This window comes from Pseudophryne corroboree, chromosome 6, assembly GCF_028390025.1.
Source record: "Pseudophryne corroboree isolate aPseCor3 chromosome 6, aPseCor3.hap2, whole genome shotgun sequence".
NCBI lineage: Eukaryota > Metazoa > Chordata > Amphibia > Anura > Myobatrachidae > Pseudophryne > Pseudophryne corroboree.
Window position 1 is genome coordinate 34157483 of NC_086449.1, and position 132423 is coordinate 34289905.

At 46.8% G+C, this 132423-nt stretch overlaps 1 protein-coding gene across 1 annotated transcript; it reads right to left on the reverse strand.

The window, feature by feature from the left end:
• Nucleotides 1-37355: 37355 nt before the first annotated feature.
• LOC134935982 (oocyte zinc finger protein XlCOF7.1-like) lies at nucleotides 37356-73601 on the reverse strand. The gene is made up of 2 exons (XM_063930848.1): nucleotides 73319-73601; nucleotides 37356-43780 (listed from the first exon to the last, which is right to left on the reverse strand). The coding sequence occupies exon 2, from the start codon at nucleotides 43597-43599 to the stop codon at nucleotides 41821-41823; it is 1779 nt and encodes a 592-aa protein (XP_063786918.1). The 5' UTR covers nucleotides 43600-43780; nucleotides 73319-73601; the 3' UTR covers nucleotides 37356-41820.
• Between the last annotated feature and the right edge of the window lie 58822 nt (nucleotides 73602-132423).

A 132423-nucleotide genomic window follows, 5' to 3' on the forward strand; every position in this document is an offset into this window, starting at 1 on the left:
GCATGTCTATGGACATGATCGTAGCCCTGCAAAATTTTGCAGGGCTACGATCAACTCAGAATGACCCTCCCAAGCCCCATAGTGAGGATGAGATAAATAGGGTAGCAAATTGAAAATAGGAGGTGGTGACTGAGAAACAGAGCAGTAGAATTGCAGAAATGTGGGTGATAGATGTTAGTGGTCAATGACAGTTATTTAGTTTCAAACTATTTTTTTTACATGGTTGCAGAAATTTAATTTTAAGGTACATTGTATTAGAAATGAGAGGATATGAAGGTAGGGGAAAAAAAGAAAAAAGCCAAGGAAATTCCGACTGGATTTGCAAGTACAGATGTAGCTATGATCATCTATCCTCCATGTGGTGTGTAGTGTGAAAAAGTAGTCGCATTACGTTTCCCAGCACCTTGTCCCAGTGTGGTGTATTAAGTCACAGTGTAATGAATTGAGTCTTCGGTGGGTGCAATACTGGTGTTCATCCACCAGATGTCGCTTTTGAAAACCACCACTGCGCATGTGTGAAGTCTCTATTATAAAGTCTAACGATGCTTGTAGTTTAAGAACTAAAAGACACACAAAAAGAAAATCAACGTTCAGCGTTCTACACAGCTCTGTAAAAGAATACTAAATCATTATATTTAGTGATAGAGTTGGGACACACAGCACTATAAAAATATACAATGAGTGACATCACTATGTCACTGCAGGTGTCAGTCACCTGTATCCATGGCTCTCTTGGCATAGAGGTATCACCAAAGGTTACCATGCCTGTGAGCTAGGGTTCGATTCCCGCAGAAAACACACTTGTATTGTATATCTGTGTAAAAATTAGTGTTCACAGTGTTTTTCTAATTTTTCCAAAACAAGGTCCGCCGTGCTCCGAATACAGACTCAGACATGTACACAGATACACATTCAAATTAGAAAAAAGCTGTGGATGGTGCTTTTTACACAGATATACAATACAAGTCTGGCTTTTCAAAATATGACAGTCTTATCTTTATGATAATAAGTTTACTGTACTTCTTCCTGCCCTTTGCTTTAATAGGCAGCCTCCCCCAATTCGCACCCCCTATGAGACTTGTGATACCACGACTGGGTGTACTGCTTATTAAAAGACAGCATGAGCTATTCATTAACATATAGTATTGTACCAGCCATGTTGTGTTTGTCATTTACTAAGCAGTACACCCAGTAAGTGAAATCACATGTGTCATGGGGGTGGAATTAGGGGTGGGAGAGGCTACCTATTAAAGCAATGTGGATGCCTGGGAAGAAATACAGTAAAGTCACTCTCGTAAAGATAAGACTCTCATAATTTGAAGTCACACTTTTTTTTATCTGTGTAAAAAGTAGCATTCACAGCTTTTTTCTAATTTGAACTGTATATCTGTGTTCATGTCTGAGTCTGTATACGAAGCACAACAGAACTTGTTTTGGGATAATTAGAAAAAAACGATAGATGCTACTTTTTACACAGATGTACAATTCAAGTGTGACTTTTCAAATTATGAGAGTCTCATCTTTATGAAACTGAGTTTACTTCTTCATGGGCCTCACAATTGCTTTAATAGGTTGCCTCACTACCCCTAATCCCACCCCCTGTGAGGCTTGTGATATCACAGACTGGGTGAACTGCTTAGTAGACAACTAACACAACACGGATGGTGCACTACTACAGTATATATAAATGAATGGGTCATGCTGGCTTTGGTTAGGGGAAAGACACCCAGAAGGCATAGAATGCACGTTCATTTGTAAGGCATGTTACGATTGTGCAAACATCAGGCATCTCTTTTTGCAGTAAGTGCATCTTATATGCATCACTATGAGAATAGGATGCACAAGCAACTATTGCTGATTAAAATTATATGTGGCATGCCCACACAATGTTGATACCTTAATTATAAACCAGCTGATGTGACCGGTTTCTACTGAGCAAAGGTTTGCTGTGTGGAACATTTTAGCTCTTTTCACACCTTTAGGAGTAAAACATACCAAAATTTGGCAGTTTAGTGGTTGGTTGCAAAAAACTGTCACAGTTTCCAGACCACCCAGCAGGTCACATGTTCCAGGTCACAGAGCAGGTGCACAGGGAGAGTTTACCAGAGCACAATTGTGATGCAATGTAAATGGTATGCAGCCAATTTGCCACATAGCTCAGCAACAAAGAAACCAATAACAACACCAATATTTTTAGTCAAATCCATGAACCAAGACCTTTAATTTGGTATATGATGTACCCTACTCAGACAACGGCATCATAGAAACGTGTAACTCAAAAAAGTCATCCTTCTGCTATTAATATAGATAGAATTGATGTACAATATTCTGTATGTTACGCGTCCTTGTGTAATGCGATTTTACTTTTCATGTTCTCACCTTATAGTGAAAAATAAAATCACATTCTTAGTCATTAATTTATAATTAAAGGGAAGTACATACTGTAGTTGCAGACAAGTGATGAAGAGATGAAATCAGATAATAAGACAGAGGTTATTGCTGACCCCATCAAAAACAGTGATGGCGAAATCAGTAGAGATTTACCAAATGCTTGCATGTAATACTTTACATCTATGGGAGAATCAGGCCAATCGCAGTGCATGAAACATAACAAAACCAATCAGTGACAACAAATAAATTCTGTTGCAATAAATGGGCAGATTTGAAACTTAAAATGGCTTTGGGAAAACTTCTGACAGTGGCCTCATGTGAGTGAGACAAAATCAACTGTATTTGGGGCCCAAAAAAAGAAAGGGGGTTTAGCAAACTGATAGTCCTAGCCAGAATGGTAGCAATCCAAGCAACACAGTAGGCAGTAGGAATGGTTAACCCCCAATCCTCAACTAAAATCACATGCTAGGGGTTGCCCCACAGATAGACAGTAACCATACCTCCCAACATGACCCTCTCCAGGAGGGACACAATGCTCTGCTTCTGGACTTTTCTCTTAATCTATGATTCCCGGCACCTGTTTTGAACAGGTTAATGGATAAGAAAGGTGTTTCAGCACAGGTGCCGGCAATCATACATTAAGAGGGAAGTCCAGGAGCAGAGCATTCTGTCCCTCCTGGAGAGGGTCATGTTGGGAGGTATGAGTAACTACTCCAAATCTCAGGGCAGGCAGACATACTTTATAGTCAATAACGAAAGCCAAGGTCACACCAGAATAAACAGCTTTTATAACCAGTTCCTGGAATACAAGCAGAAACCACTGAGGAAGAAACTATGACCCCTCTAGTACAGCAGTACAAACCTGTGCACTACAAATAAACCCAAAGTTTCTGTTTAAGTCTCACTGTCTAGTTTGCCTCAATTGTTAGTTCCACTGGTGTTTCCATAGCACTTGTACTCAGCAATTTTTGGCCCTCATTCCGAGTTGTTCGCTCGTTAGCTGCTTTTAGCAGCATTGCACACGCTAAGCCGCCGCCCTCTGGGAGTGAATCTTAGCTTAGCAGAATTGCGAACGAAAGATTCGCAAAATAGCGAAGAGAAAATTCTTTGCAGTTTCTGAGTAGCTCGAGACTTACTCCTACACTGCGATCAGTTCAGTCGTTTTCGTTCCTGGTTTGACGTCACAAACACACCCAGCATTCGCAAAGCCACTCCCCCGTTTATCCAGCCACTCCCGCGTTTTTCCCTGAAACGCCTGCGTTTTTCCACACACTCCCATAAAACGGCCAGTTTCCGCCCAGAAACACCCACTTCCTGTCAATCACACTATGATCAACAGAACGATGAAAATACCTTGTAACGACGTGAGTAAAATACCAAACTTTTAAGCAAATTTACTTGGCGCAGTCGCACTGCGAACATTGCGCATGCGCAGTTTGCGACTAATCGCTCCGAAGCGACAAAAAAAATAACGAGCGAACAACTCGGAATGAGGGCCATTGTCTATAGGAGACAAAACCAATGATGCGGAGATTGCTATGGCGATGCTACAGAATTTTACATTTGAATTTGATTTTCTATTGGCAGCCGTAGAAGCTAATACAGCCAAGCTATTGACAGAGAACAAGAGCACATAATGGCTGCCGTCTCAAGTACGTGTACCAGTTGAATTAAGTGCTGAGAATACCGCAATACCCACTAAAGATATAACGCCCAGAAAATTGTAGTACAAGCGTTATGTATTTCATCATAAAGCGGTTGAATGCAAACTGAAGAAAGCGAATGCAACACAGAAAGAGAGGTGTAACCAATAATGAGTCATCTTTAAGTGTCACAGGCAGTCGCTGAGGAGATTGCTGATATGCTCACAGAAGTGATCGGGTATGCACAGTTACTGGTCTTTCTAGAGTAGGGGTGGGCAACATGCGGCCCGCGGGCCGGATGCGGCCCGCGGACCGATCCTGCCTGGCCCGCTGTGCCCCACCAGAGTGCAATGACAAGCGGCCCGACAGGCCGCTTGTCATTGCACTGCTCGCAGACGCGGCGCCGCTGAGGAAATCCCGGTCACGTCACATGGTCAGCTGACCGGGATTTCCTCTATCTCATGCGCTGGGCGTCATGGGGGGCGACGCTGGGCAGGCACTGAAGAGCTGAACGAATCGGCCAGTGGGGAGAAGAAACGGCGGCGGCCAGCGGGGAGAAAAACGATCAGCAGCAGCAGCGCGGATCATCACTGACAGTGGGGATCGTCACTGACAAATAGGTAAACCCCCTGGATAAAGCAGCCCTATAAGTTATGGGGAGGGGAGTTAAAAATGGTTGTATGGGTTTAGGGGAGTGGGGGGGAGAGGGTAAGGACTGCTATATAGGTTTAGGGGAGGGTGGGGAAAGGGGGGTAGGGACTGCCATATAGGTTTAGGAGAGAGGGGAAGATAGACTGCTATATGGGTCCAGGGGGGGGGGGGGGGGGTTTGAGGCTGCAGCATTACACAGGGTGCTGTTTGTTTTCAGCCCCGTGTTTTGTTTTTTTTATTACTGGATTACTGTGTTTATTGGACATATGTATTGTGCCTGTAAAAAAAACGATGTGTTCTACTGTGTATGTATGTATGTATGTATGTACTATGTATGTATTGTATATTGTATTGTGGTGTGTGTGTTTTTATAGTTATATGTACTATGTTTTTATAGTTATATACATAACTATGGGCCTTATTCAGACCTGATCGCTAGCAGGCGATTTTTGCACTGCTGCGATCAGGTAGTCGCCGCCTACAGGGGGAGGGGGTAATTGCTGTGCCGGGGTTGCGATCGCATGTGCAAGAGAGCTGCACAAACAGAAATTTGTGCAGTCTCTGCGCAGCCCAGGACTTACTCAGCCGCTGCGATGATCAGGGCCGGAGCTGACGTCAGAAACCCTCCCTCGAAATGCCTGGTGCCTCCTTCGTTTTTCCGGACACTCCTCTAAAACGGTCAATTGCCATCCACAAACGTCCTCTTCCTGTCAATCGGCTTGCGATCGCCTGTGCGATCGCTTTGTTCGCAGCATCCCGGCGCTGCAGACTGACGTGCCTGCACATTGCAGTGTATGCACAGTTCAAAGCCGATCATCTGCTGTGCAAAAATGCACAGCAGTGATCGTGTCTGACTTGGGCCCTATAACGGGTCTTATTTGAGTTGGTTGCATATGCATTTTGCTGCAACTGCTGATTAAAGGACTGATGCAGACTTGATCACTGTGCTGCTAATTTTGCTGTCCTGCGTTCGGGTAGTTGCCGCCCCCAGGGGGAGTGTAAATTCACCTATGCAAGTGTGCGATCGTATGTGTACGAAGAGCTGCAAAAATCTACTTTGTGCAGTCTCTGCGCAGCCCAGGACTTACTCAGCCGCTGCGATGATCGGGGCCGGAGCTGACGTCAGAAACCCTCCCTCGAAATGCCTGGTGCCTCCTGCGTTTTTCCGGATACTCCTCTAAAACGGTCAATTGCCATCCACAAACGTCCTCTTCCTGTCAATCGGCTTGCGATCGCCTGTGCGATCGCTTTGTTCGCACCATCCCGGCGCTGCAGACTGACGTGCCTGCACATTGCAGTGTATGCACAGTTCAAAGCCGATCATCTGCTGTGCAAAAATGCACAGCAGTGATCGTGTCTGACTTGGGCCCTATAACGGGTCTTATTTTGAGTTGGTTGCATATGCATTTTGCTGCAACTGCTGATTAAAGGGCTGATGCAGACTTGATCACTGTGCTGCTAATTTTGCTGTCCTGCGTTCGGGTAGTCACCGCCCTCAGGGGGAGTGTAAATTCGCCTATGCAAGTGTGCGATCGTATGTGTACGAAGAGCTGCAAAAATCTACTTTGTGCAGTCTCTGCGCAGCCCAGGACTTACTCCTACAAATATTTGTCATTCATATCAGTCCCCTCCCTTTTGACGCTTACAGTATGAATTCCGCAACACCTCCCAGTATATTTTTGTGGTATGGGAGGAAAGCCATACAAACATCGGAGAACATAAAAACATCATACAGATGTCAGTAATGCGCACCACTGTGTGAGTCTTGTTTATATTTATTGCCTAAATTTTGATTTTGATTTAAAATCAACAGACTAAGAAATGAGTTTCACAAAGAAAAGAAAGATAGACGGTGAATGCAGAAAATTCAACAAAGAATAGACTCCTAAATATTTTTTTTTCCTTGTTGGTAAAAAAGCAGTGTGCTTAGTTTGTAAGGAATCCGTGGCAGTATTCAAAGAATATAATTTAAATCGCCATTTCGAGACAAAGCATGCTTTGAAGTATAAAAATGTATCTGCTGAAGACAAATTGGAGAAAGCCAATGAGATGGTTGCTCGAATCCAAAAAGAGCAAACATTTTTCACAAAATTGTCATCTGCACAGGATGGAATTACAAAGGTGAGCTATTTAATAGCACACAAAATCGCCAAGAACAGTAAGCCGTTCACCGAAGGAGAATTTATAAAGGAATGTATGGTTGACTCTGCTGCAATATTGTGCCAAGACAAGAAAAAAATGTTTGAAAATATTAGCTTGTCACGGCGAACTGTTGTGAGGCGCGTCGAGGACATATCCGAGAATATGGAACTGCAATTAAAAAAGAAAGTCAACAATATGTCATATTTTGCGTTAGCACTGGATGAAAGTTGTGATGTCAAAGACACAGCCCAGTTGATGATTTTCATTTGAGGTATCAATGAAAATTTTGACATTACAGAAGAACTGGCATCAATGCAGTCCATGAAAGATACAACAACTGGAAATGATTTATTGGAGGCTGTAAATCAGTGTGTGTCCAAACTTGGAGTGGAGTGGGAAAAATTGGCTGGTGTGACAACTGACGGAAGCCCCAATCTAACAGGAAAAAATATTGGATTGCTAAAAAGAATTCAAGACCAAGTCAGTGAAAAGAATCCAGAACTCAAAATTGTCTTTCTACATTGCATCATACATCAAGAGGTCCTTTGTAAAAGTGTTTTAAAATTAAGCAACGTTGTGGACACAGTTACAAAAGTGGTCAACTACATTTGCGCAAGAGGATTAAATCACAGACAATTTGTAGCTCTGCTAGAGGAGACTGAAGCTGAGCACACAGATATCCTGTATCATACTAATGTGAGATGGCTTAGCTTGGGGAATGTTTTGAAAAGAGTGAGGGAGCTGAGAGAGCAGATTGGGGGTGTTTCTAAACATGAAAGGAAAAGAACCCGATTTTCCCCAGCTGAAAAATAAGGATTGGCTATCTGATTTCGCATTTGCTGTTGATGTTATGGGCCACATGAATGAATTAAATCTAAGACTGCAAGGGAAGGGGCTTTTTGCTCATGATCTGCATTTCAGCGTGAAGTCATTTATGACCAAATTGCTGCTTTTCTCCCGTCATTTAAGGAACAAGCAGTTCACTCATTTCTGCACTTTGCATCAAGTTGCTGTTTCAGATGAAAATCTGGAAAAATATGCATCATCAGTACTCGATTTACATGGGGAGTTTTCACGGAGATTCAATGATTTCAAAACAATAGAAAAAGATTTATCTTTGGTCTCCTCACCTTTCACATTTGATGTCGACAATGCTCCTTGTGATCTTCAACTTGAGCTTATTGACCTGCAGTGCGATGCTTTGCTTAAAGAGCAATTCAAATCAGAACCTCTTCCACGGTTTTATGTTTCTCTCAATGGTCAAAACTTTCCAAAGATCAAGGCTCATGCGCGGAAGATGCCTGTGCTATTTGGTTCAACCTACATATGCGAGCAGGCATTTTCTGTGATGAAATTTAACAAGTCAAAACACAGATCTTCCATGAATGATGAGCACCTTGCAGCTGTGCTTCGGATTGCGACAACAGAGATGATGCCTGACTTCGCTTCTCTGGTTAATGCGCATCAGAGGTTTCAATCATCTCACTGACTCTTTTATGTAATTGTTAATTCCACCTTTGATTGTTGGTTTTTTTTTTTTTTTTTTAAACGGACACTCCATTTGATTGTACGAAGGCTTGAGTGTTTGTTATTTTTTCTCTCTCTTGTTTTCTGTCTTCTTTCTGTCTTCTCCTCCTCTTCCTCCATTTCTGTTCCTTTTACTCCTACCTAGACATTTACTGTGTTTTATATTGTATCAGTGTTCATTTTCTTATTCTGTTTGCTTCGTATAATAAAATATTTTTTAATCAAAATCTAACAGCATTTTTGTGATAGATATTGTATATACAAGATATTTTGTATGTGGCCCTCGAATATTCGCTGGAAGTGTTAAGCGGCCCCCCAGCTGAAATAATTGCCCACCCCTGTTCTAGAGAAATGTGGCCTGGAATATACTGGACAATGTTGATATGTTATTGCTTGTTTAAACCCCTCATTTATTTATACTGTAGGTGTTGGCTGCAAAATAAGTTTTTGTAACATAGAGAAAGCTTGCAGTGAGGTGGGGCGTTGGTATATGGGGTGCACTACTGTGCTAAATCGGGTGGTGACGGGATCCGGCGGTTGGGATGCAGGCAGTCGAAAATACCGACAGCGGCATCCCGAAGCTCAGAATCCCAACACCAAGGTTGGTAAGAATACTAGCCCTAATCTTCAACCCCTCTAACCATCCTTACCTGCAGCCTGCCCCTAACCTCCCTGTAGCGTAACCTAACCCTCCCCTGCAGGCTAAACCTAGCTGATCACAGGCTGTGAGTAAACGCAGCCTAGTATCAACTCTGAATTACCCCCAATGTCGGAATCCCGGTGCTGGCATTCCGAGTAGTGTCGGGATTCCGGTGTTGGTATTTCGACTTCTGGGATTCCGGCCTCCGAGTTCCTGACCGGATCCCACCGAGTCCATGATGCTCCATTACATGAAGCCTTCTCTAACTTACCAAGATGGGCACCGTTAAGTACTCTGTGCATGCATGGTGCCATCTTGGTCACTGTGGTTGAGCGCCATGGAACTACGCAGGAGTGTAGTACTAAGCTTAGGGAGAACATACTGAATCATCCCACGCTGCTGCATATATATATATATATATATATATATACATACAGTGGGGCAAAAAAGTATTTGTACAGCCACCGACTGTGCAAATTTACCCACTTAAAAAGATGAGAGAGGTCTGTAATTTCCATCATAGGTACACTTCAACTGTGAGAGACAGAATCTGAAAGAAAAAAAAAGGAAATCGCATTGTATGATTTTTAAACAATTTGTATATTCTTGCGGAAATTAAATATTTGGACAATCAAAAGTTTCACTCAATACCTTGTAATATAACCTCGGTTGGCAAGTACAGAGGTCAAACGTTTCCTGTAGTTCTTGACCAGGTTTGCACACACTGTAGAAGGTATTTTGGCCCCCTCTTCCATGCAGATCTTCTCTAGATCTGTCATGTTTTGGGGCTGTCGCCGGGCAACATGGACTTTCAATTCCATCCACAGATTTTCTATTGGGTTGAGGTCTGGAGACTGGCTAGGCCACTCCAGGAACTTGAAATGCTTCTTACATAGCCACTCCTTAGTTGCCCGGGGCAGTGTGTTTGGGTTCATTGTCATGCTGGAAGACCCAGCCACGTTCCATCTTCAATGCTCTTACTGAGGGAAGGAGGTTTTTGCCCAAAATTTCACGATACATGGCCCCATTCATCCTCTCCTTAATACGGATCAGTCGTCCTGTCCCCTTTGCAGAAAAGCAGCCCCAAAACATTATGTTTCCACCCCCATGCTTCACAGTGGGTATGGTGTTCTTGGGATGCCATTCATGATTCTTCTCCCTCCAAACACAGTGGGTTGAATTTATATCAAAAAGCTTGATTTTGCTCTCATCTAACCACATTACATTCTCCAAATCCTCCTCTGGATCATCCAGATGGTCACTGGCAAACTTTAGATGGGCCTCGACATGTGCTGGCTTAAGCAGGGGGACTTTTCGGGCGCTACAGGATTTCAATCCATGACGTAGTGTGTTACTAATGATAACCTTTGTGACTGTGGTCACAGCTCTCTTGAGGTCATTGACCAGGTCCTCCCATGTAGGTCTGGGCTGATTCCTCACCGTTCTCAAGATCATTTATACCCCACGAGGTGAGATCTGCATGGAGCCCCAGGTCGAGGGAGATTGTCAGTGATCTTGTATTTCTTCCATTTTTTAATAATTGCACCAACATTTGATCTCTTCTCACCAAGCTGCTTGCCTATTGTCGATTAGCTGATCCCAGCCTTGTGCAGCTCTACAATTTTGTCCCTGGTGTCCTTAGACAGCTCTCTGGTCTTGGCCATGGTGGAGAGGTAGCAGTCTGACTGTTTGAGGGTGTGGACAGGTGTCTTTTATACAGATAACCAGTTCAAACAGGTTCCATTAATACAGGTAACGAGTGGAGGATAGAAGAGCTTCTTAAAGAAGAAGTAACAGGTCTGTGAGAGACAGAAATCTTGCTGCTTGGTAGGTGTCCAAATATTTATTTTCCAGAAGAATATACAAGTAAATTGTTTAAAAATCATACAATGTGATTTCCTGTTTGTTTTTTTCAGATTCTGTCTCTCACAGTTGAAGTGTACGAATGATGGAAATTACACACCTCTCTCATCTTTTTAAGTGGGTCAACTTGATCAATCGGTGGCTGTCCAAATACTTTTTTGCCTCACTGTGTATATATATATATATATATATATATATGTATGTATATGGTCCACTGTATGCTGTGCCCCTTCTCTGCTACATACTGGTATTACTGTGAGTATGGGTGTGCACAACAAATACACCCAAAGCTCTTGTTTATGTCTCACTGCCTGGTTTGCCTCAATTGTTATTTCCGCTGGTGTCTACTATCAATCAACCTGTGTATACAAATGGAGCCTCGCTCATCTATCCTTCTATGCTGTGCCTAGGTGCACCAATGGTTATTAGCATAAGCCTTTCCTCTACTGCTCTCTGATACAATACAATACAGCGAGTACAATACAGCAGGGGATTAAGTCATTACAGCAGGGGATTAAGGTGGTCATTCCGAGTTGTTCGCTCGTTGCCGTTTTTCGCAATGCTGCGATCAGGTGGAAAATGTGCATGCGCATGGTACGCAGCGCGCATGCGCTAAGTTATTTAACACAAAACTTAGTAGATTTGCTGGTGTTCGCGCGGCGCTTTTCAGTCGCACTGCTGATCGGTAAGTGATTGACAGGAAAGGGGCGTTTCTGGGAGGTAACTGAGCGTTTTCCGGGAGTGTGCTAAAAACCGCAGGCATGCCAGGGAAAAACGCAGGAGTGGCTGGAGAAACAGGGGAGTGGCTGGCTGAATGCAGGGAGCGTTTGTGACGTCAAACCAGGAACTAAACGGACTGAGGTGATCGCAATCTAGGAGTAGGTCTGGAGCTACTCAGAAACTGCAAAGAATTATTTAGCAGCAGTTTAGTTAATCTTTTGTTCGCAATTCGGCTAAGCTAAGATACACTCCCAGAGGGTGGCGGCCTAGCGTGTGCAATGCTGCTAAAAGCAGCTAGCGAGCGAACAACTCGGAATGAGGGCCTAAGTCCGACTTCCCTGGTGCAATTAATCCTATTATAGGCATAGATAAGCAGGGCTCCATCTGTACTACAATTATTGTACACACATATCAACAAAATGAGACCTCAGTGACTCAGGGGTCTACTGCTAATTTCTATCCAAATTAAGGAGGAAGATTTATCAAAGGTTGTGGAGAAAGATAAAGCCGACAGAGATAAAGTACCAGCCAACCAGCTCCCAACTGTCACTTTTCAAACACAGCCTGTGACATGGCAGTTAGGAGCTGATTGGCCGGTACTTTATCTCTGTCCCACTGTATCTCTCTCCAAGGCTTAGTAACTAGACCCCTCAGTGATAGGAAGCTCATTGGTTTTTAATATGGATAAAGAGACTAGAATGGTGTAGTTAATATGAATCTGTTTGTGCTCTGGTAGGTAGGTAGGTCTCAGTGGCAAACGCAGGATTTGCATGGGGGGTTTTCCAGAACTGGGCGGAGCCAATCACGGGGGTGGGGACTGAGGTGACCCAGTATATGTTGGGTCCGTAAAACTAGTGTGTCTGTGTGTATATATATATATATATATATATATATATGTATATATACATATATCTACACACATATATATATACATATATATATATACATACACACACATACATATACATAGCATATTAAACATGCATACATATATATATATATATATATATATGTACACACACATACAGTACACATATATAAACACATGTATATATATATATATATCATGTGTGTGTGTGTGTGTGTGTGTGTGTGTGTGTGTGTGTGTTTATATGTATGTATGTATGTATATACATGTGTATATATGTATGCACATGGATATATATGTACTATAATTAAAATAAAGTAAACTTTTATTGCACTTACAAGTGCCACCAGGAAGACAGCAGGCTGCAGAGGACGCTAGACAGCCATTAATAATACTCATGCAGCTAAAAAAAAAAAAAAAAAAAAAACATTTTTTTTTTTGTAGTGTAGGGGCGTTTCTGGGTGCTCGGAAACCCCCACTGGGTGCGCCACTGGGTCTGTCTATCTAGTTAAGCGTTTGATGAAAATTAGCAACTGCATCAGTGCTGTGTGAGTAGTGTGGCGCATTGTTACCTATAACATAGATAATGACTTGGAAACTAATGTCAATATATGTCAATTATACAAAGCAAACAATATAGAGATAGTACCTTACTGCCTATTTATTCCTCTTTCATTAAATGACCCCACAAACCCTCTTGTACTATGGGGCTGATTCAGACCTGATCGGTGCTGTGCACAGCAGCGAACAGGTCTGAACTGCGCATGCGTCGGCCCCGCAGTGCGCCGGCGCATGCAAGACAGCCGACGGGCAGAGGCGGTCGCTGGGTGGGCCGGCGGCACTTGGCCGCCATTTAGGGGGTGTGGTCCAGGCAATGCAGGCGTGCCCAGACCATTGGGGGGGGGGGGGGGGGCTGGCAGCTGCATAACGTCACACGCAGCCGCTGCAACCCGAGTAGCGACGAGTAGCTCCTTGCCAGCGCGCAGGAGCTACTCCTAAAGTATGCAATGCTTTTGTACCTCTGCAATGTGGTAGGGCCTGAGATGCGGGGCGGACTAGCCTGCGCTGGGCGTCCCCCCCCCCCTATGTCAGGGAAGCTGATCATAGATGTGCTAAATTTACCACATCTGCAATTAGGTCTGAATTACCCCCTATATTCCCAAACATACTGACCTTCCTGTGACCCCTGCACCCTAAAGCACTTTATTTATTTGCAAGGAGAACAGTAGGGTAACTGGCCCATCCAATATTCTCCTCTCTATACCCCTAGACATTTATATATGTTTGTCATCATCATCAACCAAATCACAATTACATCTGTATATGTATTATATTTAGCAGCATTCATAAAGTTATCCGTTCCCATCTATATATCTTACCTTGAAAGCAATAAAAGAGTAAAAACGAGAGTTTCATGTCTCCTTGTAGTTTAGGTATTAAAATATGAATATATTCAGGAAGCTCGCCAGAAAAACTACACTTGTTCTTAAAGAATTATAGCCAAGAGGAAGTAGGAGGAGGTGAAACATGTGAGTAAGATGGAGACAGGGAAGTAGCAGCAATCAGTAGCTGAAGGAAATAAAGTAATTAAAGTTCCTCGGACCAATACAGCTAATACTGTGAGATGAAAGATGTCGAAGAACTAAAGAAAAGATAGATAATGAAATAGGGCATTAAATAGTAGATTTTTAGTTTTTAAAAAGTTTTTGAAAAAGAAAGATAATAGGAGAGATGAATACTGGGACCTGTTCAGGAACTCTGGGCATTGTTGCATCATGAGGGGAGATGGGAGAAACATGAGAAATCCTCTGGCTATGAATCTACATTATACTGTTATGGAGCTGTACTAAGCCTTGGAGAGATATAAAGTCAACATAGATAAAGGGGTCTATTCATGAAGCAGTGAAAAGTGTGGAGAAGTGAGCCAGTTGAGAAGTCGACCATGGCAACCAATCAGCACTGACGTAACATTTATAATTTGCATACTATACAATTGTACGGAGCATCTGATTGGTTGCAACTTCTCCACAGGCTCACTTCTCCACTCTTTTCACTGCTTCATGAATAGACCCCTAAGTACTAGCCAATCAGCTCTGAACTGCCCTGTTTCAGGCTGTGTTTGAAAAATGACAGGAGCTGATTGGTTGGTACTTTATCTCTCTCCATTTACCCCACATTATGTCATATTGGCTATACATTGAAATGTTAATGAACAGTATATTAAAGTAGCAGTTTTTTATGGGGGGGTATTGGCCATCTGATTGTATATGAAACTACAGTATATGAAGGTTTACTGGTTATGTGTTTATATTAACTTTCATGGGCTTGTGAGTGTATGAGAAGGATAAGTGTACTCCTTGTAATGTAAAGTACAGAAAAAAATTACAGAGGCCATTGTTTGGTAGCCAAAGACGGGGGGTGTTCGGAGGAAATTCTCTGGCATTATTCTATTGAAATTGCTGCATTGCCCACACACAGGCTACTGTAAGCTGTCTATAACAAGTAGGTTCCTCTAGTTATCTGTGCCTGGAAACCATTGGCCACTGCAAGGGCATTTCTTCAGCCCCTGGCACCTATTATGCATCAGGACTTTGAAAACAATTTGACGGGACTGGCAGTTACGAGAATCTTATCTGCTCATCCAACCCTTGTTCCCTCAAGGGAGGGCTTCCATTGAATCTCTATTCTGTTTTCCATCTCAGAGTGTTGGCAGGCTGCCCGGTGATTTGTCGGCTCCTTCATATTGGTCACCCTGAGCTCTAGGCCGATCCCACCACTGTGTCAAAGTCAGAAAAATATCTCTATGCACACTACCATATTTGCACCTCACACAGGTCCGTGCTGCGCATGCGTACGCTCTCCCGTACGTGCGCATACTCACAGTCGCGGGCACCCGCAGGCGCACGGTATGCGTATTTACGGTAGAGTTTATGTGATCGTAGCGTGCGACTCAATCGTTACATATTTTCACTATATAATGTATTTTGTAGATCATGGTCCCTTTGATAGATTCTGAAAGTTTGGTTAATGTAGAATGTTCATGAACAGAGAAATCCCTCTTTGTTTGATACGAAGGGACAGACAGGAGTAATACAGTGGTGTTTAGTACCCATCGGAAGAGTATTTAATTAGCAATATTCCGGTGTTGGTTTGAAGCGGATTAATCGCTCGTGCGAATAGTTATGGACATAAGAAGTTTATGAACATTTACTGTATTTGCACTTACTTATCCATGCGGCGGGAAACCCAGTTTCCCTCCCACCTGAGCTGTTGGAAATAGTCACGGCCCACCTGTATGAATCAACCTATGACCTTTTGTTATAATGCGAGGAGGAATTCCTGTGCCCAATGAACAATGAGATTGTAGGGACCATTGAATTGTATTGTGTGTGGGGCATAAATAGACAAGCCGATCACATCCAGCTCTCACTCTTCAACGGTTATCATTGCTGAAAATCGGGAGCTGGATGTCCAGAGGCGCATGCGATCGTTTCCCCTTGTGCGTAAGTGTTTCTCCGCAACCATATTGTTCTTACTGTTATTGTGGGCCATTTCTCTCTCTCTCTCTCTTCTCCTCTTTCTCTCTTATTTTTCCCTTAAAACGTAATTGTATTGTATTGTATTTCCTGTGTAGTTATCTGGTTAGGTAGTCTATGTTATATTGTAGTGTATGACTTGTATTGTGTTAATTCTTTTGCAAGTATATCATTCATAATATATATTTATTAGGCGTTGGACCCTAAGCCCAGGTATCTGTGTATTTCTTATAGTGTTTAGTATTCTCAGAGCGTCGGTGACGCTCAAACAGCTTTTGAGTTAATAAGGTTATACTGTGTTGCATTTACACTCTATCATTACACTAAGGTTTTACTGCACAATACACTGTTTATGGTTTAGATACAAATGTTTAACATTGTTAGCGTCAGCGCCGCTGGTGATCTCCTCTTGGTCCCGAGCGTCCGCTACGCTATAGCGAATCATTACGTTAGTCAGCAGCCAATAGCGTGCCTGCCCGTGATCTCTTGGCCGTGAGCGAACGTGACGCTTGAGCGTCTCGACTATGGCTAAGCGATTGCTACGCAACGTGCGTACCCTTACGGTACTCCATACGTAAATAGCGTACAGTGTTCTTAGACCTCATAAAGGGTTTTATATAAGATAAATATTCAGCTTTATCAATTGGCGGCTCGCCCGTCCTTCACATATCTGCACTAGGTAATTTCAGCAGACATTATCCAGCAGCAAAGGGCGGGAGGTCACATTCCTCGTAGTGCTGTTTGGATAAGCGTCTGCTTCACTTAGTAAAGGGTGCTGAAGGAATCCGGGACCGGAGGTAAGAACAAAACGATAGTGTCTTTTTAAAACTGTTTATTTTTCTGTCTTGCGTACACACGCACGCACATATATATATCTGCATTCCTTTTTCATTTGTGTATTTTCGTATATCACTCTCCTGTTTGCCAGTTTTATAGTTGATAAACGTGCTAAGAGAGATTTGCCGCTATTTCATAGTTTAAGAGTAAAGGTAATATAGTTAAGGTATAGAAATACACACAGCTCTACCTAAAGGTAAAAGGAGAGATTGGCGTGGTGTGCGGTAGATGATCAAGGATCATCTACATTGATAAAACGTGTTAGTTGTGTTACGGTGGACAAAGACTGGTGTACACGTGTCTCTAACAAAGGGAGACTCGCGTACGCAAAGGCCGACGCACGCAGCGTAAATTACGCAACGGAGCGTCTGGGTACGCCCACGTAACTCAAGTCACACGATAGTGTTGATTTTTAAGTAATGCAACAGGCGATAAATAGCGCAAATCTATTTTAAATTCGAAATTTAAATTAACAGATCCTTCTCCTAATTTGTAACACATCTGGTCTAAAGAGAAATTTCTGCGCAGAAATAGAAATAGAAACAAAAGTGTATATGTGGTGAGTGAGTGTGTTTTTACAATTTTGAGGATTGAACCAAAAGAAATCATCGAGTTCTCGTGAGGTACATACGTGTAAGTGACATGCACGGTGGCTAGGGAGGCATCCTTGGTTAAACATAAAATTTGAGCATTAGAGTATAGCAGACCAGGAGGTCATACTGTAACAGACCAGGAGGTCATAACAGACCAGCAGGTTCAGGTACAGCAGACAAGGAAGTCCGCTATACAGTCCACAGGCACAACACCTAAAAGGGTTGGTGCAACACCCATATAGGCCATACAAGCTCTTGCTGAAGGAATTCGCAGCCGCAATTTTCGATTCCGCTGGTCGCTCCGTACATAAGATTAGTTGCTTATGTGCTGAACGATTGTACCGCACGTAATTGTGTGCATTAGTAAACCTGACCGGTACTATTTGTGTACGAAGGTCATAAACGCTATTTGTACATTCTGACGTGATTTGTGTAATTTTTTATTTTTACAAAGGGAAGTTTGCTGGTCACTCAGGAATTATCCAACAACCTCACCTTTACTGGAAAGAGTAAGTGTTCTGCGGATATCCCTCGCATGTTCCAGTAAACAAAGGTTAATAGGTGCCCTGGGTCGAGTACGCCAGCACCATATCGGTGTGATCAGGTCGTATTGGTCGGCGTGGGCAGAGTGAGTAAGGTGCTCGGTAAACCTTACCGTCAACCTATCGTGAATATCTTGGTTTTTTGTAAGGGTCCGTAACACCTGCAAATTATGGGGGCCAGTTGTTCAGGAAGGGGGCGATCAACCTCGGTTCGGGTTGATTCCATAAACCGACCAGTCGGGTCGGCAAGGTATGTAATGTGTGAAAAGTACGGGAGTCACACAGAAGCTTTATGTGATGAATGGGAGAGAATGACAGTACATGACGGGGAGAAATTCCCAAGAGTAGGTAGCTTCAGCACAGAAGTGTTAACGAATTTAAGGAGAAGGATATGTCTCATTAAATCAGCAAAGAGACGAATCAAGCATTATGATTATTTGCAGTTGTGGCAACAGGAGGGTGACATACAGAGAGGATTGGCTCAGGCGGCGGGATCTGGCTCGATCAGGAAACTGATAGCCACGGCCCCACCGCCACCATACATATCAGGAGAGAAATTGGTTGCGGAGAATGACGCACTAAGGTGTAACAAACAAACACTTAGCAACTGTGTAAATGTTAAAGATAATGTTAACCAATTAACCAATGCAAGTATTAACCCGTGCAAGTTGTACCCTGTTTTGAACTTTCCTCAGGAGTGTGATCAAGAGGACGAATCGGCAACAATTTCAGCGCTCTCTCTAGCAGCCACCATAGCAGAGACCACAGTAGGCACAGCTCCACCCCCGAGATTAGTAACAAAGCCCCCTAGCGGAGGGATAGGTGAGGTCGTATCAACGGGTAAGTACGGCACCATACACTATGCTGAAACTATTTCACCACAGCCTGTAGGATCTACACAGAATGAGGTTGTTAGAGTTAATCCTGTTAAGGTAATAGTAGTTCCAAATGGGAAAACAGACACTTCAGGAGTCACTCCTGTTAGGAACATTGCCATGTATAGCCCATTTTCCCGAATGGAATTAAGGACCATAGTGTCTGAATTCCCTGACCCTAGAAAAGACTTAGTTGCCAGCCAAAAATACATCAGAGACCTAGGTAACACGTTAGAGCCCAACAACAAAGACTGGCAGATATTGCTGAGAGCATGTTTACCCCCCAATGTTGACGCAACTCAATTTTTAGCTGACTGTGGATTAGATCAGGATGTACCTCTTACAGAAGTGTACAACAAAGACAATGTAAAAAGAATAAGCTTACAGTTAAAAGAGTATTTCCCAGCGGTAGTTAAATGGAACAAGATATTCTCCATTAAACAAAAGGAGTCAGAAACAGCTACAGAGTATTTTCACAGAGCATTATTAGAGATGGCAAAATACACAGGCATAGAGGACATTAAAACAAACATAAACCATCGAGAAGTAGCAGTATCGGTACTGATGGATGGTTTAAAAGAGTCATTAAAGACTAGGGTACAGACCACACAACCATGTTGGCGAGGTCTGTCTGTGGCTACTTTGAGAGAGGCTGCTATTGATCACGATAGGAACATCACCAGACACAGGGAACAACAAGGTGATAAGTTAATGGCAGTAAGTATACAGGCCTTGACCACAAAACAGCCTGTGTTAATATCACCAAACCCTGTGGGTAAGTCAAATGTGGTAACATGTTATTTTTGTCACAAACAGGGACACTTTGCACGAGACTGTAGATCGAGAAATATACAAAAATCTTATCAACCTCCTAGACAACGACACGACACACGACATTGGGATCAGGGTCCGCAGAAACGGAGTTATGAGCCACATGCAGGGGAAACAAAAAGATATCCCCCGAACAGAGACTGGCAAGCCTCTGGTAGCTCCCAATTAACTCCATCACAAGTAGTTGCTGCCAGCGGGATTCAGGGAGGTCACCATACCCAATAGGGGTGTGGCCATACCTGTAATCTGCAGCCAGTAAAATTGATTGCAAGCCTTGGAAGTGAACCAGAAATTGCAATCAATGTAGCTGGTAAATCATTAAACTTTCTTGTAGATACAGGGGCGGCCAAATCAGTGATAAATTCGACAGTGGGCATGAGAACCACTGGTAAGACAATTCCAGCCATAGGGGTAACGGGAGTAGTCCAGCACTACCCTGTTAGCAAACCAGCCGAGGTTACAGTAGGGCCGTTACATACCAAGCATTCCTTTTTGCTGGCTGCATCGGCACCGACCAATCTCCTGGGTAGAGACTTACTGTGTAAAATGGGGTGCGTCATTTATTGTACTCCTGAAGGTGTATTCTTGGGCATACCTGAGAATCACGTTCAGGAAGTACGAGACATGTTAGACTCCCCATCAAAATTAATGTCACATACCATTATGACAAATAGGACTCCCTCCCAAGTAGAAGAAATGACATCTCAGATACCAGAGTCACTTTGGACTAAAGATGGACAGGACACTGGATTAATGGCCAACGTAGCTCCGGTAGTTGTACAAGTAAAAGATGGTAGGATAGCTCCAAAAATCCCACAGTACCCTCTGAAGCCAGAGGTGGAGTTAGGAGTTTACCCAGTAATAAAGCGCTTGCTACAACAGGGCATTCTGGTAAGAACGTCCAGCACTGCCAATAGTCCCATCTTCCCTGTGAAAAAGAGTGGGGGGAGGGGTTACCGGCTAGTGCAGGATCTAAGGGGATTAACAAAATAGTTGAGAGTCAGTTCCCCGTAGTGCCAAATCCAGCTGTCATCCTAATGCAAATCTCTCCCACTGCGAAATTTTTCACTGTTATTGACCTCTGCTCCGCTTTCTTTTCGGTACCTCTGCACCCTGACAGCCAATATTTGTTTGCATTTACATACAGAGGAGTCCAATACACATGGACTCGATTACCACAAGGATTCATAGATAGTCCAAGTATATTTTCCCAGGCTTTGCATGATTGTTTACAGTCTTTCCAACCAGAGAGTGGATCAGTATTAATACAGTACGTGGATGATCTACTACTGTGTTCTGATTCATTGGAAGCATCCCTGAAGGATACGAAACAGCTCCTGTTTCATCTTTCAGACACAGGACACAAGGTTTCCAAAGACAAGTTGCAATTATGCCAAACTAAGGTAAAATATTTGGGACACTGTCTAACACAAGGACTGAGACACCTGACCGCTGATAGAATTCAAGCAATTAGAGACATGACTCTGCCACAAACCCAGCAACAGATCAGAACGTTTTTAGGAATGTGTGGGTATTGCCGTAACTGGATCCCAGGGTTTTCCATTCTAGCGTTACCCTTGCAGGAGATGGTCTCCTCAAACAAACCTGATCGGATTTCGCATACAGACGAGTCTGAGACAGCATTTGAGAGACTTAAACAGTGCCTAACGCAGGCACCAGCATTAGGTATGCCAGACTATGGGAAACCCTTTGAACTATACGGAACAGAAAGTGCTGGTTGCGCGGCAGGCGTACTAACCCAAAAGCACGGTGATGCCAGCAGGCCAGTAGCCTATTACAGCGCTCAGCTAGACACGGTAGCGCGATCCCTCCCCACATGCTTGCGAAGCGTTGCTGCAATAGCATTGCTAGTAACGAAAAGCGAAGATGTCGTGCTAGGTCACAACCTCACAATTCATACACCACATGCAGTGTCAGCCTTGCTGAATTCTGCCCAAACCAGGCACGTCTCATCAGCGCGGTTTACAAGATGGGAATTGGCACTAATGGCCCCCGTAAACATCACCATAAGGAGATGCAGTGCATTAAATCCTGCAACATATCTCCCAGGTGTGCCTGGACAGGCACAAAGGGTGGAGGATGAGAGTGGTGGGGAAGGAAATGAGAGTGGTGGGGAAGGAGGATTTAATACAAAGGAAGACACACATGATTGTATGGAATATTTGACCCAAAATTTTACCGCAAGGCCTGACATCAGTGACAACCCACTGGAAGATGTAGAACTTACGTTCTACACGGACGGTAGTTGTCATAGACAGTCAGACTCGGGAGACTTGTGTACTGGATACGCAGTCGTAGATGACCAAGGCACCATAGAAGCGGAACCGCTAGGCCCACCTCACTCAGCCCAGGTTGCTGAACTGGTCGCCCTAACCAGAGCATGTGAATTGGCTAAGGGCAAATCAGCCAATATCTACACCGACTCTAGATACGCATTCGGGGTAGTCCATGATTTCGGAGCCCTATGGCGCCTCAGAAATTTCATGACGGCAGCTGGTACACCGATAGCGCATGCAGCTCACATAAAAAGGCTTCTAACAGCGATACAGGAACCCGACAGAGTGGCTGTTATCAAATGTAAAGCACACACATATAGCCAAGACCCAGTATCACTTGGTAACAGCCGAGCAGACGAAGCTGCTAAGTTAGCAGCTGCTACCCCCAGACAGACAGACACCACACAACTGATGGTATTTAATACCATCAACACACAGAAGTTGTGTGAGATGCAAAATTTGTGTTCCACACAGGAAAAGGCAGTCTGGAAGGCAAAAGGATATGGCCAGGAGTCCTCAGGACTCTGGACGGATGGACACGGTAAACCAGTGGCCCCCAGAGCATACCTTCCATGTTTAGCTGAGGCAGCTCACGGGCTGACTCATCTGGGCAAGGAAGGGATGTGCAAGTTGGTAAGAGCATATTGGTGTGCCCCAGGATTTTCATCTCATGCGAGTAAAAGAGCAATGTCATGCCTTACCTGTTTGAGAAAGAACATCGGAAAGGCAATACCTACAGAACCATCTCATATCCCACCTGCCGGCGGCCCTTTCCAGGTAATACAGATTGACTTTATTCAATTACCCCCTTGTCGAAATTTTAAATATGTACTTGTTTGTATAGATGTTTTCTCAAATTGGGTCGAAGCATTTCCGGCGGCCAGAAATACCGCTATGTTTACTGCTAAGAAAATTGTGCAGGAATTTGTATGTAGATATGGTATCCCTAGAATTATCGAAAGTGATAGGGGTACCCATTTTACAGGTGATGTCTTTCAAGGAATGTGTAAATTGATGGGAATTGATAGCAAGCTGCATACTCCATACCGTCCACAGGCGAGTGCGAAAGTGGAAAAAGTGAACAGCACTATTAAAAATAAACTGAGTAAAGTGATGGCAGAGACAGGATTGACATGGCCAGAAGCTTTACCCATTGTACTGTACAGCATCAGAACCACTCCCAGGTCCCCTCTTAATCTGTCTCCCTTTGAAATCTTGTTTGGTCGACAACCGCATGTTATGATTAACCCTCAGGATGATTTGAAGTGTAACAATGAAGTGACTGTAAAATACTTGATTAAAATGAGTAAACAGTTAAGGAATCAAAATGATAATCTGAAGTTAGTGATTCCTGATTTACCAGATAGTAATTGTCATGACATTGAACCTGGGGATTATGTAATGATACGGAATTTTCTACGCTCAGGTTGCCTTATTGACAGATGGGAAGGACCATACCAGGTCTTATTGACTAGCACTACAGCATTGAAGGTTGCTGAGAGAGAGACTTGGGTTCATTCGTCCCACTGTAAGAAGGTTGCTGATCCAGAGAGGTCCCGTGATAAGGAACAGACGGTAGAGGTTGTATCACTGGAGTGTCTGTTCCAGGAGGATTGAGGCGGCACCTGAGCATTGAAAATCACAAGACCAAAAGCAGTTGTCGATCCCCTGTTCCCTTTTATTGTTTTTCTCCAACTTCCCATCCCCTCTCCCTCAAATTATTTTTTCCCCCTTCTCATTCTTCTCCGTTTCCTCCTACAAGATGGACTTGCCCCAAGAGACTGTGATCCGGATTTTCCTGTTGACCATGATGTTGACCAGAGCAGTCTGTTCCGGCGAGAGTACCATGGAGGTCGAGAGAGGTTCTGGAATGGGTTCTGATGATAAAGATGGAGGCGTAGTTTTCCAAGAACAACTTAACCAACAAGTAAAGGCGAGTATCAGAAAACGATCCGATAGCATTGACCATAGAAGGAATTGTGAAGGATTGTTAGCTGAAGAAAACTGTATCTGTCGGCTCTGTAACAATGTCATTGAGGATGGGTGCATAAAGAAATGCCAATCCAGTTTTAATATCCATATGGACCGGCATCCATTGAGTGACTATCACTCCTTAGTGGGTAGTGTGTTAAATAAAACAGATTGTTGGGTATGCTCTCAAGTACCTCAAGGTCATAGCAAATCAGGGCTAGTACCATTTCCTTTAACGTTAGGGGAGGTACTTGAGTTAAGTGGTGGGAGACCGGTGGACAGGAGGTTTAATATCTCCAGCCCTCCTAGTTTGAAGCTCCACCAATACCATGTGGATAGGTCCCTATTATGTTTTAACATCTCCAATCCCCGAAAGCCGGGAAATTAGGAAGTGTCATGGAGTAACCAAACCATGACCTTTTCGCATAGAGCAGATAGAATGCCTACAGATACAGAGCTTATACGCCACATAGCCAGTAGAGGAAAATCTTTCCGATATAGGTATACCTTAGGAAATAGGATTACGAGAGTTGGAGAGGTATCACCAGGATACTGTGCACATATCGTACAACCTGATACGTGTACTAAGCAGATGAAAGAATTAGGGTTAGGAGATTTCACATGGAAGGTGTGTAATATGGTTATGTCCTACTCCGTCCCATATGTTCTCCCCGATGATGCATATTTCATATGCGGGAGAAAGGCGTATAAGTGGCTTGCCCCAAACTCTGAAGGATTGTGTTATATTGGAAAAGTACTGCCTGAAGTAATGACTGTATCACATGACAAAATGAAAGACATACACCGTGTTGCCCAAACTCCTTATACTCACACCCATTACGAGCACGTAGTTAAACGGCACCTGATAGAAAGAACAGAGCATCAGGCCTCTGACATGATCCATGAATCCACCGGGATTCAGTTTCTAATCGCGTTAGACATCACTCGCACCACCAGAGGAGTGTTGAATTATAAATACATATCTGCGCTTGCAAATTTGTTAGATAATATCACTGAAATGTATGATGACACGTTTAGGTATACTGGAAGAGAACTTCAAGCTTATAAAACAGAACTGGTACAGCATAGAATGGTTCTTAATTACCTCACAGCAGTGACAGGCAGATATTGTGTCACACTGGCAACACAATACGGCGTGAAATGTTGCACATATATTACGAATAGCACAGAGGACCCGGTCGAGGTCATAGACCAAAAGATGGACGATATTCTCCAACTGAAGTGGGAATTTCGCAGGAGACACAATCTCACTCTTGCTGCTGTAGGTAATGAGCTGACTGGTTGGGTGTCATGGTTGAACCCGCAAAATTTGTTCTCTGGTTTAGGAGAGTGGGCTCAAGGAGTCATAATGGATGTTGGGAAGTTTCTCCTATGTATCTTAGGTGTTGTCATATCAATTGGTTTGATATTTAGATGCGGTCAGGCTTTAACGAAGTGTAAACGAAGTACCAGGGTGATGAGTTTAAGGAGTGAGGAAACTGTAATTCCAATGGATTTGATTTATGACCCAAATGTAGAAACAATGATGTGATGAAAATGCGATTTCTACGGTCCGTTTCTTTCACCTGTTTTTCCGTTTTCTCCAAGGTAAAAAGACCCACTTGGACGAGGAATTTGATGAGCCGATATACAGACAACAGATGGATTAAAGAAGAAGTTTTGACAACCTGATACACAGATTTTTAATGAACTTTGCCATAGATCCCCAGTTTCCCTAGAAATTTTTAAATTACGCTAGCCCAACACTTTTGTAAATCTATGGACATTGACAAAGCTTTTGCTCGCACCTTATGGGCAAAAGCACAAAGAAGACTGCATTCAACAGACACCAAACAAGACCTCAATCGACGAATGTACATTTACCTGACATAGAATACCACCGCATTTACCGTAATTATGTCTTTTCTTCATTTCTACAACCCTCAGGTAATGACACACATAGTCGATAGGGAATACAGGCACAGATATCAGCAATCACATATCTCCCCCATTCATGTATCATCAACTAAAATGTGCTCCCCCATTTTGTTACAACCAAAGCCGAAAAGAGCTCGGTAAAGTTTGACAGCCCATCCACAGACCCGTACCACGGGATAAGAAGGAATTCAAATGTATACTTCGCAATGCCTCGAAGCTTGATGTACAACACGTACGGCACGATGATACATGACCCCCCCAAACATGGATTCATACACACATGCTTCTACTATCTCACTAGGTCATACCCTCTTCACACCTTCTCCACTCTCCTCCCTTACCCAACCATGGAAATGTATTAACCCCTGACATATATTTTTCTCTTTTTGAAATGTTTTAGAAGGTGGCAGTTATTGTTGACTGCCAAAGGGTGGACTGTCAAAGTCAGAAAAATATCTCTATGCACACTACCATATTTGCACCTCACACAGGTCCGTGCTGCGCATGCGTACGCTCTCCCGTACGTGCGCATACTCACAGTCGCGGGCACCCGCAGGCGCACGGTATGCGTATTTACGGTAGAGTTTATGTGATCGTAGCGTGCGACTCAATCGTTACATATTTTCACTATATAATGTATTTTGTAGATCATGGTCCCTTTGATAGATTCTGAAAGTTTGGTTAATGTAGAATGTTCATGAACAGAGAAATCCCTCTTTGTTTGATACGAAGGGACAGACAGGAGTAATACAGTGGTGTTTAGTACCCATCGGAAGAGTATTTAATTAGCAATATTCCGGTGTTGGTTTAAAGCGGATTAATCGCTCGTGCGAATAGTTATGGACATAAGAAGTTTATGAACATTTACTGTATTTGCACTTACTTATCCATGCGGCGGGAAACCCAGTTTCCCTCCCACCTGAGCTGTTGGAAATAGTCACGGCCCACCTGTATGAATCAACCTATGACCTTTTGTTATAATGCGAGGAGGAATTCCTGTGTCCAATGAACAATGAGATTGTAGGGACCATTGAATTGTATTGTGTGTGGGGCATAAATAGACAAGCCGATCACATCCAGCTCTCACTCTTCAACGGTTATCATTGCTGAAAATCGGGAGCTGGATGTCCAGAGGCGCATGCGATCGTTTCCCCTTGTGCGTAAGTGTTTCTCCGCAACCATATTGTTCTTACTGTTATTGTGGGCCATTTCTCTCTCTCTCTCTTCTCCTCTTTCTCTCTTATTTTTCCCTTAAAACGTAATTGTATTGTATTGTATTTCCTGTGTAGTTATCTGGTTAGGTAGTCTATGTTATATTGTAGTGTATGACTTGTATTGTGTTAATTCTTTTGCAAGTATATCATTCATAATATATATTTATTAGGCGTTGGACCCTAAGCCCAGGTATCTGTGTATTTCTTATAGTGTTTAGTATTCTCAGAGCGTCGGTGACGCTCAAACAGCTTTTGAGTTAATAAGGTTATACTGTGTTGCATTTACACTCTATCATTACACTAAGGTTTTACTGCACAATACACTGTTTATGGTTTAGATACAAAGGTTTAACATTGTTAGCGTCAGCGCTGCTGGTGATCTCCTCTTGGTCCCGAGCGTCCGCTACGCTATAGCGAATCATTACGTTAGTCAGCAGCCAATAGCGTGCCTGCCCGTGATCTCTTGGCCGTGAGCGAACGTGACGCTTGAGCGTCTCGACTACGGCTAAGCGATTGCTACGCAACGTGCGTACCCTTACGGTACTCCATACGTAAATAGCGTACAGTGTTCTTAGACCTCATAAAGGGTTTTATATAAGATAAATATTCAGCTTTATCAACTGCTCAGATGGTTCCTGCACAATTAAAGTGGATGGGTCACTTTTTAAATAGAGTTTTTGGTTATCAGTAGAAGCCGGAATTACTTTTAACTTTATATCCCTCTATGACTGCTCATTTGTTTTGTCACCAAGGCACAACCTGTGCACTGTAGACTCGGGTAGCCTTCACCAATACTTCTTGGCTCTAAAGACCTTTCTTCCTCAGCTCTGCTGGTGCTAAAATATTATTGCTTATTTATTTATTTTAACTTGGGCATAAAGTTAACTGTAATCCCTATTTTTTAAGACTGCACCTGAGAGTGAACAGAGTACCTTTTTCGACATTACAAGTGTTTCTATTTGTTTCCTTTGTAGGTCCTTTTCATGTGCGGTCAGCACCATCACTACTCCAGTTACCAGCGCCTCTGGGCCTGCCACTTCCAGGGCTGGTGGCTTATTCATCAGAGGAAGAGGATATGGAGGATGACAACACCACCATCATCCTCACTCCCGTGGAGCCTTCGTCGCTTGGGCCACTGCCACAGCAGCCGCAACCATCAACGCCCAGCACGCAGGCCAGTGTTCCCAGTGTGGTGGAACTCTCCATGTCCCTCCACTATTTTCGGGAGCACCAGCTGTCCTTCATGGATTGGCAGACTAGCCAGCTGCACTATATTGGGTGGCTAATGCGGCGGCAGGACAGGACATCGGCGGTGGCACAGGGCACCACGAATGACCAGCAAGATAATAGTCGCCTGCAGGAACTGACCGAAGCGACATTGGGAGCAACTGCAGGTGACACAGGCCACCTGGGATCAAATGCAGGTGATTTTGGCTCTACAAAGGGAGCTGGTGGCACAAAGAGCTGTGCGTGAATTCCCAACAACCTCAATGGCCAGCTCCCTCCACTCCAGCACACAGAGGGCCTCGCCATTGACCCCCCCACCGCCGCCGCCCCCAAGGCATAAGAGGGCAATACTTTTTGCTTGCCCATTTTTCTATTTGTTTCTCTCTGATTTATGTAAAGTGATTTCCCAAAAAATGTGTTTGTCGTTTGTTTATATAACATAAGTTATTTTAAAAGTCCAAAATTTATTTACGGTTAATGTGTTTTCATTTTATGTTTACGTACATACACTATTTAGGTGGTACACTAGAGGAATTTGGTATTTAAAACACATGTAAGAACAGGATTTAGTGGGAACATTTGACCTAACAAGGCTTATTATAATGTTCATTTACACATACATGTACACGTGTCCTCCTACATCTTTGCTGTAGTCAGGCTAAATAGACGCATGGTGCGTGCTTTTGCACATTTATACCTGGAAAATGCATCTTATTCACAAAGATGCAAGAGGATGCACAAGCAGATCCTGCTGATTAAAATTAACTTTCAACATTGACAAATTCAACCCACCCAAAAAAACAGCTCTATAGACTCCATTACATCTGCCCGAGTTTTATGTTTAACATGGGAAAAACATCTGGATCCGACTTTTTACCGGGCGCTCATGTTCAGAGTAGAACCATCTGACTTTTCATGAACTCGGACACTATTACATTGGCTGAGTTTGCAAAATGCCTGACTTTTGCAACAAAATCTGACATTTTACAAACTCCGCTTCCATTACATCCCATCTTATATGTAGACAGATGTGTATGTGCGCACTATGCCTGACTATGGGCCTAATTCAGACCTGAACACAGCAGCAAATTTGTTAGCTAATGGGCAAAACCATGTGCACTGCAGGTGGGGCAAATATAACATGTGCAGGGAGATTTAGATTTGGGTGGTGTCTGTTCAAACTGAAATCTAAATTGCAGTGTAAAAATAAAGCAGCCAGTATTTACCCTGCACAGAAACAATATACCCCACCCAAATCTAACTCTCTCTGCACATGTTATATCTGCCCACAGGGTGGACCCTACTCCCCCCTTGCCAGCAGCCTCCCTGTGCCTAATTACTCTTAAAAAAATAATAAAACCAAAGAAACTCTGGGAGCTCCCGTAGCTGTGACCGGCTCCACCGGGCACATTTTCTAAACTGGTAGGAGGGGCATAGAGGGAGAAGCCAGCCCACACTATCAAACTCTTAAAGTTCCCATGGCTCCTGGTGGACCCGTCTATACCCCATGGTACTAATATGGACCCCAACATCCGTCTAGGACGTAAGAGAAATAGTGACTTCTAAATCTCTTTACTCAGTAGTTTCCATTATAGTACCCTTGATACTATATTTAGCCTTTAGGTTATGAGACCCAAGTGCATGGTTTTGCATTTTTTAGCATTAAACTGGAGTTGCAACGTTCTTGACCATTCCTCAAGTCTACTAAGATCATCAATCATATTTTTACCCCTCTTTGTGTGTCTACACTATTGCATATCTTTGTGTCATCTGCAAAAAGGCATAGTTTCCCTTAAATAACATTTGCAGTGCCACCAAAAAAGATAATAAAGAGCACTGGACCAAGTACAGATCCCTGGTGTACTCCACTGGTAACATTGCCCTGCTGTGAATGTACTCCATTTGTCTGTTTCCAATCCTGCTACCAGGTTCTTATCTATTCAACTGTTCATTCAACTTTCGAGTTAAGCAGTCTGCGATGTAGGACTGTGTCAGTTGCCTTACTAAAGTCTAGATACACGTAGCTACATCCAGGCCCCCCACCCGATCTATTACTATGGTCACAGTCAAAAAAGCCAAGAAGATTTGTTTGGATGAACTCCCTGCAAGGAATTTAGACATTTGCCACTTGTAGTTGAACTAGCAAAATACCCCTCCCAATGTACATCGGGTAGATTAAAGGTATGCGGTCAAGATCCCGCCAGACGGAATCCCGGCGGTCGGAATACCGACACCGGGATCCTGACCGGCACAATACCGACATATTCTCCCTCTGTGGGTATCCACAACACCCACAGAGAATAAATTAGTGTGCCGAGCATAGCGAGGCACCGTGCCCGCAAGGGGCTGCGTTGCGCTCGCCGCCCTATCGGGATTGTGCCGGTCGGGATCCTGGTGTCGGTATTCCGATCGCCGGGATTCCGTCTGGCGGTAATTCGTACTGATCCCAGATTAAAGTCTTCCATGATTATGACCTCTCCATTTTAAAGCCATTGTAATATGTTCAGCAATAGATTCCTATCCAATACCTGGCCCAGTGTGAATAATAAATAATGTCCTCCCTCATTTCTATAGTCACCTAAAGGGCCCCAGGCTCAGTTGTTTCTTAAATATTTAGTATTAAAGTAGCATTTATTTTATTTTTTTCACATACATTTCTACCCCTCCTCCGATTCTTCCCGTGCTGTCCTTCCTAAATAAATTGTATCCTGGTATATCTATGTCTCAGTCATGATTTTCACTGCACAATGACTCCATAATAGGCACAATATCTAGATCATCCCTTGTCACTACTGCAATTATTTTGTCACATAATTTATAAGAGCAGGTATTGCAGGTGTGCTTGTAGACTTCCAGTTTCCAGCAATTAGAGACCTAGCAGCTGCCAGGATGTGAGTATCGGATTCTAAACGATTGTTGGACGTGAATTTAGGGTTTGACTCAGGGATTACACTCTGGAGCCGTGCAATAAATTGAGGTTTTTTTCTCCGCATACAGGATTATGGCAATATATGGATAATGATTCAAAAATGCATTAGTTCTTAACAGTTGGCAAGGAGGTTGGCTGGATACTTGTCCACTGATGAAATAAAGAGTTGGATGCCCGATGCTAAATACCGATATCTGCTTGCTGCTTGTGTTAACATGAAAAGCTGAACTGGAGATTACATAAAATGTAGCTGAAGAAGCTGTAAGGCCGGGACACAGCTTGTTCTTGAAGAGTGGTGTGCAGGACACTTAAATAACTGAAAAAGCTATGAAGCCATGACACGGCTTATCCTTGAGCACTGGTGTGTGAGAGACTTGAATAACTGAAGATACTGAAAAGCTGGTACATATATTATACTCAAGCACAGATGTGCTAAAGGACTTGAAGAACTGTAGGAACTGAAAAGCTGGGGGAAGGCTTATCCTGGAGCATTGGTGTGCTAGTAAAAGAGGAAGGCTGGTAGGCGGGGCACAGCCAAAGTCAGTGAGAGCAGATGGAACTCTAGTGTTTTTGTATGATGGAACAGATAGTCTCTGCAGGAGCCCTACACAGGCTGAGGACAACAAAGCACTGACAAAGATTCAGCTCAGGTTCACTAGCTTTATACCTGAGCCAGGCAGAGGGTTGGCTGGAGGAGTCAGCTGAGCCTAGCTGGGATTGGACTGAATCCTGTCACCTGTCTAGAGGTACTGTAAGATGACGATGTCCATGACTGGTCTTGGAGGGAACTTGGTTTAGGTCCAAATACCAGGAAGCAGAGCACTATGGAGACTCACTCTGAGAAGAATTCACAGAATACTAAGAGTACTGTGTAAAGACAACATGATTAGACTTCACCGGCAAACTGCACAATGACCCTGGAGAGAACTGCTGATCACTGAATCCTACCGATTACTCTCACAGAGGAATTCACACATGTGACTTAATTAGGAGTTTAACACAATCTGCAGCTTGTATGCTAAATTGCAGGAGAGATGACACAGGTAAGACACAAACCATGAGAAATACAGTCAGGGCCGTAACAGTGTGAAATCAATTTATTCAGCGAAGGATCTACATCTGGAAATGGTCGAGCAAATAAAAACACCCAGGGGTCTAAGAAGAACGGACAGCCTGAGAGGGATCGAGAGAAAGGCTCGTGATCCAGAACAGCACTACGAGTATAGGGGCATGTCCACCAGATGTGGAGAAGAGTTCTCCTACGGCCCAGTTCCGGCAACATACAGGAGTGGAAGTGGGGAACATTTAGATAAGTTATCAGGTGTACAGTACTATCTACAATAGAGTTTATATGAGGTTTCCTTAACCTGAGTTGAAATAGAACTCTTAGCTATACCTTCCCTCACTTCCTCCCGAAAAGTCATCCGGGGGGAAGGGGGGGGGGGCAGGACCCAAATCACTCTCCCACTCTACGTTTCGAACCTCTCAAGGTAATCTAAACTAGCATAGAGTAAAGGGAGAAAATCATGCCTCTGTAAAGAGGGTTCCTCAGGCAGAGTTTTTCAAAGGGGATAGGGGAGCGTAGGGTAGTAGACTGAGGTAGAGATAAAAGGAAATGGCGAAAATGAAAATATTCAAGAAAGTGTGATGATAAAGAAACGCTTTTTTAATATTGTCTATAGCACAGGTTCTCAAACTCGGTCCTCAGGACCCCACACAGTGCATGTTTTGCAGGTCTCCTAACAAAATCACAAGTGAAATAATTAGTTCCACCTGTAGACCTTTTAAAATGTGTCAGTGAGTAATTAATACACCTGTGCACCTGCTGGGTTACCAGCAAAACATGCACTGTGTGGGGTCCTGAGGACAGAGTTTGAGAACCTATGGTCTATAGAATCCCACACGTCTTGAAAGCACAGATTAGATACAAAACTTATTCCTACCACATGCCACCAATTAAAGTTAAGAATAGAAACTCTTGGTAAGAAACTAGGATTCTTCCAAAGGGAAATAAGGGGAGAGAAAGAGGAAGACATTTTATATTGGGAGATGGTTGAATCCCATAGAGACAGATAGAAATTAACGGAGTGGAGATTAGCTAGGGAGCTCTATGCACATTGTTCAAACCCCTAATGGAAGACAATGAGCGAACCCCAAATAGTTAGCCTTCAACTTGACCCAAGACCTAGAGCCCAAAGGAGTGAAAGTAACAACTATGTGATAGATGACTTGCTAGATAGTAACAGGCTGAAAGGAGCCCGTTTTGTTCATGGAGATTCCCTTCCACCCGGTCTACCTCTCTTAAGTTTAGAAACAAGGTGGAAGCTGCTTGGGTCACCTATCACGATAATAATGCTGACACGGCTGTTTCTTCACCAGTTTTATTTTGGCAGGCTTCAAAAGCAGTCCTTAGATGGGATATTTTGTCATATACCATCGCAGGTCTATAAATCATTACATGCAGATTACCGCCAAGCGCAACGGTTACTGACAGCCGGGTTCCAATCTTATAAAGTTGACCCATCTAGTATTAATAGAGATACTCCACAGCTAAAATTGCTTTCGATGGCTTATTTACTAAGATGGAAGTGAGGTATTCGTTTAAAAAGGATGCTAGATTTCATAAATACGGAAATAAGTCTGGTAAACTGCTCTCGAATTTGTTACATGGGCAGCGTGATAGTCCACCCACTAACGAAATCTAATGGCACTTATACTACTTCAAATGCGCAAATTGCACAGTCAATACATTCTTTTTATACTAAATTGTACTCAACCCCTACCCCCCTCCCTCTGCTACCTGTGTATCTGAGTTTTGGGCTGGACCACCTATCCCGCAAGTCTCTGTAGCTCAGGAAGATTCCCTGATTAAGGAAATATCCGAGGACGAGGTGACAAAGGCCATTGCAGGTCTAAAAAATGGTAAAGCCCAGGGTCCGGATGGACTCACCTCGGAGTATTATAAGATCCTGGCTCCAAAAACAATCCCAATTCTGATGCTAGCATTTAATTCTATCCTGACTAAGGGTGAGCTCTCTCTATTTTTTAATTTGGCAACCCTGAATGTATTACCAAAGCCCGGCAGGGATCTGTCTGATCCCGGTTCATATAGGCCGATATCACTACTTAACATAGATTACAAACTATTGCTGAAAATATTTGCAGATAGACTCAAACAAATTTTGCCATCTGTTGTGCACCGGGATCAGACAGGTTTTATTATGGGTCGCTCATCAGTTGTTAACATCAGGAAGGTGCTGGCCGCAATCAGTTCATCCCAGTGTGCCATGTCTGCAGTTCCCACAGCAATTCTATCTCTAAATGCAGAAAAAGTTTTTGACATGGGGGGTCATTCCAAGTTGTTCGCTCGTTGCCGATTTTCGCAACGGAGCGATTAAGGCAAAAATGCGCATGCGCATGGTACGCAGTGCGCATGCGCTAAGTAATTTAGCACAAAACTTAGTAGATTTACTCACGTCCGAACGAAGAATTTTCATCGTTGAAGTGATCGGAGTGTGATTGACAGGAAGTGGGTGTTTCTGGGCGGAAACTGACCGTTTTCTGGGAGTGTGCGGAAAACCACAGGCGTGCCAGGATAAAACGTGGGAGTGTATGGAGAAACGGGGGAGTGGCTGGCCGAACGCAGGGCGTGTTTGTGACGTCAAACCAGGAACGAAATGGCCTGAGCTGATCGCAGTGTAGGAGTAAGTCTCGAGCTACTCAGAAACTGCTAAGAATTATTTATTCGCAATTCTGCTAATCTTTCGTTCGCAATTCTGCTAAGCTAAGATACACTCCCAGAGGGCGGTGGCCTAGCGTGTGCAATGATGCAAAAATCTGCTAGCGAGCGAACAACTCAGAATTACCCCCATAGTGTACTAGGAGCATTTGTACGATACAATGGCCAAATTTGGTTTTCCGCCTAAATTTATTTCTTTCCTGCAGACTTTGTATACTGATCCCAGATCTCAAATATTGTGTAATGCCCTTTTGTCGCCACCCTTTTGTATAAACAGGGGCACAAGACAGGGCTGCCCCCTCTCACCCCTTTTATTTGTTTTGTCAGTGGAACCACTAGCGATATCGATCAGGCAGTCCCCAAACTATCAAGGTATTGATAGGTAATGTCCACTTGTGCTTATTATTTGGTGACGATATGCTATTGTTTCTATCGCATCCACATTACTCTCTACCAGTGGTTTTCGACCTGATCTCGAAGTTTAGTGATTTTTCTGGTTATAAAATAAATTTGCACAAATCCGAATTACTCCTGTTAAATCACCAGGATTCCTACTCATGCACTGAAGGCCCCCTTAGCATGATTATTAAGTATTTAGGAATACAAATACCAGCATGTCTACATAATCTGAATACACTTAATATTAATCCTGTTATCTGCTCTATCTCGAAAATCTTGACAATTGGCATTCCTTACCGTTGTCTGTTCTGGGCAGAATTGCACTAGTTAAGATTGTGCTTTTCCCTCAGTTATCCTATTTAATACAGATGTTGCCGATACGCATGTCATTAATGGATATTAAAAAAAGTATAAGGTTTTTTTCGTAAATTTATATGAAGGGGTGGCAAATCTAGAATATCTAGTAATCATTTGAAACTGCCATAATGTAAGGGAGGAATGGGTTTACCAGACTTGTTGCACTTTTCACATATGTCATAGACTGGCTATATGAACGAGACGTATATACGTTGTTTGATTTGGATTGTGCCTTGTTTCCCCCTTTCCATCTGGTGCATTATTGCATACCCGTAAAACTAAAATTCCTGCACATATTTCCGCACATTTGTTGTTTAAATATGTTTACATGGCGTGGTGGGCAATTAATGGGAAATTTCACAGGAATCCTCTAACTTCTCACCTGATATCTCTCTGGGGCAATCCTTTATCCTCACCAGGGCTGGAAGACGCAGCATTTTATTTAAACCTTTCTATCAAATTGCATCCACTCTGTACAGTCCACACATATCCTCACATGTCTTCTCATTCTATGCAATAGATAGCACCTTTCCTTGTGTACATATGCCTATTTCACTATAGATTGTAAGCTTGCGAGCAGGGCCCTCCTACCTCTATGACTGTTTGTTATCACCCATTTTGTTATTGTTATTTAAAATTGTAAAGCGCAACGGAATTTGCTGCGCTATATAAGAAACTGTTAATAATAATAAATTTTATAGACTGAAATTGAAAGGTATTTAGCTGATAGCGGATGTCTTTGATCCAGGTGGCCGAATCATTTCCTCTTCAATTTTGCAGGAACGTTTCGGGCTAATCAACTCCTATCATTACACTTATCTACAAATTAAACATTATGTGGCTTCAATCCCTCCAGTAGTAGCGACGAGTTCTACTACAGATCCCTTTCTTCCTTTGCTGAACTTGGTTAAAACTATATCATACAGAACCGGGTTTCTATATTACGATTTATGTGTTAATCTTGTAAAATTCCAGAACCAGACAATGCAGTCATGGACCCAACATAGATGACCCTGACGACTTATTTTATCAATATGATAATACCTTGAGGATTTTACAATCCTCCTCATTGCAGAAATTTAAAAACAATCTATAGGGCCTATATTTCCCAGGCCCAAAGGAAGCAGTTTGTCTTTGAAGAACCAGGCCATTGCTTGAAATGCTTCCATTCATCTGCCACATATCACAATTTTTGGGACTGTGGTTGCATTAAAAGGTTCTGGAATAAAATAGTGACCATCATCAACACAAGTTTTTCTGTTAGAGTAACTCTAAGCCCAAGAGCCTTCTTATTCGCTGACTTCAGGGTCTGGAACTTAGATGATTCCTGCAAATATCTATACTTTTTTTGTTTTAATGTTCTGGTAACAGTAGCGAAAAAAGTCCTACTTAAGAAATTGATCTCTAGACACTCACTGACGCTACATGCGGTTCACAATATGCTTCTTACGGTGTTATACTTTGACCGCAATGCTACCATACCAGATATACTGTAGATTAGGGATTCAATTTTAGAAAAAAAATGGAGGCCACACATAGTTACACTATCGAAGGCATTGCAATCTCACATATTGAAATTGTTTGAGGACACTGAATGGTACTTGCACAAAAAAATACTCGGAGACTTCTGAGTTGGAATATACTTTTATTGCATTGTAACTGTAATGTACATTGGATCTTGCATACCACGTTATATTTAATCTATTTCGATCAAAGTGGTTGAGTGGTTTGAGAAGCGCTTAAAAGCAGAATCCTACTACGCGTTTCTTATCCTTCTTCCCATTTCCTTTTCGACATTTGCATAATTGTTCTGTTTTTTGTCTGTTTTCTTGTAAATTATGGGCAAGACTGCCACTACACTGTATTGATTTATTTTTAGTGTGTATCACTTTATGGACTATTCTGTCCCCATCACCGTGATTTATGCATGGCTTTCTTTATGTATACAGTCTCTCTTGTACCATGTTGCCTACTGAAATTTAATAAAAATATTTTGGGGGGGGGAAACAAAAACAAAACTACAGTACTGCTTTTTTTTTTAAAGATTGCAGTCCATAACTATTCCTGACCGAGGGGGAAATATCAAGAAAACTTGTATGAATGATGGAAAGTATTTGTATTAAGATGAGAACTAAAGGAAGGAATTGAATCAGAATACCAGCTCCAAATGCCAAAATAGGTAGTCTAAATACCTGCCATGGAGCGCCAAGTTTGCAGTGAAAATTGGTCCTAAAAGAGCCCCATGTACAAACTGGCAAAACTCGGGGCAAACTATATTGCCCATGGTGTTCCCATGTACCTGGAGATGTGTCGAGCAGAAAAAAAAATTTATGAGGAAGAATAAAAGAAATTGAATCCAGGATAAACTTACATTGTCTAGGATCCAATCCCATATCAGTACACTCCTGTTCTACCCGTTCTTCGCACAGGAGTTTCTGATTTTCACATTTGTAAATATAAATAAGTGTTAAAAATCTGGAAAATCTGTAGAGCTGTAAATTTGAGATGTAAGTAAATATTAATCCATGGTTCTTGGCGTTACCCGAGGAGCACATGTAGCAGATACGGTGAAAAGTGACAGGACCATTTTTGTAGTTTATTAAACTCTACACACTGGAGGTGCAATACAAATTTCAATACAATTGTCCATTTGGGCATTATCATTCACGCAACGCAAGCTACTTATTGGTAAAGACGTCATTATGTCAACCCCCTTTTCATCCCGTTAGGGGAGGTTTTTTAAAATTGTAATTACATGGTTTTACCATTTCCCACCTACAGAATACCTATGTTACATTTCATCTAATATATCAGGAAGTACGAGAATTAGTGATGAGTCAGTCTGTGAGTGCTCTCGTATTAGATAGATAGATAGATAATGTTGAACAGCCTCAAATCCCAATTTGTGGGGATAAAGGAGTACAGAGGGGGTCATACCGAGTTGTTCGCTTGCTAGCAGATTTTAGCAGCCGTGCAAACGCTATGCCGCCGCCCACTGGGAGTGTATTTTAGCTTAGCAGAAGTGCAAACGACTGTATCGCAGAGCGGCTACAAAGTTCTTTTGTGCAGTTTCAGAGTCGCTCAAAACCTACTCAGCGCTTGCGATCACTTCAGACTGTTTAGTTCCTGTTTTGACGTCCCAAACCCGCCCAGCCATGCCTGCGTTTTTCCGAACACTCCCTGAAAACGGTCAGTTGACACCCAGAAACGCCCACTTCATGTCAACCACACTGCGGTCACCAGTGCGACTGAAATGCTTCGCTAGACCCTGTGCAAAACGACATAGTTCGTTGTGCCCTTAAAACGCGCATGCGCATTGCACCGCATATGCATGCGCAGAACTGCCGTTGTTTAGCCTGATCGCTGCGCGGCGAACAAATGCAGCTAGCGATCAACTCGGAATGACCCCCAGAGTCTCTATATCACACAAGTGAACACCCCTCATCATACCAAGTGATACCGTTCATAAAGATTTGAATTTGGGTATATCGCTGATGTGGGATCGAAAAGCAATGACGCGAGTTTGAAGATAAGAGTCAACAGAAGATAGTTTAGTGATTAAAGAACCCAGATATAACACGACACCCAGGTAGTGAGAATAAATATTTATGAATTTTAGAGATGTGATAATAGGTGGGAATAATCAGGTGAGCTGCATAAAGAAAACAATTTATCCTTAGAAATATCACCCTTGGTCAGTGCACTATCCAACAGATTTTTCAACTCGGATAGAAATTGAACCGTTGAAAAATATAAATTTGCTAGAAAACGTATTCATCTGCTTGCATGCCTCAGAGAGGTAATCAATTCCAACTTGAATGACAACACCTCATCAGCCCCCTTAATTATTATAGACTCATCATTCGTAAGATTTTTCAATGCTCTTTTATTGAAATGTAAATTATCCTGATGGATCTTATATATGCTGTATTTTTTTTTTAGTACAAAATTATCAAAAATCCTCCGTCATTCTATAAAAGGCCTCAGGATATTCAGACAGTTTGTCGGTAGCTCCACTCTCAGCCAAGAAGCTCATCTATTGCATGAATCATTTCTTGATTATCCAAGACAATAGCACTACCATTAATGATTTCGATGTTTGTATTGGCAAAATATCTCTTTCGATCAAACATATCAGGGTTACGTAAAGTCCCATTATAATCACTGATTTTTCATGTTCGCAAAGAGTCCTTGTCTTTTATTTCTTAACCTATTTTTACACTTTTTGGTGGATTGCTACATCCCCTGTATTTTCATCTCTATCTTTTTTGATTATACTGTCCTAAAAAAATGAATTCGTCATTTGTCTTGATTAATTGTTTCCTGTACTTTGAATTCACCAGAATTTTGATCAGTTCTCTTGTTTTGCGATAAATGATTTTGGTATTGCCCCTTCAATAAATAGTGATCATTCAATTTGGGATAATGTTCATCTTCACGCGATTGGTTATAATTACATCTCTTACGTCTGTCTATATACATCTGTTCCATTTACACGCATATTGGAATTCACTATTCTTTCTTCCCAGTTGTTTCACATAACTGTCTGTTCTAAGCTTAAAAAAATCAGAGGGTGGATTAGATCTACCTACTGGAGACTGATTCCTGACATGCCTTCTGTAAAGGACCTCACTAGATTGTTAGCCTAAGTATTAAAGTGTCAAATCAATTTATTATTATTATTATTATTATTATTACTACTACCCAGGAATTTTTCATAATCCTCAATTTCTTTTTATTTAATATCTGATCTCGTTCTTTAAACCCAAACAAATTTTAAAAAGACTTCAGCAGGTCTTGAGTTTTTTTCAATTTCTCCAAATAATTTGGAAATCTAATTTCGTCTATATAAAAGTAATAGTCTAATCCGTGGAAATGAACACTTGTCCAATATAGTATTCCAATTAGAGGTCAATTTAGGATCAGCCTTGACCACTTAACAGACGATTTATTTTGCCAAATACCGCTCCGAAATTGTCGGTTTTTATGAGTGAATTAAGTGAAGAACATGACTAACCCTACCACAAACGATTTTAGTAAAAGAAAAAAAAAAAAAAAAAGGGGAATTTTTTAAAATATATTTTTTTAAACATCAATCGGGAACATTGCGGCTTTCATTTTGAAAGCCGGGCCAGCCTTCTGGTGTCTGAGGGTGGCTTGGGAGGGTTCATTTACTCTCCCCAGCGGCTGCTATTGTCTGCCGTGCTGACCGATCAGCAGTGATCGGCAGCACAGCAGACACAGGGGGAGAGTGCAGGGAGGCAGAGGGTCCTTCCGGTCCCTCTGACAGCAGCAGCGGAGGGAAGTTTATCTTCCCTGCCGCTGCTAACACTCTCTATCTGACTGGTCGCATCCCGTGCGCCCAGGTCAGATAGAGCACTTGCAGGCATGGTCGCATCTGATGCCACCTTGCCAGGCAAGTGGTTAAAGGATTAGGATTTGAAAATATGTCACCATCTAAGGATCAGTTTTTTATAGTTGCGAAGAATTTCCTGATCCCACCAATGTCTTGTCTCTGCTAAAAGCTTGACTCTAAAATTACTGAACTTATGCATCTTAGAAGTACCTTGCCTTTTGATCAATAGTTACTACGTAACAAAGTTCTCCTATGCAATTTACAATAATAATAATAATAATAATAATAATAATTTTATTTATATAGCGCTCTTTCTCCAATAGGACTCAAGGTGCTTTATCTGCTGAGTCTTTGATTGGTGCCAGTACAGAATAAATATAACACAATCAATATCCTTGTAACAGTAACACTGACCAAAACACAACAAAACAACCCAATACATCAAATAACTAGGCGTATTATAAATTGACATTAACAATAGCTATATAAAGGAAACAAAATTCATCCTCTCCTGTCTTTATCGATACCAATTTATAGAAAACACATGCCACATTTCAGAAAATTAATATTGGCTCCCTTGTATGGATATTGTAGTGATAAAAGGTAATTTATGATTTTTTCTTACTAGTAAAGCACTATGCATTCAGAACACGTAAATGGTTTCTTCTGTGTGAATCTTCTGGTGTTTCAGAAGACTTGACAAATCGATATAACACTTGCTACTTTTGGAGCATTTATATATATTTTTCTCCTGTGTGAATCCTCATATGTATAACATGCTGTCGCTTGGAGGTAAAACATTTTCTGCATTCAGAACAAGTATATGTTTTCACTCCTGCGTGGCTCCTCTGATGTGTAACAAGAGATGACTTATGGAGAAAACATTTGCTACATTCAGAACATGTAAATGGTTTCTCTCCTGTGTGACTCCTCTGATGCTTACGAAGACTTGAGCCATCTGTAAAACATTTTCTGCATTCAAAGCATATAAATGTTTTTTCTCCTGTGTGAATCCTCTGATGTATAACAAGTTGTGGCTTGTAGGTAAAACATTTGATGCATTCTGAACATTTATACGGTTTCTCTCCTGTGTGAATCCTCTGATGTAAAACAAGTTGTCGCTTGGAGACAAAACACTTGCTACATTCAGAGCATTTAAATGGTTTCTCTCCTGTGTGACTCCTCTCATGTATAACAAGTTGTCGGTTGGCAGTAAAACACTTGCCACATTCCGGACATTTATATGGCTTCTCTCCTGTGTGGCTCCTCTGATGTCTAACAAGAGATGACTTACGGGAAAAACATTTGCTACATTCAGAACATGTAAATGGTTTCTCTCCTGTGTGACTCCTCTGATGTTTGCGAAGACCTGAAAAATTTGTAAAACTCTTGCTGCATTCAGTGCATGTATATGGTTTCTCTCCTGTGTGACTCCTCTGATGTTTACGAAGACTTGAAAAATCTTTAAAAAAATTGCTGCATTCTGAGCAGGTAAATGGTTTCTCTCCTGTGTGAATCATCAGATGGATAACAAGTTGCGACTTTTTGGAAAAACATTTGCTACATTCAGAACATTTAAATGGTTTCTCTCCTGTGTGAATCCTCAGATGGATAACAAGTTGCGACTCTTTGTAAAAACATTTGCTGCATTCAGAACATTTAAATGGTTTCTCTCCTGTGTGAACCATATGATGACCGACAAGTTGTGATTTATGGTAAAAACACTTGTTGCATTCTAAACATTTATATGGATTCACTCCTGTGTGAATCCTCTGATGGATAACAAGATCTCCCTTATAGACAAAACATTTGCTGCACTCAGAACATTTAAACGGTTTTGCTCCTGTGTGAATCTTTTGATGTCTAAGAAGACTTGACTGATCTATATAACACTTAATACATTCAGGGCATTTAAATGGCTTTTCTCCTGTGTGAAGCCTCTTGTGTATAACAAGTTGTTTCTTGGAGGAAAGACACTTGCTGCATTCCGAACATTTATAAGGTTTCTCTCCGGTGTGGTTCCTCTGATGAATGACAAGAGATGAATTTTGGGGAAAACACTTGCTAGCGTCAGAGCCTGTGTGAATTGTCTGATGTTTAACAAGTTGTCGCTTGGCGATAAAACACTTGCTACATTCAGAGCACTGAAATGGTTTTTCTCCTGTGTGAAGTCTCTGATGGAAAACAAGTTGTCGCTTGGAGGTAAGACACTTGCTGCATTCAGAGCATTTAAATGGTTTTTCTCCTGTGTGACTCTTCCAATGTCTTTCAAGACTTGAATTACGGGTGAAAGATTTGCTGCACTCAGAACATGTAAATGGTTTCTCTCCTGTGTGACTCCTCCAATGTCTCTTAAGTTGGGATTTACTAAAAAAATGTCCGCTGCACTCAGAGCATGTAAATGGTTTCTCTCCTGTGTGGCTCTTGTGATGTGTGAGAAGCTCTGAATAACGATTAAAGCTTTTGTCGCACTCAGAGCACAGATGGGTTCTCTCTCCTTTGAGGCTCATCATGTATGAGATGAGAATCAAATTAGTTGTTGAATGTTTCTTCTATCCAGAACATGAGAATTTTTTGTGAATCCTCTAGAGGTGTAAGAAGAAATTGACGTCTCTAGTTGGCTTGTTAGAAAAGATTGTCCCTTTCCACAACGTCTTCTATTGTTAGGAGTAAGAATCCTGTTCCATGTTTGTCCTGTAAGAAAGTTGATAGGTAAAAGCAGAAAGGTTACCAGGATAATTGTACTTTTATGGTAGAAGTGTATTACTTTATAATGAAGATGATGCAGATTTAGAAACAACAGCACATATCACAGTCACTGACCATTGCTTTATATTTGTGTCTGTTGCCAAATTTAGAGAAAATAGAGTGGCCAGATGGAAGCCGGATGGCAGCCCGTCTGGAGTTTGCCAAAATGCACCTGAAGGACTCTCAGACCATGGGAAACAAAATTCTCTGGTCTGATGAGACAAAGATTGAACCCTTTGGCGTGAATGCCAGGCGTCATGTTTGGAGGATACCACGCACCGCTCATCACCAGGCCAATACCATCCCTACTGTAAAGCATGGTGGCAGCAGCAATATGCTGTGGGGATGTTTTTGTGCTGCAGGAACTGGGAGACTAATCAGGAATAGAGGGAAAGATGAATGCAGCAATGTACAGACATCCTGGATGAAAACCTGCTCCAGAGCGCTCTTGATTTCAGACTGGGGCAATGGTTAATCTTTCAGCAAGACAACGACCCTAAGCACACAGCCAAGATATCAAAGGAGTTACTTCATAACAACTCTGTGAATGTCCCTGAGTGGCCCAGCCAGAACCCAGACTTGAAGCCGATTGAACATCTCTGGAGAGATCTGAAAATGGCTGCGCTCCGACGCTTTCCATCCTACCTGATGGAGCTTGAGAGGTGTTGCGAAGAGGAATGGGCGAAACTGCCCAAAGATAGGTGTGCCAAGCTTGTGGCATCATATTCAAAAAGACTTGAGGCTGTAAGTGCTGACAAAGGTGCATCAACAAAGTATTGAGAAAAGGCTGTGAATACTTACGTACAGGTGATTTCTTAGTTTTATATTTTTAATAAATTTGCTAAAATCTCAAAAAAACTTTTTTCATGTTGCCATTATGGGGTATTGTGTGCAGAATATTGAGGGGGAAAAATGAATTTATTCCATTTTGGAATAAGGCTGTAACATAACAAAATGTGGAAAAAGTGAAGTGCTGTGAATACTTTCCATATGCACTGTATATAGTTACTGGATGATCCTCTGACCACCGTATGTGCAGAACATACATTACAGACCCCCTGCACTGACCATAGGTGGGTAACCCATGCTATTGTCCCTGTCACACCTACTGTCACCAGGATGCCCCCATTCTCTCTGCACACACCATGGAAATGGGGACAATGTGATCTCACAGTCACTCAGCTCAGTGTGATGTGTGCAGGGGAATTAGGGTCCATTATTGTATGATACCAGTTTATAAATAGCACATTTCTATGTATGAGATGGGGGTGGGTTTGGTGGTAGGGAATATTGAAGATCAGAAAAATAAAAGACAGTTATAGTAAAGAAAAATGATAAAATAATTTGTCTCATTAAATAGATATGCAGAGTTTGGCAGAGAAAGTGTGAGTGTCTCAGTCCGAGTTCATCAGGATTGCATATAAAAGGGAAAAATACAAAACTGATGCAAAGAATAACATCTAAGATTTTTTTATAGGATTTTAATACCTACCGGTAAATCCTTTTCTCCTAGTCCGTAGAGGATGCTGGGGACTCCAAAAAGACCATGGGGTATAGACGGGATCCGCAGGAGACATGGGCACACTATAAGACTTTGAATGGGTGTGAACTGGCTCCTCCCTCTATGCCCCTCCTCCAGACCTCAGTTATAGGAACTGTGCCCAGGGGAGACGGACATTTCGAAGAAAATGATTTTTTTGTTACACTAAGGGTGAGATACATACCAGCTCACACCACAACAGACCGTACAACTGGATTACCAGGAATACCAGATAACAGTATGAACGGAAAACAGCAGCAAGCTGAACATAACCAATACACAACCTTTGTGTAACCGAAAACAACAACTAACAATACAACTGCAAGTAACAGTCCGCACTGGGATGGGCGCCCAGCATCCTCTACGGACTAGGAGAAAAGGATTTACCGGTAGGTATTAAAATCCTATTTTCTCTTACGTCCTAGAGGATGCTGGGGACTCCAGAAGGACCATGGGGTCTATACCAAAGCTCCAGACCGGGCGGGAGAGTGCAGACGACTCTGCAGCACCGACTGAGCAAACATGAGGTCCTCATCAGCCAGGGTATCAAACTTGTAGAACTTAGTAAAAGTGATTGAATCCGACCACAAAGCTGCTCGGCAAAGTTGAAGTGCCGAGACCCCTCGGGCAGCCGCCCAAGATGAGCCCACCTTCCTGGTAGAATGGGCCTTCACTGACTTCGGCAACTGCAATCCAGCCGTAGACTGAGCGTGCTGAATCGTATTACAAATCCAGCGTGCAATAGTCTGCTTGGAAGCAGGATTTCCAATCTTGTTGGAAGCATACAGGACAAACAGAGCCTCCGTTTTCCTAACAAGAGCCGTTCTGGCGACATAAATTTTCAAAGCTCTTACAACATTGAGAGATTTTGGCACTGCCACGGCATCCGTAGCCACAGGCACCACAATAGGTTGATTTATGTGAAACGAAGAAACCACCTTCGGCAGAAATTGTTGACGAGTCCGCAATTCTGCTCTATCCACATGGAAAATCAAATATGGGCTCTTGTGAGACAAAGCCGCCAATTCCGACATCCGTGTGACGGACGCCAAGGCTAAAAGCATAACCACTTTCCAAGTGAGAAATTTCAACTCAACCTTTCGCAAAGGTTCAAACCATTGAGATATAAGAAATTGTAACACCACGTCAAGATCCCACGGTGCCACGGGTGGCACAAACGGAGGTTGGATATGCAGCACTCCCTTCACGAAAGTCTGAAATTCAGGAAGAACGGGCAATTCTTTTTGAAAAAAAAATAGACAAAGCCGAAATCTGCACTTTGATGGAACCCAATTTCAGGCCTGCATCCACGCCTGCCTGCAAAAAATGGAGGAAACGACCCAGCTGAAACTCCTCCGCAGGAGCCTTCTTGGCTTCACACCACGACACATATTTTCTCCAAATACGGTGATAATGCTTCGCCGTGAACTCCTTTCTAGCCTTAAGGAGAGTGGGGATGACTTCCCCAGGAATACCCTTTCGAACTAGGATTTGGCGTTCAACCTCCATGCCGTCAAACGCAGCCGCGGTAAGTCTTGAAATACGCATGGCCCCTGTAGTAACAGGTCCTCTCTGAGAGGAAGCGGCCAAGGATCTTCTATGAGCAATTCCTGAAGATCCGGATACCAAGCCCTCCGTGGCCAATCTGGAACGACGAGTACTGCCGGAACCCTTGTTCGTCTTATGATCCTCAATACTTTTGGAATGAGAGGAAGTGGAGGGAACACATATACCGACTGAAACACCCACGGAGTTACCAGGGCATCCACTGCACTGGCTTGGGGGTCCCTTGACCTGGAACAATACCTCGGAAGTTTCTTGTTGAGGCGAGACACCATCATGTCTATTTGAGGAATTCCCCAACGCCTTGTCACTTCTGCAAACACCTCTTGATGAAGAGCCCACTCTCCTGGATGGAGATCGTGTCTGCTGAGGAAGTCTGCTTCCCAGTTGTCCACGCCCGGAAGGAAGACTGCTGACAGAGCGCTCACGTGCTTTTCCGCCCAGCGGAGAACTCTTGTGGCCTCCGCCATCGCCGCTCTGCTCTTTGTTCCGCCCTGGCGATTTACGTACGCTACCGCTGTTACGTTGTCCGACTGAATCAGGACAGGTAGACCTCGAAGAGGTGTTCCGCTTGCAGAAGGCCGTTGTAAATGGCTCTTAACTCCAGAACGTTAATGTGGAGACAAGTTTCCTGGCTTGACCATTTTCCCTGGAAACTTCTTCCTTGTGTGACTGCTCCCCAGACTTGCATCCGTGGTCAGCAGGACCCAATCCTGGATTCCGAACCTGCGTCCCTATAGAAGCTGAGAACTTTGCAGCCACCACAGGAGAGAAATTCTGGTCCTGGAAGATAGTCTTATTTTCCGGTGCATGTGTAGGTGAGACCCGGACCATTTGTCCAGCAGGTCCCACTGAAACACCCGGGCATGAAACCTGCCAAACGGAATGGCTTCGTAAGCCGCAACCATCTTCCCTAGCACTCGAGTGCATTGATGAATCGACACTCTTGCCGGTTTCAGAATCTCCTTGACCATGCATTGGATTTCGAGAGCTTTTTCCGCTGGAAGAAACACTCTTTGCAGTTCCGTGTCCAGGATCATGCCCAAGAAAGGCAGCGGAGTTGTCGGAACCAACTGAGACTTTGGCAAATTTAGAATCCAACCATGATGTTGCAGAACCGTCAGGGAGTTCCACATTTCTTAGCAACTGCTCCTTCGATCTCGCCTTTATCAGGAGATCGTCCAAGTACGGGATAATTGTGACACCTTGCTTGCGTAGGAGTACCATCATTTCCGCCATCACTTTGGTGAAGACCCTCGGGGCCGTGGAAAGCCCAAACGGCAACGTCTGAAATTGGTAATGATAATCCTGCACCGCAAATCTCAGGAAAGCCTGATGTGGAAGATATATCGGGACGTGTAAGTAGGCATCTTTTATGTCGACTGACGCCATAAAATCCCCCCCCCCCTCTAGACTGGAGATCACTGCTCGAAGAGATTCCATCTTGACGTTGAAAGTTTCCAAATACAGATTGAGGGATTTTACGTTCAGGATCGGTCTGACCGAGTCGTCCGGCTTTAGTACGACAAAGAGGCTCGAATAAAACCCTTCTCCCCGTTGGGACGGGGGTACCGGGACAATGGCACTCTGTTGACACAGCTTTTGTATCGCAGCACTCCCTACTTCCCTTTCTGGGATAGAAACTGGCAAGGCTGATTTTAAAAATCGGTGGGGGGGGGCACCTCCTGAAACTCCAGTTTGTACCCGTGGGACACTATGTTTAACACCCAAGGATCTAGGCCCGATTGAAACCAGACTTGACTGAAGAGTCTGAGACGCGCCCCCACCGGCACGGACTCCCGTAGGGGAGCCCCAGCATCATGCGGTGGACTTGGCAGAGGCCGGGGAGGACTTTTGGTCCTAGGAGCCTGACACAGCAGGCGACCTTTTTCCCCTTCCTCTACCTTTTGAAGCAAGGAAGGATGAGCCTCTTCCTTTTTTGTATTTATTAGGCTGAAAGGACTGCATCTGATAATGGGGTGCCTTTTTCTGTTGTGCCGGAACATACGGAAGAAAAGAGGACTTACCCGCTGTAGCGGTAGACACCAGGTCAGCGAGGCCGTCAACAAAGAAGACACTACCTTTATAAGGGAGAGCTTCCATAGCTTTCCATTGATAAATCCACAGCGCTCTCCTGGCCGAGACTGCCATGGCATCGGCCCTTGATCCCAAAAGGCCAATATTCCTCGCCGCGTCCTTTAGGTAAGCTGCAGCGTCCCTGATATAACCGAGAGTGAACAGAATGTTATCCCTATCCCGGGTATCCATGTCAGATGCCAAATTATCAGCCCACTTAGCAATAGCACTACTCACCCATGCTGACGCCACGGCCGGTCTGAGGAGTGCACCCGTAGTGACATAAATGGCCTTTAAAGTCATTTCCTGCTTGCGATCCACAGGATTCTTGAAGGCAGCAGTGTCGGGAGAAGGAAGCGCCACCTTCTTGGACAGCCGTGACAGAGCTTTGTCCACATTGGGAGATGACTCCCACTTTTCCCTGTCGTCAGAGGGGAAAGGATATGCCATAAAAATTCTCTTGGGAATCTGCCACCTTTTATCAGGTGATTCCCAATCCTTTTCACAAAGAGCGTTCAGTTCAAGAGAAGGGGGAAACATCAACTCGGGTTTCTTTCCCTTATACAAATAAACCCTTGTATCAGGAACAGCAGGCACTTCAGAAATATGTAAAACATCTTTAATAGCCACAATCATGTACTGAATACTCTTAACCAATTTTGGATGTAAACTGGCCTCACTATAGTCGACACTGGAGTCAGAGTCCGTGTCGGTATCAGTATCAGCTATTTGGGTAAATTAACGCTTTTGTGACCCTGAGGGGACCTGTACCTGGGACAAGGCGTACTCCATGGATTTTCTCCACGTTTGTGTCTGAGAATCAGATTTATCCAGCCTTTTAGACAATCACGCCACATTTGCATTCAATGTACTCAACATATTCACCCAATCAGCAGTCGGCGGTGCCGACAGTCACTCCCAAATTGTTCTCTGCTCCCCCAGTAACTTCTTCCGGGGAGGAGCACCCTGCCTCAGACATGTCGACACACCGTACCGACACACACCCACTCACACTGGCTATAGGGGACAGACCCACAGGGAAGCCTGTTAGAGAAAACACAGAGGGAGTATACTAGCTCACACCCCAGCGCCCATATAATACTGAATTATACTGTATAAATACTGTATTATAATATAATACTGAGCGCGCTGTTATATAGCACCAAATTTCTGTGCCCCCCCCACCCCCATTTTGCTCCCTGCACTTGATCAGGAGAGTGGAGGTCCGGGCCAACGTCTCTGCAAGTCTGTGAAGAGAGAAAATGGAGCTGGTAAGCTGTGAGGGCTAAGCCACGCCCCCACCTCGGCGCGCTGTAGTCCCGCTCAATTTTAAATATTTATACTGGCGGGGGCTTATATTTAGTGCCTAGGCACTTATAATATGTCTCTTTGCCAGTTATATTGCCTCAGTAACATGCTGCCCAGGGCGCCCCACTTGCGCCCTGCACCCTGTAAGTGCCGTTGGAAGTGTGTGTGGGAGCATGGCGCGCAGCACGACCGCTGCGCTCTACCTCGTTACTGAAGTCTTCTGCCGTCACTGAAGTCTTCTTTCTTCTATATACTCACCCGGCTTCTTTCTTCTGGCTTCTGTGACGGGGTTGACGGCGCGGCTCCGGGAACAAGCAGCTAGGCGCACCAAGTGATCGAACCCACTGGAGCTAATGGTGTCCAGTAGCCTAAGAAGCAGAGCCTTTAACTCAGAAGTAGGTCTGACTTCTCTCCCTTCACTCCAGGGAGCCTGTAGACAGCAGGTCTCCATGAAAATAAAAAACCTAACATAAAGTCTTATCAGAGAAACTCAGGAGAGCTCCCCTAGTGTGTGTCCAGTCTCTCTGGGCACAGAATCTAACTGAGGTCTGGAGGAGGGGCATAGACAGAGGAGCCAGTTCACACCCATTCAAAGTCTTATAGTGTGCCCAGGTCTCCTGCGGATCCCGTCTATACCCCATGGTCCTTTTGCAGTCCCCAGCATCCTCTAGGACGTAAGAGAAAAAGGAGCTACCACCTAGATGCCACATTATATATACTACACTGGTGCACCCGATAATACGTAAGATACTATGATGGAGCTGCCACACAGATAGCCCTTTATACAAACTAACCTGATGCAGAGTAAATAGGATTTTAATATACCTACCGGTAAATCCTTTTCTCGTAGTCCATAAGGGATATTGGGGCAGAATGAATACGATGGGGTATAGACGGTTCCAAAGGAGCAAGTGCACTTTAAAATTCTTCCACTGGGTGTGTTGGCTCCTCCCCTCTATGCCGCCTCCTACAGCTCAGTTATAGGTAAAACAGTGCCCGAAGGAGAATGACATACTTGAGAGAAGGAACATAACAATAAGTGTGGTGAGATTTAAACACCAGTACACCAAAATATAACTTGGCCAGCAAGGTCTGGCAACAATAATAGCAACAGCTGAACAGGAACACCAAATAGAGAACCTGCAGAAAGTCACCGCACAGAGGCGGGCGCCCAATATCCCTTATGGACTACGAGAAAAGGATTTACCGGTAGGTATATTAAAATCCTATTTTCTCTAGCATCCATAAGGGATATTGGGGACAGAATGAATATGATGGGGATGTCCCAAAGCTTCCAGAACGTGCGGAGACAACTGCAGCACCGCCTGCCCAAACTGGGTATCCTCTTTGGCCAGGGTATCAAACTTGCAGAACTTCACAAAGGTGTTCTTCCCCGACCAGGTAGCAGCTCGGCAAGTTGAAAGGCCGAGACTCCACGGGCAGCCGCCCAGGAAGACCCCACCGATCTTGTAGAGTGGGCCTTCAGAGACTTAGGAACAGGTAGGGCTGCCGACACATAGGCTTGTTTAATCATAAACCTAAACCAACGAGCAATGGACTGCTTTAAAGCAGGACAACCCTTTTTGTGTACGTCATAGAGCACAAACAAAGAATCCGTCTTTCTTGACGTCACAGGATTTCTGGCTTGTACCATAGTGACAATTACCTTTTTGGAAAGCCCTTTGTGAGCTAGGATGATCCGCTCAACTTCCATGCCGACAAACAAAGCTGCCGTAAGTCCGGGTAGATGAATGGTCCTTGTTGAAGAAGATCCCTTCTTAGTGGTAGAGGCCAAGGGTCCTGAACGGACATGTCCAGGAGAGTCGCGTACCAGGCTCTTCAGGGCCAATCCAGGGCAATCAAGATTGCTTCCACTCTTTGATGTCTGATCCGCTTGAGCACCCTTGGGATCAGAGAGAATTGGAGGAAACAGGTAGACCAGCTGGTAAGGCCAAGGCAAAGTCAGAGCATCCACTGCGCTCGCCTAAAGGTCCCTTGTTCGTGAGCAATAGCAGCAAAACTTCTTGTTGAGACAAGAGGACATCAAGTCGGTCTGTGGGTAACCCCACCTGTCGATGATCAGTTGGAACACACGAGGGTGTAGACCCCACTCCCCCGGGTGGAGGTCGTGACTTATGAAGTCCGCCTCCCCGTTGCTTGCATTACGTTCTGCCCAGAGGAGTATTCTCGACACTTCTCGCATGCAGGCCCTGCTTTTTGTCCCTCCTTGTCGACTGATGTACGCTCTGTGGCGTTGTCCGACTGCACCTGGATCGCCCGATCTCATAGTAGGTGAGACGCTTGTAGCAGAGCATTGTGGATAGCCCGACGTTCCAGAATGTTGATTGGAAGTAGGGCCTCTCGGGCAGACCACCTGCCCTGGAACTGCGCCCCTTGGGTGACAGCTCCCCATTCTCTTAGACTTGTATCTGTCGTGACGAGGATCCAATCCTGAATCTCGAAGGTTCGGCCTTCCAGGAGGTTGGGAGACTGTAGCCACCACCGGAGTGAAATTCTGCCCTAGGGTGACAGTTGAATCATCCGGTGGGAACCGGACTACTTGTTCAGGATGACCATTTTGAAGGGTCTGGCATGGAACCTTCCATACCGTATTGCTTAGTAGGAAGCCACCATCTTTCCCAATAATTTTATGCAAAGATGAGCGGAGACTCAAGCAGGTCTGAGTACCATGCAAACCATATCCTGGAGTGTTCTCGCTTTTTCCCTCTGGGAGGAACACTTTCTGTGCTACAGTGTCCAGTAGCATAGCCAGAAACAGGGGCCGCTGAGACGGTCCAGGGGAAACATCTGCAGATTGAAGATCCACCCGTGGTGAGAAAGAAGTTTGATAGTGGGATCTATATAGAGCAATAGATGCTCCCTGGAACTCGCTTTTATCAGGAGATCGTTCAGGAATGGAATCATATTGATTCCCTGGACCCTGAGCTGAAACATAATTTCTGCTATCACCGTCGTGAACACCCTCGGAGCTGTAGACAGGCCGAAATGTAACGCTTGAAACTGGTAGTGATCGTTCAGCAGGGCCAACCTCAGATAGGTCTGATGAGGAGGCCAAATTGGGATATGTAGGTAAGCGTCCTTGATATATAGGGACACTAGGAATTCCTGTTGTTCCAGGCCTGCGATCACCGCCCTCAAAGATTCTTGTATTTAAAAACCTTTAGGTGAGCATTCAAGAACTTAAAATTCAGAATGCGTCTCACTGACCCTTCTGGTTTTGGTACTACAAACAGACTCAAGTAGTAACCCCGTTCTCGTTGTACAGTGGTACTGGAACAATGACCTGGGACTGGACCAACTTGTTTATGGCCAGTAGTAGCGAACCACTCATACGGGTGTAGTAGGGTATGCCGGCGGCCGGGCTCCTGGCGACCAGCATAACGACTGCCGGCATACCGTCAGCGTGGCGAGCGCAAATGAGCCCCTTGCGGGCACGGTGGTGAGCGTATCTCCCTCCAGGGGTGTCGTTGACCCCCAAAAGGGAGAAAAAGTGTCGGTATGCCGGCTGCCGGGTTTCCGGCCCCGGTATACTGTGTGCCGGGATCCCGACAGCCAGCAAACTGAAGACCACCCGCTCATACCTCCCAAAGTTGGTAAGCCTGATTTGAAAAATAGTTGGGGAGGAGTACCATTTAACTCCAGCTTGTAACCCTAAGAGATAAGGTCTCTTACCAAATCATCTTGGCAGGAACCATACCAGATGTGGCTGAAGCGATGCAACCGAGCTCCCCCCACGAGATGATCTCAGGGTGGGTGAGCACCATCATGCTGAAATTGTTACGGGAGCAGAACTAGTGTACTGGGTCTTCTAGGTTTTCCTCTGGAGCCTCTAGATGTGTTGGAGGCCTCTCTAACCCTAGTTCGAAATCTGGAGGTCCGAAAGGACTGAGTAGACGGTCCAGGATAGGTACGTCTAGCAGGTGGAGCCCCCTGAAGGGAGAAACGTGGACTTCTCAGCCGTAGCTTTGGAAATCCATGCGTCCAAAGCACCTCTAAAGAGCCATTCACCTGTGAAGGGAAGAGATTCCACATTACGTTTGGAGTCAGCATAAGCAATCCACTGACGTAAACATATGGCTTTACGCGCAGACCCAGCCATAGCCGTGGTCCCAGCATTAATGGTGTCAATCTCTTTAAGGGATTCACAAGGACTCTTGTGTATTAACCAAGGTCATATCATCCTTAATTTTACTAGCCCAGGAAAGAATTGCATGTGTCATCCAGCAACCTGCAATGACCGGCTGTTAGGTTCCTGGTGCTCAGAACAAGGGAGATGTTGCGTAGTGAGTCCTGAGCACCAGAACGTGACGCTGAAACAAGGTGTGGTGTGGAAATAGCCCCTAGCACCCTACCTCCGTTGTTTTACCCGTGTGGTCAGTTCACGCCTGCATGACTATGGTTTCTTGGGCCCATGACAGCCGCGTTTGAAGGGCGGATTAGGTCTGCCCAACTCCGATGCCCCCGCAGGTCTTAAAGGGAGACAAAGCGTGAACTGAGACAGGATAATAACAAGGGCACCTCTAACTGAAACAACCAAAGCCAGGGGCTACTGACTAGCCTAAAACTAAATGTATGTGCGGCTTGCCGCCAAAGGAAAAGAACAACCAAAGGAAATGCTGTCCACACGCCGACACAATACTTTTGTGTACCGGCGGTGACAGCATAAGCAGAACCCTCTGCAAAACACCAGTAACTAAATATAACAAAGGAATACAGCGGCCTAGTTCGACGGACGCGGCAAAGCCGCTACTCACAGAACCGGTACAAATACTGGCAAACGGACAGGAACCCCCAATGCTGCCGACACAGACTCTCAGAACTGGAGGACAGGCAGAATCCCAAACGACAGACCGGTGGACACCAAGAAGCCAGAAACTCGACCAGGCACAGGCAAAGCCACAGGACTTCTGGACAGGAATGCTTCACGGCAGGACACGGAATCAGACACAGGAACCGACACAGGAACCGACACCGGAAGCAGCTAGACAGACACTGCTAGACAGGAGCTCAGGCACTGGCAGGGACTAGCTCAGAACTCAAGAACTCTGGAACCCAGGAAATATCACCAGCGTCTGTGAATTGCACTGAGCCAGCATATAACAGAGGCGCCTAATTAATTATGTCGTGCAGCTGCCCTGTTGCATGACTCCAAACTGACAAGAAGCAATTAGCAGACAGGTGAGGCCAACCACATGGAAACAGGCTGCAATTACACAGACTCACCACTGACAGAAAACAATAATCTTCTAAACCAGAGCAAAGGGAAGTCCTGGCCTGCAAGAGAACTAAAAACATAAAATAGGAATGAACCACTACCTGTGGTTCATAACAGTATCCTCTCCTTAAGGGTGAGCTCCGAGCACCCCATGACACCCACGGGGAACATAAACAGAAGTATACCATAAAATACATAACCAAAATGCAAAACAGGAATGAGCCACAGCCGTGGCTCATAACACCGGCCTTTGTGCAGCAATGTAAATAGATTTTAGAGTGGTCTCAATTTTCCTATCTGCTGGGTCCTTTACTGTAAGGGAGCCCGGAGCAGGGAGTACCGCCTTTTTAAAAAGGCGAGAGACTGAGACGTCTACTGCTGAAGACTATTCCCAGAATTTTCTGCCTTCAGGGCAAGGGGAATGTATGCAAAACCCGTGTTGACCCAGGATTCTTCCAGGCTATTTTAATAAGTCATCTAATTCCTTGGAATCAGGAAATGTGACTCATTTTATCTTGTGGTAGGAAAAAATTACTGCTGATTTATAGCAACCTCCAGGGATCCCCATCATTCTGTATATCATCCTTAGTATCTGAGAGTAGTGCAGGTGGGGATGTTCAGCAGTGAGACTTGCCACTGTGTGTTGCAGGTCCTAAGTTTATTGGCATTTGCAGTGAGCTGAGATGACATATCAGACATCATAGTTTTCATAGCCCCCAACCAGGAGGGTTCTGGACTCTCCCCCATTGTTATCAACATTCAGAGATGGCGGACTACACCACCCCTATGATATGGAGTCAGATGAACTATGAGAGAATCTAGCATTACATACACTGCATCACTTCTTTTTTACCATTGTGAATGAAAAAAACGGTACAATACACACAAAATACAGCCTGATATTGATATATTGCAAGCCTGCCCTATTGCATGTGATAGGAGACACAGGAAAGAGGACCCCAACGCACCTAACATGGGCCCTCATTCCGAGTTGAGCACTCGCTAGCTGGTTTTAGCAGCCGTGCAAACGCATAGTTGCCGCCCAAGAGGGAGTGTTTTATAGCTAGACCAGCCCTGTAGTTACTTATTGAGTGCGATGATTGCTGCGACGAGTGACGCGGTAATGACGTCAGATACCCGCCCTGAAAATGCCCGGCCACGCCTGCGTTTTTACAAACACTCCCAGAAAAAGGTCAGTTGACACCCAGAAACTCCCACTTCCTGTCAATCTCCTTGCATCCACCAGTGCGACTGAAAGCGTCGCTAGAACCTGTGCAAAACCACGTTGCTCATTGTACCCGTACGACGTGCGTGCGCATTGCGGTGAATACTCATGCGCAGATTAGCCCCGCTTTGCCATGATCGCTGCACTGTGAAAATCCGTAGCGAGCGATCGACTCGGAATGAGGGCCATTGTACAGCCCCAGTGAGGCTGTCTGCGTTTATGTAAACACAGTGAGACTGTAATCTGATAAAATCCCTGAGGGATTGATATTGGGGGTCATTCCGACCCATTCGCAAGCAGCGGTTTATCGCTGTGGTGCGAACAGGTCCGGAATTGCGCATGAAGCGGTCGCAGAGCTGACCGCAAAGAAGATTGACAGAAAGAAGGTGTTCCAGGGCGGATCCGGACTGTTGGCTGCTGTTTTCGGGGAGTGGTAAGGAAAATGCAGACGTGTCCAGGAGAACGGAGGGCGGATGTCTGACGTCAAAGCCGGGCCCAGCATCGCAGAGATCATCGCACAGGGTAAGTATGTCCAGGGCTGGTCTTCTTCTGCTTGAAATTTTGTTAGCTTAGCAGGGCTGCACAAGCGATCGCAGCCCTGCTAAGCTAAAATACACTCCCCCATAGGCGTGGACTAGTTGATCGCAGTAGCAGCAAAAAGTTGCTGGCTGTGATCAACTCAGAATGACCACCATTGTGCACTAATATAGCGGCTCTCCCCCTCTACACCTGGTACCAGTAATCAGGGCATTATGTGGAGGAGCTGTGGAGGCTGCTGCTGCCAAGCAGAAGGCGCCAAAATGCTGCTGTGCCCGCTCTCATGTAGCTCCGTCCCCCGCCATGGCGCCGGAGCTACTGCTGTATATTTATACTGGCCATGTCTCCCAGCGTGTAAAAACCTCACATAAATGCTTGATTTACCTTCTAGTTAGCCAGTCTCACGCAGGGGCTACAGCAGGTCCCCCCCAGGAGGGACCCGTACGCCTCACCCGTACATTAAACTGGGGGACCCACCTAGTGGGGCCCCCGGTTGGTACTCACCACCGACGATCACCTTCAGGCAGCGTTAGGGGTGTGCGGAATGCTGCGGCTGCCAAGGTGCTATGCCCCGCTGAACGAACAGTCCCTCAGGACGGTGGTCCTGCAGCGAGGAAACGGCTCTGCTCCTCAAGAGGCCGGTGACCTTCACCCCCCTTCCCCCTCAACTCCCACGGCGCAGGTATGCTGTTGCCCGAACAGCATACCGAAATAAACAAAAGTTTAAAAGAAAATGAAGAGAAACTCTGGAGCTTCAGAGTGTGCATCCTCTCCTGAGGGCACTTTTTTCTAAACTGAGCTGTAGGAGGAGGCATAGAGGGGAGGAGCCAGCACACCCATTCCTTTGGAATCGTCTATACCCAATCGTATTCATTCTGTCCCCAATATCACTTATGGATGCTAGAGTAATATGTAAGATACTATGATGGAACCGCCACCTAGATACCCCCTTTATATATACTAACCTGATGCACAGGATAATATGTAAGATACTATGACGGAGCAGCCACCTAGATACCCCTTTATATACACACTAACCTGATGCACAGGGTAGTATGTAAGATACTATGATGGAACCGCCACCTAGATACCCCTTTATATACACTAACCTGATGCACAGGGTAATATGTAAGATACTATGACGGAGCAGCCACCTAGATACCCCTTTATATACACTAACCTGATGCACAGGGTAATATGTAAGATACTATGACGGAGCAGCCACCTAGATACCCCTTTATATACACTAACCTGATGCACAGGGTAATATGTAAGATACTATAAAGGAGCTGCCACCTACTGTAGATACCCCTTTATATATACTAACCTAATGCATAGGGTATTAAGATATGAAGGATATACCAACTAGATACCCTGTATATTTGAGTATAAAATAGGATTTTAATTACCTACCGGTAAATACTTTTCTCGTAGTCCATAGAGGATGCTGGGGTTCTATTTAGTACCATGGGGGTATAGACGGGTCCCTTGGGAGCCATTGGCACTTTAAGAGTTTAATAGTGTGGGCTGGTTCCTCCATCTATGCCCCTCCTACCAGACTCAGTCTAGAAACTGTGCCCGAGGAGACGGACATACTTTGAGAGAAGGAAATACACAGATAGTGGTGAGATTTACACCAACTCACACATAACAAAAAGGAAAGCCAAGCTAACCAACTTGAGCAACTGCTGAACCACAATACTTAACCAAGTAACAATGTAGTACTTAACCAAGCATCCTCTATGGACTACGAGAAAAGGATTTACCAGTAGGAAATTAAAATCCTATTTTCTCTTACGTCCTAGAGGATGCTGGGGTCCATTTAGTACCATGGTGATGTACCAAAGCTCCCAGTATGGGAGGGAGAGCGCTGAGGCTCCTGCAGAACACATTGACCAAACTTAAGGTCCTCAGAGGCCAAAGTAACGAACAAAGCCGAGACACCCCGGGCAGCCGCCCAGGAAGAACCCACTTTACGAGTAGAGTGGGCCTTAACCGATTTTGGACACGGCAAGCCTGCCGTAGAATAAGCATGCTGGATAGTAAACCTGATCTAAGCAGACGATTTCTCGCTGGAAGCAGGACACCCAACCTTGTTGGGATCATAAAGGAGAAACAGAGCGTCCGGCTTTCTGTGACGAGCAGTTCTCTTCACATAAATATTCAAAGCCCTCACAACATCCAAGGACTTTGAGGTAATTGAGGAGTCAGTAGCCACTGGCACCACAATAGTTTGGTTGATATGAAAAGCCGACACAACCTTTGGAAGAAATTGCTGACGCATTCTGAGCACAGCCCTAGCTTCACGGAAAATCAAGCAGGGGCTCTTGCGGGACAATGCCCCCAATTCTGACACACGTCTAGAAGATGCCAATGCCAAAAGTGTGACCGCCTTCCAAGTAACAAACTTGACATCCAGCTCCTGTAAAGGCTCGAACCAATCCGATTGCTGGAACTGCAGCACCACATTAAGATTCCACGGTGCCGTAGGAGGCACAAAAGGTGGTTGGATGTTTAGAAACCTCTTTCGAGAAAGTCTAAACCTCAGGGAGAGCAGCCAATTGTTTCTGGAAGAAAATGGACAAGGATGAAATCTGGACTTTAATTGAGCCAAAGCGTAGGCCCACATCCACACCTGCTTGTAGAAATAGAATTTTAATAACCTACCGGTAAATCCTTTTCTCGTAGTCCGTACAGGATGCTGGGGTGCATTTTAGTACCATGGAGTATAGACGGTTCTGCAGAAGCTTTCGGCACTTTAAGACTTTTTAACAGTGTGAACTGGCTCCTCCCTCTATGCCCCTCCTCCAGACCTCAGTATAGGAACTGTGCCCGAGGAGACGTACATATTCGAGAGAGGATTTACTAATAAACTTGTGGCGAGATTCACACCAGCTCACACCATATACAAAAAACGTCGGCTAACATGGCCTTGAACATAACTCATGCCAACCAGCATGTATAACCAACAGCAACAGCTGTCAACTTCTAAACACAAGTGTGTAAAAAAATTTTAACGTAATCAGCAGGAAAATGGAGCACTGGGCGGACACCCAGCATCCTCTACAGACTACGAGAGAAGGATTTACCGGTAGGTTATTAAAATCCTATTTTCTCTTACGTCCTAGAGGATGCTGGGGTCCATTTTAGTACCATGGGGATATACAAAAGCTCCCAGTACGGGCGGGAAAGTGCTAATGTTCCCGCAGAACTGACCAAATTTTAGGTTGTCAGCAGCCCAGTTGACAAACGTATAAAACTTAGCAAACGTGTTTGCGCCTAACCAAGTAGCAGCTCGGCAGATTTGCAATGCCGAGACACCCGGGCAGCCGCCCAGGACGAACCCACTTTCCTTGTAGAGTGGGCTTTCACCGAAGTCGGTAACGGCAATCCTGCCGTGGAATGAGCGTGCTGAATGGTACCCCTGATCCAGCGCGCAATAGTCTGCTTAGAAGCAAGATCCCTAATCTTGTTGGGGTCATAGAGAACAAATAAAGATTCTGTTTTCCTTATCCTAGCCGTTCTTGCGACATAAGTCCTCAACGCTCTGACGACATCCAAGGACTTTGGGACGGCTGAGGTGTCAGAAGCCACTGGCACCACCACTGGTTGGTTGATATGAAAAGACACAACCTCTGGAAGAAAGTACTGACGTGTTCTCAGTTCAGCCCTATCTTCATGAAATAATAAGTAAGGACTCTTGTGTGACAGAGCTCCTAACTCAGACACTCGTCTGCCTGAGGCCAAGGCCAACAGCATGACCACTTTCCAAGCGAGAAACTTCAACTCTATCTCTTGTAGAGGCTCAAACCAGTCCGATTTAAGGAACTGCAATACCACATTAAGATCCCATGGCGCCGCAGGAGGCACAAAGGGAGGTTGGATGCGCAGAACCCCTTTCACGAAGGTCTGAACCTCAGGAAGAGAAGCCAATTGTTTCTGAAAGAAAACTGACAAGGCCGAAATCTGAACCTTGATAGATTATTATTATTATTATTATCCTTTATTTATATGGCGCCACAAGGGTTCCGCAGCGCCCAACTACAGAGTACACGAATAATCAAACAGGAAAACAGCAACTTACAGTTGATGACAGTATAGGACAAGTACAGGGTAAATAAACATAGTTACATCAGCAGATGACACTGGAATAAGTATCAGGTGGCAGAAGACTGCTGGAGTTGATGCAGTTGAAGATTATTAAAGTAAGAAAGGATAAGCACATGAGGGAAGAGGGCCCTGCTCGTGAGAGCTTACATTCTAAAGGGGAGGAGTAGATCCTAATCACAATCCAGCATCCACACCCGCCTGTAGAAATAGAAGTCGTCCTAATTAAAATTCAACCGCAGGAGACTTCTTGGATTCACACCAAGAAACATATTTTCTCCAAATACGACGGTAATGTTTGGACGTTACCCCTTTCCTGGCCAGAATAAGTGTGGGAATGACTTCATTGGGAATACCCTTACGGCTAGGATCTGGCGCTCAACAGCCATGCCGTCCTGATAAACTAACGGCCCCTGCTGAAGCAGGTCCTCGCGAAGAGGAAGAGGCCGAGGATCTTCCAGTAATAACTCTTGAAGATCTGGATACCAAGCCCTCTTTGGCCAATCTGGAGCAATGAGTATTGCTCGAACTCTTGTTCTTCTGATGATCTTAAGAACTTTTGGAATAAGTGGAAGTGGAGGAAACAGATACACCGGCTGAAACACCCACTGGGTCGCCTTGGCGGTTTATGTAAGCTACTGCCATTACATTGTCTGACTGGATCTGTATGGGACGACCTTGAAGAAGGTATGCTACCTGATGAAGACTGTTGTACACAGCTCTCAATTCCTGAATGTTTATGTGAAGTCGAGTTTCTGGTCTTGACCACCTTCCTTAGAAGCTTTCACCTTGCGTGACTGCTCCCCATCCTCGGAGACTTGCATCCGTGGTCACCAGGATCCAGGTCTGAATCCCGAACCTGCGTCCCTCCAGGAGGTTAGACATTTGTAGCCACCACAGGATTCTGGCTTTTGTTGACAAGATTATCTTTTGATGCATGTGGAGATGCGACCCGGACCACTTGTCCAGTAGGTCCCACTGGAAGACCCTGGCATGGAATCGGCCATATTGTAGCGCCTCGTAAGCTGCTACCATTCTCCCCAACAGGCGAATGCACTGATGAATTGATACTGTTCTTGGTCTCAAAAGTTGTTTGACCATGCTCTGGATCTCCTGAGCCTTTTTCACCGGTAGAAATACTTTCTGTACCTCGGTGTCCAGTATCATTCCCAAAAATGATAACCTCATCGTCGGTTCCAACTGAGATTTTGGAAAGTTGATGATCCAACCGTGCTGTTGAAGTACCGTCAAGGTTAACGCTATGTTCTGGATTAGCTTGTCCCAGGATCTCGCTTTTATGAGATCGTCCAAGTATGGAATTATGTTGACTCCTTGTTTGCGAAGGAGAACCATCATCTCCGCCATCACCTTAGTGAATATTCTCGGAGCCGTGGAGGGCCCGAACGGTAATGTCTGGAATTGGTAGTGGCAATCCTGAACTGCAAACCTCAGGTATGCTTGATGTGGCGGGTAGATGGGGACATGCAAGTAAGCATCCTTGATGTCCACTGACACCAGAAATTCCTTTTCTTCCAAGCTGGAAATCACTGCTCTCAAGGAATCCATCTTGAATTTGAATCTTTTTAAACAAAAAATTCAGAGATTTTAGGTTTAAAATCGGCCTGACCGAGCCATCCCGGATTCGGTACTACAAACAGGCTGGAATAAAAGCCTTGATTCTTTTGTTCGGCAAGAACCAAGGACATTACTTTGTCTTGACATAATTTGTGTATTGCATTCAGGACATTTGTGCTGTCCTGAGCAGAAACTGGTAAGGCTGATTTGAAAAATCGGCATGGGGGATGATCTTGAAATTCCAACTTGTAACCTTGGGATATTATCTGTAACATCCAATTATCCAGGTCTGAGCGAAGCCAGACCTGGCTGAAAAATAGTAGACGTGCCCCCACCCGATCGCACTCCTGCAGAGGAGCCCCAGCGTCATGCTGTGGCTTTTGCAGAAGTAGTTGCTGACTTCTGCTCTTGGGAGCCTGGGGGTGTTGTAGGTTTTCTACCTTTTTCTCTCCCTTTTCCTGTGAAAAAAGGGGTACTTTTAGCCTTTTTGTACTTGTTGGGCCGAAAGGACTGCATAGTATGAGAATGATATACTTTTTTAGCCAGTGTAGTTGCAGACGACAGAAATGCTGACTTGCTAGATCTAGTAGTTGATATCATGGCATCTAATTTTTCTCCAAAGATGGCCTCACCATTGTATGGGAGCGCCTCAATATTTCTTTTGGATTCTGCGTCAGCATTCCATTGGCGTATCCAGAGTGCCCTGCGGGCTGAAACCGCCATAGCAGAGGCACGTGGGCCCAGTAAGCCTACGTCCTTCATAGCCTCAACCAAATAACCTGCAGAATCTTTGATATGACCTAGAATTTGCAGCATGTCATCTTTATCGACCGTGTCAATATTAACAATTAAGTTATCTGCCCACTTTTCGACTGCGTTGCCTACCCACGCAGTAGCAATTGTGGGCCTGAGTAACATACCCGTAGAAACATAGATGGACTTTAAAGTCGTCCCTAATTTGCGGTCAGCAGGTTCTTTTAATGAAGCTGCCCCCGGGGAAGGTAAAATAAGGGGTGGCGGCAGTGCTGTGGGAGTGAGCAGCAGCCAGGCAGGGGCTGTGTTCAGTACCCTTCAGGAGCTAATGGTGTCCTGTCAGCTGAAGCAGAGCCATTAAACTAACTGAGAAGTTGGTTCCTACTGCTCCCCCTAAGTCCCACGAAGCAGGGAAGCTGTTGCCAGCAGCTTCCCTGTAAAATAAAAAACCAAAGTCTTTTCCAGCAGAACTCTGTAGAGCTCCACTGATGTGCATCCAGTCTCCCGGGCACATTTTCTAAACTGAGGTCTGGAGGAGGGGCATAGAGGGAGGAGCCAGTTCACACAGATAAAAAGTCTTAAAGTCCCGAAGGCTCCTGCGGAACCGTCCATACCCCATGGTACTAAAATGGACCCCAGCATCCTCTAGGACGTAAGAGAAAAAAGGAAAAAACCGTCCTAGTCGAAACTCCACAGTAGGAAACCTCTTGGATCCACACCAAGACACATACTTTTTCCAAATCCGACGGTAATGTTTATACGTTACTCCCTTCCTAGCCTGCATCAGGGTAGGAATTACTTTTTTCGGAATGCCCTTCCGAGCTAATACCAGGCGCTCAACCTCCATGCCGTCAAACGTAGCCGCAGTAAGTCTTGATAAGCGAACGGCCCCTGTTGCAGAAGGTCCTCGCGAAGAGGAAGAGGCCTCGGATCCTCCAGCAGTAATTCCAGAAGGTCCGCGTACCAAGCCCTTCTTGGGCAGTCCGGATCAATGAGGATCGCCTGAATTCTTGTTCTTTTGATTAATCTGAGAATCCCTGGGATGAGTGGAAGTGGAGGGAACACATACACTGACTTGAATACTCACGGAGTTACTAGGTCGTCCACCGCCACTGCCTGTGGATCTCTTGACCTGGAACAGTACCTTCGAAGCTTCTTGTTCAGGCAGAAGCCATCATGTCTATTTGAGGTACACCCCAACGACTTGTTACCTCCGCGAACACCTCTGGGTGGAGGCCCCATTCTCCCGGATGGCAATAGTGTCTGCTGAGGAAGTCCGCTTCCCAGTTGTCCACTCCTGGAATGAAGATTGCTGACAGCGCTACCGTGTGCTTTTCTGCCCAGAGGAGGATTCTTGTTACCTCTGACAATGCGGCTCTGCTCTTCATTCCGCCCTGTCGGTTTATGTAGGACACCGTCGTTACATTGTCCGACTGAACCTGAATGGCCTGATCTTGTAGAAGATGTGGCGCTTGTAGAAGGCCGTTGTACACGGCCCTTAGTTCCAGAATGTTTATCGGAAGGATGGATTCCAGACTTGACCACTTTCCTTGGAAGTTTTCCCCTTGGGTGACTGCTCCCCAAGCTCTGAGACTTGCATCCGTGGTTAGAAGGATCCAATTCTGAATCCCGAACCTGCGGCACTCAATGTGAGAAGTTTGCAGCCACCAGAGGAGCGAAATTCTGTCTTTCGGCGACAGGCGTGTCCGCTGTTGCGTGTGAAGATGAGATCCCGACCATTTGTCCAGGAGATCCAACTGGAAGGACTGCGCATGAAATCTTCCGTACAGTAGAGCCTCGTAGGATGCAACCATCTTCCCCAGAAGGCGAATGCACTGTTGAACCGATACCAGTAGCGCAAATCTTAGATAAGCCTGGTGAGGTGGCCAGACCGAAATGTGAAGGTACGTATCCTTGATATCCAGGGATACCAGGAATTCCCCCTCCTCCAGACCTGAGATCACCGCTCTCAGAGACTCCATTTTGAACTTGAATTCCCTCAAGTAGGGGTTCAATGACTGCCAGTGATGGGGTAGCACATACGGGGGGTGGGGGGGCTCTGCCAGTACTGGGGTAGCATATACCTAGGGGGGAAGGGGGGGGGGGTACTGCCAGTGATGGGGTAGTATATAGCAGAGGGGGGGGGGGTTTTACTGCCAGTGATGGGATAGTACATAGCAGGTCAGTACTGCCAGTGATGGGGTAGTATATAACAGGTCAGTACTGCCAGTGCTGGAGTAGTACATAGCAGGGGGGTACTGCCAGTGCTGGGGTAGTATATAGCAGGGAGGTACTGCCAGTGATGGGGTAGTATATAGAAGGGGGGTACTGTCAGTGATGGGGTAGTATATAGCAGGAGGGTACTGCCAGTGATTGGGTAGTATATAGAAGGGGGCTACTGTCAGTGATGGGGAAGTATATAGCAGGAGGGTACTGCCAGTGATTGGGTAGTATATAGCAGGGAGAATTACTGCCAGTGATGGGGTAGTATATAGCAGAGGGGGGGGGGGGTTCCTGCCAGTGATGGGGTAGTATATAGCAGGTCCGTACTGCCAGTGATGGGGTAGTATATAACAGGTCGGTACTGCCAGTGATGGAGTAGTATATAGCAGGGGGCTACTGCCAGTGATGGGGTAGTATATAACAGCAGGGGTACTGCCAGTGATGGGGTAGTATATAGCAGGGGGTACTGCCAGTGATGGGGTAGTATATAGCAGGGGGGGTACTGCCAGTGATGGGGTAGTATATAGAAGGAGGGTACTGTCAGTGATGGGGTAGTATATAGCAGGAGGGTACTGCCAGTGATTGGGTAGTATATAGCAGGGAGGATTACTGCCAGTTATGGGGTAGTATATAGCAGAGGGGGGGGGGGTTCCTTTCAGTGATGGGGTAGTATATAGCAGGTCGGTAATGCCAGTGATGGGGTAGTATATAACAGGTCGGTACTGCCAGTGATGGAGTAGTATATAACAGGTCGGTACTGCCAGTGATGGAGTAGTATATAGCAGGGGGCTACTGCCAGTGATGGGGTAGTATATAGCAGAGAGGGTACTGCCAGTGATGAGGTAGTATATAGCAGGGGGGGTACAGCCAGTGATGGGGTAGTATATAGCAGGAGGGGTACAGCCAGTGATGGGGTAGTATATAGCAGGAGGGGTACTGCCAGTGATGGGGTAGTATATAGCAGGGGGGGTACTGCCAGTGCTGGAGTAGTACATAGCAGGGGGGTACTGCCAGTGATAGGGTTGTATATAGCTGGGGGGTACTGCCAGTGATGGGGTAGTAAATAACAGGGGGGTACTGCCAGTGCTGGGGTAGTATATAGCAGGGGGTTACTGCCAGTGATGGGGTAGTATATAACAGCAGGGATACTGCCAGTGATGGGGTAGTATATAGCAGGGGGGTACTGCCAGTGCTGGAGTAGTATATAGCAGGGGGTTACTGCCAGTAATGGGGTAGCATATAGAAGAGGGGGTACCGTCAGTGATGGGGTAGTATATAGCAGGGAGGATACTGCAAGTTATGGGGTAGTATATAGCAGAGGGGGGGGGGGGGGGGAGGGGGGGGGTTTACTGCCAGTGATGGTGTAGTATATAGCAGGTCGGTACTGCCAGTGATGGGGTAGTATATAACAGGTCCGTACTGCCAGTGATGGGGTAGTATATAACAGGTCGGTACTGCCAGTGATGGAGTAGTATATAGCAGTGGGGTACTGCCAGTGATGGGGTAGTATATATCAGAGAGGGTACTGCCAGTGATTAGGTAGTATATAGCAGGGGGGGTACGGCCAGTGATGGGGTAGTATATAGCAGGAGGGGTACTGCCAGTGATGGGGTAGTATATAGCAGGAGGGGTACTGCCAGTGATGGGGTAGTATATAGCAGGGGGGTACTGCCAGTGATGGGGTAGTATATAGCAGGAGGGGTACTGCCAGTGATGGGGTAGTATATAGCAGGAGGGGTACTGCCAGTGATGGGGTAGTATATAGCAGGAGGGGTACTGCCAGTGATGGGGTAGTATATAACAGGTCGGTACTGCCAGTGATGGGGTAGTATATAACAGGTCCGTACTGCCAGTGATGGGGTAGTATATAACAGGTCGGTACTGCCAGTGATGGAGTAGTATATAGCAGTGGGGTACTGCCAGTGATGGAGTAGTATATAGCAGAGAGGGTACTGCCAGTGATGAGGTAGTATATAGCAGGGGGGGTACGGCCAGTGATGGGGTAGTATATAGCAGGAGGGGTACTGCCAGTGATGGGGTAGTATATAGCAGGAGGGGTACTGCCAGTGATGGGGTAGTATATAGCAGGGGGGTACTGCCAGTGATGGGGTAGTATATAGCAGGGGGGTACTGCCAGTGATGGGGTAGTATATAGCAGGGGGGTACTGCCAGTGATGGGGTAGTATATAGCAGTGGGGTACTGCCAGTGATGGGGTAGTATATAGCAGGAGGGGTACTGCCAGTGTTGGGGTAGTATATAGCAGGAGGGGTACTGCCAGTGATGGGGTAGTATATAGCAGGAGGGGTACTGCCAGTGATGGGGTAGTATATAGCAGGAGGGGTACTGCGAGTGATGGCGGTAGTATATAGCAGGGGGGTACTGCCAGTGATGGGGTAGTATATAGCAGGAGGGGTACTGCCAGTGATGGGGTAGTATATAGCAGGAGGGGTACTGCCAGTGATGGGGTAGTATATAGCAGGAGGGGTACTGCCAGTGATGGGGTAGTATATAGCAGGAGGGGTACTGCCAGTGATGGGGTAGTATATAGCAGGAGGGGTACTGCCAGTGATGGGGTAGTATATAGCAGGAGGGGTACTGCCAGTGATGGGGTAGTATATAGCAGGTCGGTACTGCCAGTGATGGGGTAGTATATAACAGGTCCGTACTGCCAGTGATGGGGTAGTATATAACAGGTCGGTACTGCCAGTGATGGAGTAGTATATAGCAGTGGGGTACTGCCAGTGATGGAGTAGTATATAGCAGAGAGGGTACTGCCAGTGATGAGGTAGTATATAGCAGGGGGGGTACGGCCAGTGATGGGGTAGTATATAGCAGGAGGGGTACTGCCAGTGATGGGGTAGTATATAGCAGGAGGGGTACTGCCAGTGATGGGGTAGTATATAGCAGGGGGGTACTGCCAGTGATGGGGTAGTATATAGCAGGGGGGTACTGCCAGTGATGGGGTAGTATATAGCAGTGGGGTACTGCCAGTGATGGGGTAGTATATAGCAGGAGGGGTACTGCCAGTGTTGGGGTAGTATATAGCAGGAGGGGTATTGCCAGTGATGGGGTAGTATATAGCAGGAGGGGTACTGCCAGTGATGGGGTAGTATATAGCAGGAGGGGTACTGCGAGTGATGGCGGTAGTATATAGCAGGGGGGTACTGCCAGTGATGGAGTAGTATATAGCATGAGGGGTACTGCCAGTGATGGGGGTAGTATATAGCAGGGGGCTACTGCAAGTGATGGGGTAGTATATAGCAGGGGGGGTACTGCCAGTGATGGGGTAGTATATAGCAGGAGGGGTACTGCCAGTGATGGGGTAGTATATAGCAGGGGGGGGGGGGGTACTGCCAGTGATGGGGTAGTATATAGAAGGAGGGTACTGTCAGTGATGGGGTAGTATATAGCAGGAGGGTACTGCCAGTGATTGGGTAGTATATAGCAGGGAGGATTACTGCCAGTTATGGGGTAGTATATAGCAGAGGGGGGGGGGTTCCTTTCAGTGATGGGGTAGTATATAGCAGGTCGGTACTGCCAGTGATGGGGTAGTATATAACAGGTCGGTACTGCCAGTGATGGAGTAGTATATAACAGGTCGGTACTGCCAGTGATGGAGTAGTATATAGCAGGGGGTTACTGCCAGTGATGGGGTAGTATATAACAGCAGGGATACTGCCAGTGATGGGGTAGTATATAGCAGGGGGGTACTGCCAGTGCTGGAGTAGTATATAGCAGGGGGTTACTGCCAGTAATGGGGTAGCATATAGAAGAGGGGGTACCGTCAGTGATGGGGTAGTATATAGCAGGGAGGATACTGCCAGTTATGGGGTAGTATATAGCAGAGGGGGGGGGGGGGGAGGGGGGGTTTACTGCCAGTGATGGTGTAGTATATAGCAGGTCGGTACTGCCAGTGATGGGGTAGTATATAACAGGTCCGTACTGCCAGTGATGGGGTAGTATATAACAGGTCGGTACTGCCAGTGATGGAGTAGTATTATAGCAGTGGGGTACTGCCAGTGATGGGGTAGTATATATCAGAGAGGGTACTGCCAGTGATTAGGTAGTATATAGCAGGGGGGGTACGGCCAGTGATGGGGTAGTATATAGCAGGAGGGGTACTGCCAGTGATGGGGTAGTATATAGCAGGAGGGGTACTGCCAGTGATGGGGTAGTATATAGCAGGAGGGGTACTGCCAGTGATGGGGTAGTATATAGCAGGGGGGTACTGCCAGTGATGGGGTAGTATATAGCAGGAGGGGTACTGCCAGTGATGGGGTAGTATATAGCAGGAGGGGTACTGCCAGTGATGGGGTAGTATATAGCAGGTCGGTACTGCCAGTGACGGGGTCGTATATAACAGGTCCGTACTGCCAGTGATGGGGTAGTATATAACAGGTCGGTACTGCCAGTGATGGAGTAGTATATAGCAGTGGGGTACTGCCAGTGATGGAGTAGTATATAGCAGAGAGGGTACTGCCAGTGATGAGGTAGTATATAGCAGGGGGGGTACGGCCAGTGATGGGGTAGTATATAGCAGGAGGGGTACTGCCAGTGATGGGGTAGTATATAGCAGGAGGGGTACTGCCAGTGATGGGGTAGTATATAGCAGGAGGGTACTGCCAGTGATGGGGTAGTATATAGCAGGGGGGGTACTGCCAGTGATGGGGTAGTATATAGCAGTGGGGTACTGCCAGTGATGGGGTAGTATATAGCAGGAGGGGTACTGCCAGTGTTGGGGTAGTATATAGCAGGAGGGGTACTGCCAGTGATGGGGTAGTATATAGCAGGAGGGGTACTGCCAGTGATGGGGTAGTATATAGCAGGAGGGGTACTGCGAGTGATGGCGGTAGTATATAGCAGGGGGGTACTGCCAGTGATGGGGTAGTATATAGCAGGAGGGGTACTGCCAGTGATGGGGTAGTATATAGCAGGAGGGGTACTGCCAGTGATGGGGTAGTATATAGCAGGAGGGGTACTGCCAGTGATGGGGTAGTATATAGCAGGAGGGGTACTGCCAGTGATGGGGTAGTATATAGCAGGAGGGGTACTGCCAGTGATGGGGTAGTATATAGCAGGAGGGGTACTGCCAGTGATGGGGTAGTATATAGCAGGTCGGTACTGCCAGTGATGGGGTAGTATATAACAGGTCCGTACTGCCAGTGATGGGGTAGTATATAACAGGTCGGTACTGCCAGTGATGGAGTAGTATATAACAGTGGGGTACTGCCAGTGATGGAGTAGTATATAGCAGAGAGGGTACTGCCAGTGATGAGGTAGTATATAGCAGGGGGGGTACGGCCAGTGATGGGGTAGTATATAGCAGGAGGGGTACTGCCAGTGATGGGGTAGTATATAGCAGGAGGGGTACTGCCAGTGATGGGGTAGTATATAGCAGGGGGGTACTGCCAGTAATGGGGTAGTATATAGCAGGGGGGTACTGCCAGTGATGGGGTAGTATATAGCAGTGGGGTACTGCCAGTGATGGGGTAGTATATAGCAGGAGGGGTACTGCCAGTGTTGGGGTAGTATATAGCAGGAGGGGTACTGCCAGTGATGGGGTAGTATATAGCAGGAGGGGTACTGCCAGTGATGGGGTAGTATATAGCAGGAGGGGTACTGCGAGTGATGGCGGTAGTATATAGCAGGGGGGTACTGCCAGTGATGGAGTAGTATATAGCATGAGGGGTACTGCCAGTGATGGGGGTAGTATATAGCAGGGGGGTACTGCAAGTGATGGGGTAGTATATAGCAGGGGGGGTACTGCCAGTGATGGGGTAGTATATAGCAGGAGGGGTACTGCCAGTGATGGGGTAGTATATAGCAGGGGGGGGGGGGGTACTGCCAGTGATGGGGTAGTATATAGCAGGGGGGGTACTGCCAGTGATGGGGTAGTATATAGCAGGAGGGGTACTGCCAGTGATGGGGTAGTATATAGCAGGAGGGGTACTGCCAGTGATGGGGAAGTATATAGCAGGAGGGAAGGGGGGGGCGGGGCTGCTAGTGATGGGGTAGTATATAGCAGGAGGGGTACTGCGAGTGATGGCGGTAGTATATAGCAGGGGGGTACTGCCAGTGATGGAGTAGTATATAGCAGGAGGGGTACTGCCAGTGATGGGGGTAGTATATAGCAGGGGGGTACTGCCAGTGATGGAGTAGTATATAGCAGGAGGGGTACTGCCAGTGATGGGGGTAGTATATAGCAGGGGGGTACTGCCAGTGATGGAGTAGTATATAGCAGGAGGGGTACTGCCAGTGATGGGGTAGTATATAGCAGGGGGGTACTGCCAGTGATGGGGTAGTACATAGCAGGAGGGGTACTGCCAGTGATGGGGTAGTATATAGCAGGAGGGGTACTGCCAGTGATGGGGTAGTATATAGCAGGAGGGGTACTGCCAGTGTTGGGGTAGTACACAGGTTCTCAAACTCGGTCCTCAGGACCCCACACAGTGCATGTTTTGCAGGTCTCCTCACAGAATTGCAAGTGAAATAATTAACTCCACCTGTGTACCTTTTAAAAATGTGTCAGTGACTAATTAATACACCTGTGCACCTGCTGGGTTACCTGCAAAACATGCACTGTGTGGGGTCCTGAGGACCGAGTTTGAGAACCCCTGGGGTAGTATATAGCAGGTCGGTACTGCCAGTGATGGGGTAGTATATAACAGGTCGGTACTGCCAGTGATGGGGTAGTATATAACAGGTCGGTACTGCCAGTGATGGGGGTAGTATATAGCAGTGGGGTACTGCCAGTGATGGAGTAGTATATAGCAGAGAGGGTACTGCCAGTGATGGGGTAGTATATAGCAGGGGGGTACTGCCAGTGATGGTGTAGTATATAGCAGGAGGGGTACTGCCAGTGATGGGGTAGTATATAGCAGGGGGGGGGGGTACTGCCAGTGATGGGGTAGTATATAGCAGGGGGGGGTACTGCCAGTGATGGGGTAGTATATAGCAGGGGGGGTACTGCCAGTGATGGGGTAGTATATAGCAGGAGGGGTACTGCCAGTGATGGGGTAGTATATAGCAGGAGGGAAGGGGGGGGGGGGGCGGGGCTGCCAGTGATGGGGTAGTATATAGCAGGAGGGGTACTGCCAGTGATGGGGTAACATATAGCAGGTGGGAAGGGCTGCTAGTGATGGGGCGGCATATACAGGAGGTTGAATCTAGACGCTACCATATACGGGATGATGGTGTGAGGACATACATATGAGGTTGCACAGAGGAGACAATTACACAGCAGCCGCCGCCGATCAACCCCACCACTCCGCACACACTATACTGCCTCTAGTCGAGCACCAGGGGCCCCGCACACAGTTGATGGGGCCACTCACACTCACCTCACTCACCGCCGCGCCTCCTATTCTCCCACAGGCTCCTGTGCACGAGCGCTGGACTCTCCGGACAGTCAGGGGGCGCGTCCGGGGCAGGAAACTGGGCGGGGACGCGCGAGTATGGGAGAGGAGACTGGGCGGGATCATTGGGGTGAGGGAAGGCGACTGGGCGGGAAGATGCGTGAGAGGGAGGAGGTGGGCAGGGACATGTAAAGAGAGGGAGAAGACTGGGCGGGGACAGGCGGGCGAACACACACTTTTCCCTCAGGCGCACAGCGCTGTGACGCCGCCGGGTCCTCCTGAGCTTCTCCATGTCATGTGACTGCTCAGCGTTGGTTGCCCTGGTGATGCCCCATGATTCTTTGCTTACCGCGTCCCGCGGGATATGTGTTCCCCTACCTGCACAGCAGTGTGTTCCCCATCACTGACATTCCCCTGTGCCCTGCATAGTGTCAGCCCCTGTGATGCCCCATATACCCCCTGTTACACAGTCTGGGTGAGCCGGGTCCTAGCATTAGTAGTCAGTGTATAGGTCAGCCTGGGAGGTGGTTGATAGACAGACAGTGAAAAGGTCTTATGGGCCCTCACTGGCAGATCTCACTGCACAATATGAACGTTCTCGTTCATATCGTGCAGTGTGTAGGCACCAACGATTAACGATGCGTGCCCCATCGCTTATGCATGCAGGCCAATATGGACGAGATTGTCCACATTAGCATGCATTGGGGTGGTCTTCAGTATACCGGCGCCGGAATCCCGACAGCCGACATACCGACACTTTCTCTGACGTCCTAGTGGATGCTGGGACTCCGTAAGGACCATGGGGGATAGCGGCTCAGCAGGAGACAGGGCACAAAATAAAAGCTTAAGGATCAGGTGGTGTGCACTGGCTCCTCCCCCTATGACCCTCCTCCAAGCCCCAGTTAGATTTTTGTGCCCGGCCGAGAAGGGTGCAATCTAGGTGGCTCTCCTGAGCTGCTTAGAATAAAAGTTTAGTTTAGGTTTTTTTATTTTCAGTGAGTCCTGCTGGCAACAGGCTCACTGCATCGTGGGACTAAGGGGAGAAGAAACGGACTCACCTGAGTGCAGAGTGGATCGGGTTTCTTAGGCTACTGGACATTAGCTCCAGAGGGACGATCACAGGTTCAGCCTGGATGGGTCACCGGAGCCGCGCCGCCGTCCCCCTTACAGAGCCAGAAGAGACGAAGAGGTCCGGTGAAATCGGCGGCAGAAGACATCCTGTCTTCAGTCTAAGGTAGCGCACAGCACCGCAGCTGTGCGCCATTGCTCTCAGCACACTTCACACTCCGGTCACTGAGGGTGCAGGGCGCTGGGGGGGAGCGCCCTGAGACGCAATATAACAGTATATACCTTAGGTGGCAAAAAGAATACATCACATATAGCTCCTGGGCTATATGGATGTATTTTTAACCCCTGCCATTTTTACACAAAAAAGCGGGAGATAAGGACGTCATGAAGGGGCGGAGCCTATCTCCTCAGCACACAAGCGCCATTTTCCCTCACAGCTCCGCTGGAAGGACGGCTCCCTGACTCTCCCCTGCAGTCCTGCTTCAGAATCAGGGTAAAAAAGAGAAGGGGGGGGGGGCATTTTTGGCAGCAAATAACGATAATAACAGCAGCTATAAGGGAATAACACTTATATAAGGTTATCCCTGTATATATATATAGCGCTGGGTGTGTGCTGGCAGACTCTCCCTCTGTCTCTCCAAAGGGCTAAGTGGGGTCCTGTCCTCTATCAGAGCATTCCCGGTGTGTGTGCTGTGTGTCGGTACGCGTGTGTCGACATGTATGAGGAGGAAAATGATGTGGAGGCGGAGCAGTTGCCTGTGTTGGTGATGTCACCCCCTAGGGAGTCGACACCTGACTGGATGATTGTATTTAAACAATTAAGTGATAATGTCAGCAATTTGCAAAAAACTGTTGACGACATGAGACAGCCGGCAAATCAATTAGTGCCTGTCCAGGCGTCTCAGACACCGTCAGGGGCGCTAAAACGCCCGTTACCTCAGTGGGTCGACACAGACCCTGACACAGATACTGAGTCTAGTGTCGACGGTGACGAGACAAACGTAATGTCCAGTAGGGCCACACGTTACATGATCACGGCAATGAAAGAGGCATTGAACCTTTCTGACACTACAAGTACCACAAAGAAGGGTATTATGTGGGGTGTGAAAAAACTACCAATAGTTTTTCCTGAGTCAGAGGAAATAAATGAGGTGTGTGATAAAGCGTGGGTTTCCCCCGATAAAAAAACAGCTAATTTCTAAAAAATTATTAGCATTATATCCCTTCCCGCCAGAGGTTAGGGCGCGTTGGGAAACACCCCCTAGGGTAGATAAGGCGCTCACACGTTTATCTAAACAAGTAGCGTTACCGTCTCCTGATACGGCCACCCTCAAAGAACCAGCTGATAGAAGGCTGGAAAATATCCTAAAAAGTATATACACACATACTGGTGTTATACTGCGACCAGCAATCGCCTCAGCCTGGATGTGCAGTGCTGGAGTCGCATGGTCGGATTCCCTGACTGAGAATATTGATACCCTGGATAGGGACAATATTTTGTTAACTATAGAACATTTAAAGGATGCATTACTATATATGCGTGATGCACAGAGGGATATTTGCACCCTGGCATCAAGAGTAAGTGCTATGTCCATCTCTGCCAGAAGAGCGTTATGGACGCGACAGTGGTCAGGGGATGCGGATTCCAAACGGCACATGGAAGTATTGCCGTATAAAGGGGAGGAGTTATTTGGGGCTGGTCTATCGGACCTGGTGGCCACGGCAACGGCTGGAAAATCCACCTTTTTACCCCAGGTCACTTCACATCAGCAGAAAAAGACGCCGTCTTTTCAAACTCAGTCCTTTCGTTCCCATAAGTACAAGCGAGCAAAAGGCCACTCTTTTCTGCCCCGGGGCAGAGGAAGAGGAAAAAGACTGCACCATGCAGCCGCTTCCCAGGAGCAGAAGCCCTCCCCTGCTTCTGCCAAGTCTTCAGCATGACGCTGGGGCTTTACAAGCAGTCTCAGATATGGTGGGGGCCCGTCTCAAGAATTTCAACGCGCAGTGGGCTCACTCGCAAGTGGATCCCTGGATTCTACAGGTAGTATCGCAGGGGTACAAACTGGAATTCGAGGCGTTTCCCCCTCGTCGGTTCCTGAAGTCTGCTTTACCAAAGTCTCCCTCCGACAGGGAGGCAGTTTTGGAAGCCATTCACAAGCTGTATTCCCAGCAGGTGATAATCAAGGTACCCCTCCTGCAACAAGGAAAGGGGTATTATTCCACGCTGTTTGTGGTACCGAAGCCGGACGGCTCGGTGAGACCAATTTTAAATCTGAAATCCTTGAACACTTACATAAAAAGGTTCAAATTCAAGATGGAGTCACTCAGAGCAGTGATAGCGAACCTGGAAGAAGGGGACTATATGGTGTCTCTGGACATCAAAGATGCTTATCTCCACGTCCCAATATACCCTTCTCACCAAGGGTACCTCAGGTTTGTAGTACAAAACTGTCATTATCAGTTTCAGACGCTGCCGTTTGGATTGTCCACGGCACCTCGGGTCTTTACCAAGGTAATGGCCGAAATGATGATTCTTCTACGAAGAAAAGGCATTTTAATTATCCCTTACTTGGACGATCTCCTGATAAGGGCAAGATCCAGGGAACAGTTAGAAGTCGGAGTAGCACTATCTCAGGTAGTGTTACGTCAGCACGGGTGGATTCTAAATATTCCAAAATCGCAGCTGATTCCAACGACACGTCTACTGTTCCTAGGAATGATTCTGGACACAGTCCAGAAGAAGGTGTTTCTCCCGGAGGAGAAGGCCAGGGAGTTATCCGAGCTAGTCAGGAACCTCCTAAAACCAGGCCAGGTCTCAGTGCATCAGTGCACGAGGGTCCTGGGAAAAATGGTGGCTTCTTACGAAGCGATTCCATTCGGAAGATTCCATGCAAGAACGTTTCAGTGGGATCTACTGGACAAATGGTCCGGATCGCATCTGCAGATGCATCAGCGGATAACCCTGTCGCCAAGGACAAGGGTGTCTCTCCTGTGGTGGCTGCAGAGTGCTCATCTACTAGAGGGCCGCAGATTTGGCATTCAGGATTGGATCCTGGTAACCACGGATGCCAGCCTGAGAGGCTGGGGAGCAGTCACACAGGGAAGGAATTTCCAGGGCTTGTGGTCAAGCATGGAAACATCTCTTCATATAAACATTCTGGAACTAAGGGCCATTTACAATGCCCTAAGTCAAGCAAAACCTCTGCTTCAAGCTGCAAGGATTCTTCGCTGGGCGGAAAATCATGTGATAGCACTGTCAGCAGTGTTCATTCCGGGAGTGGACAACTGGGAAGCAGACTTCCTCAGCAGACACGACCTTCACCCGGGAGAGTGGGGATTTCACCCAGAAGTCTTCCACCTGATTGTAAACCGTTGGGAAAAACCAAAGGTGGACATGATGGCGTCACGTCTAAACAAAAAACTGGACAGATATTGCGCCAGGTCAAGGGACCCTCAGGCAATAGCAGTGGACGCTCTGGTAACGCCGTGGGTGTACCAGTCAGTGTATGTGTTCCCTCCTCTGCCTCTCATACCAAAAGTACTGAGAATCATAAGAAGGAGAGGAGTAAGAACTATACTCGTGGTTCCGGATTGGCCAAGAAGGACTTGGTACCCGGAACTTCAAGAGATGCTCACGGACGAACCGTGGCCTCTACCTCTAAGAAAGGACCTGCTACTGCAGGGGCCTTGTCTGTTCCAAGACTTACCGCGGCTGCGTTTGACGGCATGGCGGTTGAACGCCGGATCCTGAGGGAAAAAGGCATTCCAGAAGAAGTCATTCCTACTCTGGTCAAAGCCAGGAAGGACGTAACCGCAAAACATTATCACCGCATTTGGCGTAAATATGTTGCGTGGTGTGAGGCCAAGAGAGCCCCTACAGAGGAATTTCAACTGGGTCGTTTCCTTCATTTCCTGCAAACAGGACTGTCTATGGGCCTAAAATTAGGGTCCATTAAGGTTCAAATTTCGGCCCTGTCGATTTTCTTCCAGAAAGAACTGGCTTCAGTACCTGAAGTTCAGACATTTGTAAAAGGGGTGCTGCACATACAGCCTCCTTTTGCGCCTCCAGTGGCACCTTGGGATCTCAATGTGGTGTTGAGTTTTCTAAAGTCACATTGGTTTGAACCACTTTCCACTGTGGACTTAAAATATCTCACATGGAAGGTGTCGATGCTGTTAGCCTTGGCTTCAGCCAGGCGTGTGTCAGAATTGGCGGCTTTATCATATAAAAGCCCTTACTTAATTTTTCATTCTGACAGGGCGGAATTGAGGACTCGTCCTCAATTTCTACCTAAGGTGGTTTCTGCATTTCACATGAACCAACCTATTGTGGTACCTGCGGCTACCAGGGACTTAGAGGACTCTAAGTTGCTTGACGTTGTCAGGGCCTTGAAAATATATGTTTCCAGGACGGCTGGAGTCAGAAAATCTGACTCGCTGTTTATCCTGTATGCACCCAACAAGCTGGGTGCTCCTGCTTCTAAGCAGACGATTGCTCGTTGGATTTGTAGTACAATTCAGCTTGCACATTCTGTGGCAGGATTGCCACAGCCAAAATCAGTAAAAGCCCATTCCACAAGGAAAGTGGGCTCATCTTGGGCGGCTGCCCGAGGGGTCTCGGCTTTACAACTTTGCCGAGCAGCTACTTGGTCAGGGGCAAACACGTTTGCTAAATTCTACAAATTTGATACCCTGGCTGAGGAGGACCTGGAGTTCTCTCATTCGGTGCTGCAGAGTCATCCGCACTCTCCCGCCCGTTTGGGAGCTTTGGTATAATCCCCATGGTCCTTACGGAGTCCCAGCATCCACTAGGACGTCAGAGAAAATAAGATTTTACTTACCGATAAATCTATTTCTCGTAGTCCGTAGTGGATGCTGGGCGCCCATCCCTAGTGCGGATTGTCTGCAATACTTGTATATAGTTATTGTTACAAAAATTCGGGTTATTATTGTTGTGAGCCATCTTTTCAGAGGCTCCTTTGCGTTTATCATACTGTTAACTGGGTTCAGATCACAAGTTGTACGGTGTGATTGGTGTGGCTGGTATGAGTCTTACCCGGGATTCAATATCCTTCCTTATTATGTACGCTCGTCCGGGCACAGTATCCTAACTGAGGCTTGGAGGAGGGTCATAGGGGGAGGAGCCAGTGCACACCACCTGATCCTTAAGCTTTTATTTTGTGCCCTGTCTCCTGCGGAGCCGCTATCCCCCATGGTCCTTACGGAGTCCCAGCATCCACTACGGACTACGAGAAATAGATTTATCGGTAAGTAAAATCTTATTTTTTCTCCCTCGTGGGGGTCCACGACCCCCTGGAGGGAGAATAAAATAGCGTAGCGCGCCACCGTGCCCGTGGCGAGCGCAGCTAGTCCACAAGGGGCTCATTTGCGCTCGCCACGGTGTCGGTATGCCGGCGGTCATGCTCCCGGCGCCGGTATGCTGGTCGCCGGGATCCCGGCCGCCGGCAAACCATACTACATCCATGCATTGCTATGGAGCCAGGTGACGGGGGGAGTGAAGAAACTTCACTTCCCCCACCGCCAGGTCGCCCGTCTGCCGTATCAGCGGTCGGGCAGCTTGGCGGCAGGTCGCCCAGTCTGTAGGGCCCTTTCGCAATTACACTAAAAGATATAAACAATCTTATTCATAAATGAACGAGATATTGTTCATATCTTTCAGTGTGTAGGCACCAACGATGAACGAAGCGCGGCCACGCCCTCGTTCATCATTGGTGCCTGCTCGTTTATACCTGCAAGTCAATATAGACAATTTCTCTAGCATCCATAAGGGATATTGGGGACAGATTAGCATGATGGGGTATAGACGGGTCCAAAGGAGCCAGTGCACTTTAAATTTCTTTAACTGTGCTGGCTCCTCCCCTCTATGCCCCCTCCTACAGCTCCAGTATTTTTTCTTCAATTTCTTTTAAATTTGTATTTATTTGGGTATGATGTTTGGGCAACAGTATACCTGCACCGTGGGAGTTGGGGGGGGGGGAAGGGCATTAGGGCGGTCACCGGCCTCTTGAGGGGCAGATCCGCTTCCCCGCTGCTGGGCCACCGTCCTGAGGGGCTGTTTGTTCAGCAGGGCATGGCGCCATGGCTGTCGCAGCCGCAGCATGCCGCACACCCCTAACGCTGCCTGAAGTTGATCGTAGGTGGTGAGTACCTACCGGGGGCCCCGCTAGGGGGGTCCCCCGGTTCACTGTGCGGCAGAAGCGTGGGTGAGGCGTACGGGTCCCTCCTGGGGGGGACCCGCTGTAGCCCCTGACTGAAACTGGCTAAATATTCTTGTAGCAAGCATTTATGTGAGGTTACAAACACATAGGGAGACGTGGCCAGTATAAATATTACACAGCAGCTGCGGAGCCATTACGGGGGACGGAGCTACATCAGAGCAGGCTCAGCTGCATTTTGGCACCTTCCTCTACATAAGCAGCAGCAGTCTCATACAGCTCCTCCATAACGGTCACATGCTGGATCACTGGTACCGGGTGTAGAGGGGGAAAGCCGCTATATTGTGCACAAATATCATTCCTCTGAGGGAAATTTCATAAGATAGTCTCACTGTTGGTTATGTATATGTAAAACGCCGGGAACCCGCCCGCCGGCAAACCATACGACACTCGTGTCTCCTCTCACATGCAATGGGCAGGCTTGTATTGTATTTCAGGCTGTGTTGTATGTGTATTGTACCTGTTTTTCTTCTTCACAATGGTAAAACAGAAATTATGCAGTGTATGTAATGCTAGATTCTCCCCTATCTCATATGGCTCCTTATCATGTGAGCAGTGTAGTTAGTCATCTCAGAATTCTGATAACAACATGGGGGAGAGTCCAGAGCCCTCCTGGTTGGGGGCTATCAAAACTGTGATGTCTGATATGTCATCGCAGCTTACTGCAAATGCCAATAAGACTCAGGAACTGCAACAAGCAGTGGCTAGCTTGACTTCTAAACATCCCCCCCCCCCCCCCGCTACAGGTGCACAAAAACGTGCTCTACCTGCACTCCTATCAGATACTGATGATGATATACAGGATGATGGGGATGATGTGGACCTCATAAGTGGGGATCCCACCCCTACACAGGGTATTGAACCCCTCATATTGGCTATTCGGGATGTGTTAAAGCTCCCCCTGGAGGACGCTAATAATCAGCAGTCATTTTTCCTCCCACAAGTCTAAATGACAGTCACAGTTCCTGATTCCAAGGAAATGGATGATTTATTTAAAATAGCCTGGAAAAGCAAAAAATATCAGGTGTCCAAGTGGTGGCTGCATACCTTCCCCTTTGCCCCTGAAGGCGGGAAATTCTGGGAGAGTCTCCAGCAGTAGACGTCTCAGTCTCTCGCCTTTCTAAAAAGGCGGTACTTCCAGATCCAGCTCCTTTATGGTAAAGGACCTGGCAGATAGGAAAATTGCAGGTGTAGCTCAAAGACCGGTCATTGCAGGTTGCTGGATGACGCATGCAATTCATTCCTGGGCTACTCAAATTCAGGAAGGTCTCTGGTGATATGACCCTGGTTACTACTGTCACTTTTCTAAAACACATTCAGGACATGGCAAGAGTCCTCTGTGACGCCCTTAAAGAGATTGGCAATATTAATGCTAGGACCACGGCTATGGCTGTGTCGGCGCGCAGAGCCATATGGTTGCATCAGTAGATTGCTGGTGCTGACTCCAAACGTAATGTGGAATCTCTTCCCTTCACAAGTGAATGGCTTTTTGGAGGTGCATTGGACGCATGGATTTCCAAAGTTACTGCTAGAATATCCACGTTTCTCCCTTCGGGGGCTCCACCTGCTAGACATACCTACCCGGGACCGTCTACTCAGTCCTTTCGTTCCTCCAGATTTCGATCTAGGGCCAGAGGGGCCTCCATCACAGCTAGAGGCTCCAGAGGTAAACCTAGGAAACCAGCCATTGCCGGATCTCAGGACCAGAGCACAAGTTCTGCTTCCGCAAAGAGTTCAGCATGACGGTGCCCACCCACCCCGAGGGGATCTCGTGGTGGGAGCTCAGTTACGTCACTACAGCCACATCTGGGACGGTTCCTGCCAAAATGCTTGGGTAAGGGACCTTATCTCTCAGTGTGACATGCTGGAGTTCGAGGGTGCTCCTCCCCAACGATTTTTCAAATCAGGCTTACTAGCTTTGGAAAATATGCATGGTATGCTGCTACTGGCCAAAAACAAGTTGGTCCAGTCCCAGGTCATTGTTCCAGTACCCCTACAACAACGAGGACAGGGTTACTACTCTAGTCTGTTCGTAGTTCCAAAACCAGAGGGGTCTGTGAGACCCATTCTGAATCTGAAGTACTTGAATCCTTACCTGAAGGTTTTCAAATTGAAGATGGAATCTTTGAGAGCAGTGATCGTAGGCCTGGAACAACAGGAATTCCTAGTGTACCTGGATATCAAGGACGCATACTGCCATATCCCAATTTGGCCTCCTCATCAGGCCTATCTGTGGTTCGCCCTACTGAACGATCACTACCAGTTTCAGACATTACCATTCGGCTTGTCTACAGCTCTGAGGGTGTTCACGAAGGTGATGGAGGAAATTATGTTTCAGCTCAGGGTGCAGGGGGTCAACGTAATTCCATACCTGGATGATCTCCTGATAAAAGCGAGTTCCAGGGAGCTTCTATTGCTCCATATAGATCGCACTATCCAACTTCTGTCTCACCACGGGTGGATCCTCAATCTGCAGAAGTCCCACCTGGAACCATCTCAGTGGCTCCTGTTTCTGGGGATTCTCCTGGATACTGTAGCACAGAAAGTGTTGCTCCCAGAGGAAAAAGTGAGAACACTTCAAGAAATGGTTCGCATAGTGCTCCGACCTGCTCGAGTATACATTCATCTTTGCATAAAATTGTTGGGAAAGATGGTGGCCTCATACGAGGCGATACAGTTCGGAAAGGTTTCATGCCAGACCGTTCCAATTGGATATCCTGAACAAGTGGTCCGATTCCCATCTTCAGATGCAACGGGTGATTCGGTTGTCACCCCAGACCAGGATTTCACTCCTGTGGTGGCTACAGTCTTCCATCCCGCAGGAAGGTCGACGCTTTGGGATTCAGAATTGGATCCTCCTCATGACCGATGCGAGTCTGTGAGGATGGGGAGCTGTCATCCAGGGAGCGCAGTTCCAGGGCAGTTGGTCTACCCAAGAGGCCCTCCTTCTGATCAACATCATGGAACTTCGGGCCATCTACAATGCTCTGATTCAGGCCTCCCCTCTACTCCGGGATCGGGTGATCCAGGTTCAGTCGGACAACGCCACGGCTGTGGCGTACATTAATCGACAAGGGGGGACAAGGAGCAGAGCCTGCATGCGAGAAGTCAAGAATACTCTTCTGGGCAGAAAGAAATGCAAGAGCACTGTCCGGAATCTTCATTCCGAGAGTGGACAACTGGGAAGCGGACTTCCTCAGTCGCCACTATCTCCACTTAGGGAAGTGGGGACTACACCCTCAGGTGTTTCAACAGATCATTGACAGGTGGGGCTGCCCACAGATCGACATGATGGCCTCTTGCCTCAACAAGAAGCTTTGTTGCTATTGCTCGCAAACCAGAGACCCTCAGGCGAGTGCAGTGGATGAGCTGAAAATGCCTTGGCCCTACCAGCTGGTCTACTTATTTCCTCCGATTCCGTTGAACCCCAGGGTACTCAAGAGGATCAGGCATCAAGGAGTGCATGCAATCTTCATTGCCCCGGATTGGCCCCGAAGAGCATGGTACACGGCTCTTCTGGACATGTACGTAGAAGATCCTTGGCCTCTGCCGCTATGAAGAGATCTTCAGCAAGGACCGTTCATTTACCCGGACTTACGGTGGCTTCGTTTGACGGCATGGAAGTTGAGCAGAACATCCTAGCTCACAAAGGGCTTTCCAAAAAGGTCATTGCCACTATGGTGCAAGCCAGAAAACCTGTGACGTCAAAACACTATCATCATATCTGGCAGAGATATGTCTCTTGGTACGAGGTACGCACATATCCATCTGCGGAATTCCACTTGGGGAGATTCCTTTGTTTCCTGCAGACTGGAGTGGATAAAGTTTTACGTCTTGGATCCATTAAGGTCCAGATTTCAGCTCTTTCCATCTTCTTCCAGAAGAAGTTGGCTCTCCTGCCAGAAGTTCAGATCTACGGCACCTTGGGATTTGGATGTGGTGTTACGCTTTCTACAGTCCTCCTGGTTTGAACCTCTGATAATGGTAGAAGACAAGTACCTCCCGTGGAAGATGGTGATGTTACTGGCCCTGGCTTCTGCTAGAAGGTGATGTTACTGGCCCTGGCTTCTGCTAGACGTGTCTCAGAATTGGGGGCCTTATCGTGTAAAAGTCCCTACTTGGTCTTTTATGAGAACAGAGCGGAGCTCAGGACTAGACAGCAGCTCCTGCCGAAGGTCGTCTCTGCGTTTCACTTGAATCAACCTATTGTGATTCCATCCAGTTCTGGCACTTCTGCCCCTTCGGAGGCATTGGATGCGGTGCGAGCGTTGAAGATCTATGTCAAGAGGACAGCTCGGATCAGAAAGATGTATTCCTTGTTCATGCTCTATGATGCACAGAAAAAGGGTTGACCTGCTTCAAAGCAGTCTATTGCTCGTTAAATTTGGCTTACTATCCAACAGGCCTATGTGTCGGCAGCCTTACCTATTCCACAGTCTCTGAAGGCCCACTCTACGAGATTGGTGGGGTCTTCCTGGGCGGCTGCTCGTGGAGTCTCGGCCCTCCAACTGTGCCGAGCTGCTACCTGGTCAGGGACGAACACCTTTGTGAAGTTCTACAAATTTGATACCCTGGCCAAAGAGGATACCCAGTTTGGGCAGGCGGTGCTGCAGATGTCTCCGCACGTTCCCGCCCATTCTGGAAGCTTTCGGACATCCCCATCGTACTAATCTGTCCCCAATATCCCTTATGGATGCTAGAGAAAATAGGATTTTAAATACCTACCGGTAAATCCTTTTCTCTAACGTCCTAGTGGATGCTGGGGACTCCGTCAGGACCATGGGGATTAGCGGCTCCGCAGGAGACAGGGCACAAAAATAAAGCTTTAGGATCAGGTGGTGTGCACTGGCTCCTCCCCCTATGACCCTCCTCCAAGCCTCAGTTAGGTTTTTGTGCCCGTCCGAGCAGGGTGCAATCTAGGTGGCTCTCCTAAAGAGCTGCTTAGAAAAAGTTTTTTAGGTTTTTTATTTTCAGTGAGTCCTGCTGGCAACAGGCTCACTGCATCGAGGGACTTAGGGGAGAGAAGTGAACTCACCTGCGTGCAGGATGGATTGGCTTCTTAGGCTACTGGACACCATTAGCTCCAGAGGGAGTCGGAACACAGGTCTCACCCTGGGGTTCGTCCCGGAGCCGCGCCGCCGACCCCCCTTGCAGATGCCGAAGATGGAAGAGGTCCAGAAGCAGGCGGCAGAAGACTTTTCAGTCTTCCTGAGGTAGCGCACAGCACTGCAGCTGTGCGCCATTGTTGTCAGCACACTTCACACAGCGGTCACGGAGGGTGCAGGGCGTTGGGGGGGCGCCCTGGGCAGCAATGTATAATACCTTTTTATGGCTAAAAATACATCACATATAGCCCTTGAGGCTATATGGATGTATTTAACCCCTGCCAGATCTCACAGACTCCGGAGAAGAGCCCGCCGAAATAGGGGGCGGGGCTTATTCTCCTCAGCACACAGCGCCATTTTCCTGCTCAGCTCCGCTGTGAGGAAGGCTCCCAGGACTCTCCCCTGCACTGCACTACAGAAACAGGGTAAAACAGAGAGGGGGGGCACTTTTTTTGGGCGATATTACTATATTTAAGCTGCTATAAGGATACAACACTTATATAGGGTTGTTCCCATATATATTATAGCGCTTGGGTGTGTGCTGGCAAACTCTCCCTCTGTCTCCCCAAAGGGCTAGTGGGGTCCTGTCTTCAATAGAGCATTCCCTGTGTGTCTGCTGTGTGTCGGTACGTGTGTGTCGACATGTATGAGGACGATGTTGGTGTGGAGGCAGAGCAATTGCCGGTAATGGTGATGTCACCCCCTAGGGAGTCGACACCGGAATGGATGGCTTTGTTTATGGAATTACGTGATAATGTCAGCACATTACAAAAATCAGTTGACGACATGAGACGGCCGTCAAACCAGTTGGTACCTGCCCAGGCGTCTCAGACACCGTCAGGGGCTGTAAAACGCCCTTTACCTCAGTCGGTCGATACAGACCCAGACACGGACACTGAATCTAGTGTCGACGGTGAAGAAACAAACGTATTTTCCAGTAGGGCCACACGTTATATGATCACGGCAATGAAGGAGACTTTGCATATCTCTGATACTACAAGTACCACAAAAAGGGGTATTATGTGGGGGGTGAAAAAACTACCTGTAGTTTTTCCTGAATCAGAGGAATTGAATGATGTATGTGATGAAGCGTGGGTTAACCCAGATAGAAAAGGGCTAATTTCTAAAAAGTTATTGGCATTATACCCTTTCCCGCCAGAGGTTAGGGCGCGCTGGGAAACACCCCCTAAGGTGGATAAGGCGCTCACACGCTTATCAAAACAAGTGGCGTTACCGTCTCCTGATACGGCCGCCCTCAAGGATCCAGTTGATAGGAGGCTGGAAACTACTCTAAAAAGTATATACACACATACTGGTTGTCACAACTGAGGGCCTGAGCTGACGGGAGGCAGCCTCAGTTGTAGGGGCTGAGATGTACCGGAACCTGGGAGGTTGTATCAGACCCCTGGACATGTAAGTAACATGAATAATAACTGCCCGAAGGCGTGACCACGACAACTTAGATAAAAGTCAATGATGTTTATTATGACAACTCCGCATCACAGCAGCAATAAAAGAAAACGTAAAAGTCAGCAAAGAATAAATACAGTTCCTGAGTACTACAGCATGGCAGGAGCCACAGGGCACTGGTAGTGTGAGATAGTTCTTATGATCTTCTAGATGGAAAGTCCTTACCAGGCCCGGCTGTAGCAATGGAGATAACCCAGGATTGTACCAGCTGGTGTTCCAGGAAGAGCTGGGTTGCTGAAGGTAAAACAGCTGCTGTGGATACTGGCTGGAACCAGACTGTTGTTAGCACGGAGTGGATACTGGCTGGAACCAGTTAAATAATAAATGAACTTTGGGAGCGATGAAATGTGAACTGAAATGTAGAACTTGAGAGCGGAGAAATAATAATTCCGGTGGAGAGTGGTAAAGTGTAGAAAGGACACCGGCCCTTTAAGGGAAGCTGTACTCTGCTGGAAGCTGAGGCTGGAAGCAGGTAGTGTTGTAGCTGGAAACAGATGAATCCACAATGGATTGGAGAGTCAGGCTACACCGCAGGTGGAATGCTGGTGCGGGTCTCTATGGTGGAAGTCTTGAGACAGGAGCTGGAACCTGGAAGACAATCATAGAAGAGAGACAAACAGGAACTAGGTTTGACAACCAAAGCACTGACGTCTTCCTTGCTCAGGTACAGCTTACTTATACCTGCAGCAAGGAAGGGGTTGGCTAGGCAATTATGCAAATCAACAACACAGACAGCAGATTGGTGGAAATGATCAGATGACAGAATCCAAGATGGCTGCGCCCATGCAGACACTTGGAGGGAAGTTTGGTTTGTAATCCATGTGGTCTGGGAAACAGTAATGGCGGCGCCGGCCACCGGAGACAGGAGACGCCAGGCTGATAGATGCACATTTAACCACGCGGGCACAGCGGAGGCCGCGGCTGATGAAAAGACCACTCTGCATGTGGAAACTCAGGAACAGCGGAATCCGGTCCTGGAACGCTGAGCCCGCCTTAGGAGGCATCTGAAGGGTAAGTAATGGCGTCCAGATACCCGGATCGTGACAGCACCCCCCCCTTTAGGAGTGGCCCCAGGACACTTCTTAGGCTTTAAAGGAAACTTTGCGTGGAAATTTCGGACCAAGGCAGGAGCATGGACGTCAGAGGCATTGGTCCAAGAGCGTTCTTCAGGACCATAGCCCTTCCAGTCAATGAGATACTGAAGTTGACCGTAACGGTGACGTGAGTCCAGGATCTTGGCCACTTCATACTCAACGCCTCGTTGAGTTTGGACTTTCGGAGTTGATGGAAGTGAGGAATGAAACCGATTCAAGATTAGCGGTTTCAACAGGGAAACATGGAATGTCCTGGGTATTTTTAAGAAGGGAGGTAACTGGAGTCTGTAAGCAACAGGATTGATGACTTGATCAATTTTAAAAGGACCGATGTAGCGAGGTGCAAACTTCATACTGGGAACTCTTAACCTCAAATTCTTCGTGGATAACCATACCCGATCACCCACCTTGAGAGCAGGAACTGCTCGACGCTTCTTATCCGCAAACTTCTTGTACCTGAACGATGCCTTGAGCAGAGCTGATCGTACGCTCTTCCAGATATTGGCAAACTGATGCAAGGTGATATCCACTGCGGGAACAGAAGTTGCTGGAAGCGGTTGGAACTCAGGGACTTTAGGGTGGAATCCAAAGTTGGTGAAGAATGGTGTTGAGGAAGATGAAGAATGATACTGGTTGTTATGACAGAACTCGGCCCAGGGAAGTAATTGAACCCAGTCATCTTGAGAGGAGGACACATAGATGCGGAGGAAGGCCTCCAAGTCCTGATTCACCCTCTCAGTTTGACCATTGGTCTGAGGATGGTAAGCCGTGGAAAACTTTAACTTGACTTGGAGGACTTGACATAAACTTCGCCAGAATTTGGCTGTGAATTGAACTCCTCGATCTGAGATAATTTCTTCTGGAAGACCGTGGAGTCGGAAGATCTCTTGTATGAATACTTGAGCCAACTTGGAAGCTGACGGAAGACCGGTGAGAGGAATGAAGTGTGCCATCTTGGTGAACCGGTCAACTACCACCCAGATGGTATTGAACTTGTTGCACATGGGCAAATCTGTAATAAAATCCATCGACAAATGGGTCCATGGTCGACGGGGAACAGATAGTGGAACCAGTTGCCCCGCAGGCGACTGGCGGGATACTTTATGTTGAGCACACTTTGGGCAAGATGCAATAAACTCCAAAACGTCCTTTTTCAGAGTTGGCCACCAATAGGACCTAGAGATAAACTCCAGGGTTTTTTGGATACCTGTATGTCCGGCAAAACGGGAAGCATGGGCCCAATGCATGAGCTTCTTCCTTAGTGTCGGCTTCACAAAACTTTTCCCTGATGGGGGCGTAGAGTCCATCCCTACCGTGGAGAATGCCAACGGATTTATAATAGGATGCTTGTCTGAAGACTCTGACTCATTTTCTTGCTCCCATGAGCGGGAAAGGGCATCGGCCTTGCGATTCTGAGAGCCCGGACAGAACTGGAGTTTAAAGTCGAACCTGGAAAAGAAAAGTGCCCATCTGGCCTGACGAGGGTTGAGACATTGTGCGCCTTTTAGATATAGAAGGTTCTTGTGGTCTGTAAGGATGGTGATTGAATGAGAAGCTCCCTCCAACAGATATCTCCACTCCTCTAGAGCGAGCTTGATGGCTAGCAACTCCTGGTCGCCAATGGCATAGTTGCGCTCCGCTGGGGAGAACTTCCGTGAGAAGAAACTGCAAGGATGTAAATGACCATCTTTAGCCCTCTGAGATAACACCGCTCCTACTCCAACGGAGGAGGCATCCACCTCTAAGATGAAAGGAGAGTCGATGTCAGGCTGTTTCAGGACAGGTGCAGAGATGAACCTCTGTTTTAAAAGATGAAAAGCTTGCATGGCTTCTTCAGACCACTTGGACGGGTTAGCACCCTTCTTGGTGAAAGCAGTAATAGGCGCCACAATGGTGGAAAAGTCTCGTATAAACTTTCGGTAATAATTGGCGAACCCTAAGAACCTCTGGACCCCTTTGAGGGTTAAGGGTACCGGCCAATTCTGGATTGCTTGTAGTTTCTCAGGATCCATCTCTAGTCCGGAACCGGACACAATGTACCCTAGAAACGGAATGGACTTGACTTCAAAGACGCATTTCTCTAATTTGCAGTAGAGATGATTGACACGGAGACGGGACAGAACCTCCTTTACCCAGAAACGATGTTCCTCTAAATCGTTGGCAAAAATGAGGATATCATCTAGATAGACCACGACATGACGGTATAGAATGTCTCTGAAGATCTCATTGACGAAATGCTGGAAGACAGCTGGAGCATTGCTCAATCCGAAGGGCATGACGAGGTACTCATAATGTCCGTCACGGGTGTTAAATGCGGTCTTCCACTCGTCACCCTCACGGATCCGGATGAGATTGTATGCACCTCTCAGGTCCAGCTTTGTAAAGATGGTAGCTCCGCTAACTCTGTCAAAGAGCTCAGTAATCAGGGGTAAAGGATAGCGGTTCTTGATGGTAATGTCGTTCAAACCTCTGTAGTCGATGCACGGCCGCAGACCACCATCTTTCTTCTTTACAAAAAAGAAGCCTGCGCCGGCTGGAGAAGAAGAAGGTCGAATGAACCCCTTTGCTAGGTTCTCTTTAATGTATTCCTCCATAGAATGTGTCTCGGGGAGAGACAACGGATAAGTTCGGCCTCGAGGTGGAACCTTCCCTGGAACGAGATCAATCGGGCAGTCCCATTCTCTATGAGGAGGAAGGATATCAGCAGAAGCTTTACTGAACACATCCGTGAAATCTTGATATGGAGGAGGTGGAACATCAGACGACCTGGGGGAGGAAGAACAGACAGGCAACACTTTAAACAAACATGTCTTAGTACAGGAGGAACCCCATGCCAGGATTTGCGTAGTCGTCCAATCAATTGTAGGATTGTGAAGACGGAGCCATGGAAGGCCCAGGACCACAGGATGTGTGGCTCTTGGAATCACTAAAAATGAAATAAGTTCGGAATGAAGAACTCCCACTCTCAGACGAACTGGTAGAGTCCTTAGAGAAATAACTGTATCAAAAATTTTACTGCCATCCACAGCAGTTAAGGAAAAGGACGAAGGAAGTCTCTCGGTGGGTAGGGACCACCGTTTAACATAGGCTTCAGTAATAAAGTTCCCAGCTGCTCCGGAATCCAGGAGGGCAATGACGTTCTGATAACGTTGAGCAACTTGAAGCGAGACTGGGAGGTTACAATCTTGAGGAGATGGAGAGGAGATCATTACTCCTAGCCGGCCCTCTCCTTGGCGAGCTAGGATTTGGAGTTTCCCGGACGTTTGGGACAGGCATTAATGGTGTGAGACGGAGCTGCACAATACAGACAGAGAAACTCGGAGAGACGTCTTCGGCGCTCAGCAGGAGTTAAACGGGAACGGACAATTTGCATGGGTTCATCTGTAGTTGGTGACAGTTGGCGAGGAGGAGGAGTAGAAGATTTTGGAGCAGATGATCTTCCACGCTCAGTTGCTCTCTCTCTGAAACGTAAGTCAACTTTCGTACAAAGTGAGATTAGCTCATCTAACTTGGAGGGTAAGTCTCTGGTAGCTAACTCATCTTTAATACGCTCGGATAAACCATGCCAGAATGCAGCATACAGGGCCTCGTCGTTCCATGCCAGTTCGGATGCCAGGATCTGGAACTGTATAAGATATTGTCCTACAGTACGTGATTCCTGGCGTAAACGGAGAATCTCAGACGAAGCTGAAGTTACCCTGCCTGGCTCGTCGAAGATGCGCCTGAATGTTGACACAAATGCAGTGTAAGAAGATAGCAGGGTGTCGGACCTCTCCCATAACGGTGATGCCCAATCAAGGGCTGAGCCACTGAGAAGAGAAATAATGTAGGCAATTTTTGTACGGTCACTGGGAAAATTGCCAGGTTGTAGCTCAAACTGAATCTCACACTGGTTGAGAAATCCCCTGCAGAATCTTGGAGATCCGTCAAATTTTGCTGGCGTTGGAAGATGAAGACGTGGAGCAGAAATGGGTAAGGTGGGTGGGGTTATAGCTGGAGTCACTGTGGTTGACGCACCAGACGCGCCTGATCCACGGAGAGTTGTCTGAATCCCATCCAGCCGAGTAGAGAGATCCTGGAGACAGCGGATGATGTGGCCCTGTGCAGCCTCCTGATGTTCTAGTCGGGCTGCCAGTTCTTGCATCGGCCTGGCCGCTTGATCCTGGTCTCCGGCTGGATTCATTAGGTCAGTGCTTACTGTCACAACTGAGGGCCTGAGCTGACGGGAGGCAGCCTCAGTTGTAGGGGCTGAGATGTACCGGAACCTGGGAGGTTGTATCAGACCCCTGGACATGTAAGTAACATGAATAATAACTGCCCGAAGGCGTGACCACGACAACTTAGATAAAAGTCAATGATGTTTATTATGACAACTCCGCATCACAGCAGCAATAAAAGAAAACGTAAAAGTCAGCAAAGAATAAATACAGTTCCTGAGTACTACAGCATGGCAGGAGCCACAGGGCACTGGTAGTGTGAGATAGTTCTTATGATCTTCTAGATGGAAAGTCCTTACCAGGCCCGGCTGTAGCAATGGAGATAACCCAGGATTGTACCAGCTGGTGTTCCAGGAAGAGCTGGGTTGCTGAAGGTAAAACAGCTGCTGTGGATACTGGCTGGAACCAGACTGTTGTTAGCACGGAGTGGATACTGGCTGGAACCAGTTAAATAATAAATGAACTTTGGGAGCGATGAAATGTGAACTGAAATGTAGAACTTGAGAGCGGAGAAATAATAATTCCGGTGGAGAGTGGTAAAGTGTAGAAAGGACACCGGCCCTTTAAGGGAAGCTGTACTCTGCTGGAAGCTGAGGCTGGAAGCAGGTAGTGTTGTAGCTGGAAACAGATGAATCCACAATGGATTGGAGAGTCAGGCTACACCGCAGGTGGAATGCTGGTGCGGGTCTCTATGGTGGAAGTCTTGAGACAGGAGCTGGAACCTGGAAGACAATCATAGAAGAGAGACAAACAGGAACTAGGTTTGACAACCAAAGCACTGACGTCTTCCTTGCTCAGGTACAGCTTACTTATACCTGCAGCAAGGAAGGGGTTGGCTAGGCAATTATGCAAATCAACAACACAGACAGCAGATTGGTGGAAATGATCAGATGACAGAATCCAAGATGGCTGCGCCCATGCAGACACTTGGAGGGAAGTTTGGTTTGTAATCCATGTGGTCTGGGAAACAGTAATGGCGGCGCCGGCCACCGGAGACAGGAGACGCCAGGCTGATAGATGCACATTTAACCACGCGGGCACAGCGGAGGCCGCGGCTGATGAAAAGACCACTCTGCATGTGGAAACTCAGGAACAGCGGAATCCGGTCCTGGAACGCTGAGCCCGCCTTAGGAGGCATCTGAAGGGTAAGTAATGGCATCCAGATACCCGGATCGTGACACTGGTGTTATACTGCGACCAGCCATCGCCTCAGCCTGGATGTGCAGTGCTGGAGTGGTCTGGTCGGATTCCCTGACTGAAAATATTGATACCCTGGATAGGGACAGTATTTTACAGACTTTAGAGCAATTAAAGGATGCTTTTCTTTATATGCGAGATGCTCAGAGGGATATTTGCACTCTGGCATCGAGAGTAAGTGCGATGTCCATATCTGCCAGAAGAAGTTTATGGACACGACAGTGGTCAGGTGATGCGGATTCCAAACGGCATATGGAAGTATTGCCGTATAAAGGGGAGGAATTATTTGGCGTCGGTCTATCGGATTTGGTGGCCACGGCAACTGCCGGGAAATCCACCTTTTTACCTCAGACCCCCTCCCAACAGAAAAAGACACCGTCTTTTCAGCCGCAGTCCTTTCGGTCCTATAAGAACAAGCGGGCAAAAGGACAGTCATATCTGCCCCGAGGCAGAGGAAAGGGTAAGAGAGGGCAGCAAGCAGCTCCTTCCCAGGAACAGAAGCCCTCCGCGGGTTCTGCAAAGCCCTCAGCATGACGCTGGGGCTTTACAAGCGGACTCAGGAGCGGTGGGGGGTCGACTCAAGAATTTCAACGCGCAGTGGGCTTGCTCACAGGTGGACCCCTGGATCCTGCAGGTAGTATCTCAGGGTTACAGGTTGGAATTCGAGAAGTCTCCCCCTCGCCGGTTCCTAAAGTCTGCTTTGCCAACGTCTCCCTCAGACAGGGCGACGGTATTGGAAGCCATTCACAAGCTGTTTTCTCAGCAGGTGATAGTCAAGGTACCCCTCCTACAACAGGGAAAGGGGTATTACTCCACGCTATTTGTGGTACCGAAGCCGGACGGCTCGGTAAGACCTATTCTAAATCTGAAATCTTTGAACCTGTACATACAAAAATTCAAGTTCAAGATGGAATCACTCAGAGCAGTGATAGCGAATCTGGAAGAAGGGGACTTTATGGTGTCCCTGGACATAAAAGATGCTTACCTGCATGTCCCAATTTGCCCTTCACATCAAGGGTACCTCAGGTTCGTGGTGCAAAACTGTCATTATCAGTTTCAGACGCTGCCGTTTGGATTGTCCACGGCACCTCGGGTCTTTACCAAGGTAATGGCCGAAATGATGATTCTTCTGCGAAGAAGAGGCGTATTAATTATCCCTTACTTGGACGATCTCCTGATAAGGGCAAGGTCCAGAGAACAGCTGGAGGACGGAGTAGCACTAACCCAAGTAGTGCTGCAACAACACGGGTGGATTCTGAATTTCCCAAAATCTCAGTTGACCCCGACAACACGTCTGCTGTTCCTGGGAATGATTCTGGACACGGTTCAGAAAAAGGTGTTTCTTCCGGAGGAGAAAGCCAAGGAGTTATCCCAACTTGTCAGGAACCTCCTAAAACCAGGAAAAGTGTCTGTGCATCAATGCACAAGAGTCCTGGGAAAGATGGTGGCTTCTTACGAAGCAATCCCATTCGGCAGATTCCACGCACGAACTTTTCAGTGGGATCTGCTGGACAAATGGTCCGGATCGCATCTGCAGATGCATCAGCGGATAACCTTATCGCCACGGACAAGGGTGTCTCTTCTGTGGTGGTTGCAGAGTGCTCATCTGTTAGAAGGCCGCAGATTCGGCATACAGGACTGGGTCCTGGTGACCACGGATGCCAGTCTGAGAGGCTGGGGAGCGGTCACACAGGGAAGAAACTTCCAGGGAGTATGGTCAAGCCTGGAGATGTCTCTTCACATAAATATACTGGAGCTAAGAGCGATTTACAATGCTCTAAGCCTGGCAAAACCCCTGCTTCAGGGTCAGCCGGTGTTGATCCAGTCGGACAACATCACGGCAGTCGCCCACGTAAACAGACAGGGCGGCACAAGAAGCAGGAGAGCAATGGCAGAAGCTGCAAGGATTCTTCGCTGGGCGGAAGATCATGTGATAGCACTGTCAGCAGTGTTCATTCCGGGAGTGGACAACTGGGAAGCAGACTTCCTCAGCAGACACGATCTACACCCGGGAGAGTGGGGACTTCATCCAGAAGTCTTCCACATGATTGTGAACCGTTGGGAAAAACCAAAGGTGGATATGATGGCGTCTCGCCTCAACAAAAAACTGGACAGGTATTGCGCCAGGTCAAGAGACCCTCAGGCAATAGCTGTGGACGCTCTGGTAACACCGTGGGTGTTCCAGTCAGTGTATGTTTTTCCTCCTCTGCCTCTCATACCCAAAGTACTGAGAATTATACGGCAAAGGGGAGTAAGAACGATACTCGTGGCTCCGGATTGGCCAAGAAGAACTTGGTACCCGGAACTTCAGGAGATGCTCACGGAAAATCCGTGGCCTCTACCTCTAAGACGGGACCTGATTCAGCAGGGACCGTGTCTATTCCAAGACTTACCGCGGCTGCGTTTGACGGCGTGGCGGTTGAACGCCGAATTCTAAGGGAAAAAGGCATTCCGGAAGAGGTCATTCCTACACTGGTTAAAGCCAGGAAGGAGGTGACTGTACAACATTATCACCGCATTTGGAGAAAATATGTTGCGTGGTGCGAGGCCAGGAAGGCCCCTACGGAGGAATTTCAATTGGGTCGATTCCTACATTTCCTGCAAACAGGATTGTCTATGGGCCTCAAGTTGGGGTCCATTAAGGTTCAAATTTCGGCCCTGTCGATTTTCTTCCAGAAAGAATTGGCTTCAGTTCCTGAAGTCCAGACTTTTGTAAAAGGAGTACTACATATACAGCCCCCGGTTGTGCCCCCAGTGGCTCCGTGGGACCTTAATGTAGTTTTGGATTTTCTCAAATCCCATTGGTTTGAGCCACTCAAATCGGCGGATTTGAAATATCTTACATGGAAAGTAACCATGCTACTGGCCCTGGCTTCAGCCAGGAGAGTGTCAGAATTGGCGGCTTTATCGTATAAAAGCCCATATCTGATTTTCCATTCGGACAGGGCAGAACTGCGGACGCGTCCTCATTTTCTGCCTAAGGTGGTGTCAGCGTTTCACCTGAACCAGCCTATTGTGGTGCCTGCGGCTACTAGCGATTTGGAGGTTTCCAAGTTGCTGGACGTTGTCAGGGCATTGAAAATATATATTTCAAGGACGGCTGGAGTCAGAAAATCTGACTCGCTGTTTATACTGTATGCACCCAACAAGCTGGGTGCTCCTGCTTCTAAGCAGACGATTGCTCGTTGGATTTGTAGCACAATTCAACTTGCACATTCTGTGGCAGGCCTGCCACAGCCTAAATCTGTCAAGGCCCATTCCACAAGGAAGGTGGGCTCATCCTGGGCGGCTGCCCGAGGGGTCTCGGCATTACAACTCTGCCGAGCAGCTACGTGGTCGGGGGAGAACACGTTTGTAAAATTTTACAAATTTGATACCCTGGCTAAAGAGGATCTGGAGTTCTCTCATTCGGTGCTGCAGAGTCATCCGCACTCTCCCGCCCGTTTGGGAGCTTTGGTATAATCCCCATGGTCCTGACGGAGTCCCCAGCATCCACTAGGACGTTAGAGAAAATAAGATTTTACTTACCGATAAATCTATTTCTCGTAGTCCGTAGTGGATGCTGGGCGCCCATCCCAAGTGCGGATTGTCTGCAATACTTGTACATAGTTATTGTTACAAAAAAATCGGGTTGTTCTTGTTGTGAGCCGTCTGTTCAGAGGCTCCTACGTTGTCATACTGTTAACTGGGTTCAGATCACAAGTTGTACGGTGTGATTGGTGTGGCTGGTATGAGTCTTACCCGGGATTCAAAATCCTTCCTTATTGTGTACGCTCGTCCGGGCACAGTATCCTAACTGAGGCTTGGAGGAGGGTCATAGGGGGAGGAGCCAGTGCACACCACCTGATCCTAAAGCTTTATTTTTGTGCCCTGTCTCCTGCGGAGCCGCTAATCCCCATGGTCCTGACGGAGTCCCCAGCATCCACTACGGACTACGAGAAATAGATTTATCGGTAAGTAAAATCTTATTTTCTCATAGTCCGTAAGAGATATTGGGCGCCCGCCTCTGTGCGGTGACTTTCTGCAGGTTCTCTGTTAGGTGTTACCTGCTCAGCTGTTGTTGTTAATGTTGCCAGCCATTGCTGGCCAGGTTATGTTTTGGTGTGCTGGTGTATAAATCTCACCACACTTATTGTTATGTTCCTTCTCTCAAGTATGTCATTCTCCGTCGGGCACTGTTTTACCTATAACTGACCTGTAGGAGGAGGCATAGAGGGGAGGAGCCAGCACACCCAGTTGAAGAAATTTAAAGTGCACTGGGTCCTTTGGACCAGTCTATACCCCATCGTACTAATTTGTCCCCAATATCCCTTATGGACTACGAGATAAGGATTTACCGGTAGGTATTTAAAATCCTATTATCGTCCATATTAGAACGCAGGGCTATGGGGCCGGGTGGAATGAAGAATCTTCACTCCTCCCGCGTCACCCCCCCCCCCCCTCACCGCCGACAGGCATCTCAGTGGCAAATCCGCCAGTGTGTAGGGCCCTTAAGGCTGGATTCACACATGCCGATATCCCCGCAAACTACATAGTTATACACACTGTACACTGAACGATATCCTGTGCATCACGTCTTGTACAATGGTGGTCATTCCGAGTTGTTCGCTCGCTAGCAGTTCTTTGCAGCCATGCAAACGCATTGCCGCCATCCACTGGGGAGCATATTTTCACTTTGCAGAAGTGCGAACGCCTGTGGAGCAGAGCGCCTGCAAAAACATTTTCTGCAAAACAAGACCAGCCCTGAACTTACTGTACATGTGCATTGATTCTAACATTGGAGGGACGGCTTTTGACGTCACACACCCGCCCAGCGTTCGCCCAGCCACGCCTGCATTTTTCCAAAAACTCCCTGAAAACGGTCAGTTGACACCCAGAAATGCCCACTTCATGTCAATCATCCAGCGTTGTGCCGTGCGACTGAAAGATTCGCTAGAACCTGTGCAAATCCACAAAGAACTTTGTACCCGTACGTCGCACGTGCGCTTTGCGGTGCATACGCATGCACAGAATAGCCATTTTGTACACTGATTGCTACGCAGCGAACAACGGCAGCTAGCAATCAACTCAGAATGACCCCCAATATCTTTAGATTTCAAGTGGAAAACTAAAGCTATTGTACCTCGTTAACGATATAGGGTATAATTAAGTGGGGAGGAGGAAGGTCGTACAAGTCATCTGTTCTTTTAGATTGACCCCCTTAAATATTTTCTGTTTTATTTGTGTAAGTAATCTTTACTGGGGGGTGCTACCACAGGCAAGGTAGGATAATATGTGTACAAAAAGAGAAAGAGATTGCCTATATAGTGGTGCACATTACTACTAATAATAAAATGTAACTTTTAATTCATATTGTAAAAAAGAGAACATTGCGAAATATAAAATAAAATATACAGGTGAAGAGATAGAATAAGTGTTTAAAATATATGACTTCCCACACACATGGCGTCCGCGAACTGTAAACCCTAATTGCCTTTATAATGGGGGTAATTCCAAGTTCATCGCAGCAGGAAATTTTTTAGCAATTGGGCAAAACTATGTGCACTGCTGGGGGGCAGATATAACATGTGCAGAGAGAGTTAGATTTGGGTGGGTTATTATGTTTCTGTGCAGGGTAAATACTGGCTGCTTTATTTTTACACTGCAAATTAGATTGCAGATTGAACTCACCACACCCAAATCTAACTCTCTCTGCACATGATATATATCTGCCTCCCCTGCAGTGCACATGGTTTTGCCCAACTGCTAAAAAAATTCCTGCTGCGATCAACTTGGAATTACCCCCAATGTGTATATCTCCTTATATTTTCATGTGCTTGTTAATAAATCTTATACAATTCTCAGCAATTGTTTGTGTCTTGTTCTTTATTATCTTATCGGTACATATCCTATGGTTGGTTCTATATCGGAGTGGCTGAAGGGACCTTGTGACGTACCTAGGGGAGGAGCTACATCACCAGGGGGAGGAGCTACGGGCGAACAGGGTACCCGAAAAGTACCCTCGCGGGCTCGCTTCGCTCGCGACGCTTCGGGCACGGTGGCTCGCTCCGCTCCGCTTCGCTCACCACCTAATTACTAAAGGTAATAGTTGGTGGCGTGGATAGTAGAGGAACTATCCCGCTGGCCTAGCTCCTCCCCCTTGTGTCGTAACTCCTCCCCCTTACGGAAAAGGTCCCTTAGCCCACTTGATTCTAGCATCTACCGTGACCACATGTGCCTAGTATTATATATCCTTCCTGGAGGACCACGTTTTGATGTTATCAAGTATGGTAAATATTATGAAGAAGTGTATTTCTCCACACCAAAATAGTCACCAATTATTTCAATAGCTCATATGTATATAGTGTGACTCATTAGGGTTGGTGTGTTCCAGTAGATAAAGCAGTCTATAGTTGACTGTATTCTTTAGATAAATATCACCCAGTTAGACCTAGTTCATATTTCATAGATATCCCGCTACATGAGAAAAGTCATTACGAGTCATTTCATTGTGTCACAAATTAGAAGGATATAATGCTGTACTAAAGATCTATTAAATATTATTGCACCATAAATGTATCCTCTGTTAACAGTGTAGTCACACAATCTGACTGTGACTCATACAGTACTATAATTAGTTCGATTTTGTGGCTATTTCTATTGAATTAAATTCCCATCAGCATACACAGCTACTAGTAAATGTTGTTATGCCACATTTGTGTCCTCTAATGAGAGCACAGTTCTGCAGTCTAGCTATGACTCATAACGTTCTTATAACTGTTTCAAAATTGTAGCTAGTTCTGTAGGATTAATTCCCATCAACACAAGCAGCTCCCGCTAGATGCTTTCATCACGTACTGTATTTTTTATTAGCAACATAGTAACACATTCCACCTCTGACTCATGTATTGCTGTAAGTGTTTCAATATTGTAGCTATTTCAGTGAGATCAGTTTTCGTCAGCACAGGCAGCTACTAAGTGTATGCTGTTATACCATGTCTGTGTCCTCTATTGGCCCCACAATTACACTGTTTGCTATAATAAGATTTTACTTACCGATAAATCTATTTCTCGGAGTCCGTAGTGGATGCTGGGGTTCCTGAAAGGACCATGGGGAATAGCGGCTCCGCAGGAGACAGGGCACAAAAAGTAAAGCTTTTTCCGATCAGGTGGTGTGCACTGGCTCCTCCCCCTATGACCCTCCTCCAGACTCCAGTTAGGTACTGTGCCCGGACGAGCGTACACAATAAGGGAGGATTTTGAATCCCGGGTAAGACTCATACCAGCCACACCAATCACACCGTACAACTTGTGATCTAAACCCAGTTAACAGTATGATAACAGCGGAGCCTCTGAAAGATGGCTTCCTACAACAATAACCCGAATTAGTTAACAATAACTATGTACAATTTATGCAGATAATCCGCACTTGGGATGGGCGCCCAGCATCCACTACGGACTCCGAGAAATAGATTTATCGGTAAGTAAAATCTTATTTTCTCTATCGTCCTAGTGGATGCTGGGGTTCCTGAAAGGACCATGGGGATTATACCAAAGCTCCCAAACGGGCGGGAGAGTGCGGATGACTCTGCAGCACCGAATGAGAGAACTCCAGGTCCTCCTTAGCCAGAGTATCAAATTTGTAAAATTTTACAAACGTGTTCTCCCCTGACCACGTAGCTGCTCGGCAAAGTTGTAATGCCGAGACCCCTCGGGCAGCCGCCCAAGATGAGCCCACCTTCCTTGTGGAGTGGGCCTTTACAGATTTAGGCTGTGGCAGGCCTGCCACAGAATGTGCCAGTTGGATTGTGCTACAGATCCAACGAGCAATCGTCTGCTTAGACGCAGGAGCACCCATCTTGTTGGGTGCATACAATATAAACAACGAGTCAGATTTTCTGACTCCAGCTGTTCTTGCAATATATATTTTTAATGCTCTGACAACGTCCAGTAACTTGGAGTCCTCCAAGTCACTTGTAGCCGCAGGCACTACAATAGGCTGGTTCAGATGAAATGCTGACACCACCTTAGGGAGAAAATGCGGACGAGTCCGCAGTTCTGCCCTGTCCGAATGGAAAATCAGATATGGGCTTTTGTAAGATAAAGCTGCCAATTCTGACACTCTCCTGGCAGAAGCCAGGGCTAGAAGCATGGTCACTTTCCAAGTGAGATATTTCAAATCCACCTTATTTAGTGGTTCAAACCAATGAGATTTTAGAAAATCCAAAACTACATTGAGATCCCACGGTGCCACTGGAGGCACCACAGGGGGCTGTATATGCAGCACTCCCTTAACAAAGGTCTGGACTTCAGGGACTGAAGCCAATTCTTTTTGAAAGAAAATCGACAGGGCCGAAATTTGAACCTTAATAGATCCCAATTTGAGACCCATAGACAATCCTGATTGCAGGAAATGTAGGAATCGACCCAGTTGAAATTCCTCCATCGGAGCACTCCGATCTTCGCACCACGCAACATATTTTCGCCAAATTCGGTGATAATGTTGCACGGTTACTTCTTTCCTTGCTTTAATCAAAGTAGGAATGACTTCTTCCGGCATGCCTTTTTCCATTAGGATCCGGCGTTCAACCGCCATGCCGTCAAACGCAGCCGCGGTAAGTCTTGAAACAGACAGGGACCCTGCTGAAGCAAGTCCCTCCTTAGAGGTAGAGGCCACGGATCTTCCGTGATCATCTCTTGAAGTTCTGGGTACCAAGTCCTTCTTGGCCAATCCGGAACCACTAGTATCGTTCTTACGCCTCTTTGCCGTATAATTCTCAATACTTTTGGTATGAGAGGCAGAGGAGGAAACACATACACCGACTGGTACACCCAAGGCGTTACCAGCGCGTCCACAGCTATTGCCTGCGGATCTCTTGACCTGGCGCAATACCTGTCCAGTTTTTTGTTGAGGCGAGACGCCATCATGTCCACCATTGGTCTTTCCCAACGGGTTACCAGCATGTGGAAGACTTCTGGATGAAGTCCCCACTCTCCCGGGTGAAGATCGTGTCTGCTGAGGAAGTCTGCTTCCCAGTTGTCCACTCCCGGGATGAACACTGCTGACAGTGCTATCACATGATTCTCTGCCCAGCGAAGAATCCTTGCAGCTTCTGCCATTGCACTCCTGCTTCTTGTGCCGCCCTGTCTGTTCACATGGGCGACTGCCGTGATGTTGTCCGACTGGATCAACACCGGTTTTCCCTGAAGCAGAGGTTCTGCCTGGCTTAGAGCATTGTATATTGCTCTTAGTTCCAGAATGTTTATGTGAAGAGACGTTTCCAGGCTTGTCCATACTCCCTGGAAGTTTCTTCCTTGTGTGACTGCTCCCCAGCCTCTCAGGCTGGCGTCCGTGGTCACCAGGATCCAATCCTGTATGCCGAATCTGCGGCCCTCCAATAGATGAGGACTCTGCAACCACCACAGAAGATACACCCTTGTCCTTGGAGACAGGGTTATACGTAGGTGCATCTGAAGATGCGACCCTGACCATTTGTCCAACAGATCCCTTTGGAAAATTCTTGCGTGGAATCTGCCGAATGGAATTGCTTCGTAAGAAGCCACCATTTTTCCCAGGACTCTTGTGCATTGATGTACAGACACCTTTCCTGGTTTTAGGAGGTTCCTGACAAGCTCGGATAACTCCTTGGCTTTTTCCTCCGGGAGAAAAACCTTTTTCTGAACCGTGTCCAGAATCATCCCTAGGAACAGCAGACGAGTTGTCGGCATTAACTGGGATTTTGGAATATTCAGAATCCACCCGTGCTGTTTTAGCACTTCTTGAGACAGTGCTAATCCCATCTCTAGCTGTTCTCTGGACCTCGCCCTTATTAGGAGATCGTCCAAGTATGGGATAATTAATACGCCTTTTCTTCGAAGAAGAATCATCATCTCGGCCATTACCTTTGTAAAGATCCGAGGTGCCGTGGACAATCCGAACGGCAGCGTCTGAAACTGATAGTGACAGTTTTGTACAACGAACCTGAGGTACCCCTGGTGTGAGGGGTAAATTGGAACGTGGAGATACGCATCCTTGATGTCCAAGGATACCATAAAGTCCCCCTCTTCCAGGTTCGCTATCACTGCTCTGAGTGACTCCATTTTGAACTTGAACTTCTTTATGTACAGGTTCAAGGATTTCAGATTTAGAATAGGCCTTACCGAGCCATCCGGCTTCGGTACCACAAAAAGAGTGGAATAATACCCCTTCCCTTGTTGTAGAAGAGGTACCTTGACTATCACCTGCTGAGAGTACAGCTTGTGAATGGCTTCCAAAACCGTCTCCCTTTCGGAGGGGGACGTTGGTAAAGCAGACTTCAGGAAACGGCGAGGTGGATCCGTCTCTAATTCCAACCTGTACCCTTGAGATATTATCTGCAGGATCCAGGGATCTACCTGCGAGTGAGCCCACTGCGCGCTGTAATTTTTGAGACGACCGCCCACCGTCCCCGAGTCCGCTTGAGAAGCCCCAGCGTCATGCTGAGGCTTTTGTAGAAGCCGGGGAGGGCTTCTGTTCCTGGGAAGGAGCTGCGTGTTGCTGTCTCTTCCCTCGACCTTTGCCTCGTGGCAGATATGAATAGCCCTTTGCTCTCTTATTTTTAAAGGAACGAAAGGGCTGCGGTTGAAAAGTCGGTGCCTTTTTCTGTTGGGGAGTGACTTGAGGTAGAAAGGTGGATTTCCCGGCTGTAGCCGTGGCCACCAAATCTGATAGACCGACTCCAAATAACTCCTCCCCTTTATACGGCAAAACTTCCATATGCCGTTTTGAATCCGCATCGCCTGTCCACTGTCGCGTCCATAAAGCTCTTCTGGCCGAAATGGACATAGCACTTACCCGTGATGCCAGTGTGCAGATATCCCTCTGTGCATCACGCATATAAAGAAATGCATCCTTTATTTGTTCTAACGACAGTAAAATATTGTCCCTGTCCAGGGTATCAATATTTTCAATCAGGGACTCTGACCAAACTACCCCAGCACTGCCCATCCAGGCAGTCGCTACAGCTGGTCGTAGTATAACACCTGCATGTGTGTATATACTTTTTTGGATATTTTCCATCCTCCTATCTGATGGATCTTTAAGTGCGGCCGTCTCAGGAGAGGGTAACGCCACTTGTTTAGATAAGCGTGTTAGCGCCTTGTCCACCCTAGGAGGTGTTTCCCAGCGCTCCCTAACCTCTGGCGGGAAAGGGTATAATGCCAATAATTTCTTTGAAATTATCAGCTTTTTATCAGGGGCAACCCACGCTTCATTACACACGTCATTTAATTCTTCTGATTCAGGAAAAACTATAGGTAGTTTTTTCATACCCCACATAATACCCTGTTTAGTGGTACCTGTAGTATCAGCTAAATGTAACGCCTCCTTCATTGCCAAAATCATATAACGTGTGGCCCTACTGGAAAATACGGTTGATTCGTCACCGTCACCACTGGAGTCATCGCCTGTGTCTGGGTCTGTGTCGACCGACTGAGGCAAAGGGCGTTTCACAGCCCCTGACGGTGTTTGAGTCGCCTGGACAGGCACTAATTGATTGTCCGGCCGCCTCATGTCGTCAAACGACTGCTTTAGCGTGTTGACACTATCCCGTAGTTCCATAAATAAAGGCATCCATTCTGGTGTCGACTCCCTAGGGGGTGACATCCTCATATTTGGCAATTGCTCCGCCTCCACACCAATATCGTCCTCATACATGTCGACACACACGTACCGACACACAGCAGACACACAGGGAATGCTCCTAACGAAGACAGGACCCACTAGCCCTTTGGGGAGACAGAGGGAGAGTTTGCCAGCACACACCAAAAGCGCTATATATATATCAGGGATAGCCTTATAATAAGTGCTCCCTTATAGCTGCTTTGTTATATCAAAATATCGCCATAAATGTGCCCCCCCCTCTCTGTTTTACCCTGTTTCTGTAGTGCAGTGCAGGGGAGAGACTTGGGAGCCGTCCTGACCAGCGGAGCTGTGAGAGGAAATGGCGCCGTGTGCTGAGGAGATAGGCCCCGCCCCTTTTCTGGCGGGCTCGCCTCCCGCTATTTAGAAAAATTAGGCAGGGGTTAAATATCTCCATATAGCCTCTAGGGCTATATGTGAGGTATTTTTAGCCTTTATAGGTAATCATTTTGCCTCCCAGGGCGCCCCCCTCCCAGCGCCCTGCACCCTCAGTGACTGCCGTGTGAAGTGTGCTGAGAGGAAAATGGCGCACAGCTGCAGTGCTGTGCGCTACCTTTTGAAGACTGCAGGAGTCTTCAGCCGCCGATTCTGGACCTCTTCTGACTTCAGCATCTGCAAGGGGGCCGGCGGCGTGGCTCCGGTGACCATCCAGGCTGTACCTGTGATCGTCCCTCTGGAGCTTGATGTCCAGTAGCCAAGAAGCCAATCCATCCTGCACGCAGGTGAGTTGACTCCTTCTCCCCTCAGTCCCTCGCTGCAGTGATCCTGTTGCCAGCAGGAATCACTGTAAAATAAAAAACCTAGCTAAACTTTTTCTAAGCAGCTCTTTAGGAGAGCCACCTAGATTGCACCCTTCTCGGCCGGGCACAAAAATCTAACTGGAGTCTGGAGGAGGGTCATAGGGGGAGGAGCCAGTGCACACCACCTGATCGGAAAAAGCTTTACTTTTTGTGCCCTGTCTCCTGCGGAGCCGCTATTCCCCATGGTCCTTTCAGGAACCCCAGCATCCACTAGGACGATAGAGAAAAATATTTTAATGTTATAGCTGCTTCTGTGATGTTAATTTCTATCAACAACAACAATTGTTAATAAATATTCTCATTTCTTCACCATATCCGTGTCCTTTATTGATAACACCGTTATACAGTCTGACTGTAACTTATGTGTTGCTGGTAATACTATTATGATGGATTTAATGTTTGACTTCAAGGATAGATATATATATATATATACTATCTCCTATATAATAGCCCAGATCTGTGACTTTGTGCTTCATTTGCTAACGCTGGGCGGAGTCACAACACTGGGCGGAGTTAGTCAAATGAGTCACAGATCTGGCCAAATCTAAAGGAGACTAGGAGCAGGAGCAGATGGTATGGGCATGGCACAGACAGGGCTGCACACCTCCCAGCTTTCTTCAGGAGCTTTCTTCAGGCAGAAGGAGGGACACACACACACACACACACTCTGCAAAAAGGGGGCGTGGCTTCACGGGAGGGTCCCCGTTTTCGTCAGTGAGGGGGCATGCCCAGCGCTCTGTGAGCTGCTGGCATGCCCCCAGGGGCTGATTATGAGTCCGGGGGGCACAGGGTACTTGAGACAGGGGAGCCCTATCTCATTGCTGAGCCTGCTGTGGGTTGGGGGGCGTGGCCTAATCGCGGCCCGCGAGGCCACGCCCCCTTATGCAAATTCCAGGATTTATTTATTTTTTTAATGGAATTTTGACCCCTCAGCTAGGGCTAAATCCAGAGGAGGTGGTCGCTCCCCCCTACACACCCGCACAGGCAGAAGAAAGCAGGGAGACTGCTGCCTCCCTGCAACACCACAGACCTGCCAATACGCAGCAGCGTGTGCTGACTGTAGGACAATGCTGCCGTTGTTGCTGGCAGGACGGGGGAGCTTCTGAGCTGGGACAGAGCTACTCCAGCCGGGGGGCCCCCTAAAACTGTGGGGCCCGGGGTACGTACCCCCTGGGTCCCCCCTTAATCCGTACCCCCTGATGTCCCCTATCCCTCTGTCTCCACTATTCACCGCTGCTCTGCTAAGCAGAACAGCAAGTACAGGAGCTTTCCAACTGCCCCCCCCCCTATCCCCCCCACCACCACGGGACACTGCGACCTGCGGGTGGGACAGCGAGACAGACCCCCAAAAATGGGACTGTCCCACGAAAATCGGTACATTTGGGAGGTGAGGGGGTGTGTGAGGGGGTATGCCGTATAGACAGACGGGCACCGGCTCACTGTGTGCTTGACCCCCCACATCAGCATACTCATTAGGGTCTCTCTGGCGTGGAGGAGCGTCACTTTCTGGTACCCTCCACGCTTCTTAGCTGCAGTTTTGTGGGGCACCTGCTGCTGTGCAGGTTCCGTACTGCCTCTGTTATCTCCAGCCCCAGCAACCCCACCACTAGCTGCAGCGCTGCCACCCACAGTGAGGTGCGCCCAGCTCCTTCACACACTTTAGCCGGCGGGTAGCGCTGCAGAAGTCCGAGCTGCTTGCAGGCTCCGACCCCCTTCTCCCTCCAGCCGCAGCGTCTCCTGGCAGCTTACCAGTCACTCCCAGTCTCCCCTTACCACAGTGCCCAGCAGCCGCGAGGTCCGCGCCACGTGCATGCTATGACCCCCTCCTCCCTCCAGCCGCAGCGTCTCCTGGGGGCTAACCAGTCACTCCCAGTCTTCTCTTACCACAGTGCCCGGCAGCTGCGCGAGGTCTGCGGTGTGTGACTGAGGAGGGGGGGGGGGGGGATGCGGACGGGCAGAGGAAGCAGGACTCCAGCCTCAGAGAGTCAGCCATGCCAAGCCTCCACCAGCAGCAGATCCCAACAGGTTGGAGTGGAACAGCAGCAGTGACTCCGGTAAGACACATCTGTCTGTCACCACTGTTTTGTCCCTAATACCAATCTCTCCCGTGCCCTGTGTTCTGTCATGTCCCTGTCACCCCTGGCCTTGCCCTGCCACCCTTATCCTGGCCTTTTCACCCTTATACTGGCCCTGTCACCCCTGTCCTGGCCCTGCCGCCCCTACCCTGGCCCTGTCACCCCTATCCTGTCCCTGTCATTTCTGTCCTGGCCCCGTCGCCCCTGTCCTGGCCCAGTCACCCCTGACCTGGCCCCATCACCACTGTTCTGACCCTGTCACCCCTGTCCTGGCCCTGCTACTACATACCCTCCAACTACCTTTTTGGCAGGTACAGTACCCGCAGCGCCTCCAGACCTCTCCCCAATGCACCACACCTCCGCACCTTCCCCTCCACCACATGCGGCACTCCACCCCTCCCCCACATGCTGTGCCTCCAGACCCCCTACACCACCCGCGGATCCCACTCCTCCACCCCTTTACCACCCACAGCACCTCCAGGCCTCCTCCACCATCCACCCCCCTTATATGTCTCCCCCCATACCTGCCCCCCTCCACCCGCAGCATCTGCAGACACCCTCCTCCATCCGCGGTCCCCCCCTCCCCCACCAATGGCACCTCCGCACCTGCCCCTCCACCACCTGCAGCATCTTCCCCATCCGGGCCCCACCCCCACTTCCGCCGCCCCTCCACCCGCAGCATCTACAGACATCATCCGCAGTCCCCCCCGTACCCGCAACATTCTGTTCATCGTGCCCTGCAGGTGCTGTTCACGGCGTCGCAAGGGGCTGCGCCTCCTTCACCATCGCACGCCCTTTCATTATGCAATATTTAACCATTAACAAAGGAATGCAGGTAATACTCCATATAATACAAATATTGAACCCCAGAAAGGCATGCAAGGGTTAAGGGGGCATAGCCCCTTGCGACGGCGTGAAGAGCGCCCGTAGGGCGCGATGAAGCACCTAGTATGTATAATAAACACTGAGTATTAAATTAACATATACTGAGTATAGTAGTAAAAATATTAGCACTGCTCATATGTAAGGCTGCCTGAGAGCACACATTCCATCTAAATGGTAGTATCCTGACATTATCCTGCGGATTTATTTGATATATTCCTTTTTAAACAAGCATTCTGTTTGGATGTCCTAACAGAGGTTATGACAGGGTCGTAACCTAAGCTGCTATCCTAATTGTATGTGCTCTAAGTAACTGTTTCCTTCCAGGAGTATATATAGAAGATTCTTTTTATTTTTAATATTACATCTGCATTGTGCAATAATAGACGTCATACATATAGAAGGACCTGCTGTTAATAAATGTTGTTACATCGTATCTGTGTCTTTTAGTAACAGTGCAGTTACATAATCTAGCTATACCTCGTATCTTGTTATATGCTGAATGCAAAAGTCTGAGTGTTAGCACATTGCACTGCTGCTGTACACAGGACTACCTAGATGCACATTTACTGTCTATATCATTGCACCATTGCAGGGAGTGAGATGTTCAAGTGGTAGCCTAAATTATTACCACATGAATTGCTGTGATGCACAAGACTATCTTATTACTATCTTAGTAAACATTTTCTGTTTTAATACACATTTCCTTTCTACACTTTTCCTTCTCTAAGTGATTGTTCCCTTCCGGGAGTGTAGATGAGGTATTTCTGTTATATTGGCATTATACAATGGCGGATGCCATGTGCGCAGGGGGGCCTGACGCACATTTTGCAATTGCTTCTTCTGAGGCTAAAAAAACAATCCTGTGTGTTCTCCCCTTACAAAAGGGGGCAGGCACAGAGGGAGAGTGCCAGTGCTACAAGTTACCTCCTTGCAGAGCCGTAACTAGCTATGGGCGAGAGGGGCATCGCACACAGCGCAATGCGCTGTGAGGCGGAGAAATCTCTGCAGACATCCTTCTCCCCACTGCTGCGCTACTCAGAGAGGAGACAGCGGGAGCAGCGGTGGACAGTGCAGTGCATCCTTTTATTACAGAGCCAGCGCGGGGATCCAGTACTGGCACCCGCGCACTGGCTGCTAAATAGCCCGCGTCATAGGCGGGGCGGCAGTGCATCCGATCACCATGATCGGATCCGGACCGCAGCGCAGAGCTCCCCACTGACACCACTTACTGCCCTCAGTGTGTCATAGCCGCCGGCGCCGCAGGGTTATACTGGGCTGCCGAACTTCCGGGTCTTCTGTCCAGTGGTATGTACAGCTGCAGCCTGCAGCTACATGTGTGGCTGGAGCGCAGGCTGCAGGGAAGAAGGAGACAGGATCCTTGCAGTTCACACATCCGCAGTGTGTGGAGGTGTTGTGATCGGAGGAGCAGAGAGAAAGTTCAAGCTCCCATTCCTGTCCTTGGCTGAGTGAGTTTTTGCTAGCAGCTGATCAATGTTATTAATTAAATTAGAAGTGGTGGCTCTGGGTCATATATATAATTGTGTATATAAGTCTGTAAGCATATACATACAATATATGTATATATATATATATATTTATATATGTATATATATTTATATACATATATATATATATATATTAGTTTGTGGTAAGCTAGAACTCCCAACTTGTACTGTAATCGCCTTGCGTCGATATCCTCCCAACGCCGAGCTCCGGCCAAGAAATAGATCCACCAGGGCGGCACCCCAGACAACTTGTGTTAAAAGACTCAAGACTCTTAGTCCCATTGATGTCAACATTTCAGAACTTTTCACTTATGTTCTTTCATCAGCATCCTGAAGAAAGAATAGAAGCAAAAAAACATAAGTAAAAAGTTCTGAAACGTTGACATCAACAGGACAAACAGTCTTTTATTAGAAGTCGTCTGGAGTGCCGCACATATACAACTGCCAGAGTCAGGTAGCACTCCCAGGAATTAAACGGGGACAGTAATCAGGAGACCAAGTCACAAATATATATATATTTCTGTTACCTTCACCCACCAACATTGCTCCCTACTCTGCGCTCTACGCTGTAATGTGTAAAAAGAGGACCCTGTCTGCAGTAATGTGTAAAAAGGTGGATGCTGTCTGCCGTAATGTGTAAAAGGTGGACTCTGTCTGCCGTAATGTGTAAAAGGGGCCACGCTCCTTCCCCACGAAGCAACGGCACTATATATTTTTTGTGCGCCTGCATGGGGGGGGGGGGCACCAATGCACACAGTGCTAAAATGCCTAGTTACGGCACTGCCTCCTTGTGAAAGGATCTCCAGCTCTGTGCTCCCAGGTTACTTCTGGTTCCCTGGTCCTGGTTGCTCTCATCCATCGGTTACCTAAACGCTGCTGCAGTCCTGCTTTCTAAGTCCATTGCCACTCGTGGAAGCGCTCACGGGGACCCAGGTCATAGAGGAGCTCCAGGTGCTAACAGCGGTTCACGCAGACGTCTTCATTTCTTCAAAGTCCAAGTTCTTCAGCCTCGTCTTTCAATCACAAACCACAGTCTTCATTTCTTCAAAGTCCAAGTTCTTCAGCCTTGTCTTTCAAGCACAAACCACGTCTTCATTTCTTCAAAGTCCAAGTACTACAGCGTCATCTTTTAATCATAAAACACAGTCTTCAGTTCTTCACCAGAGTTCTTCAGCTTCACTCTTCAAGTCATTTAACCATAGACTCTAATTCTTCCAGTTTCTTCAATTTCTCCAATATTCGTGTACAGCCTGATTATTCATTAAAACTACAGTTATCTTCTTACAAAGTCCTCCTTTTCTATACGCCCTCTGGCCAACGTTAACACTTAGTTTGGCTTCCACCCATGAGGAGGAATTACATTCAGCCACCTCGTTTACTCTCCTCACAGGTAGCTGTCCCTTCAGCCAAAACTCGGTTGTCGGAACCCCAACTTACGCCGAGCGTGACAATGGCTTCCTCAGGATGCTAACCTCTTTACACAATCACAAGGCCCTTTGCAATGAGCAATCACGGAAAAATGCCACTCTGCTTCTATTACATCCCATCAGGACTGTCTGGGCAATCTGGTGGGACGGGATCAGTATGAAATACCTACACTCAAAATACCGGGAACAATTGACTAATGGTCAAAATACCGACATTTCAAATGTAGACAGGTCAAAAAGTTGACGTGAGTTTTTAATTGTTTTTTTGTGTGTATGTCGACACAAACACTGTATAAATGTACCGCGTCCCCTCCCATGGTTCGCGCATTTTGACCTTGTTGGTATTTTAAATGTCTGCATTTTGACCTTATCTGTATTTTGACCATCGGTCAATGGTTGTCGGTATTTTGACCGTCGTGATTTTGATTGTAATTAAATTGACTGCATCCCGGTGGGACTGCTCTGCTATAGATAGTGCCTATCCTTTTGTATCCTTCCTATTTCCCTATAGATTGTACTGTAGCTTGCGAGCAGGGCCTTCCTGCCGCTATGTCTGTCTGTTATTATCCAGTTTGTCTTATTACTGTTGTTTTCAATTATACAGTGCAATGGAATATGCTGCACTCTTTAAGAAACTGTAAATAAGGGGTGTGGCTTGGCGAGTATCCAGATCAGACTGGTTTCACAGCGGCTCCTGCTCTGCAAGTGCAAGTCCTTTTGCCTACTTAAACTGGCCTTTAGCCTACAAATTTGTGCCACTAAGTGCTCTTACCCCTACCTAGATTGATTGAGGTGTGAGCCGCGGAGCTGGGAGACACTTCTGAGAACTCTGCAGGTTGCGGCCTACCTTGGTCCCTGGAGCTGCGGCCTCCAGTGGTGCTGAGTGCCCGTCAAAGATGCACCGCTGGCGTGGAGACCGGAATCTAGGGTCTTGAGGTACAGAGACCTGGGCTCAACTCTCCGGCCGCTGTAGGAGTCCTGCAACCCTTCCTCCCTCTGGAATCCGGCCACAAATGGAGCTCTGGACCTGATCGGTGGCAGACGCGGTGAGCAGCTGCTTTATATCCGTGTGAGAGGGAGACTTACTTTAGGAGACCTCCCATCCCCTCCCCTGCTCTCTGCTTCCAGGCACATGGTGGTTGGGGTATTCGGCTTCTGTGGCTACCCAACGACGCTGCAAAAATGGTGGGCTGCTCTCAGAAAAAAACTGTATGCTGTGGCCCCTCTCCGACACCTATGCCATTAATGTGACTGGATTCTTAGTCTATGGTGAGTTGGGACGTGCGGGATCACTTCCTCACTCCCCTGCTAAGAAGATACCCTGGACTGGCTGAGAGCTATAGCCAGTATATGGTGCTAATCTCTATGCAGGCAAACACAAAACAGAATTGTAATACATATGATGTATCAACGGCATCTTATTTCAATGATATCCAGAATTAATATAATAAACTCATGTAAATGTCTACTACGCAGTCTGATATTAAATTTAACAGCAGACTTAATTACCACATAGGGCATAAGTGACAGAAAATGAAAAAACATGAGAATAAAACATAAAAATAAAATGTCAGTGCTTAAAATGAATGGATCATACCAGATAACGGTGAGAGGAGCCAGCAGGTGGATTATATCTGGGTGGTGCCAGCTTCAGTGCTCACAGGAGACATTAGCAGGGTGAAGCTGGCACCACTCTATTATAATCCACCTGCTGGCTTCCAATTTTTTGTATTAAATGAATCTGCAACAAGCCTAAGGGTAATTGTAGAACAGGTGGTTAAGACTTGTCTCAAGATCTCCAAAAGTTTGCATACTCTGCAGAAAAAACACCAGAGAGATCCACCTCCTCCCAACACGATCACCTTGAGTCTAAACTAGATGACATGGTCTCTGCACAACGAGCTATGGGCAAAGCCTGAAACAGGGACTTCGGCTCCTTTTCGATATAAAGAAGATCAGAATAACAGGGCAAAACATAATAATATTTATATTAGGAGCATCCCGAAGGATGAGGAGTTGTCCTCCTTGGACGATTACTTAAAAAAGCTATTTTCACACTTATCTCCGGCTACCCCAGAAGATCATCTCCTTTTGGATAGAGCCCATAGAGCTCTCCGCCCACATTTGCAGGACACCTCTTGATCTAGATACATTGTGTTATAACTTCACTGCTAATGAGGATATTCTTCATGAAGCTTGGAAGCTCCCATCAATGTTGTCTTCCTCTCAGCTAAGACTTTCGAAAAGGCTCAACACCTTCTAAGTTTACTGTCTAAGCCATCCTCTTCGCGTAATTCTGTGGAGACTACTCAAGAAACCCATCATGCTGCATGTGTTTCTGCTTCTCAGTGCTCCTTGGTCCGGGAATAGACTAAGGTTCCATCTGCTAGAAAATTGGCTTCTGCTGGACCACCAACTTGATTTGGTATAAGTATTCCACTTTTCTGGACTGTTCTTTGCTGGAGTTTACTTCACTGCAGCTTGGTGACTGTATTGGTACTATAGTTTGGGCAGTACGGATGGTGTTATGGTTAGCATTACTGCCTCACTGCACTTTGGTCATGGGTACGATTCCCACCATGGCCCAAACTGTGTGGAGTTTGTATATTCTCCTGGTGCTTATGTGGGTTTCCTCTGGGTACTCCGATTTCCTCCCACAATCCAAAATATACTGGTAGGTTATTTGGTTCCTGTCAAACTTGGCCCTAGTGCAGGGGTGGGCAATTATTTCAGCTGAGGGGCCACTTGACACTTTCCTGTCAGTTTTCGAGAGCCGCACACAAAATAGCAGCTCCCCTATGTGCCAAAAATATAGGGACGTGGCTTAAAGGGGAAGGGGTGTGGCCAAAAAATAATACAGATTCATTTTAGGCTGCACAATAGTCTCCATTATTCAAATTACGCCACACAGTATCGCCACTTACACACATTACTCCAGGTAGAGCCCCTGTCACACATTACGCCAGGTATAGCTCTCTTTTACACATTACAACAGGTAGAGCCCCCTTTTACACATTACGGAAGGTAGAGTCCCCTTTTACACATTAACATTTTATTTGGGATAATCATTGCACAGCAAGCAAATTATCCAGTGTCTTATGGCCCCTGGGGAAAGGTGTGACACAACATGGGGGTGGGACACGGTGATGGAACACAGGGTATGACACGGTGACAGAACATGGGGGGGGGGTGACACGGTGACAGAACGTGGGGGGGTGACACAGTGACAGAACGCGGGAGGGTGACAGTGACAGAACGCGGGGGGGGGTGACACAGTGACAGAACGCGGGGGGTGACACAGTGACAGAACACTGGGGTGACGGTGACAGAACACAGGGGGGGTGACAGTGACAGAACATGGGGGGGGTGACAGTGACAGAACACGGGGGGGTGACACAGTGGCAGAACACGGGGGGGGTGACACAGTGGCAGGACACGGGGGGGTGACACAGTGACAGAACACAGGGGGGTGACACGGTAACAACACGGCGGGGTGACTTAGTGACAGAACACGGGGGTGACACAGTGACAGAACACGGGGGGGGGATAACACCGTGACAGAACATGGGGGGGCTGACTCAGTGGCAGAACACGGGGGTGACACAGTAACAGAACGTGGGGGGGTGTCACGGTGACAGAACACGGGGGTGACAGGACACGGTGACAGAACACGGGAGGTGACACGGTAACAACACGGGGGGTGACTTAGTGACAGAACATGGGGGGTGACATGGTGAAAGAATCCAGGGGAGGGGGGGGGGGTTGGGGGGTGGTATAGCAAGCGTTAAAGATCTGCCCCCTAACCTAAATACAGTCTGACGCCACTGCCCGCACACACAAACACACACACACACACACACACACACACACACACACTTTCTTTCCCTCACTTTTTCCATTAACTTACTGATCTGTGTCTGGCTGGCAGTGGCAGGAAGGATAGATCTGTAGCAGTGACTTATGTCCCATGTAGCTCCGCCCCCTAAAGTCCCGCGTAGCCCCGCCCCCTCGTCTCCACATAGCTCCGCCCGCTTTTCGTCTGATCGCTGTCTTTGTCAATGGGGACTCTCTCTGGAGGCGGGAGGAGGTGATGAGTGTGTCAGGCGCCGTGCAGCAGCAGCAGGGGAGACAGGCGCCGGCAGCTTGGAGTACTGCATAGCAATGACAAGCAGCTCAGTCAGTCGGGCCGCTTGTCATTGCATGCTGGTGGAAAGCAGTGGGCCGGTCAGGATCGGTTAGCGGGCCGCATCCGGCCCGCGGGCCGTATTTTGCCCACCCCTACCCTAGTGTGAATGTGTGTGCATGTATACTTGTGATAGGGAATATAGAGTGTATTCTCCACTTGGGCAGGGACTGATGTGAATGACCAAATATTCTCAGTAAAGTACTGCGGAATATGTGTGCGCTATATAAATAACTGGAAGTAAATAAAGTAGTTCATGTGGCGTACCCTTATTTTTCTTTTGCAACTTATATGCTTCTGATAAGACTTTTTTTTTTATAGTGGTCTCTTTTATTAGGCCTTTAATAGTTTTATATGGTAATATTAGTCTATATAACACATGAGATTTGCACTGTATTTTCATAGGAATAGTTTTGTTTGTTTCTCTTGCAGAGCGTGATAAGGCTGTCGCTTAATATTAAAATAGTAGTTTTTTAGCATATCTGTCCTTTGCAGAATGACCCAAGGCGGCTCCACTGGACTTTTGAAATGGCTCTTAGGATCTTCTCTCAAAACATTAAGGGTTTGAATAGCCCCTCTAAATGCACAAAGCTCTTTGTTATGCTTAAAATACACTGCTCAAAAAAATAAAGGGAACACTAAAATAACACATCCTAGATCTGAATGAATGAAATATTCTTATTAAATACTTTGTTCTTTACATAGTTGAATGTGCTGACAACAAAATCACACAAAAATTATCAATGGAAATAAAATGTATTAACCCATGGAGGTCTGGATTTGGAGTCACACTCAAAATTAAAGTGGAAAAACACACTACAGGCTGATCCAACTTTGATGTAATGTCCTTAAAACAAGTCAAAATGAGGCTCAGTAGTGTGTGTGGCCTCCACGTGCCTGTATGACCTCCCTACAATGCCTGGGCATGCTCCTGATGAGGTGGCAGATGGTCTCCTGAGGAGTCTCCTCCCAGACCTGGACTAAAGCATCCGCCAACTCCTGGACAGTCTGTGGTGCAACGTGGCATTGGTCGATGGAGCAAGATATGATGTTCCAGATGTGCTCAATTGGATTCAGGTCTGGGGAATGGGCGGGCCAGTCCATAGCATCAATGCCTTCGTCTTGCAGGAACTGCTGACACACTTCAGCCACATGAGGTCTAGCTTTGTCTTGCATTAGGAGGAACCCAGGGCCAACCGCACCAGCATGAGGATCTCATCTTGGTACCTAATGGCAGTCAGGCTACCTCTGGCGAGCACATGGAGGGCTGTGCGGCCCCCCAAAGAAATGCCACCCCACACCATTACTGACCCACTGCCAAACCGGTCATGCTGGAGGATGTTGCAGGCAGCAGAACGTTCTCCTTGGCGTCTCCAGACTCTGTCACATGTGCTCAGTGAGAACCTGGTTTCATTTGTGAAGAGCACAGGGCACCAGTGGCGAATTTGCCAATCTTGGTGTTCTCTGGCAAATGCCAAACGTCCTGCACGGTGTTGTGCTGTAAGCACAACCCCCACCTGTGGACGTCGGGCCCTCATACCACCCTCATGGAGTCTGTTTCTGATCATTTGAGTAGACACATGCACATTTGTGGCTTGCTGGAGGTCATTTTGCAGGGCTCTGGCAGTGCTCCTCCTGTTCCTCCTTGCACAAAGGCGGAGGTAGCGGTCCTGCTGCTATGTTGTTGTCCTCCTACGGCCTCCTCCACATCTCCTGATGTACTGGCCTGTCTCCTGGTAGTGCCACCATGCTCTGGACACTACGCTGACAGACACAGCAAACCTTCTTGCCACAGCTCATATTGATGTGCCATCCTGGATGAGCTGCACTACCTGAGCCACTTGTGTGGGTTGTAGACTCCGTCTCATGCTACCACTAGAGTGAAAGCACCGCCAGCTTTCAAAAGTGACCAAAACATCAACCAGAAAGCATAGGAGCTGAGAAGTGGTCTGTGATCACAACCTACAGAACAACTCCTTTATTGGGGGTGTCTTGCTAATTGCCTATAATTTCCACCTGTTGTCTATTCCATTTGCACAACAGCATGTGAAATTGATTGTCAATTGGTGTTGCTTCCTAAGTGGACAGTTTGATTTCACAGAAGTGTGATTGACTTGGAGTTACATTGTGTTGTTTAAGTGTTCCCTTTATTTTTTTGAGCAGTGTATTTAAAGGGGATTTGGTCTTCCTCCAGGAGACTCATTAAAAAAAACACCATCCAGAATTGAGATTTAGGTGTTTTCCTCATACTTTTCATGGCTGCGACTCTAGGCAGAAAAAACAAGGAGTATCAATACTTTTAGCTTCCCACTTAACTTCTGAACATTTGAACACCCATGCAGATAAGGAGGGCAGATGTATCATCTTAGTGGGTAAACTCAACAACACTTTCTTTACATTAGGAAATATATATGCTCCTAATCAAAATCAACTTGGCTTTTTCACAAAACTGGATTCGTTTCTCTTTCAGGTGCATCAGGCGGGGCAAACGATAAGCCGCCGCCCTCTGGAAGTGTATCTTAGCTTAGCAGAAGTGCGAACGAAAGGATCGCAGCGCTGCTAGGAATTTTTTTTCGATCAGGTTCTGAGTAGCTCCAGACCTATTCCTAGCTTGCGATCACTTCACACTATTTAGTTCCTGTTTTGATGTCACCAACATGCCCTGCATTTGGCCAGCCATGCCCGTGTTTCCCCAGGCACGCCTGCGTTTGTATCTGACACGCCTGCGTTTTCTCAGCACACTCCTTGAAAACGGTCAGTTACCTCCCAGAAACGCCCCATTCCTGTCAATCACTCAGCGATCAGCAGTGCAACTGAAAAGTGTCGCTAGACCTTGTGTGAAACTGCATCGTCTTTTGTGAAAGTATGTCGTGCGTGCGTATTGCGTACCATACGCATGCGCAGAAGTGCAGATTTTTAGCCTGATTGCTGAGCTGCGAACAACGGCAGCTAGCAATCAACTCGGAATGACCCCCATTGTGCCTATTATGGAGTCACGGTGCAATGAGAATCATTACTGAGACATAGCTATACCAGAATACAATTTATTTAGGAAGGACAGCACGGGAAGAATCAGAGATCTAGAAATAATACAAGATAAGAAAAAACTGAGGCCCTTTAGGTGACTATAGAAATGAGAAAGGACACTATTCACACCGGGGTGACCTATAGACCACCAGGCCAGGAATTGGATAGGAACCTATTACTGGACATAACTAAAATGGCTTTAAAGGGAGAGGTCATAATCATGGGAGACTTTACTCTACCTGATGTACATTGGGAGGGGTATTTTGCAATTTCAAATTTCTAAATTCCATGCAGGGAGCACCCCTCAAGCAATAATAGATTTAATACTCACAAATGGTGACAGGATATCAGACATACATGTGGGTGAAAACCTTTAAGCAATTTGAATTATCATAAAAACAGGGTCAAACTCATGCCACACAAAAAATAAGAATTTACTCACCGGTAATTCTATTTCTCGTAGTCCGTAGTGGATGCTGGGAACTCCGTAAGGACTATGGGGAATAGACGGGCTCCGCAGGAGACTGGGCACTCTAAAAGAAAGATTAGGTACTATCTGGTCTGCACTGGCTCCTCCCTCTATGCCCCTCCTCCAGACCTCAGTTAGGGAAACTGTGCCCAGAAGAGCTGACACAACAAGGAAAGGATTTGGAATCCAGGGTAAGACTCATACCAGCCACACCAATCACACTGTACAACTTGTGATAACCATACCCAGTTAACAGTATGAACAACAACTGAGCCTCATTTTACGGATGGCTCATAACAATATCCCTTTAGTTAAGCAATAACTATATACATGTATTGCAGAGAGTCCGCACTTGGGACGGGCGCCCAGCATCCACTACGGACTACGAGAAATAGAATTACCGGTGAGTAAATTCTTATTTTCTCTGACGTCCTAGTGGATGCTGGGAACTCCGTAAGGACCATGGGGATTATACCAAAGCTCCCAAACGGGCGGGAGAGTGCGGATGACTCTGCAGCACCGCATGAGCAAACTCAAGGTCCTCCTCAGCCAGGGTATCAAACTTGTAGAACTTAGCAAACTTGTTTGTCCCCGACCAAGCAGCAGCTCGGCAAAGCTGTAAAGCCGAGACCCCTCGGGCAGCCGCCCAAGAAGAGCCCACCTTCCTTGTGGAGTGGGCTTTCACCGATTTTGGATGCAGCAATCCAGCCGCAGAGTGAACCCGCTGAATCGTGCTATAGATCCAGCGAGCAATAGTCTGCTTCGAAGCAGGATCGCCAACCTTGTTGGCTGCATACAGAATAAACAGCGAGTCAGACTTTCTGACTCCCGCCGTTCTGGAAACATAAATTTTCAAAGCCCGGACTACGTCCAGCAACTTGGAATCCTCCAAGTCCCTAGTAGCCGCAGGCACCACAATAGGCTGGTTCAAATGAAACTATGATACCACCCTAGGGAGAAATTGGGACGAGTCCTCAATTCTGCCCTGTCCATATGGAAGATCAGATAAGGACTTTTACATGACAAAACCGCCAAATCTGACACACGCCTAGCCGAAGCTAAGGCCAATAGCATGACCACTTTCCACGTGAGATATTTTAGCTCCACGGTCTTAAGTGGCTCAAACCAGTGGGATTTCAGGAAATCCAACACAACGTTAAGATCCCAAGGTGCCACCGGTGGCACAAAAGGAGGCTGAATATGCAGCACCCCCGGAACAACGTCTGAACTTCAGGCAGTGAAGCCAGTTCTTTTTGAGAGAAAAATGGATAGGGCCGAAATCTTGACCTTTATGGATCCTAATTTTAGGCCCATAGTCACTCCTGACTGTAGGAAGTGCAGGAATCGACCCCTCTGGAATTCCTCTGTAGGGCCTTCCCGGCCTCACACCAAGCAACCTATTTTCGCTATATACAGTGAAAAAGTCTTGCTGTCACGTCTTTCCTAGCCTTTATCAGCGTAGGAATAACTGCATCCGGAATGCCCTTTTCCGCTATGATCCGGCGTTCAACCGCCATGCCGTCAAATGTAGCCGCGGTAAGTCTTGGAACAGACAGGGCCCCTGTTGCAACATGTCCTGTCTGAGAGGCAGAAGCCCAGAGTCCTCTGAGAGCATTTCTTGCAGCTCCGGGTACCGAGTCCTTCTTGGCTCATTCGGAGCAAAGAATATTGTTCTCACTCCTCCTTTTATTACAATTCTCAGCCCTTGGGTATGAGAGGAAGAGGAGGGAATACATAGACCGACTGGAACACCCACGGTGTTACTAGTGCGACCACAGCTATCACCTGAGGGTCCCTTGACCCGGCCTAAAACCTTTTTTAGCTTTTTATTGAGGTGGGACACCATCTAGTCCACCTGAGGAAGTTCCCATCAATTTGCAAACTGCGTGAAGACTTCCTGATGAAGTCCCCACTTTCCCGGGTGGAGGTCGTGCCTGCTGAGGAAGTCTGCTTCCCAGTTGTCCACTCCCGGAATGAACACTGCTGACAGTGCGCTTACTTGATTCTCCGCCCAGCAAAGAATTCTGGTGGCTTCTACCCTCGCCACCCTGCTCCTTGTGCCGCCTTGGCGGTTTACATGAACCCCTGCGGTCTGACTGGATCAGAACCGGTTGGTCGCGAAGCAGGATCTCCGCTTGACTTAGGGCGTTGTATATGGCCATTAGTTCCAGGATATTGATGTGAAGGCAAGTCTGTTGACTTGACCACAGACCTTGGAAATTTCTTCCCTGTGTAACTGCCCCCCACCCTCGGAGGCTTGCATCCGTGGTCACCAGGATCCAGTCCTGAATGCCGAATCTGCGGCCCTCGAGAAGGTGAGCACTCTGCAGCCACCACAGGAGAGACACCCCGGCCCTGGGGGATAGGGTGATTAACCGATGCATCTGAAGAGGTGATCCGGACCATAAAGCACGGGGAGAATATATAAACTCTACACAGTTAGGGTCATGGTGGGAATCGAACCCATGACCTCAGTGCTGTGAGGCCGTAATGCTAACCATTACATCATCCGTACTGCCATCTTGTCCAGTAAGTCCCATTGGAAGGTCCTCGCATGGAACCTGCCTAAGGGGATGGCCTCGTATGATGCCACCATCCTTCCCAGGACTCGAGTGCAGTGATGCACTGACACCTGTTTTGGTTTTAATAGATTCCTGACCAGTGTCATGAGCTCCTGAGCTCTCTCTATCGGGAGATAAACCCTTTTCTGGTCTGTGTCTAGGATCATGCCTAGGAGAGGCAAATGAGCTGTAGGAACCAACTGCGAATTTGGAATATATAGAATCCAGCCGTGTTGCCGTTACACTTCCAGAGAAAGTGATACGCTGTTCAGCAACTGCTCTCTTGATCTCGCTTGTATGAGGAGATCGCCCAAGTACGTGATAATAGTGACACCTTGCTTCCGCAGGAGCACAATCATATCCGCCATTACCTTGGTTATGACAATCCCGTACCGCAATTCTGAGGTACGCCTAATGAGGTGGATAAATGGGGACATGAAAGTATGCATCCCTTATGACCCGATTCACGATAAAATCTCCCTCTTTTTAGGCTTGCCCTGACCGCTCTTAGCGATTCCATCTTGAACTTGACCTTCTCGGGTATATGTTCAGGGATTTTTAATTCAATATGGGTCTGACCGAACAGTCTGGTTTCGGGATTACAACATGGTCGAATAATAACACCCTCTTGTTGAAGGAGGGGACCCTTGACCACCACCTGTTAAAGATACAATTTGTGAATTGCAGTTAACACCTGCTCCCTCTCTTGGGGGGAAGCCCGCAGGGCCGTCGGTGAGGGGGCATCTTCTCACAGTCCAGCTTGTATCCCTGAGACACAATATCTATTGCCCAGGGACCTAACAGGGAGTGAACCCACTTGTGGCTGAACTTTACAAAGTCGTGTCCCCACCGGGCCTAGCTCCGCCTGTGGAGCCCCAGCGGCATAGGTGAATTTTTGTAGGGGCCGGGGAGGACTTCTGTTCCTGGGAACTAGCTGTGTTGATCCCGGCTCTGACAAGAAAGGACGCAACTCAGACTTTCTTGTTTCTTTATTCGAAAGGCTGCATTTAATAATGTCGTGCTTTCTTAGGCTGTGCAGGAATATAAGGCAAACTAGCAGAATTACCAGCTATAGCTGTGGAGACCAGGCCCGAGAACCCTTCTCCACACAATCCTCAGCCTTCCATATGCCTCTTAAGTCGGCATCATCTGTCCAATGCATATTCTACAGGACACGTCAAACAGAGATCGACATAGCTTTGACTCTAGGACCCAGTATACTCATGTCTCTTTGGGCATGCTTTATAACTATATATCTATCACTTAAGACAGCATCTTTAATATATTTACTAGGGTCTCAATCTCTGCTGATAAGGTACCTGTCCACGCTGCCACAGCGCTATAAACCCCTGCCGACACAATCGCCGGTCTGGGTAGTATACTAGAATGTGCATGCTATCTGCAGGATCCCTGAGAATAGCAAGTGCTACCGTCTGTGCAAACAGGACACCCTAGGGGAAGATTCTCAACACATCCTGGCCCTAGTGGGGAAAGGATACAGCCTGAGAATTCTCTTGTGGGAAGCTGCCGTCTCTTGTCTGGAGATTCCCGCTCTTTTTCCTCATGAGAGGAGGGAAATTTACCTCAGCATTCTTACCCTTAAACATGTGTACTCTCGTGTCAGGGACAGATGAGTCATCAGTGATATGCAAATCATCTTTTATTTCAATATCATATATTGAATACCTTCTAGCCATCTTAGCTGTAACTTTGCATTATCGTAGTCGACAGTGGCGTTAAACTCTGTGTCGATACCAGTGTTTGTTATTTGGATAGTGAGCATTGTGAGACTCTGAAGGTCTCTGTGACATAGGGACAGGCATGGGTAGATTTCCTGTCTGTTCCCTAACCATTTGTGCAATAAATTCACCTTAGCACTTACACATATCCAAACAGGTGTCGGCGTTGTCGACGGAGACACCCTCTCACACACATATCCGCTCTATCACCTCCTTAGAGGAGCCTTTTTACCTCAGACATGTCGACAAACGCGTACCGACACACCACACACACAGGGGATGCTCTATTTGAAGACAGTTCCCCCACAAGGCCCTTTGGAGAGACAGAGAGAGAGTATGCCAGCACACACCCCAGCGCTATATAACCCAGGGATTACACTACAACTCAGTGTTTACCCAGTAGCTGCTGTATATACAATTTTTGCGCCTAAATTTATGTGCCCCCCCTCTCTTTTCACCCTTTGTGTACCAGGATACTGCAGGGGAGAGCCTAGGAAGCTTCCTTCCAGCGGAGCTGTGAAGAGAAAATGGCGCTGGTGTGCTGAGGAAGAAAGCCCCGCCCCCTCAGCGGCGGGCTTCTCCCGCGTTTTGTATAGCTTAATGGCGGGGTTTTTTACACATAAACAGTTTTCCAGACTGTATTATGTGTATTTAGTGCCAAAAGGTATTCTTATTGCTGCCCAGGGCCCCTCCCCCAGCGCACTGCACCCTACAGTGACCGGAGTGTGTGGTATGCAGTGGGAGCAATGGCACACAGCTGCAGTGCTGTGCGCTACCTTAATGAAGACCGGAGTCTTCTGCCGCCGATTTCATCTCCTTCTTCTGTCTTCTGGCTCTGCAAGGGGGACGGCGGCGCGGCTCCGGGAACGGACGATCGAGGTCAGGCCCTGTGTTTGAACCCTCTGGAGCTAATGGTGTCCAGTAGCCTAAGAAGCACAAGCTAGCTGCACGCAGGTAGGTTTGCTTCTCTCCCCTCAGTCCCACGTAGCAGTGAGTCTGTTGCCAGCAGATCTCACTGAAAATAAAAACCTAACAAATACTTTCTTTCTTGTAAGCTCAGGAGAGCCCACTAGGTGCATCCAGCTCTGGCCGGGCACAGATTCTGAGGTCTGGAGGAGGGGCATAGAGGGAGGAGCCAGTGCACACCAGATAGTACCTAATCTTTCTTTTAGAGTGCCCAGTCTCCTGCGGAGCCCGTCTATTCCCCATGGTCCTTACGGAGTTCCCAGCATCCACTAGGACGTCAGAGAAAGAAAGGTGTATTTAGGAAGTCTGACTTTGCAAAAATGGGAAGATGTGTTATATATTCATTGGTGGATTAGTGGAACTTGAAAGGGGTGAGGGAGAGCTGTGAAAAACTAAAAAGTGCAATACTAAAAACAACAGAACTTTCCATCAAAAGGGTTAGGAAAAACAACAGGAAAAGGAAGCCAGTGTGGTTTAGAAGATCAACTAGTGTAAAAGCAAAAGAGATGGCCTTTAGGAAATGTAAGCAGACTCAAAATAATGACAAAGAAGGAGGCTTCATCCAAACAAATCTTCTTGGCTTTTTTGACTATGTGACCAATGTAATAGATCAGGGGGGGGGGAGGGGGGGGGAAGTTTGATGGGGGGCGCGTAGATGTAGCTACGTGTATCTAGACTTTAGTGAGACAACTGACACAGTCCCACATCGCAGACTGCTTAACAAACTCGAAAGTTGAATGAACAGTTGAATAGATAAGAACCTGGTAGCAGGATTGGAAACAGACAAATGGAGTACATTCACAGCAGGGCAATGTTACCAGTGGAGTACCCGAGAGATCTGTACTTGGACCAATGCTCTTTATTATCTTTTTTGGTGGCACTGCAAATGTTATTTAAGGGAATCTATGCCTTTTTGCAGATGACACAAAGATATGCAATAGCGTAGACACACAAGTAGGGGTAAAATATATGACTGATGATCTTAGTAGACTTGAGGAATGGTCAAGAACGTTGCAACTACAGTTTAATTCTAAAAAATGCAAAACCATGCACTTGGGTCTCATAACCTAAAGGCTAAATATAGTATCAAGGGTACTATAATGGAAACTACTGAGTAAAGTGATTTAGAAGTCATTATTTCAAGTGACTTAAAAGGCAGGGAACCAATGCAACAAAGCAATGAGAAAGGCAAGTTAGATGCTTGGTTGCATAGGGAGAGGAGTCAACAGCAGGAAAAAATAGGATTTTAATACCTACCAGTAAATCCTTTTCTCTTAGTCCGTAGAGGATGCTGGGGATGCTTCAAGAACCATGGGGTATAGACGGGATCCGCAGGAGACATAGGCACACTTTAAGACTTTGATTGGGTGTGAACTGGCTCCTCCCTCTATGCCCCTCCTCCATACTCCAGTTTAAGTAACTGTGCCCAGGGAGACGTACATTTCGAGGAAAGAATTTATTGTGAAACCACAGTGAGCATCCTACCAGCACACACCTCAGTATGCCGCCGAACGTGGCGTTCAATAGAACACCAGCCGACGGCATGAAGAATATGCAGCAATACGCTGACATAAAGCATAACACAACCTGTGTGTGTAAACACAACCAATAACAGCATAACGCATGTCATGGCATGAACATCATCAGCAACAGGCTGACTTAAACACAACACACCATGTGTGTAAACATACCCAATAACTGCAGACACAGTACGCACTGGGACGGGCGTCCAGCATCCTCTACGGACTGAGAGAAAATGATTTAGCGGCAGGTATTAAAATCCTATTTTCTCATACGTCCTAGAGGATGCTGGGGATGCTTCAAGAACCATGGGGTTTATACCAAAGCTCTAGAACGTGCGGGAGAGTGCGGACGACTCTGCAGCACCGATTGACCAAACAAGAGGTCCACATCAGCCAGGGTATCAAACTTGTAACTTCGTAAAGGTGTTTGAACCCGACCAAGTAGCAGTTCAGCAAAGCTGTAAGGCCAAGACCCCTCGGCCAGCCGCCCAGGATGAGCCCACCTTTCTAGTAGAATGGGCCTTCACCAATTTCGGTAATGGCAATCCTGCCGTAGAATGAGCCGGCTGAATCGTATTACAGTCCCAGCGTGCAATAGTCTGCTTGGAAGCAGGCGCCCCAATCTTGTTGGGAGCCCATAGGACAAACAAAGCCTCTGTTTTCCCAATCTGAGCCGTTCTGGCAATATAGATTTTTAAAGCTCTGACCACCTCGAAAGACTTCGAGTCCGCCAAGGTGTCAGTAGACACTGGCACCACAATAGGCTGGTTTATATTAAACCACTTTTGGCAGAAAATGCTGACGAGTTCTCAACTCCGCTCTATCAGCATGGAAGATTAAATAGGGGCTTTTGTGAGACAAAGCCACCAATTCAGATACCCGCCTTGCGGATGCTAAGGCCAACAGCATGACTACTTTCCAAGTAATACATTTTAATGCAACCTTACGTAAAGGTTCAAACCAATGAGATTGCAGGAACTGCAACACCACATTAAGATACCATGGAGCCACAGGGGGCACAAAGGGAGGTTGGATGTGCAACACGCCCTTCAAGAACGTCTGTATTTCTGGAAGGGAGGCCAGTTCCTTCTGACAGAATTGATAAGGCCGTAATTTGTACTTTAACGGAGCCTAACTTTAGGCCCGCATCCACACCTGCTTGCAAAATATGGAGCAACCGCACCCGCGGAAAATCCTCCGTAGGAGCTTTTTTGGATTCACACAAAGACATATATTTTCTCCAAATACGGTGGTAATGCTCTGCCGTTACTTCTTCTCTAGCCTGAAGAAGTGTGGGAATGACTTCACTGGGAATACCCTTCCGGGCTAGGATTTGGCGTTCAACCGCCATGCCGTCAAACGCCGCCGCGGTAAGTCTTGATACACGCACGGCCCCTGTTGTAACAGGACCTCTCAAGAGGAAGAGGCCAGGGATCTTCTATGAGCAACTCCTGAAGATCTGGATACCAGGCCCTCCTTGGCCAGTCTGGAACAATGAGTATCGCCTGAATCCTTGTTCCTCTTATGATCTTCATCACCTTGGAATGAGTGGAAGTGGAGGGAACACCTAGACCGACTGAAACACCCATGGTGTCACCAGGGCGTCCACCTCTATTACTTGAGGGTCCCTCGACCTGGAACAATATCTTTGAAGTTTCTTGTTGAGGCGAAACGTCAACATGTCTATTTGAGGAATTCCACAATGACTTGACCCTTCTGCAAAGACCTCACTCTCCTGTCTGCTGAGGAAGTCCGGTTCCCAGTTGTCTACACCCAAAATGAAGATCGCTGACAGAGCGTTTACATGCCTTTCCACCCAAAGGAAAACCTTTGTGGCTTCTGCCATTTCCGCTCTGCTCTCCGATCCACCCTGGCGGTTTACGTAAGCCACTGCTGTATGTTGTCCGACTGAATTAAGATGGGCAGACCACGAACAAGATGTTCCAGAATGTTTATGTGCAGACAAGCTTCCTGGCTTGACCATTTTCCCTGGAAATTCGTTTCCCCCTGAATGACTGCGCCCCAGCCCTGGAGACCTGCAACCATGGACACCAGGATCCCATCCTGGATCCCGAACCTTCGTCCCTCTAGGAGGTGAGAACTGAGCAGCCACCACAGGAGAAAAACTCTGGTCCTGGAAGATAAGATTATTTTCCGGTGCATGTGCAGGTGAGACCCGGACCACCTGTCTAATTGGTCCCGCTAAAAAACACTCTGGCATTTAACCTGCTCACTGAATGGCCTTGTACGCCGCAACCCACTTTTTCATCAATGGAACGTATTGATGGATTGACACTGTTGTAGATCTGACCCGACTCTGGATCTTCAGAGCATTTTCCATTGGAAGAAACAAACTCTCAACAGTTCTGTATCTAACATTTTTCCCAAAGCGGACAACCGCGTCGTTGGGATCAACCGTGATTCTGGCAAGTTCAGGAGCCAACCACCTTGTTGAAGATCCGTGAGGGATAAAACAACGTTTTGCACCACTTGTTTCTTGCCCTCCCCGTACGCAGGAGAGCGTCCCAGTACAGAGTAATAATGCTTTTACTATTGAAGGAAATCATCATACCGCCATCACTCCGGTGAATTGGCACCGACAATCCTGAATAGCAAACCCAGGTAAGCCTAATGCGGAAGAACCGTATTTAGACCCTCTTTCTCCTTTAACAGATTGGAGATCCCTGCCCCGAGAGATTCCATCTTGTAGTTAAACTTCTTAAGTAGAAATTGTTTGGAATTGTTCTGAACAGGGCTTCCGGCCTCAGAAGCATGAAAAAGCTTGAATAACATCTTCTTTTTTTTTTTTTTTGTGACCGGGACAGCAGGACAATGACCTGATCCTGACCTAGTATGGTGTCACATATTACCTTCCCGTCCAGAGGAGATTTCGAAAAAATCAATGAGGGGAATCGTCTGGAAACTCCAGCATGTCCCCCTTTGTACTCCATTCCTAAACTCACTGGTCCATGTCCGTTCCAGGACTGACTGAAGAGTATTAGATGTGGCCCCACCGGTGTGGGCTCCCGCAAGATAGTCCCAGCGACATGCGGTGGATGTGGTAGAAACAGAGGATGATTTCTGCTTCTGCGAACTTGAAAAGGCTGCTGACCTCTTACCTTTTTCACCTTCCTCTACCTGCAAAGAAAGGGAAAACCATATCCATTCGGTTGAAATGACTGCATCCTACAAAAATGCGTCACCAAATGTCGTGAGGGAACATAGGACAAGAAGGTAGACTTACTAGTGGTATCTGCCGAGATCAACCTAACAAAGCCATCCCCAAACCAGGTTTCACCTTCATAGGGAAGATACTCCAGTTCTTCTCAGAGTCAGCCTCAGCATTCCATTGGTGAATCCACAACGCCCTCCTAGTCAACACCGCCATGGAAGTGGCCCGCTAAAACAAGAGTCCTATATCCCTTGTAGTCGCACGGCAGTATACTGCAATGATATAGACATGACTCTATTTAAGTTGCATACAACTACTCCCCCATGTGCATGTAATGCCAGTATAATCAACGTACATGCGGACACATAATTAGAGTATCACATATCTTCCTGCATACGATCCTTTGTGACAGGGCCCCGTGCAGAACAGGTGTCTCTCACCTTCTATCCATTGAGAAGGAAAAACTTTACCTCAGCACTCATTATAAATATATCTATATACATATATATATACATACATATATACAGTGGGGTTTGAAAGTTTGGGCACCCCAGGAAAAATTTCATTTTAATGTGCAAAAAGAAGCCAAGGAATGATGGAAAAATCTCCAAAAGGCATCAAATTACAGATTAGACATTCTTATAACATGTCAAAAAAAGTTTGATTTTATTTCCATCATTTACACTTTCAAAAGAACAGAAAACAAAAATGGCGTCTGCAAAAGTTTGGGCACCCTGCAGAGTTAATACCTTGTACTGCCCCCTTTGGCAAGTATCACAGCTTGTAAACACTTTTTGTAGCCAGCCAAGAGTCTTTCAATTCTTGTTTGAGGTATCTTCGCCCATTCTTCCTTACAAAAGTCTTCCAGTTCTTTGAGATTCCTGGGCTGTCTGTGACGCACTACTCTTTTAAGGTCTATCCATAGATTTTCAATTATGTTGAGGTCAGGAGATTGTGAAGGCCATGGCAAAACCTTCAGTTTACACCTCTTGATGTAATCCACCGTGGATTTTGAGGTGTGTTTAGGATCATTATCCATTTGTAGAAGCCAGCCTCTCTTTAACTTCAGCTTTTTCACAGATGACATCAAGTTAGCATCCAAAATTGCACCTACATATACACATCTAATACGTATACATATTTTTTGTCAGGAACAGCAAGGTCCCTAGTGACGTTAATATTCTAATGCGTATGAAGAGGTACTGAATGCCAATTTTTGAGGATCTGATCAGGAAACATTATGGTCGACCTAATTATTCGAGTCGATCTCAGGGAGTAGTGACTGGGCAAAATAACATTTTTGCGTCAGTGAGGGGTCTGAGAGAAATCCATTCTATGAATATGACTCCCTCCATAAATATTATCACGTCTGTGATCGTGCCACAGAACTATATAATCTTATTATACATACATATTACATATAGGTATAGCTTTATCTGATATGCATCACATTATCATGTCCATATCCACCCAATCAGATATTGTTGGTGCCGACAGGGACACCCCGCCACGTCTGTGTCTCCCATATAGTTTTCTCTTGGAAAAAATATACCTCTACTGACATGTTGGCATATTTACATGTACCAAGTACCATTAGGAGTCGACAGCACCGACATAGTCATTCCCTTTGTGGCAGAGCCCTCAGCCTCAAATATGCCGACACACGTGTACCAACACCCACCGACATTACACTGACTAGAAGGGATAGACCCCAGTACATTCTGTCATGGAAACACAGAAGAAGTTTACAGCTCATTTCCCCCAGCGCCCATGATATAGTGTGTTTATTTCAACTTATATTACACCAAACAATTGTGCCCCCCCTCGTTTTTCACTCTGAACTATACAGCAGTGTTTAGGAAGGACCAACGTCTCTGTGAGGAGAAAATGGCGCTGGAGAGAGCTGTGAGGGCTAAGCCACGCCCCTTCATCGGCGCGCTTCAGTCCCGCTCAAATCCACATATTTATACTGGCAGGGGTCTATAATTAGTGCCTAGGCACTTTAAATATACTTATTTGCCAGTGTAGAAAACCTCAGTGTTCATGCTGCCCAGGCCGCCCCCCCCCCCCCCCGTGCCCTGCCAGTGCCGCTGTTTGAGTGGGAGCATGGCGCGCAGCGCGACCGCTGCACGGTACCTCAACACTGAAGTCTTCTGCCGTCACTGAAGTCTTCTTTTACTCACCCGGCTTCTTTCTTCTGGCTCTGCAAGGGAGGTGACGGTTCGGCTCCGGGAACGAGCAGCTAGGCGTACCAAGTGATCGGACCCTCTGGAGCTAATGGTGTCCAGTAGCCTAAGAAGCAGAGCCTTTAACTCAGAGAAGTAGGTCTGCTTCTCTCCCCTCAGTCCCACGAAGCAGGTAGCCTGTTGCCAGCAGGTCTCCCTGAAAATAATAAACCTAACATAAAGTCTTTTCATAGAAACTCAGTAGAGCTCCCCTGTGTGTGACCAGTCTCTCCTGGGCACAGAGTCTAACTGGAGTCTGGAGGAGGGGCATAGAGGGAGGAGCCAGTTCACACCCAATCAAAGTCTTATAGTGTGCCCATGTCTCCTGCAGATCCCATCTATACCCCATGGTTCTTGAAGCATCCCCAGCATCCTCTAGGACATATGAGAAAAGCACAAATGCCACTGTGTAGCTCATTGGTATGGCCTCATACTGTGTAAACTGTAAATACTGTGTCCAGTTCTAAAGACCATGGGGGTAATTCAG

What these genes read in the sequence shown, in the direction of transcription:
- LOC134935982 (XM_063930848.1), bottom strand. Translation starts at nt 43,599, where the DNA reads ATGATGAGCCTCAAAGGAGAGAGAACCCATCTGTGCTCTGAGTGCGAC.